General features: G+C 38.5%; 1 protein-coding gene across 3 annotated transcripts; it reads left to right on the top strand.

Annotated features, from left to right (window-relative positions):
- Positions 1-27,336: 27,336 nt before the first annotated feature.
- LOC149243563 (octanoyltransferase) lies at positions 27,337-133,649 on the top strand. Of its 3 annotated transcripts, none has more exons than XM_089374566.1 (6): positions 27,339-27,726; positions 109,072-109,122; positions 109,273-109,348; positions 124,270-124,310; positions 133,176-133,203; positions 133,378-133,649. In XM_089374566.1, the coding sequence occupies exons 1-6, from the start codon at positions 27,661-27,663 to the stop codon at positions 133,383-133,385; spliced, it is 270 nt and encodes an 89-aa protein (XP_089230692.1). In that variant the 5' UTR covers positions 27,339-27,660; the 3' UTR covers positions 133,386-133,649. The 3 variants fall into 3 exon arrangements, with proteins under 3 accessions (XP_089230691.1, XP_089230692.1, XP_089230690.1); XM_089374564.1 differs by having other exon boundaries at positions 27,341-27,726; positions 133,176-133,235; XM_089374565.1 differs by lacking the exon at positions 133,176-133,203 and having other exon boundaries at positions 27,337-27,726.
- Positions 133,650-144,179: the final 10,530 nt, after the last annotated feature.

The raw sequence follows: 144,179 nt of genomic DNA, 5'->3' as shown, positions 1-144,179 counted from the left end.
GTAAACTTTGAAACGGGAACTGATAATGTTACCCATTTTGTAAAGATAGCAAAAAAGTGACCCGATTTTGAAAAGGGGTGATGCAGAACACACATGTTTTTTTTAGAGCATAGTTTTTGGCACTTTAATTTTTGTTATGTACATTGTGTTTTAGAATGGTAGTGATTTTCATGCTGATTTTAAAAAGTGGTTATTCTGCATCAGACCCTTTTTTTAAAATACCTAATTTTTGACTTTAAATTTTTTTATTGGATGAAATGTAAATAATTATTTTGTAAATTTAATAATTTTGGAAGTGGTCTTCTTCTTCATATTATCTTTTCTTTTCTTTTTTTTTTGTAGTGAGGTTTTTATTGTTTTGCATATTTAAAGAAGAAGGTCGATATTTTGCGTTTTCGATATTCTACATATTTATATATCGTTAATTAAATTTTCAATCCAAATGAAATAATTGTCTCTAAAAAACAAATATAAAAATATATATATATATAAAAGACAAAAATAAAAAAAAAATAAAAAACGTTTAAAAAAATTATCTCATAAACCATAAAAGAATTTGAAATATATATATATATATATATATATATAAAATTAAGTAAGTAAAAATAGAGAAATTAAGAAAAAACATTAGCAAAAACTAAGAAAATATATATATATATATATATATATTTATTTAAAAAAAAATAACGAAAAAAATTAAAAAACTAGTAAAATTAATATTAAAAAAAACAAAAATCAAATCAAATTAAAAAATAAATAAATAAATAAAATTAAAAAAAATAAATATGAAAATGGCGTAAAATATATGTCTTTTCAAAAAAAAAAAACACATTTACAATTTATAAAAAAATGCCTATTTTTGATTAAAAATAATATATATATTATTAAACTTACAATTTTTATTTAAAAAAAAAATTAAAATTAATTTTTTTTTAAACAATCTCTCTTTTTTTTTTATTAAATTTTTTTTTATAATGTTTTAATTATTTATATATATATATATATATATAAAATACAAATAATTAAAAATATTTTAATTTTTTTTAAATAAATTTAATTTTTTAATTTAAAAAAATAAAAATAAAATTTGAAATTTGGGCCTGTCGTGGGCGAGCAGGCCCTCGGCCCACGGCCGTGCCACCACAGGTGGCCGGGGGGCGGGAGGGCGATTCCGGGCAGGCCCTCCGCCCACGGTTGCGCCACCACGGGCGGGAGGGCGATTCCCCGGAATCTACAGGCCCCTCCGCCCACGGCCGCGCCACCACAGGCGACCGGGGGGTGGGGGGGCGATTCCCAGGAATCGCCCTCCCGCCCCCCGGCCGCCCATGGTGGCGCGACCGTGGGCCTGCAGATTCCGGGGAATCGCCCTCCCACCCCCCGGATGCCCGTGGTGGCGCGGCCGTAGGCTTGCAGATTCCGGGGAATCGCCCTCCCACCCCCGGATGCCCGTGGTGGCGCGGTCGTAGGCTTGCAGATTCCGGGGAATCACCCTCCCACCCCCTGACAGCCCGTGGTGGCGCGGCCGTAGGCCTGCAGATTCCGGGGAATCGCCCTCCCGCCCATGGTGGCACGGCCGTGCGCAGAGGACCTGCCAGCGGGCCCCTCCACCCACGGTCGTGCCACCACGGGCAGCCGGGGGGCGGGAGGGCGATTCCCCAGAATCTGCAGGCCCACGGCCGCGTGGGCCCCTCCGCCCACGACCGCGCCACCACGAGCGGCCGGGGGGCGGGAGGGCGATTCCCCAGAATCTGCAGGCCCCTCTGCCCACGGCCGCACCACCACGGGCGGCGGGGGGCGGGAGGGCGATTCCCCTGGCAGGCCCTCCGCCCACGGCCGCGCCACCAAGCAGTCGTGGGGAATGATGTGGCTTAATTTGGCTGGCAGAGTGATTATGATCAAGGCACTTCTTTCAGCTCTCCCTATATATCAATATGCGATAATTATGGCTCCAACAAGCGCACATAAACAAATGGAACTTATCATAAGAAGCTTCTTATGGCAAGGAGGAAAGCAAGAGAATAAAAAATTCAGCTTAGTAAAATGGGACCAAGTCACTCTTCCTTATGAACAGGGAGGCCTCTCAATTCGCTTACCAGGCTTAATGAATGCTGCTTTAGGGATGAAAATAATTTGGAGATTGATAAGTGGAAAGGAAAGCTGGTGGGAAAAAATCCTTACCATGAAATATCTGAATCACCCTAGAACAAAGCTATTAACAGAATCCATTCCTGTCAGACCATGCACACAAGTTTGGAAACTTGTTAAGAAGATAATCCCTCTTATTCGACACCATATCTCAAAAAAACCAGGGAATGGGAAATCAGTAGCAACTTGGGATGATAGAATAATGGGAAGAGAGCCCCTAAAACTTCAAAGGGATCTACTAGGCTTACAGACTTGGATGGCTGAAAGAGGCTTAAACTCTTTACATTCAATCTCAGCTTGGGACCAGAACAATTGGCTAGAATGGACAATCCCTTTAATCCCAACAAATTTAAAAGGGCAATGGGAGAAGCTAAAACTTCATCTCGCAGGGGCAGCACCCATAAACAGCGAGGAAGAGGATGACTTCATGTGGGATCCAAGTGGAGGAGACTACACAGTAAAAACAGGGTATAAGATCCTCCAAGATCAGCAAAATCAACAGGAATGGAGTCTATGGAAGGTAATCTAGAAAACTGAATGCCTTCCTAAAATCAAAGCATTCACTTGGACACTCCTCAAAGGGAAAATTCTAACCTTTGACAACTTAAAAAGAAAAAAAAAAGGAATGCAAGGCCCTTCTAGATGTGTCATGTGTATGACAGAGGAAGAGTCAATTCAGCACCTTTTCTTGGATTGCAGGGTTGCTAGAGAATGCTGGAACCAGATCACAAGCCTGTTGGAAACCAATATAAACCTCACAACCCAGCTTCCAGATCTATATAAATTTTGGGAGAAGAGCTACCCTTACCCAAAGAAGGACAAGGCTACAATAATCAGGATTTGGAAATGTCTCCCCTCAGTTTTGTGTTGGCAGATCTGGTTAGCCAGAAATAAAAGTATATTTAAAGATCAAATCCCAAGAGTTGGCAAAATCCTCTCAAAAACTTGGAGTTTAATTTCTGAAAGTTTAAATTCCAAAGGAATGACAGCAGTGGATCAAAACAATCTCCAACAAGAAGAAAGAGATTGGTATGGCAAAATAATCTCAGAAAACAAGGGGACTGCAAGACCAAAGAAAGCACTCACAACAAAGAACTGGAAATTAAGGATGAATGAAAAAGAATTCGAAGAATGGAGGAAAAGACAAAAAAGCTTCAGTCTTTTTTTCGATGGGGCCTCAAAAAACAACCCAGGAAAATCAGGTGCAGGAGGAGTAATCAGTGATCCGGATGGGAAAACGATTGTATCTTATGAATGGGGCCTAGGAGATTCTACAAACAACAAAGCCGAAGCATACAACTTACTTCTAGGCACAAGGATTTTAAAAAAATATGCAATCAAGGATCCTATAATAATAGGTGATTCTGCAATCGTCATAGAAGCAATGATAAAAGACAAAAATCCTAGCAACACAGCCATCAACAGAATATACCAGAGGATCAAATCGAACATAAAAGGATTGGGAAAGATCACTTTCAAACATGTTTTGAGAAACCAAAATCAAGAGGCCGACATCCTGGCTAACAAGGCTACTGAAAGAGCAATTGGAACTGTTAAGGAAAACAATGAAATTTTCTGTCTCCCCATCCCGTGACTTCTGGAGAAAAGAGAAAAGAATAATGGAAAAAGGCATGATCATTTTGGGGGAAAATCGTGACCAAAATATTCCAATCAGAAAGAGTACAACTCCAAATCCAAAAGAAGATATGATCTCAGATGCACTCATTCGCTATCTTCAGGACTCTGAGTATAAGATCCATCCAAAATACAAAAAACTCCATTACACGAAAGTCAAGGTTCACATGCATCCTGATTCTCTGAGCAGAGTCGGCATTTGTCTTTTCAATGATAAGCTACAGGAAAACAATGGGTTTAAAAATGGTATCCGAATGATCTCTTGCAGCAATAGTACAAGCACTTCAGTGAGCACCAACAGGTCCAACACTCTCAATACCAGCTTAAATATCGGTGCTTTGTTCGTTAAGAAGGCAGAAGTATCTAGATCGTTGCCTCTTCATAGCATCGAAGCTCTACTACAGTCAGTTTTTTCCTTTTTTGCTTATCTTCAGTTGTTCTGTTTCAAAGACAGTTCTCTTGCTAATCCCATTATCCGTCATCTTAAGCTCTCCCCTCTTCCTTACTCCCATCTCTTAGTTACTTCTAGCTCTCTGTGTAAATTTCCGCACCTCAACATTCTCAGGCTCTGCTCTCCTCCTCATTTCCCTTTCTTCATTCTGCCAACAGCATTATCTCATCGCTCAGTTCACACGGTCCTCAGGGAAAAAGCAGAGACTTATCTTGCAGTTTCCACCCACTCGTTCCTCCAGCCCCATCTTACTTTCAGCACTTTTGGTCAGTTAGCCCATGACAAAGACTTGGTCCGCATTCTGGGCATAAAACAAGTTCAGTGCATTTTTGGTTCTTCAGGCAAGTTGTTGGATATTCCTCAAGCAATAGGCAACACCAGTTTGATCAATCATAATCAATCCAGAGGAGCTGAGAGAAAGAATCTCATCAAGAGTGATCACCGAAGAAGCAAAAAAGATACACAGTTCACAGTTACTCAAAGAATCACAATGGCCTGCAATCCAATAGAAAGAGCTGAACAGAACGAAAGTTGCCCAACCTGCAGGGCTAATAGGTTTATGATTGGGAGGTTCAATCAAGCTTTGAAGGACCTCAGGGCAGAAATGAAAATCGAGAATGCATACAAACAAAGAGATATTGACAAGCAGACAACAGAAATAGCAGAGCTTAAAGGCAAATGCAAGCACCTAGAGGAAGTGGTCGATTACATCAAATCTCTCAATCAGAGCCAGCAAGGGGAAACTTCTACCAAACAAAGCAAGAAACGTCATCCTCAACAAGAAGAATTAGTTAATCAGTTCTGGTGAATGTTTTTTAAATGCATTGCAAATATATATTATTATTAGGACAGTATGTAAGGCAGTATGCCAAGGTAGTATTTGAAACCCACAGAAATTTGGGGTCAAGTGTAGATATTGGGACTGTGCACCCTCTTTTTGCCTTACACTTGAACCTTTCCCCTGCCGAATGTATTAGGAGCTTGCTCCTTTTTTTTGCAATATAAACAATATCTGACAGTGTTATATATATATGTGTGTGTGTGTGTGTGTGTGTTACTAGGTTTTTTTTGTTTGTTTGTGATTTTGTTTTTAATTTATCTTTTTAAAAATGTTAATTGTTTAGTTTTTTTTTTTTAATTGTTTTTTGTTTTTTATCTATATTTTTTGTTTTTACATTTTTTAAGTTTTTTTTTGTTTTTTTTTTTAATATATATATATATTTTTAAGTAATCAACATTTAGAAAAAGAGAAATAAGATAACTAGAAAATTTGTTAAGTAATAAACATTTAAAAAACAATTGGACATAAATAAATTTAAAGTGTCAAAAAATGTAACATTAAAAAAAATATCCACACTTAATACATTAGAAAATTTAAAGTGTCAAAAAAATGCTCTGAAAAAAATAAATAAATAAAAATTAAAAAATCAACGTTTTTCAAAATCGGATATTTTTTTGCTACCTCAACAAAACGGTTAATCGTATCAGTTCCCATTTCAAAGTTTACATTATTCAAAAATGGTGTTAAAAAATACCAACAGAAGTTATGCAAGGTACATATTCAAAGTCAAACATTCAACATGGGTTTCTAACCTAGTACCAATGTAGATGAAATCGAGGGAGATAAGGCTTTGCATAGACTTTAGAAACCTCAATAGAGCTTTAAACAAGGATAATTATCTGGTGCCACGCATGGAGAAAATCCTCCAACAAGTCTTAGAATCATAGATGTTTTCACTTCTGGATGTATTCTCTAGGTACAATCAGGTTTTGGTTGTGCAAATGACAAGCTCAAGAATACTTTTCGCAACAAGTGGGGGACCTTCACCTACAGACAGTTGTCATATGGGATTAATTATGTTGGTGCCACCTTTCAAAAATCCATGGGAATTGCCTTGAGAAGCCTTTTATGACACAATGTGGTAGTTTATCTCAACAACTTTACCATATTTTCTAAATAAAGAACAGATCATCCACACCACTCAAAGAAAATCTTCGAGAGGTGTTGGAAATATGGGCTCTCGCTCAACCCAAGGAAGAACATCTTTGTTGCCATTGAGTGCAACCTTTTGGGTCATATATTATTCAAACAAGGCATTTATGTCAACCCTAAAATGGTGAAGAACATCACACATATTCCTTCCCCCAATAATGAAAAGTCCATGTAGTCCTCGAGAAAAATCAACTTCATCGAGAGATTTGTTTTGTGTTTCGTTGAGATTGTTAAATCCCTATAACAAATGATCAAGAAGGACACCCAATTCAAATGGACCATTACAGAAAAGAAAGCCTTCAGTTGCGTCAAAGATGCCATAGCACACACTCCTATGTTGTATAATCCAAATTTCCATAACCAATTCTCACTTTATACGTTTTCCTCTTATTTCTCTCTAGCAACGTTACTCACTCAAAAATATGGCCAGGGAGACAAAATGCCAATATCATTTATGAGTACGAGTTTACAAGGAACTGACCTAAATTATTCAAACACAAACAAATCAGCCTAAGTAGTATATAAGGCAGAAACAATTTAAACAATATATTTTGAAGAGACGTGCTAAAATAATAGTTCCCCACCCCATAATGAGGTCACTATTCATGCTAAAAGAATTAGGGGAACGAAGAGACAATTGGATTATCTCCCTTCTAGAATACGATTTATAATTCAAACCTACACACACTGTTAAATGCCATGTTTTATGTAAATTATCTATGGAGGCCTTAGACGTATAAAATGAAGAAGAAGGCTAGGAGAATGAGCTATTCATGTACTCATGTGAAACCTCGTGCATTCCCTAGCATAAAGACTCATGGTACCAATAATTAAAGAAATACCTACAATACGGTACCATTTCTGAAATTCTTAAGCCCAAACATTAAAGGGTGGTCACACTCGAGGCTTCACAATATCAATTAGTCAATAGGGTGCTATTTGGAAAGTATCATAATGGAGTCTTTCTTTACAATCTGGAAAAGGATGAGGTAAAGAAAAATCTCTCTAAAGTGCATAATGGACCAGCTAGTGGACACTTTGCAAGTGAGACCACAATAGAAGATCATTAGAGCAGGGTCATACTGACCAACAATCTTAAAACTTTCACATATTTATGTCAAAAAGTGCCTAGTTTGTCAAAATTGTATTGGTCGCAAAAAATGGTTTGTCATTCCTCTCAACTAGTGATGATGGAAGAGCCATTCCAACAATAATGATTACACATAATTAGTGAATTTACTTGCAAACTTCCAAGCAACTTCAATGTGTATACTGATTCCACGAAGTACTTCACCAAGTGGATGGAAGTTGTGCTACTAACCACAATTAGTGAGTAGTCATTTAAATTCTTGAGCAACACATCATAATGAGGCTTGGGATTCCAACTTCTCTCATCTTTGATATTGCTACTTAATTTTTGTCTATGAAATTAATTGAATTTACATTAGAAGAAGGCATCATAGTAAGGAATTTGACCAATTATTACTCCCAAGGCAATGTCTTGGTTAAATCTAGCAACAAGAACCTAATTTGCATCTTAAAGCGAACTATAATTGATTAATAGAGAATTGGCTCAACATCCTACCCAAGACATTGTGTGTAGACTTAGTACCTCCCAAGGCTACCTCAGGGCTTCTGCTTATTTCCTGGTCTACGATAAAGAAGCCATACTATTGCTTAACATTTTTCTACCTTCCTTATAGTTGTCCTAAGATTCCCGAGGCCAGTCATGCCCATCCAAGTGAAGGAGGACAAACACCCTGCTAAACTTGAAGAAGAGAACTAAATCCCAAGAAAAGTTTGATACTCACCAACAGACAATGAAGAAATGTTTGAAAAAAAATCTTCTCGCAAGAAAGATTTTCAAGTCGGAGACCTAATGCTTAAATGGGATAAACTACATGAAGACAAGGATAAGCAAACTAGATTTTGATCCTTATGGCTCAATACATATACATTTATGAAGAAGATTAGCCTAGGAACATATCATCTCCAAAATCTAGAGTGAGAAACTATTCTTCTCCCAATTAATGGAAAATTCCGAAAATATATTTTGCATTATGACTAAAATTGTAATTATCAATACATAAATAAATTTGCTTTCATATTCAACTTGATAGTTTTATATTTTGTTTCCTTTTATTTTCTTTGTTTTCAATCAACCGAGTTACTTCTTGTACATAAATAAATCATGTTTTTATAGTGGATTCCTTGCAGTTTCTCTAATAACATATTTCTTTGCCAGGATGCTCCTTTAGACACAATGCAAGTTAGATCATGAATCTATGTGTGACACCTAGGACTAGTTCACGAATATCACAATCATAATTATTCCTATGGATAATACAATCACTACCATGTCATAAACACTTTGAAAAAATTGAGAATGTTGAATGGACTTTGACCCAATTATTGAATTGGTTGAGATTCCCCAAGCACCCCATAAGATCTTAACCATGGCCTCATCATGCTCTACAGTCTTAAGCTTGAGTAATGATACCGTAAATACATATCAATAATAAACAATATTTAATGTTTCTTAGGGAATCATCTTGTTTATCGTTCAAGATACCCCATCCACCTTCTAGCCAAATGTGCCCAATAAGAAAATAATAAGTATAACAAATAAATAATTATCATTGAACAGAAAGGAAAAGGTTGGAAAATGGTTTCTCGAGCAATTGGGACATGTAGGTAACATTGATGGGGCTATGGATGCTTGTTGGATGTGAAGCAATGCCTATGATTTTAAGTTGACTCTGCAACAACTATGGAAACTTGTTGGCTATGGGGTATTGGATTCACACTTATACTGAGAGGGGGGTGAATCAATATATGGAAATTTCTTACTTATTTAAACATTCATGAATAATAACCAAACAATCTCACATGTGGAACACAAGATATAAATTAAAACTTCTTTATAACAAATCATTGTAGACACCAATCCCCCCTATTATTAGATTTATGGGAACTAACCTACAGGAGATGTTGAACCCCCCTGTTGCAAGAATTGTAGGCACCAATCTATAGGAGACACCAATCCGTCCAACTACAAGATTTGTAAGCATTGACCTACAGGAGACACCAATCCCCCCTCCTACAAGATTTGTAGGCACAAACCTACAAGAGACACCAACCCCCTGCTGCAATATTTGTAGGCACCACCCTACCGAAGACACCAATCTCCCTTGCTACAAGATTCATAGGAACCAACCTATAAGAGACACCAAACCCCCTCTGCTGCAATATTTGTAGGCACCAACCTACATGAGACACAAATCCCCTCTGCTACATTATTTGTAAGCACCAACCTAGGACATACCAATCCCCTTAGCTACAATATTTACAGGCACCAACCTAAAGGAGACAAAAATCGCATCCAATATAAGATTTGTAGGCACAAACCTATAGGAGACACCAATCCCCTTTGTTGGCTACTTTTTCCTTCACTAGGTTTGTTAGCTACTTCTTCCTTCACTGGGTCTACTTGTTGTATTTTGCTTCACTAAGTATGCTTGCTTCTTCTACTTTCACTAGGTCTACTTGTTGCTTCTACCTTCACTTCTTGATTATGGCCTTTTCCCAAGACAAAATTTGTACAACATGCCACATATCCACTTTTTTAAAGTTGAATATAAAATTTTGTCCTCAACCACTTATTTATGTTTCCTTAGATCTCTAAAATTTCCATACCTTGAAAAGTCCTAAAAAATATGTTATAGAGATTATACCAAACTAACATTTTTGAAGTTGATTTTAGGACTATTTAATAACCCTAACTTCTGCAGGGCATATCTCTAAAAATATAGTGAATGAAAGTCAAAAAATTATAAAATAGGAACTTACAGATCTCTTCTTTGTTTCCTATAGATTTCATAGTATGAAACATCCAAAAAGAATTTTTTACAGTGAAAATGCTAAGCAAACCTATTTGAAGCATATTTTAGGAGCATTCAAGAACCCTAAGAATTCTCTATGCTCTATCTCATATACCACTCAGATATTTTTTCTCATCCATGGAAGAAATGCACTCAAAAGAATGGAACCCCTTTTCCTCCAAGTGGTATGGTTATAACACTGTCGGGGGGGCTACTAGTGGTTAGGTTTGACTATATAAACTCTTAACCAAAGTTATAATATGGAATATTCTAGAGTAGTCTCCATAATAATCACATGACTAGCCCCTTTTCCATGAATAATGGCGGTTGACATGACATCCTCACGAATTATGGTGGTGAAAAAGAGAAGGTCAACTTCTAAGTGGTGTAACTTTTGCATACAAACTTTGATTGACATGATTCTTCTATCGTTGGAAAGGTCCCTATGTGTCAAACATGGAGAAAATGTGGCTCACTAATTTGGCAAAGTTTAACCCCCAAAAATAATGTTTGATGCCTCTAACTATTCCCAAAAGGTTTCAGACCCCAATTTGCCAAACTGGGTTCCATCGGTAAATATAGCCTTGTGAGCTTATTCCTCCACTTTTTCCACTCTAAAAGCACCGAGATGGATGAAAAATAATATAATGATCAAATTTGGATCACACCTCCCCATTTTGGGAGACTTCTGCTCTCCAAAATCTTCTAGTGAATGGGGTGAGGAAATTTTTCCTCCACCTTCTCTCAGGTGTACCATTTAGCTTTGCTTGGAAGTTGTCCCTTGAACCCAATTTTCCAAAGGCCATGTTGCCCCTGTCTCATAATTCTATACCTATTATGCTAAAATGTATCTTCTGTCAACTCCACCTGAGCATTTAGTTCCAAATCCTCCATAAAAGGCAGGACTTGTTCCTCTTCTTGATCTAGCATAGAAGGCTCATAGAGTTTTAGATTATCTACATTCACAACTAAAGTAAATGCACATGTATGGTGGTAGACTGAGTTAATAGGCATTATCACCCACCTTTTCCAGTATCTCAAAGAGATCACACCATAGGGCCTTGATTTTCTTACCAGGACCTTATAATCTCTCCTTGTTCAACTGTAGCCATACTTTGTCTCCCACCTTGAACGATTTCTCTGTTTTATGTTGATCATGCTTGGCCTTACATTTTTCACGTGACTTCTATAGTGTCTATTGTACTTGTTTATGGATATGTTTGACCTTCTCTACAATTTTTTTAGCCCTTAGGGCATTCCTTGTAAGATCCTTTATTACCCCTCCTTGTTTCCCATATATAATGTCCAAAGGTGAAGGCAAAAAATATTCAAAACAAGTTTCAAATGGGGACTTACCAGTAGAAGTGTGAAATGTTATGCTATAAGAGTGTTGTATGTGTACTATGTTTTCATACTAGGTCTTTCATATGCTTCTTATTATAGCCGCTCAAAAGTTGCACCAAAGTCCTCTTGACTACTTCTGTTTGCCCATCTGTTTATGGACATAATGTTGTAGACCTATTAGACTTAGTTTCCATATTCTCCCACAATGTAGTCCAAAATGCACTAATAAATTTTGTGTCTCTATTGAAATGATGCTCCTTGGTATCCTAAAGTGCACCCAACCCATCCAAAGAACAATTTTGTTGCTTCTTGCCCACTTATGGTATTTTTACAAGGCATCAAAACACACATCTTGTTGAACCTGTCAACTACCATGAACATGTAATCATGTCCCTTCCTGGTTGTTGGTAAACCTCCCACAAAGTCCATGGAAATTCTTTCCCAAGGACAAGTGGATACAAGTAAGTGATGATATAGACCTTGTTTCATGTTACTAGGCTTGTTGGTGCATCAAAACATGCATCCTATTATGAACCTAGCTACATGTTCTTGCATCTTGGGCCAATACAGATACCTCTGTAAAGTTTATACTATATTCCCTACAACCGTAGAGGTGTGAACCTCTCTAATCTACTGCAATCACTCACCTTTAGGAACACATAACTTATCCAGCATGCATAGCAACTTAACCTAGATATGGTAGTCAAAAGTGTTGTGGACATTGTGCACATGATTCTAACTCTACAACTATTGATACACCTCCTTGAAGTCCTCATCCCCTAAATATGCCTATCTATATGCATCATGGGTGAATGGCTTCATGTGCATCATAGTTACAAAATCTATGATCTTTGATGTGGGTTGCCTTGAAAGTGTGTCAGCCAACTTGTTTGTGTTTCCCTTCTTCTACTTGATCACTAAATGAAACTAATGTAAAAACCCCAACCACTTTTAATGCTTAGTCTACTATAGCTCACTCTAGGCCTACAGGTACTGTAGTGTCTGATGATCTATGTGAACCATTGTGTCATTTCCCATAAGATATTGCATCCACTTCTTCACAACTTGCACCAAGGCATAAAGCTCCAAGTCATAGGTAGTGTAGTTAAGAATTGCCTCCTGAAATACTTTAGAATGGTAACGTACATGCTCCCCCCTACACTAAGACTACTCCCATAACTACCCACTCACATATATCTCCACTTCAAAGGGCTATTGCAAGTTTGGTAATTCCAGAACTGGTGCTTGATTAATCTTCTTCTATAACTCCTCAAATGCCCTCTCCTAACCCTTTCTTGATTGAATACTCTTTCCACTTGCTGTTATGGCATGGAGTGTCACTACTACCACTTAAAACAAGGCTATGAACTTTCTCAAGTATTGTTTTTACCCAACAAAACTCCTAAACTGTTAATTTTAGGTATGTTCTATGCTAGAGCAATTTATTTAAATTTTCACAATTAGCAATCACATCAGCATTAAGATAAACTTCAAATAGAACATAAATATAAATCACAGAAGACAAGCCAAGACAAGAGGACACAAGATGTGGCACTAGCCAGGGACAAACCCCAATGTGGGGAAACCCTTGGTTAATTCTTCTTTTTATGTTCTTCAAAGTTCAGCAGAGAAAGAGAGAGAGAGAGAGAGAGTACATTTACAATAGAAGTCAACACTTTGACTTTAGATATCGACAGAGATCAGTTGAAGACATATTGCTTGAATTAATTCTCTAAGGTGACTTCTTCACCTATCATAGTGCTGCATCTTGTCCATTTGCTACAGCTTACCGTGTAGCACCATCATGTTGCATCATGCATCATCATGTTGCTCATGATCACTATGCTGCCCATACATCATGCTATCCATGCATCATGTTGTCCATGATCTCATACATCATGTTGCCCATGATCTCATCTATCATGTTGCCCATGATCATTATGCTTCATGCTGCCCATCATGCTGTTGTTATAACTTCTCATTGCTTCATCATGCTGCAACACTATTCTTCTGTTGCTTCATTATACAACCATATGTATATTAGCCTTAGCTGCTTGATATGGCTTGCAGCTTAGCAAAGCAGCTAGGCTATAGTTCCGGAATCCTCCACGCAGTCTCAAACTACACAATCATGCTATCATCTACAGTAATTCGAATTCATACATTTCTGACCTCTTTATAACTGAGATTGTGCCTCTAGGATTAGTGTGATATCTATAGTGAGGATATACATATACCTTTAGTGTTGTGAGATAGATCCATCATGATTGTTCTCACCAGATCTTGACTGTGGTTATGATTGTGTGAATAACGTATCAAGGTATGCCTGCGGCTTCACTTCATGACTGCAGCCAACATGCCTGTGGTTCTTAATTGAGGTTATGACTGTGTGAACAACGTATCAAGGTATGCCTGCGGCTTCACTTCATGACTGCGGCCAACATGCCTGCGGCTCTTAACTGAGGTTATGACTGTGACTTTGAAAACCTTGACTGCGGCTCCACTGCAGCTTCATTCCCTTGACGGTGTGATCATTATAGTGGACAAAGTTCCAAAATTCATCCTATAACTGATCTTCAATTGTATACATATGAATGTCTCCATGACTGCGCATAGGGTCCAGCGTATAAGGTCTCTGTTTGCATCCTCATAAGCCTGCGGCTTACTGTGGCTAGGGCTCCATGAACAACGTATTATATTTCTTCATGAACAACATATTGATTGACTGTGATTCCATATACTTTGATTGCATCTACTTGTATCCCTACGGCTTCATATACCTGCTCCTTAATTCGTAGATGAATACATCTCCATTGCCTGCGGATTCATGACTGCGTTCTCCATTAGGGCATCATCATACTAGGCCAGCGTAATCCAAGGTGTATCTCCTTCTCCAAAAACCCAAGACATGGAGAGGAGATCACTTGAAGAGAGTTGCCAAAAGAATTCAAATCCTCTTCTATTTATACTGAAATGTAGATGATGAATAGACACGTATATTGGGCTTCTGAGCCTACTCAAATTGCTGGTCGGCTTGATAATAATTCCACAATCAAAATAAATTCATATCTCCATAAGTACTTCTCGGAATCGGATGATCTTTAGATCAATCCTACACCTCTCGACGAGAGGGATACAATAAAAATATCAGCTGCCATAAATAAGCTGACCCGCATGGAGTTTGGCCCTAGTTGCCAATTTTAACATAAACTTAGAAACATTAGTCGACACCGACCATTTCATGATGGCCTCCATCTTGGCAGGATATATCTTCAACTCTCCACCTATCACATAACCCAAATACACTAAATACTATTGCGCAAACTCACACTTCTTGAGATTTTCTAACAACTAATTCTTCTTTAATGTCTCCTACACCGACATCAAATGTGAGATGTGCTCCTCCCAGGTAGCATTATATACTAATATATATCATTCAAATAGACAATAATAGATGAATCTATAAAAGGGCATATTATAGCATTCATTAGCCTCATAAATGTAGTTGGCGCATTATATAAGCTAAATGGCATGACCAACCACTCATACAAGCCTTGCCTGGTTTTGAAGGTGGTCTTCCAGGTATCTTTTTCTTTGACTCAAACTTGGTGATATCCAAACTTTAAGTCAAGCTTGGTAAAGTACTTTGCTTGCTCTAACTAATCTAACAAATCATTTATCTTGGGCAAGTGGTACTTGTTCTTGAGCATGATTTTGTTCAATGCCTTGTAATCAATATACACCCACCAAGTGCCCTCCTTCTTTGGCACAACAACAGTGATGTACTCAGTCAAATGACACCCTGTTCCAGTAGCAACTACAATTGTTTCTTCACCTCACTTGCTTCTATAAGGGACTGCCTGTATAGCACAATATTTGGCAATGGGGATTTCGACAATAGTTGGATCTCGTGCTCCACTTCCCTCTTGGGTGGTAACCATTTAGTATTCAAGAACACATCCCTATACGCCTGTAGCAACTCTTATAGTTGTTGTTTCTATTTCTTAGTCCACCCTTGCAGGGATGCCTTGCATCTTACAAACTATTTTACATATTGATTTTATCTTAAAAATAGTAAAATATACTTCTTGCTGGAACTAATCAATTTTTGGCTTGGTTGGCATTTGCAAGTGAAATTTTTGACTTGCCTTTGTGTGCGTTGATGGTGAACGATTTTCCACCCTTGACGAATTAGTACTAGTTGACTCTCCAAATGAATATTGCATCTTGCATATACATGTAGGGACTTTCAAACACCACTCCACATACATCAAGGGGAACCACATCTAGTTCTACTTCATCAATAAAATCAACACTATCAAATCCATTTTTGCATTGTTTTGCTACCTTTAACTATGTGTCCTTATTTACCCATCCCAATGAATATGGGTCTGGATAATCACGAACTTCCAATCCAAATTTGTTGACCAACTCTGTTGCAATGAGCTTTGCCTACAATCCTGAGTCAAATAGAGAATCAATATTTGTCTTCTTAACCTATATATTTATGTTGAAGAGTTTGGCATTCCTTTCTCTTCCTGTGCTTGAAGGCTACTTAGATTCACCTCCTTCTACACTATCGTACAAACAATTTTCTCATCCACGTCTGAGGTGATTTCAACTTGGTTTATCAAATTGGTGGCCATGAGATCCTTTAACTATGCATTCTTATTTACCCATCCCAATGAATATGGGCTTGGATAATCACGAACTTCTAATCCCAATTTGTTGACCAACTCTGTTGCAATGAGATTTGCTTGCGATCCTAAGTCAAATAAAGTGTTAATCTTTGTCTTCTTGACATATATCTTTATGTGGAAGAGTTTGATTATTTCTTTCTCTTCATGTTGTTGAAGGCTACTTATATTCACCTAATTCTGCACTATCATACAAACAATTTTCTCATCCATGTCCGGGGTGCTTTCAAATTGGTGGCCATATGGTTCTTCTTCTTATTATGTTTCTTTTTTTTCTTTGGGTCAAGCTCTAGATGAAACTTCCAACACTTTTCTTCTATGTGGTCGTCAATGTTGCAGTGGTCGCTGGGATCTTTGCACTGGTGTGTTGTGGCTATTGTCTTTTTATTCCCCCCCCACCCTTTCCACTTATTTTTCCCCTCCTTATAAGCATCTTGTTGCCCCTTCTACTTGGATCCACTGGATTGTCCTTTCTTCATGCTTATGTTCTTTAAGTATTGTGCCTATATACAAGCCTCGTCCACCGATCTAGGCTTAAACAACATCACTTGCTTTGACAAATGGCTATGTAGACCCCCCATATACTTGAGGAGTACATTTGGGTTATTTGGGGAGATACTTAGCATTATGGAAATCTTTCTTAACTCTACGATGTACTCTTGTACGCTTTTCCCTTACTTTTGCTTGAAGTAGTGCCACTGGATCCACTGGTCGTCTACTTACCCAATAGGGTAAAATTATGACTTTATGAGGGTTTTAAAGTCCTCCCACTTAGTCACTATAGGTTCTCCCTCTATCCTTAAGGTCTTTGTGTGGTGTTCCCGCCAAGTGAGGGCACGACCCTCTAATTTCATCCATGCAAATGAAATCTTCTGCTCAACATGATGGACACTGAAATAAACTTCTAATTGTTGCAACCAATGATTTAGCTTTAGAGCGTTGATTTCACCTTGGTATGACTTGATATCAACCTTCACTTCCATTTTGAATAGAGACTGTGAATGATTCACGGCACTCAAACTACGTTGATCTTTTTGGGTCCTTTATTCGGATGGTTCTCTACTTCTTCCCGATCTCCCCTATGATATGTCTTCTATGTTATAACCCCCATATTCTCCAAATATCCTGAGCTTATTACTTAGGAATTATATGATGAGATTCATATTACAACTTATATCTGCACCTTGTGCTTCCAGCCGCAAAAACCTCTCCTTTGTAGGATCACGTGGGTTATTCACAGATTCATTGCCCATGATTAGGGTTTTATAAATTTTGGCCTAGTCGATCTAGATCCCATGTAAATATCCATAATATACCCAAAGAAGCCTAACTCTAATACTAGTATGATTTGTAAGTTGTCGTGGATATTCCATTGGACAATTTGTCACAATAGATCTAATAAAATTATATTTAAAAATTTGAAATCTACACTTTTACAATTTTATTTCTCTTTAGACTTTTGAACCTATAAATTATTGTTAATTGTGTATAGATGTAAATTAAAATTATGCAAAAAATAGAGAACAAAGAAGTAAAAACGCACAAACATATTTGACACAAGATATGACCCAGGAAACCCTTTCAGAAGAAAACCTTGTTGGAAGGTGAGGTTGCTCTACTCTCTTTCTTTGAATAGAAAATGACTGTGAGTACAAGGAACCATGACCTATGGTCCACATGCTACAACGATGCACAAATCCTTTTTGTGTGCTCTATCTCCATCCCTCTTGGCTATTTTTGCTCATCTATGGGACAAATTCCCTCAAAAGAATGGAACCCATTTTCCTCCTAGAGGCCCGGTTATAACACAACCCGGTAGCCTACTAGTGGTTAGGTTTGACTACCTCAACTCTTAATCAAAGTTAAAATATGGAATCTTTAAAGTATTCATCATAATCACATGGATAAACCATTTTCCATAAATAATGGGGGTTGACGTGGCATCCTCTTGAATTATGGTGGTGAAAACATAAAGGTCAGCTTATTAGTGGCATAACTTTTGCATATGGACTCAAATTGACATTATTATTACACAGTTGGAAAGGGTTTTGTGTGCAAAATATGAAAAAAGGTGCCACACTAAAGCAGAAAATTTTTTCCCCCAAACAAATGTTGATTGATGCCTCAAAATGCTCCTGAAAGGTTTCAAATCCCAATTTACCAAACTAGCCCCATCGATAAAAATAGTCATGTGAGCTGATTACTCCACTTTTTCCACTCTAAAAGCATCGTGATGGATGTCAAACAATATAATGAATTAAGGTGGTGAAAACAGAAAGGTCAACTTCTTAGTGGCATAACTTTTGCATATGGACTCCGTTTGACATGATTCTTACACCGTTGGAAATGCTTTTGTGTGCAAAATATGAAAAAAAGGTGCCACACTAAAGTCAATTTTTTTTACCCCCAAATGGACCTAGTCCCATCGATAAAAATGGACCTGTGAGCTGATTCCTCCACTTTTCCCACTCTAAAAGCATCGTGATGGATGTCAAACAATATAATGATTCAATCTTGATCATTTTCCTAGAGTTTAATGAGCCCAAAATAAAGTTATAAGTGTACTACGTTGGCTATCTTTTTCATAGAGTTTATTGAATCTGAAAAAGACGTAAAGGGACGATTGATATGTTATCCTTCCCATAATTTAATGAGCACACAAAATGTAATAGAGTGAGTTCATCATTTTTCATTATTTAACAATCTTGAGAAGAATGAAAAGGAAATTCATCGTGGAGAAAAGAGTGGCACAAGGGTATGCATTTGGTTCCATGATGGAGGAATTGACCTAAGAAAAATGAAGATAAAGAGTCTGGCAAAAGAAAGCCACTCATTACAAGTGTCTCTTTGGGAATACTTGAGTCCCAAAATGATGAAAAAAGTGACACAAATGACAAGAGACCAAGTGTTACTATAATGGAGGTAAGTGGGGTCAAGGTAAATAGTAGCATAGTAGTAGGCATCAATACATTAACACAATGTGCACATGAATCCATAAAGCAACATAAAAGTGTTCAAGAACATACTAGGATATAGTCATAGTCAAGATGAACTAAGTATTAATTTGGTCTTACTTCTCTAGAGCTCTTACAAACATTTCATTATTTGCTTGATGGCTTTGCACTTATGTATGTGAGTTATTCATTGTCTCAACTACCTTTAAATGCCCCACTTCTCTTCCATGTCCATTGGACTATGTTTATGCATTTCCCCGGTTGATATTTAGACCTTTGATTTCATCTCCATGGTAGTAAAACCCTTATGCATCCTCCATGTGCATGTGACAATCACTATTTGAAATTATTCATAATGCAAAATATTTCATTGGTTACAATATAGGTTATTTTTCATCTTAATTTATGAAGAACATTATTGAACTAATCTAAATTCTAAGCCTTCAGACATAATTTCCTCTTAATCATCTTCCAACAATTGTACGCATTTAAAATTATGAATTGAAAGTTATGGCTTTTTGAAATTAACAATTTTGCCACTTTTTTGTACTTGTCCAATTGGTATAGTAGATCTCAGAGGCAAACTTCTTCCACTTGTATAAGAAAATTTATCAGGGACTATACATATTTTTGTATTGGGTGTAGATAATACTCATGATTATGAGTACACAATAACTTTCCAAATGGTGATTTGATGCATTGATCAAATTTTGCATGAATATGGAATTGTAAAATTTATCCTTTTTACATTTTCTTTAGACATTGAATTTTTAACAGAATTTCTAGTCTCCCAAATAGCGCAAACATGAGAGAAATTTAATAACACAAATTTCTTTGGCTTGTTGAGAAGGTAAAATGTTAAGGAAATATTTTTTCCCAAAATTTTGAATTGGGATCCCTTTTCCTTGCCTGAATATCTCAAAAATCCTAAGTGTCCCTTAATGGTGGATTTTGGCTTGTTTTTATGTCTCGCTTGTTGTAAAAAGTTCATCAGGAACAAGGCATTTATTAAGGAGTATCACCTTGTTCTTTAAAACCAGTAATTTGAAGTTTCTAGAGATTGAGAGTAGAATTAACCAATGGTACTCACTGACACTTTTGTAGTCCTCTTTATGGATTGACCCTTAAAATTCTACCTAGTTCCAAGGTTTTTGTTGTAGTTATGGCAAGAACAAGTTTTTGGCTACATATTTTTTGTATCAAATAACACCATCCTATTGATGTGGCATGGAACATCATTGTTGATGTAGCATTGATTTCCACTTGTCATCCCTTGATGTGGCCATGTCACCATCATTCTTTCCCTTCACTGATGATCAAACTATTTCTTCCTTGGTTGAACTGAATATTTCTCCCATCAACAAACCATTTTTTTTCCATCAATGAGCCCAAATTTATCTTCCATTGGTGAAATTTCAAATTTGTCTCATTGGTGAACTTGCAATTTTTTCCATCAACAAACCCAAATTTTTTCTCTAATTGATGAACTTCCGAATTTGTTTCATTTATTAACTTCCATTTTTTTCTCGTTGGTGGACAAATACGTTTGTGCCATTGGTGAACTACCAACTTTGTCCCATTAACAAATAGATAATTTTTCCATTAGTGAACCTTGAAATTTGTGCTATTGACGAACTTCAAAATTTACCCTGTTGGTGGACTTCAAAATTTGGCTTTTGGTTAATCAAAACAATTGTTTTCAACGACCACCATTTTTTCTCATTGTTGAACTTCAAATTATATTTTGACAAACTACAAAATGTTCTCATCACCAAACTTTGAAATTCTTCTTCAATGGACTAAAGAATTTCCCTCATCGCTAAACTTCAAGATTCTTGTCCTCATTGCTCAACTTCAAAATTCTTCCTCTCATCATTAAACTTCAAGATTCTCTTCAATGAACTAAAGAATTTCCTCATAGTTGAACTTCAAAACTCTTATCCTCGTCATTGAACTTCAAAATTATTCCTCTCATCGCTAAACTTCAAAATTCTTCTTTGATGGATTAAAGGATTTCCTTCATCAACAAATTTCAAAATCCTTCTCTTCATTGCCAAACTACAAAATTCTTCCCCTCATAGCTAAACTATGAAATTATTCTTTTGTAGACACAACATATTTCCTTCATCATCCAACTTAGATATATTCTCATTGATAGGGTCAACTCTTTCTTGATCGACATACTTAGATATTTTCTCATTGACGAGCTCGTCTAACTCAGTAATTGTTAACCTAGATCAGAGATGAATCTTGACTATTGATCTTAGGATCAAATGATATTTGAATTATTGATTTTGCTAAACCTCACAACAACCATGAAAACACCAAATTTGTCCCTCTAGGACAAATTTAACTCTACATCTTGCAGATTGAGCATCTTTATCTCCAGTTCATAAGTAGTTCAACAATTGGCTAAAAAATTATTAGCTCATCAAGAGTTAAACTATTAGTTCAAGCATGTCTCACTAGGGGTTTGAACCTAGGTGGTAGAGTGAAACACCTACCTCGTGATTGATCATACTATAACATATCAACATTTTATTTAGGAAATATTGCAAAGCACTCAATATTTTCATTGTTGAGCATTTATCATTTAGCAAGAGGTTGGGCATGTGACCTCATGGCTTCATTTAATGATTATGATGTTTTTTTTGCTTGAGCAATGATTCCTTTATGGGGGTATGTTAGCTCACAAGGGGATAATATGTAACACACGGAATTGAACCCTGACAGGAGCAATAACAATAACCCATTTTTATTGATTTGATAAGAACCCTAAATAATGTTTGAAAAAGTATTATGATTTAGCTTAAGAAAGAGAACTCCAATTTCAATACCAACTTTTGATATTGATCCTTAACTGGAACATAGATACGGGGTGTGCCGACATCATTAGGAGGGATTAAACCCTTGGACCTATATGTGGAGTTGTAGAGATGTGTGGACATTGGGGAAATCAAACTCAAAACTAAGTATATGTGGATATGTGAGCTTGACAAAAATGCAAGTCAAGGGTGTTCAACAAAGTACCCTTGTCATTGGACATTCAATCCCTTGTAGTTGTATATGGATTTAGAATGAAACAACAACATTCCATACGGGATCAAACTTAAAACTAGCTACTTGTGTACATGGCTTCTTGAAAAAACACCCAATCAAGGTGTTCAACAAAGTACCCACATATTGGTAAAAATTCCATCCATGGAGCAATATGTGGAGTTATAGTAATTCATGAGAATCATGTGGGTGCAAGGGGGATCATACTTAAAACCAATTACCAATGGATATACATCTTTAACTAAATTTTCAAACCAAGGTACCTAACAAGGTATCCACTTTGGTAGGAATTCAACCCATTAAGTCGTTGCAAGGCACATGCATAATGCCTTCAAGTGATTGAACTCAAAAGTAACTACTCATGAATATGGGTTATTAATCAAAATATGATATTAGGGAGTGTGACGATGCACACAGGTCATTAGTAAAAATTCAATCATAAAATGCTATATAAAATTATAGTGATGCATGCACATTATAAGGAGATAAATCTTGAAACCAAGTACGTATAGACATGGTGCAATAACCAAAAGCCTAAAGTAAAATAGTTCAACAAAATACCCACATCATTTATTGCATCAAGAGACACTCTACACTGAATACAAGGAAGATGTTGCCACATTAACATTATAACATTAGATAATGTTACATTAAAAAGTCATATCAATTGAAAAATAAATAATAAAAATATAAGTCGGCTCATGTGCACATTTATTTACTTGATTCGTTTCATAGAACATGATTCTACAAGGAATATTTCTCCATATTTGGTGATGTAGAAGACCTTTAGACAAAGCTCGGGGATCATTGAACATTACACATGTCAACTCTCTTTAGGTTTCTTTCTAGGTCATGAATTGTTGTCCTCTACAATTGGGAAAATGGTTGAATAACCCTATCCCTTTGAGTACTTATTTTACGCTAATACATATATTAACTATTTTGGGGTTTCTTTACAACTTATACACTATTGGGGAGGGAGATTAAAAAATTAGAAACTAACGATACCAAAATATCCATAGACATCATTACTATGGCGAGTTTCCTATGGTGAACAATTAGTCACACAAAAGACAACCATTAAAAGATTGAATTCTTACTATTACTACAAAAATATGCGTGGAAGAATTTTAGATTAAGTAGATAAAAAGTTAAAAGTTAAAATATTTTTAATTATATTGACATTCTATTTACCATCACTGAAAGCATTAACCAAAAATTTGAGAATAAAGTATCTCAATGCTATAATTTATTTATTATATAGTTGTAATTTAAAAAAGAAAAAAGAAAGTAAATGTTAATTGTTTTAAATTGAAAGAATGTTAAGCTATCCACATTAACTCTAAATTATACTCTTTGATAGACTAAATACGCCACACCAGAGATCCAAAAAGAAGTTGTAGCATACTTTGAGGAGTTTTATAAGACCACATTGGATGTGGTGAGTATATGGATCAGATATGGGCTTTGGATCTTTATCCAAACATGTTCGACGATGCATCTAACAAAGCCCTTTTCCGACCTATACAATTGGAGGAAATTTTATAGCTTCTTAAAACATTTGCTAAAGACAAATGCCTAGGCCTTGATGATTGGACAATGGAGTTCTTTTACATTTTTTTGAATTGATGGGAAAAAGTCTATTAGATATCGTGGAAGAGTCCAGAATTCTGGGAAATATATATGGTGCTATAAATTCTACCTTTATAACTCTTATTCTGAAATCTTCTTCTCCTAACAATTTCAGGGATTTTTAACCAATCTCCCTCTGCAACATCACTTACAAGTTGATTTCAAAGGTGATTGTGAGACGTATCACTAATGTCCTCTCTGCACACATTTCCTGGGAACAATTTGGATTTTTGAATAATCATCTGATCCATGATGCCATTGCTACTGCACAAGAATGCATTCATACTATTCATACAAAAAAGAAGGAAGCTCTTGTTATGAAAGTGGATCTATACAAGTCAAGTCCCACTAGCACAACCGATTGAGGATGGGCCTTGTTAGCAAGGCGACCCAGGATCAAATATCACGGGGGGTGGTTTTGCCCTATGCCAGGGGGATGCGACATGCTAAAAAATCCAGTCAGCTTAGGAATGGTGTGGCCCAGGCGGGGTGCGATCCTTGGGTGTCTTTGACAGATTAGATGCCCTAGGTTGTGACTCCTCAAGCCACAAGTTAACCTCGGAGGTTCGCAAACAACTTGATAAAAAAAAATAGTGGATCTACATAAGGCTTACGATTGTGTGGACTGGTCCTACATCCGGCTCATTCTTAACAAGATTGGTCTACATCCACACAATGTAGAGTGGATTATGGCATGTATATCTTCTGTTTGTTATGTTGTTCTGATCAACGGATTCCCACTAGCTTCTTTCGAGCGAACATAGGACTTCGACAGGGATGCTCCACTTCCCCTGTACTTTTCATTCTTGTCATGGATGGTCTTAGCTTGAATATCAAGGATTTATAGTCTCGGGGTATTTTTCAGGGTTTATGCATATCTCCCCATGTGAATATCACTCATTTATTTTTTGTTGATGATATCCTTACTTTTGGTATTATTTCTAGATCACAATGGTCTACTCTACACTATATCTTTTTACGGTATGGTATAACCTCTGGTATTTTAGCAAATGGAAACAAATCTATTCTCCTCTTTTCTTTGGTGACAAGATGGGTATAGAAATTATAACTGGCATATTTGGCGTGAGAATTGCTCCCCTTGCTGCAAGTCTCACCTATCTGGGTTTTAGACTCAAGCCCAATAACTACAAGACTATAGATTGGTAATGGATGGTGGAAAAATACAAGAAGAGATTGAATACATGGTCCCACAGATGGTTAACAATGGGAGGCAAATATATTCTTATTCAGGTCGTACTACAACAAATTACAATATATTGGGCACATTTATTTGTGATGCCATCTTCTATCACATCCAAGATCAAATCTATCATCTCTAGGTTCCTCTGGCCTGGCATGGGAACATACTCTAATTTCCATCTATGTATATGGGGTGCTCTGATTAAACCAAAGGAATATGGTGGTTGGGGTTTTTTGGACCATAAGGTCTTTGGCCTCTCTTTGCTGATCAAATCTTTCTAGAGAGCTCTGACTAGACAAGGAATTTGGCAGGACATAATCCACGACAAATATCTGAAGGGAGTTGATATTGGCACATTGTATAGAGATAACTACCTCTATAGAATAAAGGGATCTTGTATATGGAGGAGCTTCATTAAAATGCTCCATTGGTTACAAATGAGAATGACATGGGCTTTTGGTAATGAGCACAAGATTTTGATTGGGTCAGATTATATCAAAGGTGCAAACATGGATGCACTTCTAAATAGGCATACATTAGAGATCATTCACTCTTGAGGATATTTCTTTTTATATCAGGTCATCAGACATTGGCAAGTAGGTTGCCCAATTTGGAAAGAGGTAGTAGAGCTGGGACTGGAGGGACAATGTGTCGAATACTGGAACAAATATATTAACCTCCTCCAAATGGCTGGCCTCTATCACAACGCGCAAGGAGATCGTATCACATGGAGTGGGAGACTTCACAAGCATATTCATATAGTTTCTACATGAAGCAGATTCATGATTTGCAAGCCCCATCATGCTTCCGTAAAATTTGGAAATGGAGCATCTCCCTTAAGATCATTTTGTTTACCTGGTTGGTGTGGAAGAATAAAATACTTACATGGGATAATCTCTTGAAGCAAGGATACTCGGAACCAGGACATTGTATTCTTTGCAGGAATGATTCAGAATCATGCATACATCTCTTCATTCTATGTCCCACTACTAGACAGATATGGAGACGTATTATGTTGGCTTTACATATTTCAGACGAGCGAGCACACAACATTGAACAATGTATCACAGAATGGGCTTTGGGTGACAGTAATTATAAGGAAATTCCTCTCTTCCTATTTTGGGAGATTTGGAATGCACGCAATCTCTGTTTATTCGAAGGTGTGCCGATAAACATAAACATGATTTGCCACAGGATCATAACTTGGACGTCATCTTGCATTAGGGATGCTAGCTCTACCAAAGATTTATCCTATCGTTTCTGTCCACCTGTTCTTTGTTTTCCTGCAAGTCTATTTGATGGAGCGACACAACTTGGAATATGTGGATGTGACGCGTGGCTGAGGATAAATGAAAGACAACACTACAAACTTTCTTGGAATGGTGGCCCAGGTACCAACACAAGGGCGAAAATATTAGCATTATGGGGATTACTTTGGTTTGCAAAAGATAAGCAGGTAAATAATCTACATATTTATGGAGACTCAAGATCTCTTATTGAAGGTATAAAGTGACACACCGTTTTTGACCCCCCTTTCTTATCTGGATGGATCGACCGCATCAAACATCTCATGGGGACTCTCTCGGATATTTCTATTGACCACATATACCGAGAAGCTAACATGGTGGCATACACCCTCTAAGGAGGGTCTCAGTGGTGTATATGGGGTCATGAGGTACATGTTTATTGAAGACAATGTCACACGGAGGAGAGTCTACTCCATCTTCCTTAGCTTATGAGTGTATCTATGCTTTATAATTTTCTGTTTTTTTCTAGGTAGTCTTTTTCATAACATCATATATGAAGCACTAGCACTATGTTTGATATTTATGGTTTTTTTTTTCTAGGTAATCCTTTTTCAAAATATCTGATATGAAGAATTAAAACTATGCTTGGACACCTATATATATTTTTGGACTGTTCTGGCAATACTCTGAGTTTATTATACAACTCATATACAGGTGTATATCTACATTGACTATATGTATCTTTCTTAATATAAATCCAACATTTTTTTTCCTTTTGAAAAAAATAGTAAAATATTTTTAAATGCTATTTTTTCCTTAAGTTTTACACTTAAAAAAAGATTTACACTTTAATAGTTTTGTTTCCTCTAAACATTTGGTGAAACAATTAAAAAGATAAAATAAATTAAAAATTTAAGAATTAAAATGTATCAAGTTGGTTAAAAATATTTACCCGTAAAAGACATAAGGAAATTTCGCTGACCCATAAAACATTAACCCATAAAATAAAATAGAGAAAGGAAAGTTCTAAATAACCGCAAAGAAAGAAAAGGGAAATCTTATTAAAAATCTATATAAAAGTCATGCGATAATTCAATTTAAAACCAAAGCGGCGGTAGTTATAGTAATGGAAGTCTCCCGATACCCCATCAGTCGGCAGTTATAGTAATCGGAGTCTCCACATACCTCCATCCATTTTGGTAACCTTGGAGCTTGCCAGAGCCATGTGACCTTCCTAAACGCTGTACGAAAACGTAGAAACGGATTGAAAATCTTCAAATCTTGAACTCACTTAGCAAAGACTCTCAAGTCCCATGAACACTGCAAACGATCGGCGGAACCCATTCATATTTATTCATCAGTAGCAGCACCCAAATCTTATTTACACGCAAATTGGCTGAGATTGGATAATTGATTCTTGAACATGGAGGACGAGCAGTTCCGAAGTCTGCTAAATCTCTTCCCCGTCGTTCGATCTCGCGACTACTGCGTAATCATCTGATCCTTCAAACTTTTCTTATTTTACGTTAATTTCAATTCAAGCATCGATGGAGTTTGTGCATTATGTTACGTCCCTTGAATTGAAGATCTCTGCAACCCCACGGGAAACGGCAGAAAAATGCTGTGCGAGCTTTTGAGGCAATTGAAGCCTGATAATTTAGGAAGCTTTGGAAGCTTTTGCGTTCTCGCTGGTTAATCGGGCAAGGCGGTTGAACTCGTGACAACCTAGTCGCGCGTTAACATTGTCAACTAGGTTAAATTGCCCATAACAGTGATCTTTGGTTTTATGCATTTAACTACTTTTTTTATTCATGTTTAGGGTTATTTATATTTGCATTTACTGTTTCGTTATATCGACTCTTAATTGCATTTGGCAAATGCGTAAATGTACTGGGAAGCACATTTTAGAGAGAAATTGTGTAAATATTCTTTAAATAAATAAAATAAAGGTAAGGTGCGTCGAATCAATGAAAAGATAAACCCTGAAGGAAATCGTTTATTTGAGTGAAAAATCATTTGGAAAAAAATGTTTTGAAATATAGAATGAAAGTGACAACCCTGAAATTAGTTAGAATGTCCACAAAGTAGAGACTCAAAAGTACATCATCAAGCAGTTTAGACCAAATAAGGAATTGGAGGATACAAGGAAGAAATAATAGTAGTGTCCACAAATCGGGGACTCAGAAGTACACCATCAATCAGTGTAGACCAAATAAGGAATCGAAGGATATAAGAATGAAACAGTCGTCCACAGACCTTATAAAGTGGCTGGTTGCACTCACAAATCTCACAATCACAAGACCAAAAAGAAGATAGAGTGTCACTTTCAAATACATTATGTACAGTACAAGGGAGTCCGAAAGGCATATCTTGTCCAAGCTTAACTGCAAAAAAGAAGTAAATAAGTTATAAATAATAAAATTTTACAAGACTAGATACAAAGTGAATTAAAATGAAATTATATCAATGCCCATTGATGACCAAAATAGGGTCCTTTAGCAGTGATCTGTGGTGGCCTTGAATAGTTTCATTCGGGGCAGAACAAAAACTAGAGTTGAGACGGAAGCCAGGGCAAAAGTTTTCCTAACATCCAAGCATGAAGACCTCCTGGTAATAGAGAAGATAAGATAATAAAATAATCATGGTCCAATGATGGTTACAATAAATAGGTCAATGGGACTGAAAGGTACATTCGGTGTCAATGCATAGTGGGAGTGCAAAAGCAATGCTAACAAAAACATATAGAAATTGAAGAAGCTGGCTAAAAGCTGTATTGAGAAGGAGGCCCTTCATAGGAGTTTGCCATCTCTCCATGAGTTGGAAAACCACACAAGTGCTGCCACTAGGAAACTCAAGTCTTCCTTGCAGCTTCAAACCTAGACTAATTTGGAGGTTAGGTGGAGTGTGTTGAGGGACAATATTGATGGAACGGTGACCATTGCTTTGGGTAGTAATGGACAGGCATTTATCTCACTCAATAGTTGTGATACATTGGAAGAAAGAGTTTATCCTTGTGATTGTTGTAGAGGGACATTGGAGCACACAATGTTTGAAGGTAACCACTTCCTTGATGACCATAGCCAAGCACCTTTAATTAGGGCATTCAGAGAAGAAAGAAAGTGAGCCAGCTAAATCCCCAAAGAGGCAGTGGCATCTACCTTAGATCTCATAATAAATGAGGCAATAGCAAGTTAAGTATTCCTTTATCTCTAATCCACGTTGAGGATCATAATCCCCATCTATAATATAGATGCTAGCAAGTGAAAACAGATTACAAGTCAAACATCTTCATTAGTAATCATGAATTGTCTTCTAACCTCTTTATGAATATTGTCTAGATAGGAGTTTGTTGTCATGGTTGTGTTTTTGCAATCCTTGGTGGAATTTGGTCTACAATATACTTCAAGAAATTTGCATCTCTTTTAATACCGAAGATCAATTTTCTATTTGAATATGGTTTGAAGAAGCTATATTTTCATGCTTTTGTAGAAATTATTTTCTGTGTGGCAATAGTCTTGGAAGTTTGTTGAGAGGATCTATAGACATGATTGTGGATTGGTCCAAACTAAGGGCTCATTCATAACACCCTTTATGAATTGATTGAATTAACAATGGAAGGAGATGGTTGAAAGAGAGAAGTGATGAATAATAAGTAGATGGCATGTGTTTCTCTTGCAATAAGTGAAGTTTTTAATTGAACTACTTCGCAATAAATAGGGCTGTAGACATTTGGTCTCATATTTAATGATTGGTGAGTGATTGGCTTGAGTCTTTGAATAAATGAAAATATTGTCATCAACTGTGATAATATATTAGGCATTGAATGATGGGATATTTAATAATCTCAGTGCAAAGAGGTGTTAGTTTTATCTTGGACATGTAGGAAGTCACTTAAAAATAGGTTTTTTGGCTAAGGGACCTAGTAGGTGTGATCCATTTAATATGAAAATATTCATGACAAATATCGTCTCATGAGATGTCATTTTTGGGATTTTATGTGCAGAGTAAAGTCATTAATGCACGATTCATGTCCCATGAGCATTAGCCAAAATGACCAAATTTCTCATGATGTCGAGTAGTCCATTGAGCATTTATTGCATTGGGTGATGCTCACATGGGTGAAGAAGTGGGATTGAAACTAGTTAAATGGATTGGATGGCATTAATCATCACCTTCAAGGCTTGCACTTGGTAGCCATGACTTCTTAAGATGTCACCCATGCTAAGGCTTGATCCAGGTGGATGTTGGTGGTCACCCGCCTATCCCACATGGACCCCCAAAATTGTCTCTTTCAGTTTTTCAGTTTCCTTATAGCACAATTTACTATTTTTAGTAGTTTTTCGGGTCCTAAACTTTTGGACCCGTTTTGAGGCCCTAAACGATGTTTTTTTGGCAATCTACCGCTAATGATTTTCTAATAAAATCGCCTTTTCTGTCGTAGTCCTCAGAGAGATCTTTCTAGCCGGGTATCATGCGCATCAAACGAAGATAATATTACCAAGTCATGACTCCGGGAAGTTGGTTGTCCAACTAACCCCAACGGGGTCCATAAAATCTTGGTGTTATATCTCCTCGGGTTAGGGTTTTGGTTGTTTAGGGTTTGCTCTTATTGTTCAATAATAAAAAGGCCCTTGAGCCTCATTGTAACGTAGTTCAGAGGCATGTAGCCACCACATCTCTTCTCAGAGATAAGCTACCATCGCTGAGCTAGTCTCATTTCCATATTGTTTGTAAGCATATTTCATTATTTGATATTAATCAAAGGAAGTGTTATTTCTGCTGCATCTCTGTATTTATGGTTATATCTGTAATTTGTTGCGTTCCTGTTTAAATTCGGATCAAGGCTCCCTAGTTGTACTCTTAAGTCTTATTGACCTACTTTTGTGGTCTTTTGGCGAGCATTAATAAGATGATCTTATCTTATCTAGTTCAAGGGTGCTTAACTTTGGAGTTTTCCCTACAACAAAGTTTGTTTGGGTAAACAGGGTATTCCATATAGGACAGACACCTTCAATAACCACTCAAACAACCAAATCAAAATCACATTGCCGATATTTTTACATGGTTAAAACCCTTTGAGAGGGAAACCGTCCATGGCCCTAGGCAATGCAACCACTTGAGGTAATTTTATTAATGCAAAAGAAAATATTTTAAATAATAGAGTTCTTATAATCGATCATCTGCCATGACCCTTCATGCTCTTTAAATAGAGATCATTGACCAATTGGGTGTTAAGCCAAATCAATAGATGTTAGTATTGAGGAGAATACGAGCCTTTGGATCACTTTATGTCTAAAACATATCATGACCATTAGATTATAATGCGACTAATACATACTATAGAAACACACTAAGAAACACACTTACCTGATAGACACATTAGACCAAATTGAACTTAACTAACTCCTAAGTGTCTAAATATCCTAATATCTCCTCTGCAAAACAACTTGGGATAGGATTAAAGGATTTACAAAGGTGACACAGGAGGAGAAGGAGGCTTGGTAATTTTAGTTAACAATGGTATGTTCTATACTTAGCACAATTACTTCAATGTTCCTTTAGCAGTCCAATGACAATTTCCAATTTAGTTTTCCAATAGCAATCACATTAACCATAAATCACATTGACAATAATTGTAGATAGAACATGAATGACAAAATGCAGAAGACAAGCCAAGACAAGAGAACATCAGATTTGGCGGATGCCAAGGAAAAACCCCAAGATGGGGAAAACCTTTTGATCAATTCTTCTTATCATTATATCAAATGTTCAGCAATGAGAGAGAGTACAAAAATTCAAAATTGATTTGCCAAATCAAAGTCAAAACAACCCTGTCAAATCTGCAGTCAACTGCAGTCAAATTCAGCCCTAACCAGAAAGTCAAAGATGGTCAACACAACAACAAAACATCCCCTTTGAAGCTTGATCAAAGGTATTCAAACTCAGCCTCCTTAACTGGTCAAACAATAGTCAAATCAGTCATCCAAACAATAGTCAAACTCGGTCAATTGAAGTCAACTTTTGCGGTCAAACAGGCTTGCAGTCAATGCAAGTCAAAGTGCCCATAAATTCTCGGTTTCTGTGCCAATAGTACGACCTGCGAAAAACGAATTTTTCCCACAAGTCAAAGTGCTTGGTCAACGCTGGTCAAACCTTGCAACAATTCTGGAATTTTGACCTTGTAATCTGCTCAAAAAATTCATCCACCTTATCACATGTGTGAGGAAAAATCAACTGCCCAATGAGGTGTATGAACCAATCAAATGAGGAGAGAGAAGAATGTGTGAGTTGAGTGAGGTGCCAAATGAGGTTAGAGGTCACTTATATTTATATAAGACGTTGAGGGTGAAGTGACATGTCTCTTGGGGGCTTCATGAGCCTACATGATGATGTAGCTGACCTTGACAAATTGTACGTGTGTGGGCATAAATTCAAAAACACATTTCTGCTTGTCCAAATTTTATGAGCTTAAGGTCAATTTTGGTCCTCTCAAAAAGAGGAATTCAATGCAATCATCATCTCCATCAAATGAGCTATCCAAAGTGGAATTTGGCCATAGTTTCCAATTTTAACACTCCCTCTCAATTAGGGAGAATTCCACCTGCCAATCCATCCATCATCATCGATCATCTTGCCATCCTATCGTCATGTGCCATCTTTGTATTTCGTCTCAACTCTGCTGAACACTGATATAGATAATGAAGAAGAATTGATCGAGAGTGAGTCACAAGACCTTACCACTCTCCACTAACAAAAGTCAGTCCAGGGGTAGAACCCTAATCAGACTTGATCCCAAATCAAGTTGTTGAACACCATGCATCGTAGACATAAGGATTACGATAGTACATGATGCGTCCATCTGTAGTGCTATGGTCCCTATCTACTTTTCCCAACTCACTGGCTAGATGAGAGGTGCTTCCCATGAGTCCCAGACTACATAGGTAGGATATATAGTTGGGGCATCCACAGGAGAAGGTGAACCATTCACCCTGCTGATATGCCGTAGGAGAAGGTGAACCACTCATCCTATGTATATATCATCAATCGTAGGGGAGGGTGAACCACTCACCCTACACACATGTCAACCATCATGGGGTATCATAGGGGAAGGTAAACCACTCACCCTGTAAACAACACACCCATAGGGTAAGGTGAACCACTCACCCTATGGTCGCTCATAGCTCCAAGAAGCACCCCAAGCCTCGAGGAGCTCCTAGAGCTCAATGTCCAACTCAAGCGGGACCCTCATAGGAGGGTCCTTCCACGATTCCAAGTCTCTTTCGGAAAGCTAAGAATTTGACTTTCCCCAAGGGCTTCGTGAGGATGTCAGCAACTTGCTCATCGACCCCGATGTGTTGGAGCCTTATTGCTCCCTGTTGTATCATATCCTGGATAAAATGGTACATGATATCACTGTGCTTGAAGCAATTGTGGAACACAAGATTCTCTGAAAGACGAATCCCACTTTGGTTGTCACAATAGATCACGGTGGTATCCAACATGTGCTCAAATAGCTCATTGAGGAGTTGCCTCAACCAAATAGCTTCACAACATGCCATACTAGTTGCAATATTTTCGGCCTTGGTGGTGCTTAGAGCAACTTATTTTTGCTTCCTGCTCATCCAAGAAATTGAAGTAGACCTCGATGAGAAGCAACATCCTGACGTGCTCTTTCGATCCACCACACTGCCATCCCAGTCAGCATCAATATATCCATGTAGCCTCTAATTCCTGGCAGTGCATCTCAGCCCATAGTTGATTGTGCCACGGGGATATCTTAAGAGATTCTTAGCATCAATCAATGTATGTGATGAGGCTCAACCATAAATTAACTCAACGTATTCACAGTGAAGCATATGTCTAGACGAGAGTTTACCAAGAACATCAGGGCCCCCACAAGTTGTCGATATTCGGAAGGGTTTGCCAATTCGGGCCCAACAACGCTTCCACATAGCTTCTTGAAATTGAGTTCCATCGGAGTAGACACAAATTTGCAATCCACCATCCCACATCTCTCTAGTAGCTTCACAATGTATTTTCCTTGAGAAAGGAAAATCTCACCTGCCTTTTGCCAGACCTCTAGGCCTAGGAAGTAGTGCATCAGTCCTAGGTCCTTCATCTCGAACTTGGAAGTCAACTCCCTCTTGCATTGATAAATGAGAGGGTTTGCACCAGTCAGAAAGAGATCATCAACATAAAGGACCAAAATGAGAGGCATGTCCTTTTCAACCTTGAAGTATAGGTTAGGATCAACATAGCTCCTTGTAAATCCCAACTTCATAAGATAACTGTTAATCCTCTCATACCAAGCTAATCCTCTCATACCAAACCCTAGGGGCTTGCTTCAGCCTTCAACCCATAGAGGGCTTTCTTTAAATTGCATACATGTGTCCTTCGATCTTGTACTTCGAATCCCTGAGGTTGTTCCAATTAGACTTCCTCCTTGAGTGAACCATACAAGAAAGTAGTCTTAACATCCATTTGATGTAGGTTCCATCCTTAAGTGGCAACGAGAGCAATAATAGATCGAATAGTGGTATATAGAGAGAAGCCTCAAGCAACGAACCTAACCTTATATTTTTCAGCACTCCCATCAACTCCATGTTTGATTTTGTAAAGCCATTTAGAGGTGACCAAGGACTTGTCCTTGGGTCTAGGCACCACGTCCCAAACATCATGCTTCATGATTGATTCATATTCCTCATTCATCGCATCCTTCCATACTTGGTGCTTTACAGCTTCTTCGAACGTGCATGGTTCAACTTGAACGATAGTACTCATAGCAGTGAAATACTTTTGGTACCTGTTCGACTTCTTACTTTCGTGAAATGTCCCCCTTGGAGCAGTATGTCTTTCAGCATCTTTGAGCCATAGAGGTTGTTTCCTAGAGGTAGAGGGATCACTCAGAGTTGGATTAATAAGATCCATTGGACCATTAATACCGGGCATAGGCTCATTCGTCTGAGGTTCATCTTGTTTTTCCCCAACATCATCATTTTCCTTCCTTGGAATGGGAAGATCTCTAGCTTTCCCAAGGGTAGCATCTTCATCAAAGGTGACACCACAACTTACTTTCACAACTCTTTGACTAGGCACATAGATTCTATATGCCTTTGAATTTTCACTGTAGCCAATGAATATAGCTTTCTTCCCAGATACTTCCAACTTGTTTCTTTTCTCTTTAGGCACATGAAAATACATGGGACAACCAAATATTCTAAGATGATAAACATCAAGTTTCTTACCAGTGGAGAAACCACTCCATCTTGCACCAATTTTTATATGTAATGATACTTGTTGTTTATGTGCTTCGTCTTTGCATGGAATATGGGGTCTTCAGACAACCTTATGCAACTTGTGTTGTCACAATGTATAATTGTAGGGTCCAACAGTCGATTAAATAAATCTTAACCAAACAACTTCTCTACCAACTTCACATGTTGCAATGTATTCAGCTTCAACACTACTTAATGCAACTGATTCTTGCTTTCTACTCATCCATGAGATCGGAGAGGATCCCAAGCTAAAACATCCTCGGTAGTGCTTCTTCCATCTATCTCACTGCCTCCCCAATTTGAATTAGTATATCCCATTAGTTGGATATTTTTCTTTCCATCACACTTTAGGCAGTAATGTATTGTCTCTCGCAGATATCTCAATATGTTTGTCTACTATCCAATGGTTATGTCTAGGCTCCATTTGGAACTGATTGAGAATATTCATTGCAAAGCAAATATCTGGATATGTGTTCACAAGATACATCAGAGAGCCAACCAATTGTTTATAACTTGTGGGCTCCACAGGGCTTGAATTTGAACTTCTTAACCCTCTTCAAATTTGTGACGATGGGGGTTGTCATAGGTTTGAAGTCCATCATGCCTAACTTTTCTAGCATCTTAATTACATACTTTCCTTGACCTAGATATATTTCGCTCGATTTTTGCCAAACTTCCAACCCTAAGTAATAATGCATAAACCCTAGATACTTCATATCGAATTCTGTTGCCAATTGTTTCTTGCATTCTTGAATATGACTTTCCACACCTATTATGAGAAGGTTATCCACATATAGAAAGATGATCACTGGTTCATCCTTCACTACTTTGATATAAAGATTTGGATTTGCAGAACTATTTGAAAAACCCATTCTTTGTAGATATGTGTCCATCCTAGCATACCAAGGCCTTATGGCTTGTTTAAGGTCATAAAGTGCCTTCTTTAGCTTGCAAACATGAGTTTCTATATTATGTACTTCAAATCCCAAGGGTTGTTCACTATATACTTCTTCATCAATGGTACCATTTAGGAAGGCTATCGTGACATCCATTTGATGGATGTTCCATCCCATAGTTGCTACCAAAGAGACCAACGATCTTATAGTTGTGTGCCTTGCTGTAGGTGCAAATGTTTCTTCATAATCGATGCATTCTTGTTGAGAGAAACCCCTAGCCACAAACTTAGCTTTGTACTTGTCAATGCTTCCATTCGCTGCATGCTTAACCTTGTAGAGCCTTTTTGAAGTTATGATAGATTTGTCATTCGACCTAGGAATGATTTCCCAAACTCCATTTTCCATTATAGACTGATATTCTTCTTTCATGGCATCTTTCCATTCTTGATGTTTGACAACTTCTTCAAAAGAGGGTGGTTCTGGTTCAATCATTTTTTTTTAATATAGGATGCCTTCCTTGAATATCTTTTAGGCTTTTTACTTTCCTTGAATGTTCCTTTAGCTACAACATGTCCTTCTGCTTCTTGAAGAGTTGATGTTAACCAAGTGGGTCTCTTACGAGTTTCAGGGATTATGACTTGTTGCACAGGTTCACTGGGACCTTCTTCTTCATGATTAGGTATAGTATCTTCTTCTTCCCTTCGACATTCTTCAAATATAGGTAGTTCTTCATCATCATAATCAATTGGGAGATCTTTAGACTTCTTGTAGGCAATTTTTTCATCAAAAATCATATCTCTACTTCAATTCAATGACCTCCCTTGATGTAGATCCTATATGAATTTGACGAGGTACTGTAGCCAACAAATATTCCCTTCATGCTTGTAGGATCCAATTTCTTCCTTTTATCTTTTGGAATATGAATGTAGACAGGGCAACCAAATATTTGAAGATGATCTACACTAGGTTTTCTTTCGGTAAATGCTTCTTTAGGAGTCATGTTGTCAAGTATCTTATGAGGACTTCGATTTTGAATATAGACAACTGTTTTGGATGCTTCACCCCACATGAATTGAGGTAAGTCTTGATCATGTAACATAGCTCTAATGCATTCTTCAATTGTACGATTCTTCCTTTCTGCTACTCCATTTTGTTCTGGATTATATGGAACTATCAACTCCCTCTTAATTCCAACCTCCTTATAGAAAGCTATGAGTTCTTTTGATGTGTATTCCCCTCCATTATCAAATCTTAGCACTTTTATCTTCCTTTCTGTAAGATTCTTCGCTTTTTCTTCGAATTCTTGAAAATTTTCAAATACTTCATCCTTGGACTTAAATAAATAAACACTTTTACTGTCCTTTCTATAAGATTCTCTACTTTTGCTTTGAATTCTTGAAAATTTTCAAATACTTCATCCTTGAACTTAAATAAATAAATCCAAGTCTTTCTTGAGTGGTCATCAATGAAAGTCACATAGTACAGATGACCTCCAAGAGATTTTGTAGCCATAGGACCACAAACATCAGAGTGAATGAGATCCAAGATTTCCTTAGATCTTGAAGCACTGCTTCCAAAGGGTTTCTTTACATTTTTACCTAGTGCACATCCCTTACAAATTCCTTCATGCTCTTCCTTCAGTTCAGGGATGCCATTTACCATAGAGTTTAAGGATGGTAAGATTTTGTAATGAAGGTGTCCAAACCTTTTATGCCAAAGTTCACATGGATTGATTTCAAGGTGAACCAATGCTTGAGAGAGAGGTGTAAGTAATCTATAAATCCTTCCCTCATGAATCCCAATGATTTTTGCATTATTAATGCTAGAGCCCTTATCCCATACCATAACTTTTCCATCTACAAAAGCAATTCTATCTCCTTTATCTTCTAGGCAAGAAATAGAAAGTAAATTTTTCTTCAAACCTGGGACATATAGGATGTTGTTGAGATGTATGTTCCCTCCATCTTCCAGCTGCAACGTGGTTGATCCAATTCCTTTGACTGCATAGTTTTTCTTGTCTCCAAGCTCGACTGAATGAGAAGATATTCCTTTTGATAGGGTCTTTAGTTGTCCATGTTCACCTGTCATATGTCTAGAAGCTCCACTATCAATTACCCATATGTTGTCATCTTCAAAAGTACCTGTAAGTGCTGAGAATAATCCTTTGTTCTTTGTAGTGGAGGTCTTGGTCATATAGTTCTTGATAGATAATAAGAAATCCCCAAATGCTTTGATGCCTAGCTTGAGATGTGTTGTCATCATGGAGAACTGCTTCAATGAGAACTTCTTCAAGGATGTAGTGATCTTCATTATGCCCTTTGTCAACCTTAGCTCTAATACCATGTTGAGAAATCAATAGGGCTACAATTGAAGTGATTTCTCTTAGACTTGATAATTGCTTGTGATATTCTTTTACTTTTCTTTATTATTAGCTTCTTCTTCTCTTATTATTATGTTTTTCTTATCATCAAACAACTACCAAAACATGAAGATCAATAGTACACAAGGACACAAGATGTAGGCTACTAACCAGGGCCAAAACCTCTCCTAGAGAGGAAAACCCACAAAAATCTCTTCTCTTCTTATAGATTCTTCAAATGACAAATTCCAAGACCTTTAGACCAAGACCAAGACCCTTCCAAGACCAAGTCAAACCTTTTGGAGGATGTGCTTCTTCTTACCAAGTCAAATCTCTTCCAAGTGAAGAACTTCGACCCCCAGCTTCAGATTTCGGCCCTCACTATAGGTTTGAAATTTTCAGCTCCCTGCAACAAGTTGCAACTTCACATGTGTGAGTGAATTAGGGTTCTTTAGGCTTCCTCCTTCCTTCGCTTGGGCTTTGTCCTTTTCAAAGGCTTGTAGGTGACCAAATTGACTTCCTTTTCTCAAATTTCTACTCTTCTTGAAGACTTTGACCTTGTAGCTGCAGAAACCCTAGCCTTATTCGCACGTGTGAGAGAGAGTGAGTGTAAAAATCAGAAATTTTGTCTTCCTTCTTCCTTCTAGACCTTCGCTTGCCTTTTTCCTTCTTGTTCTTGCTTCCTTGATGAGTGAGTGATTGATGCTTCAAATGAGGTCGAATGGTCTCTTATATATAGCCCTTCCAAGAGGACAAATTGCCCTAATTAGGCCGACTTCTCCACTACCAGGCCGACTTGGTCTTGAGAGGTAATTTGACACTTTTGACTTAAAAATAATTCTTTTGACATGTTACAAAATGCCCAATGGGGTCTTTTACATATGACAATGACTCTTTGACTTCTTGACTCTATGAAAAAACCTAGAAGCACTCAATGGGTGCTTTGACCTAAAACAAAAATAATCTTGAGCATGAAATCCATGCTAAAAATAATAATAATAATAGTTTTCTTTTCTTTTTAAAGTATATAAGAATCAAGAGTACACTACATATTATGAAGACCGAACCTAGTTACATATTTCAACAATCCTATCTCCTTGTCCTTATGAAGATATTAATTTTTGAAGATAGTGTATGACAATATTGTTTAAACTTGCTAGCCGACTTATGCAGGCTCACTAGGACTTGACAACTGTTCATTAGACATGACTGTGCAGATCATCAAACAACTATAAATATAAGGAGTTTATTCAGCCAAAGTGACAAGAGCTTGGTTCAGATTAGCAAGACAAAGTACTGAGTTTAGTTCACAACTCGTGAACTACCAAGAAAGAGGACTCACTTACCTGTAGCCTATTCTTCTTGTAGCAGATCTTCTTTTGCAAATTTATGGGCTAGTCTTTTATTGAGAACATCAGGTCTGCAACTGTTTTTTGTGCAAACTTATGATTCTGGTACATTTGAAGGTGCAGATAATAGCCTCTACATGAGCAAATCTCGGCCTTATTGCAGAAGCAGACCTCAACAAATGAGGGTCTCTACAGGAGCACCAAAACTATTGCAATTTTGGACTACTATCGCAGACCAACAGGTGGTTGTGAAGACTATTCTGTCAGATTTGTGCTGACATGTTCTATTATGCGGACGTGTAGTGACATAACCTTGGACCTGTGGAGAGTCGTTAGACTACAAAACTGTGTGGAACCTTAGTTGCAGACTTGTGAAAGTATTTTATTACTGTGCAAACTTGTAGAGAAGCTTTCTTTTCAGTTCAGAGACTTGAAGAAACAGATACCTTTTATCTAGCAGACCTGTGGTTGCTTATTATTGTTGCAAAGCAGTTTTGAGAAGCTCGTATTGATATGGCTCATCATTGCAGACAAAAGCTTGTAACTCTTGAAGATTTGTGATGGCTCTTGAAGACTTGCGAAGCTCGTACATCTTGGTTGTCCTTGCAGACAGTTATTGAGGTAGTTTGGTAATTTTCTTTTATCATTAAAATTTTGGGATTGGCGTCCTAGTTGAAGCTTGTATTTGGGTAAAGGATTGGTGTCCTCAAGTTTGGAGCCTTGAAAACTTTTTGAAGCTTGTATTTGGTTGAAGGATTGGAGTCCTCAAGGTTGGAGCCTTGGAACATCTTTGTACAAGTTGGAGCTTGTTGCTATTGTAAAAGAGGATTGGTGTCGTCAATTTCTTATTAATAAAATCACTTTTATTTTTGTTCTGGTTCAATTTGTGAAAAAGAAGTCTTAGCTGGTATGAATAACAATTGTAAAAAATACTAATTCACCCCCCTGGTCTCAGTCTTTCAACAATTGGTATTAGAGCCAGCTTCTTCATAATCAGCCTAACCACTGGAAGAAGGATTTTGAGTCACTATGGCCAGTAAGGATGCGGGAAAGGTCCCTCAATTTGATGGAACAAATTTTGCTTTCTGGAAAATTAGGATGAAATTCTACTTGATGTCTCTTGGACCGGAAGTATGGCAATTGGTCATAGATGGATATAAAACTCCATCTCCTCTACCAACAAATTAGGATGGGAGGAAAGCTTATATAGCAAATGCCAAAGCCTTAAATGTTGAAATTTGGTACTGGAGGACAGGTGGTTCCTTAGGCTTTGATCTTTGGCCTAGGGAAAAGTGTCCAAAAGAATTTAATTTTTCTCCTAAAGTGACTTTATAATTTTATAAAGTTAAATCTAATTTAAAAGTGACTTTAAGTGATAAAGTTACTAAGTCTAATTTTAAAGTGACTTTTATAAAGTCAATGAAAAATTAGAAAGGAAAAGTGACTTTGGAAATAAATGACTAAGTGGGTCTTTATTAAAGTGGGGTGAATTAAAAAATAAAAAGTGAGATTTAAATGAGCATTTAATCTCAGTCTTAGATCTCAATCTATTTCAGCCATTGGATTTAGGGATCACCCAAAAGTCACTTGGGGTTAGATTAAAGGAGGAAAATGAGGAAAAGGTCATTCATTCTTTCATGAGCAGATTGGGAGAAGGAGAGCAAGAGAGCAAGAGAGATTTCTGAGCAGGGAAAAGGAGACAGCAGCTTGGCACACATTCCAAGGCAGCAGTTGAGCAGATTTGTATAGCTGGTTCAACACACAGTGAAAGGCAGATTTAGGCACGATTTTCGAGGAGTGGTTTGCCCAAAAATCGAGGAGCAGTTTGCTGATTTTTCTGCACGCAAAACGAGGGTCGTACAATGCATTTATTGCAGTCAGTATAGCGCATTTAATGCTGGCCGTACAAAAGCATTTAATGCTGAAAGTGGGCACGAAAATCGAGGAGGCCGTACAACATTTATTGCTGTCCTGTTTGCTGTAATTTCCAGATTGCTGTGAGGCACGGGAAAAGAGATAAGTTGTAAATTTGCTCGCTGATTTTTTGCTGAATATTTCTCACTGTAAAAAGGCATTTTCAGAAATAAAGAAGAGCTCTCGAATTGGTTTTCCCCAAGAGTTGTAGGGGGTTTTTCTAGGGTCAAGTTGACCAAAAATCTCAGTGTTTAAATGTGTTTTAATGGCTGTTTATTACTGCTGATTTTTATTTCTGCAATTTTCAGCATTCTATAAAATTTCCAGAATTTGTGTTTTCAGCAAATTTATTTTTTTCCAGCTTGTTAAATGTATGGTTATGGGAAAGGGCATTTAACTATATGGGAGAAATAAGGAGAAACTGAAAACCGGGGTGGGAAATGAGAAATTTCTACATGGTATCAGAACTTGAGTGCTGAAGGGCAGTTTGGGACAGCAAAAGGAAAAATTACAGCGGCTGATTTTTCACTCAGAAAATTCTAGCAAGCTGATTTTTTCATAAATAGTAGTTTTATCTTTACTACAGCAGTGCTATTTTTCAGTTTTAGGACAGCAGGATGTCATTGGGATTGAGGGTGGAGGATAGGCTGGATGGGCATACAAATTACAACGTTTGGAAGGAGAGAATGCAGAGTATCTTTGAGGAGGGAGAAGTCTGGGATATCATGGTGCATACCACACAGAACCCTGTTGTTGTGCCTACTGATGCTATTCAGTTGGCTGAGTATAATAAGAAGAATAATAACGGTAAGAGGCTGATTATAGACGGAATCAAAGACCATTGCATGCCTCATGTGAGAGGAAAGAGCAATGCCCATGAGATGTGGACAACATTGTCCAATCTCTACCAGAGTACCAATGAGAACCGGAAGATGGTTCTGAAGGAGAAGCTGAAGAACATTAAGATGGGTAATGACAGTGCAGCTGGATATCTCACAAAGATTACTAATGTGAGAGATGAGTTGGCAACAATTGAAGAGGCCATTCCACCCACTGAGTTGGTGCGGATTGCAGTGAATGGCCTCCCCCGTTCATGGTTGAACTTTGCTGATGGGGTTTGTGCACGTGAGACCCTTCCCACATGGGAGAGGTTTTGGGATGATTGCATTCAGACAAAGATCAGGAAAGGTTAGCTTGGGGCAGCCAAGCCAGTTGAGCAGGATGAGGATGTAGCACTGGTGGCAGGAGGCAAGAAAGGCAAAGGGAAGAAGCAGGCTTCCACAAGCAGTGGTGGGGGCAAAGACAAAGGTAAAGGTAAACAAGGGAACACACAGAAAGACTATTCCAAGGTGAAGTGTTGGAATTGTCAAAAGATGGGACACTATGCAGTTGTGTGTCCGGAGAAGAAGAAGAAGAAGGGGAAGAACCAGGACGTGGCAGCTTCAGCAGAGATTGAGGACTTTGCAGGTCGTTTTGACCGGGAGTTTGCGTTCACTACGTGTGAGTCCTCTAGTGCAGGATCACCTGCCACACAGGTTCAGAGGGAGCATGCTTTTCCCTCGATTAGCGGAGCATCTTCAGGTATCTGGTATGTGGATAGTGGGGCTTCACGTCATATGACAGGAGTCTGTGAGTACTTCTCAGAGCTTTCAGAGAGTGGCACTGATATTGAGGTAGTACTCGGTGATGACAGAGTTGTTAGAGTAGTCGGGGTGGGGACACTGACATTTCAGAGGGAGTCCAAACCTCCCTTGAAAGTGCCAGATGTTCTTTATGTGCCAGGGATGAGGAAGAACCTCATATCCGTCTCAGCTTTGGAGGACAGAGGATATGAGGTACTGTTCAGGGGAGGACAGGTGTTGATGTATCCCAGGGGCACTCCAGCTGATTCAGCTAGAGTGATAGGTGTACGCCATGCAAAGGTGTACAAGTTTGCATTCCAGCCCCTTTTGGCATTGAGCAGTAGTGTCGACAGCAGAGCTAGCAGTTCTGAGCTGTGTGAGATTTGGCACCGCAGGATGGGACATATGTATCATGGAGCCTTGAGGACATTGCCGGAGATCACTACAGGTGTGCCAGATTTCAGTACTGATCACTTTGATACTTGCAGAGGTTGTGCGATGGGCAAGTTTGCCAAATCCCCTTTTCCCAGCAATGACAGCAGAGCGACTGGGATACTTGATTTGATTCATTCTGATGTGAGCGGTCGGATGTCTCATGTTTCCTTGAGTGGATATGCGTACTATGTTTTATTCATTGATGATCACTCCAGGAGGACCTGGATTTATTTCTTGAAGACCAAGAGTGAGGTCTTCAAGCGGTTTCAGGAGTTCAGAGCTCTTGTGGAGACACAGACAGGTTGAAAGATCAAGTCCCTGAGGTCAGACAATGGAGGAGAGTACACTCTTGGAGAGTTTGTTGACTATTGTGCGGAGGCAGGCATTAGGAGGGAGTTCACTGTTCCTTACAACCCCCAGCAGAACGGGGTTGCGGAGAGGAAGAACAGATCCATCATAGGGGCTACCAAAGCCATGTTACATGATCAGGGGTTGCCATTGTTCTTGTGGGCAGAGGCCTGCAACACAGCTGTTTATTTGCAGAACATGAGTTCGCATCGTGCCTTGGGGCACATGACTCCGGAGGAGGCTTTCTCTGGGAAGAAGCTTGATATTGGTCATCTTCATATCTTTGGATGCATTACATACTCCTATATACCCAAGGAGAAGAGGACCAAACTAGAGCCCACCGCAGAGAAGGGTATCTTTGTGGGCTACAGTGAGACCTCAAAGGCCTTTCGGATTTACATTCCTGCACAGAGGAGAGTTGTTGTCAGACAGGATGTGAAGTTCGAGGAGGATAAGGCCTTTGGGAGGTCACGGGAGTTAGAGTATCTGGATCAGCCAGACCCTCAGCAGCAGTTGAGTCAGTCGCAGGGATCCAGTGGGCAGGGATCATGAGGATCAGGAGGTACATCTATGAGGATGTTAGGTCCGTTAGTGAGCAGTGGCTCACCGAGCCAGAGGGGTGGTGCTCCAGGCAGCATGCAGAGCAGTTCACTAGGGAGTCCACTGATGGACAGTTCACACGGTACCTCAGCTTCTACAGGTTCAGGTGCAGGCAGGAGGACAGCACACAGACAGTCAGGAATTCAGGCTCCTGATGATGATGAGGAGGAGGAGTTTCATTCTCCGGTGGGAGAAGTGCGCTCAGGGAAGAGGAAGCCCAAGTGGCTTCAGGACACCTTGAGAGATGCCACATCTGTTGCTGAGCCGAAGAGGCCGGTCAGAGAGAGTAGACCACCTGAGAGGTTTTGTAGCTATATGGCGATGGTTACTAGCATCCTTGACTCTGAGCCTTCTAGCTATGAGGAGGCAGCTAGCCAGCAGGTTTGGAGAGAGGCCATGCAGGAGGAGTATTCTTCTATCATGAAGAATGATGTTTGGGAGGTGGTGCCGAGGCCTGAGGGCAAATCCGTGGTTACTTCCAGATGGCTTTACAAGGTAAAGCATGCTGCAGATGGCAGCATTGAGAAATTCAAAGCAAGGTTTGTGGCTAGAGGGTTCTCCCAGGTAGAGGGAGTTGATTATGAGGAGACCTTCGCTCCCGTGGCTCGATATACTTCGATCCGCTCCATTATATCGATAGCAGCAGAGATGGGTTGGAAGATCCACCAGATGGATGTGAAGACCGCATTTCTCAATGGCTTCATACAAGAGGAGGTGTACATTGAGCAGCCACAGGGCTTTGAGGTGCATGGGAAGGAGTCCCATGTGTGCAGACTGAAGAAGGCCCTTTATGGCCTGAAGCATGCTCCCAGAGCTTGGTACTCCAGGATAGATACATATTTGCAGGGGATGGGTTTCACAAAGAGTGAGGCAGTTCTGAACCTTTACTTTATTGTGATTGGTGAGGAGCCTCTCATTCTGGTGCTGTATGTGGATGACTTGGTCATTACAGGTGCAGAGAGACTCATAGAGCACTGCAAGAGAGATCTTGCGACGGAGTTTGAGATGAAGGACATCGGCTTGATGCATTACTTTTTGGGCTTGGAGGTGTGGCAGGAGGAGGGGCATTTCTTCCCGGGGCAGGGGAAGTATATTGTGGACATCCTTAGTAGATTCCACATGGAGGATTGTAGACCCATGTCGACACCGATGATCACCAACTGGAAGAAGCTTCATTCTTCGGATTCCGAGTTGGTGGATCCCACATTGTACAGGCAGCTGATTGGTTCCTTGATGCATTTGGTCAACACTAGACCAGATATCTGTTTTGCAGTCAACACGATGAGTCAGTTTATGTGTGAGCCTAGGAAGGTTCACTGGGTGGCTGCAAAACACATTTTGCGGTACTTGCAGGGGACAGTGGATTATGGTCTGGACTACAGGCAGGGAGATGGAGTGAGATTGGCAGGATACACTGATTCTGATTGGGTAGGTTGTGCTTCTGATAGGAAGAGCACTTCAGGGTGCTGTTTTGGGTTGGGTTCAGCAGTAGTGTCATGGTTCAGCCGGAAGCAGCAGTCAGTAGCACTGAGTTCAGCGGAAGCAGAGTATATGGCAGCCAGTCTAGCTAGTTGTGAGGCCATTTGGCTTCGCAAGATGTTGTTTGGCTTATTTGGTCAGCCGTTGAGACCTTCAGTGATTTACTGTGATAATCAGAGTTGCATTAAACTCACAGAGAATCCAGTTTTTCATGACAGGTCAAAGCATATCGGGATCAGATATCATTTCATCAGAGACTATGTTTAGAAGGGAGCTGTGAAGCTTGAGTATATTTCCACTGATAAGCAGGTTGCAGATATTCTTACCAAAGCCTTACTACGGGGCAAGCATGTCTACTTCAGAGACAATATGGGTGTGGTGAGGAACACCTTCTTCGGTAAGAGGGAGTGTTGAAATTTGGTACCGGAGGACAGGTGGTTCCTTAGGCTTTGATCTTTGGCCTAGGGAAAAGTGTCCAAAAGAATTTAATTTTTCTCCTAAAGTGACTTTATAATTTTATAAAGTTAAATCTAATTTAAAAGTGACTTTAAGTGATAAAGTTACTAAGTCTAATTTTAAAGTGACTTTTATAAAGTCAATGAAAAATTAGAAAGAAAAAGTGACTTTGGAAATAAATGACTAAGTGGGTCTTTAATAAAGTGGGGTGAATTAAAAAATAAAAAGTGATATTTAAATAAGCATTTAATCTCAGCCTTAGATCTCAATCTATTTCAGCCATTGGATTTAGGGATCACCCAAAAGTCACTTGGATCACCCAAAAGTCACTTGGGGTTAGATTAAAGGAGGAAAAGGAGGAAAAGGTCATTCATTCTTTCATGAGCAGATTGGGAGAAGGAGAGGAAGAGAGCAAGAGAGATTTCTGAGCAGGGAGGAGAATAAGACAACAGCTTGGCACACATTCCAAGGCAGCAGTTGAGCAGATTTGTACAGCTGGTTCAGCACACAGTGAAAAGCAGATTTAGGCACGATTTTCGAAGAGTGGTTTGCACACAAATCAAGGAGCAGTTTGCTGATTTTTCTGCACGCAAAACTAGGGCCGTACAATGCATTTATTGCAGGCCATACATCGCATTTATTGCAGTCCGTACAACGCATTTAATGCTGGCCGTACAACAACATTTAATGTTGAAAGTGGGCACGAAAATCGAGGAGGTCGTACAACATTTATTGCTGTCCTGTTTGCTGTAATTTCCAGATTGTTGTGAGGCACGGGAAAAGAGATAAGTTGTAAATTTGCTTGCTGATTTTTTGCTGAATATTTCTCACTGTAAAAAGGCATTTTCAGAAATAAAGAAGAGCTCTCGAACTGGTTTTCCCCAAGAGTTGTAGGGGGTTTTTCCAGGGTCAAGTTGACCAAAAATCTCAGTGTTTAAATGTGTTTTAATTGCTGTTTATTACTACTGATTTTTATTTCTGCAATTTCCAGCATTCTGTAAAATTTCCAGAATTTGTGTTTTCAACAAATTTATTTTTTTCCAGCGTGTTAAATGTATGGTTATGGGAAAGGGCATTTAACTATATGGGAGAAATAAGGAGAAACTGAAAACCGGGGTGGGAAATGAGAAATTTCTACATTAAATTTTATAACAATTGGAATATTTGATTCAAAATTCACAAAGGTTATAAAGAGTTCCTACGATAACAATAAACGATGGCTCTGAGCGCGCGCATGGCCGCTCTGCTGTAACCCTAGCCACGCTCGGCTGGTTACTCCCTCTTCCGCGCGGACTTCTCCACTATGGATCTCGGAGGTGGCCCTGAGGTCCCTCCTCCCCCGTCTCTGGAGCTCGAATCTTTCAGATCCCTCATCGCAGCTGCTGGGAAACGTCCAATCTCCAGTTCACAGCCAAAGTTCGTCAAAAAGTTGGAAAACATCCCCACGGTGACCTTGACTGTGGAGGAAACTTGCAGAACAATGCTGAACCTAGCTGAAAGAGGCCTCATCGGCCAGTTCACAGGGCTATGGCCATCCCCGAAAGCAGTTGAAGAATGGGTTAAACTCTTGTTTCAGAAGGAATAAAAAACCATTTCGTTGGCAAAGGGTTTTTTGTATTTGTGTTTGATAATGCGGAAGATAGAAGCCTGATCTTCAGAAACGGGCCATATTTTATGGGCCCTCAAGGGCTTTATCTGAATAAATGGTCACCAGATTTTGATCCGGCACAGGACGTGCCCACAGCAGTGCCTGTATGGGTGCGTCTTCCACATCTCCCCCTTCACTGCTGGAGCCAGAGATCGCTGCAATCCATTGGTAATGCTCTAGGCAGATACATAGACCAAGCGCTGAGGAAGGATCAATTCTCCTGTGCCCGAATATGTGTAGAGGTCGATCTGGAAGTCGGATTACCTGAAGCCATCAAACTTTCGGTTGCAGATTGGACACATATCCAAGAGCTTGACTACGAACAGCTCCCCTTCAAATGCCGACACTGTCACGAACACGGGCACTTCGCAAGATACTGCAAGAAGAAAAATGAGGAGGCAACAGAGAAAGAAAAAGGAGAACAATGGAAGCAAGTAAAGAAAACAGCAAACAACAGACAGAACAATAAAAACAAAGGCAAAGAGACAGGGAACAAATCAGGGCAAGAAAGTGCAAACATTCAGAACACGGGAAGCAAGGAAACCATCAGCATCGAGGAGGACAAAAATCCTTTTGAATCTCTCAAAACGCCTTCAGATTCTCCAGAGGCAGAACGGGACAGTCTCCCCCAGCTGAACAACACCGACTCTCAAGATCCAGGTAATACTACAAGCCCGATTCCAGGCAGTACTTCTTCCCCTTCATATGCAGACATAATTAAAAAAAGAAAAAGGATGTAGAAAATGCGGGCTCTTCGGATGACGAGACCTTCGAGAGGCCATCAAAGAGAGCCGGAAGGAAATCAAATAAGGAAACCAGGGAAGAAGAATCAGAAAGACAAAAAACCCTTGGAAGTCAAGCCACCATTGAGATGACCCTCGGGAGGAATACCAGACCAAGGGTTCCTAAGGGAGGTGGACCCACCCCAACAAGTTGTAAATGATGCAGCTGGTCTCTTGGAACTGCAGGGGTTTGGGGAATCCCACTAAGGCAGAGGCTATTAAAGATCTATTGAAAATGGAATCCACAGACATACTCATGCTTCAAGAGACAAAAATAGAAGGGGAGATCCTTCTAAACACAAGCAACACAAAATGGAAATTTGATTCAGGAAAGGTAGTTAGTGCTAGAGGTTCGGCTGGAGGAATAGGCACATTCTGGTCTAAAACCACCTTTTCTCTTGAAAGATCCTATGAGACTCAACACTGGATCTATACTGAACTGCGCCATAAAACAAGCAACTTCATCTTAGCTCTTTTCAATATGTATGTTCCCGTGCATTATGTTGAAAAGAAAGAGTGTTGGAAGACACTCTCGGACTATTTAGAACTCCTCAATCCTAAGAATATAGTCATAGGAGGAGATCTGAACATTATTATGGATCCCAAAGAGAAGAGAGGTGGGACCTTCACAAGGGATCCTCTCCTCTTCACAGTGGAAAATCTCATTCTCCAGTGGGATTTAGTAGATTTCAAGCCAGTGAAAGGAGAATACACTTGGACCAACAATAGAACAGGGGAAAATCATATTTCAGCAAGGCTGGACAGATTTCTCACCAGCAGCTCCATCATGATGGACAAAAGAACTATTTTCACCAAGATTCTTCCAAAACTTACGTCGGACCACAAACCTATCCTTTTTTGCTTAAAGGAAGAAGAAGACTTAGGTCCTCTCCCTTTCCACTTTAGCCCTCTCTGGGCTAAAAGAGAAGGGTTTTTCGAAATAGTTCAATCAGCCTGGGAAAAAGATGTAACATGCTCCCCAAGCTTTGTGTGGGAACAAAAAATGAAAAATGCAAAGAAGGCCCTAAAAGAACGGATAAAGAAGGCTTTAAAATCCCCCACCAGCGAGAGGAAAGAAGCAGTCCCTCAGCTGGCAAAATTTCAATTTGAACTGGGAAAGAAAGAAATCTCCCCCATGGAACTAGATAAAGAAAAATCTGCTCAAAGGAAAACATATAGCTCCTTTAGAAGTGAAGAAGAATATTGGCGTTTAAAGTCTCGCAGCTTGTGGCTCAAAGCTAGGGACAGAAACACTACATACTTCCACAGACAGTATAGGGCCCGCCTTTCGCGAAATTATATTGCAGAAATCACTACATCCAGTGGGCAGGTGTGCAAAGGATTTGATCAAATAAAGGACGCTGCTGAGAAGCATTTCCAAAACCTTCTTAGTGCTGAAAGGGATGGGAGCGAGGAGGATATATCAGATTTCCTCTCAAATATTCCGAACCTAGTCAGCCCAGATGATAACGACATACTCTTGAGCCCAATTACGGAAGAAGAAATATCAAAAATTGTTTGGTCCATGGAGCCAGACAAAGCCCCTGGGCCTGATGGATTCTCAATCCATTTCTACAGAATATGCTGGGAGCTAATCAAACCAGATCTTCTTGGAATGATACATGGATTGATGAGGAAGGCAAAGGTCGGAGGCGGAATAAATTCCACCTTTCTCGCCTTAATCCCCAAGGAAGCAAACCCATGATCTTTTGAAAGATATAAGCCGATTTCGCTTTGCAATGCTTCCTACAAGATTGTGGCTAAACTTTTGGCGATTAGAATCAAACCTCTTCTGCAAAAATTAATTTCTCCAACACAAGGGGGGTTTGTGATAGGAAGACATATACTGGACAATGTCATCTAAGTTCAGGAAGCTTTGCATTCCAGCTACTCTCGCAAAGAACAAGGTATGCTTATCAAATTGGATATGCGCAATGCTTTTGATAGAGTTAATCGCTCTTTCTTGTACAGGGTTCTTTCTTCCTTTGGGTTTAGTTAGGACTTCATCGACCTCATCAAAGCTTGTTTAGAGAAGATATGGATTGCTCCAGTGGTAAATGGAAGACCTGCTAATTTCTTTATAGCCACTAGGGGATTGAGGCAAGGCTGTCCTCTATCCCCATTCCTCTACATACTGATGGCAGATTCCCTGAGTAGAAAGTTGACCTTGGAAAAACAAGATGGCAGCATACCTGGGATTAGAATTGAGAAAGGAATTGACCTAGTGAACCATGCACTATTTGCAGGTGATTCACTTTTGCTTGGGGGAGCATCTCCAAGAATAGCAAATTCCATCAAAAACATCCTCCAGAAATTCTGTAACATCTCGGGAGCTCTTATAAGCGAGAGGAAAAGCGCTATGTATGGTTGGAACACAGAGCAACACATAATTAAGAAAATAGCAAATGATCTGGGCTTTATAGGACACGCTGGTTGGGATAAAATTAAATATCTGGGCCTCCCAATAACGCTGGGCTCTAACAGAAATCAGTTGTGGGAGGAAGTAATTTCGAAATTCAAGAAGAAAATTGCTGTGTGGGGAGGCTCTTGGCTCACTACCGGAGGCAAACTCACGCTCATCAAATCAATCCTCACGACTCTTCCTACATACCAGGCTTCTCTAATGTTGGCTCCAAAATCAATCTCCGATCAAATCTCCAGACTTATGCGCAACTTTCTGTGGAATGGAGGACGCGGAAACAATAACAGATTCCACTTGATAAGTTGGGATATAGTGAAACGACCACTCGCAGAAGGAGGATTGCAAATCCGAGATCCCTTGCATGCAAACTTAGCTATGGGCTGCAAATTATTATGGCAGCTTTACGCTGAGCCAAATCACCCAGTCAGCCAGATTTTCAAGCTCAAATACCTCAAAAATCAGTCAATAAAACTCTTTATAGTGGAGAAAAACCCCAAAGGAACGCAGGCCTGGAAGTTGTGCAGCAGAGGCATAGAATTCTTCAGATCCTACTTGTATCGAATTCCTGGAAATGGTAAAAACACAATGCTATGGAGAGACAGTGTCATGGGTCATCCCCCTCTAGCAGAAGTTAACGAAATATCCGAGTTAAGAGCCTGGTTACATGCGAAAGGAATCTGGAAAATAGAGGACATATCAGGCTGGGATAGCAACGAGAACTGGCAGCGCTGGACTTTCCCTAGAATCCCAGAGCATTTAAAACCTCAGTTAGATGCCCTTAAAGACGCTATTTCTGATTTTGCTCCGGTGCACACAGAAGAAGAAGACTCCTGGGGATGGGGTAAGACGGGGGTGTATACGGCAAGTCAAGGGTATCTTCAGATGCAAAGTAAAAAGGAATCGTCTCATCCGGAGTCCGTGTGGAAACAGATCTGGGATAGCTTCAGCATCCCCAAAATTAACTTCTTCTGGACTTTGTTCCACAAAAAAATTCTGACTGGGGAAAACCTGTGCAAAAGAAACATAGCAGGCCCACATCGATGCGTCCTCTGCAAATGCGCATTGGAAACTTCAGATCATCTATTTATAGAATGCGAGTTTGCGAAGGAGGTCTGGTCCATATTCCTGAATGGACTGAATGTTCGTCTTCCATCTCAAAGCTCGATTGACATCATGTTTTCCTCTTGGAAAGCTAGCTACCCTCACAACATAGTTAGCAAATCTATATGGCACTGGGTGTGGATAGCTGCCCCTAAGTATGTCTGCTGGAAGCTTTGGCTAGCCCGGAATGAAATCATCTTCAATAACACTGAATTGCCAACAGCAAAAGTGGCTGAGCGGGCAAAGAACCTCCTCTTAGAAACCTTGAATCACTCTTCAGTCAAAGATGACAACTCTCTCCGAATTGAAGAAAGGATGTGGTTGGATGCTTACACTTGTAAGGCCAGACACCCAACAAACACACGACCAATCCATAAGGAAAGATGGCAGATCCGAGATCTAGAGGACAGATTCCAACAGTGGTGGAAATCCCAGGGCAAGTGCACAATCTTTTTTGATGGAGCCTCAAAAGGTAACCCAGGGAGGTCAGGAGCGGGAGGGGCGATCTTCTTTCCGAATGGGAACAAAGAAGACTTCAGCTGGGGTCTTGGACTAAAAACCAACAACCAAGCAGAAATTCTCAGTCTATTGAAAGCTTGCCAAATGGCCAGAAAAGAAAATCCAAGCGAAATCTTAGTTTTTGGAGACTCAAAAATGTTGATAAAAGCAATAGTAAGCAAGAAAGGGCTTAAGGATCCGGTGCTAAACAAACAACTAACAAGAGTGAACAGAATCCTAAAGGATTTTCCCTCGGCTCAAATTTTCCACATTCTCAGAGGATTAAACAAGGAAGCAGACAGATTGGCAAATATAGGATGCATGCTGCAAAATGGAATGATCAGTATAAATGCAGATACACTGACCAAGGCATTTATCCCCTAAGTGGGATACTGTGCTTAAGTCAATCTGAAGAATTGAAAGACTTGGACACCTTGTTAATGGATGAACTTCATGGAATTCTCATTCCATATGAAATGAGAAAAGGAATCTCAAATCTCAAAGAAGCTGCTTTCAAGGCCTAAAAAACATCAAGAGGGAGAAGTTGTAATTGCAGCAGTGATGACTCTGATGTTGAAACATAATTGGCACAATTTGTGAAGAAGCTAAAGAAAGGGTCAAAACTCAAATGTAAGTACCCTCTTATCTGTTTTAAATGTGGTAAAATAGGACATTATGCTGCAAAATATCCTTCCAAAGATGATAGTGATGATGAAGATGGACCCAAAAGGAGAGTTTTCAAGAAGAAAGGATCAAACAAGAAAAAATTCTTCTCCAAACAAGATTCGAAGATTCTGATGAAGATGAACCTAAGAAAAATTCATTCGAGAAAAGGTCAACCAAAAGGAATTTCTTCCTCAAACAAGATAGTGATGATTCTAATGAAGAAGATGACTATGCAGGAAGTAGTGAAGTACTATTTATGTCATTCACATATGACACCAATGAACCCGAAGAAGAAGAAGGTAACATGGATGAACTACTAATCAGTGCTATTGAAGAAAATGAAAAATTGAAGAAGAAAATCATCACCCTCAAGATTGAAAAAGAAGAAGTGAAAGGGACAGAGGAAATCTCAAATAACAAGTTGAAGGAAAAGAAAGAAATTTGGAAGAAACTGGAAGAAAAAGTGGTCTCTCTTGTTGAAGAAAGTGTAACTAGGTTCGGTATTTACAAATGTAATTTTGATCTTTGTACTTATCAAGAAAAAGAAATATTATTATTTTTGTAAATTATAAGAATGAGTTTCTTGCTCATTCCATAGGTCTAGGAAAGTCAAAGAGTCAAAGAAATGTAAAGAGCATATATGTAAATGTATACTAGTCTAAAAGGCCCTACAAGACAAGCACAATCCATCAAGACGAGCACAAAAGAAGTCTGCAAGCAAAGCAAGTTAAAAGGACAGTCATGTCGGCCTAAAAGAATTAAATTCACTTATGTCGGCTCAAAGAAATAGTCACAACACTTCGTAGATACATGTCAGCTTAATACAAGGGACTAACTACTATAAATAGGCGTGGAAAGTATCTGCATTACAGGCAGACATAACCTCGGATATGTCTGAAGTTTTCGGTGGTGATTACAGTAAGTAATCACAGTCCTAAGATCACGCAAAACTCTGAAATCACTGTTCTTCGAATGGGTATTATCAAGATGAATGTACTCGGCCTTCTCCCTGTCTCGGTGATCACAGAAGCAGTGTTACAGTATTAACATACATATGGAAAGAAGGACACTCTTTGTCTCAGCCTTTTCACACTGACTGCCTCAGTATTCAGTCATAGTCTCGGAATACATGAATGATCTCAGTCACACTCTGTTTCAGCATATATATTACTTGATGATCACTGTCTCACAAGTCTCGGTGATGATATCAGTAGTAGTGTAGCAAGGTGTAACAAAGATGTCACAGCAATGATGCCATAATAGAGATAATCTCACAAGGAAGGAGTAGCGATGGTGCAACAACAATGATTTCATCATTATGGTGAAGTTCTCCATGAAGGTCCAACAATGATGTTATAGCAATGAAGATCTTGATAGTGCAACAGTGATGGAGCAAAAATGATGATCTCAGCAGTGACACAAGGGAGGATTGGTGTCTTGGTCTTGGAGGAGCATATTAGGTCAAGGGTCAAGGTCTTGGTATTCATCAATTGGAATCTCTATAAGGACAATTTAGTGTGGGTTTTACTCTCCAAGAGGGAGAGGTTTTGGCCTTGGCAGAATGCCAAATATCTTGTGTTCTTGTCTCTTTGTTTTGATAAGCTATATGATAAACTAATGAAACACACTCTAATAATGTCAAAGAGAATATTGTGCTATAATAAAAATGAAAAACACCTCACAAATGGCTATGATGATAAGAAGGATCACTCTAACTCCAATTTGCCCTAGATTCTTCAACATGGTATCAGACCTATGGTTAAGGAAGGGCAGAAAAGAGACATACAAAGATCTGTCTTCGAGGACATCAAAACAAGTTGGAAGGTTTGAAGGAGCAAGTCTACAACAGTACATGAAGTATCAACTTCTGTGATTACAGTCATGCACTCAACCCATGTTCAGTTTGATGGAACATATCAGTACCATCCCTGGGATCCTCATTTCTTGATCATTGAATCTTCCCTATGAAATAAATTACAGTCTTGGCATATATGGCAGAATTGATCCAAGGAGTGCCTCTCACAATCCATATTATACCACTGCCTCAATATAGTCACTGCAAGAAGGCAGTTTCGGTGATAAGACAGTCTCTCTATTCAGTGCCTCTGTACACAAAGACATCACTGTCTCGGTACAGTGTCATAAATACTTCAGTCTCGGTGCTTCCAATGATGAATGGCTTAATGTAACAACAAATGATACTTCACAATAATGCTACATGATCTCAGTACACGGATGCTTTATGTCTCGGGCTCATAGTGATATTTGTGCTACATGATCTCAGTACACGGATGCTTTATGTCTCGGGCTCATAGTGATATTATATACTACTTCATGATTTAGGGATGCCACTACTGCAAGAACAACAATAGTCTTGGATCTCCTCAAGAAGAATTCAAATCGGTGGCATTATAATCTAACTTCATGGTGTCAAGATCACAAAATAAAAATATCTCACACAGTTCAGTTTCTCATACTTACAATATATCTTGGTTTTTGCAGCATGCAGTTTCTCATACTTACAATATATCTTGGTTTTTGCAGCATGCAATCCTGGTGACATCACAATATGCTGAGTATTGCATACTATCTCGGTAAAGTCACATTTTGGAGATAATGTTGCTAAGCAAAACTAGGATAAATCTATTTGGGCTAAAGAAGTGTTAGCTCCTCTATTCTGGGCAAGCAATGCTAAGTGCCATAATGAGATGATCAATAACTACACACTGCTGCTAATACTTCACAGTCTATTTATGTGTCAGCAATACAGTACCGTATATTGATAACCATAAAGACCTGATAAGGAGTCAAAGTGCCTTAGAAGTTAAGATGATGAAGTAGTTTCAAACATCATAATAACATATAGGCTGGAGCAATCTTTGTCATGGTTGGTGCTGGACAGTGCAAGGAGTCTTGAGGTTTTCAATAATTCTCTAGCAAAGAATCTCATTCAAAGAAGCATCAAGGTAAGGATCTCCTCTTCATGTGCCAAGTAAGTATCTTTCTTGGTTGTGATCTATCTGTAATTTAAATGACTTTGTTTTACAAATCGATATGCTGGTCCTTGCATAAGGAGGATAGTCTCAGTCCTTATAGATAAGTGAAGTCATTGAAATGGGTCTCCTTTGAATTCATGAGAAGAAACTTTTAAAGTTTTCTCACATAGATAATATTGGAGACTTTAAAGAAACTGGAAGAAGAAAATATGGTCCTTAAAGGACAATATCAGATAGAGGAGAAGAATAAAATTCATGCTACTGGTTAGGATGGAAGGAGTTGAATGGATTCCATGATAAGAGGGAGTAGAATTCTTTAAGTTAGCCTCCCGCTATAAGTCTCTTTCTAGGCTCCTAGATCCTGCATAGAATAAGACTACAATGTGTTATAGGATGTGGTGTAACATTATGGAAGTATTAGAAACAAGGTCTTGTGACATCATCACGAGGGTGATTATGATCACGAGCATAAGTAAGATGCCTCTGTCAACAACTTAGGGTTTCTATGAGAAAGGCAAGTTGTAAGCAACAACTTTCCAGAACTCAAACATTTGAAGAATGCTCATCATGCAACAAAAGGTAAACATCTGCTGGATAGGGATCTTTAATAATGATATGATGACGTAAGAGCAGTTCAAGGAGTTGAAGATCTTTCAATCAAGGAAGCTGCTGAAAGAAGCCTGGACAATCTAAAGGTAAAATGAGGTATGTATACTTGTATGTAAGTTTTATAATGTCATGTAGTATGGTTGCAGATCAATACTTCTATCTTGAGAAGCATGATCGAAGGAAAATGATCTCCTCCTCTGAAAGGATGCAAAAAGACATAAGTCACACTAGATGAAATCAACATAATATGTCCTCATATGAAATATGAGGTGGTTGACTACAATTACATAACTCTGATTAGAAAACTCTAAAAAGACACCTGGGAATGGAATGTGTAAGGAAGGAAGAGATCGTGAGATATGCAACCCCGATGAAGACAATCAACATCCATAAAGATCAAGAAGACTTGACTAGAAAATCTCCCGGAAAGATATGAAGACTTTGATGGAAAAGATGTAGACCCTTGACAATGAGTATCTTTGGGAGATGTGTCAACATGAATGCAGGATGCTGATACCTACAAGAAGATATCACGATGAAGAGCCATCTCATAAGGTATGATTTAATTTAATATGATGTTTTGATTTCTTGAATAATATCTGGACGAGTTCATGCAGGGCTACTAGAACGAGACTTGTAAGTACAAGTACAACCAACATTCATGTGGTGGATGGAAACTCCTGAAAGAAGCATGGAGAGAAAAGAAGTAGCCATATAAAGAAGGTTCCAGATATGTACCAATAAGGCTACCTTCCATGAAGAAAGGAATGACATGGTGGAATAAGAAGGAAAGTGATCGATTGCTGTTTCCCTATAAGGAAGAAGCTCAACTAAATTTCATGACATCAAGGAGAGAAGTTGATCAAGCAGCTGAAGGACCCACGAAGAAGAAGTTTCTGATGTATAGAAGAATCCCTAGCTAAGAGGGAGCTCTGACAAGTCCTTGTTTAAGAGGGAGCTTGGATTGGATCACGCCTGATCAAAAGGAGTGACAATTGTGCTTTTCTATTTCATGTGTCGTGCACTAGACCAGGACTAACAACCGTAAGTCTAGGTGAAGGCCATGAAGAGAAATGAGGAGACATGATATCCTCCCTAGTTAAGGGGAGAGATAGACACAACATTCTTGTCTTCACTTTGGAAGAAATAATGGAGGATTGGGTAATCATTTGGCATCCGATGCTCTTTAAGGATGTGTAGTGCATCCAAGACAAGAGTAGGCAAGAGGACCGATATTCTTTGAGCGCTGGGAACCCAAGATAAGAATAGTCCTAGAAGGTCATACTTAGTGAACACTCAAGTGGGTATGTACCTTGAGAGACAATGATTAAGGTGTCTATAATCATTGGTCTTGCCAACATTGTGCTCTGATCTAATGAGGGTTAGAGCTGTCAGTCAAGGCCTTGCTGTGGAAACAATGTTGGTTACTATGATGCTATACAGATGGCTTACCAATCAGATTATTCTTATGAGAAATTCTTCAGATTGAGAATGACCAAGGACCATTATAAATACCTCCCTAGTTAAGAGGGAGTGTTGAAGAAAATGTAACTAGGTTCAGTATTTACAAATGTATTTTGATCTTTGTACTTATCAAGAAAAATAAATATTATTATTTTTGTAAATTATAAGAATGAGTTTCTTGCTCATTCCATAGGTTTAGGAAAGTCAAAGAGTCAAAGAAATGTAAAGAGCATATATGTAAATGTATACTAGTCTAAAAGGCCCTCCAAGACAAGCACAATCCTCCAATGAGCACAAAAGAAGTCTGCAAGCAAAGCAAGTTGAAAAGACAGTCATGTTGGCCTAAAAGAATTAAATTCACTTATGTCGGCTCAAAGAAATAGTCACAACACTTCATGGATACACGTCGGCTTAATACAAGGGACTAACTATTATAAATAGGCGTGGAAAGTATCTGCATTACAGGTAGACATAACCTCGGATATGTTTGAAGTTTTTGGTGGTGATTACAATAAGTAATCACAGTCCTCACGCAAAACTCTAAAATCATTGTTCTTCGAATGGGTATTGTCAAGATGAATGTACTCGGTCTCTTCCCTGTCTCGATGATCACAAAAGCAGTGTTACAATATTAACATACATATGGAAAGGACACTCTTTGTCTCAGCCTCCTCACACTGACTGCCTCAGTATTCAGTCATAGTCTCGGCATACATGAAGGATCTCAGTCACACTCTGTTTCAGCATATACATTACTTGATGATCACTGTCTCACAAGTCTCGGCGATGATATCAGTGGTAGTGCAACAAGGTGTAACAAAGATGTCACAACAACATAATAGAGATAATCTCACAAGGAAGTAGCAACGATGGTGCAACAACAATGATTTCATCATTATGGTGAAGTTCTCCATGAAGGTCCAACAATGATGTTATAGCAATGAAGATCTTGATAGTGCAACAGTGATGGATCAATAATGATGATCTCAACAGCGACACAAAGGAGGATTGGTGTCTTGGTCTTGGAGGAGCATATTAGGTCAAGGGTCAAGGTCTTGGTATTCGTCAATTGGAATCTCTATAAGAAGAATTTAGTGCGGGTTTTCCTCTCCAAGAGGGAGAGGTTCTGGTCCTGGTAGAATGCCAAATATCTTATGTTCTTATCTCCTTGTTTTGATATGCTATTTGATAAACTAACGAAAACACACTTTAATAATGTCAAAGAGAAGATTGTGCTATAAGAAAAATGAAAAACACCTCGTAAATAGCTATCATGATAAGAAGAATCACTCTAACTCCAATTTGCCCTAGATTCTTCAACATATCTCGAAAAGGACTTGGACCAATTTTACAAAAGTTTGAAAAGCTCTCAAACCCTTGATGTCATTCTCAACACTCAAAGACCACAATATGATAAATCAGGGATTGGCTACATAGGTGAATCATCCAACTCAAAGGAGAACACTTACAATGAAGAAAAACCATGAAGCTATGCTGATGCCCTTTGCAAGCATCCAAAAGGCGAGAAGCAGTTCTATCCAAGTCAATGATCTGACACCAATCCATGAAATGAGAAGAAGTCCCTTCCAGAAAAGGATGACACGTCAAGTCAAGGCTATCCAAATAGGTATAAAACTATTTTCCTTAGTCATTGTTTCCTTTGCAAAAATTTTGGTCACCAAGCTAAGCATTGTAAGGCTTATGGAAATAATAAGAATGATAAGCTAAGGAGGGATAGGACCAACTTCTCAAATAAGCCTATTAATTCAAGGAGACATGATCAGATCAAAACTTATAACTCATTTGATCCCTTATCAAAATATAGTCTAGAATGTTCTGAATGTAATAATCTAGGTCATGAAGCTCAAAATTGTCCTTTTGAACCAAAAGGAAAGATTTGGCAAAGAAAGGAATCTACTACAGATAGATGTGGTCTAGCCTTGTGTGCACAAAATGAGGAAAACAAATGGTTTGTAGATAGTGGATGTTCTAAGCACATGACTGGTGACCAAAATAAGTTTATCTTGCTAGACAAAAGGGATGGAAATGTATCTTTTGGAAGTGGATTTGCTAAGATTGCTGGTAAAGGTACAGTGACTCATTTCAATGGCAAGGGCAAAGCACAAAATGCTCTACTTGTTGAAGGACTCAAACACAATCTTCTAAGCGTTAGCCAAATTTGTGACCAAGGACATGACATTATTTTCAATGCCAAGGATTGTGAGATTAGAAAGTCTTCTTTTGGAAAACTTGTGGGAAAAGGAGTAAGAACATCAGATAATGTGTATGTTCTCAGTGAAATTCAAGAAGAAAAATGCTACATAAGTCAAGCAAATGAAAGTTGGCTATGGCATAAGCGATTGGGACATCTGAACTTTGACAATTTCGTAAAGTTCAGCAAAACACAAGCAATAAGAGACATTCCCATAATTTCAAAGCCTAAAAAGTTATTTGCGCACCATGTCAACATGGCGAGCAAACAAGAACCAACTTCAAGTCCAAGGAATGCTCAACATCAAAGCCTTTGGAGATCATCCATGCAAATCTATCTAGACCCACCAGAACTCCAACTCTACAATGAGAAAGGTACTTTGTATTATTTGTAGATGATTATACTAGAATGATGTGGGTATTTTTCATAAGATTTAAATTTGAAGCACTAGAATGCTTTAAAAATTTCAAGGCTCTTGTCGAAAATGAAAGGGAATAAAAAATCAAGTGCCTTAGAACAGATAGAGGTGGAGAATTTACTTCAAAAGAATTCAATGAATTTTGTGAAGCACATGGAATCAAAAGGGAACTATCCGTTGCTAGAACTCCACAACAAAATGGAGTAGTTGAAAGAAGGAACAAATCCATACAAGCGATTGCAAGAATAATGTTGCAGTTGATTTGCAGTTAAAATTTTGGAAAGAAGCAATTGGAGCAGCAGTATATACTATGAACAGGGCTCAACTCCGAACAAATAGTGACAAAACTCCATATGAAATATGGAAAGGAAGACCTGCTTCAGTAAAATATTTCAGAATATTTGGAAGTAGATGCTTTATGAAGATCAATGATGATTCACCAAGCAAGTTTGATTCTCGAGTTGATGAAGGAATATTTCTTGGATATTCTACAAGAAGCAAAGCCTACAAATGCTACAACAATTGGTTGCGAAAAGTAGTTGAAAGCATTGATGTGAAGATTGATGAGGCACTTCTTGAAAAAGAAGTCGAAATCATTGAAGAAGATCCTATTCTTGGAGAACGTGAAGATGATACTACAAAGGAAGAAAAGGAGCAAGAAAGTCAAAAGGAACCATCTCAAACTCCATCAAGGGTAAAGTTTGTTCAAAAGCATCATCCAAAAGATCAAATTATTGGAGATGTAGATGATGGAATACAAACTCGAAGGAAGATGACTAATACACCAAAAAGAAATAATGTTTCCTTGCTATCCATGATAGAACCAAAAAAATTCACTCAAGCTAGTAAGGATCCTTATTGGATAAAAGCAATGGAATAAGAGATGCATCAAATCAAAAAAAGTGGAACTTTGGAATTAGTACCTCGTCCAAAAGAGAAGAATGTTATAGGAACCAAGTGGGTGTTCAAGAATAAGATGAATGAATATGGACAAATCATCAGAAACAAGGCAAGGTTGGTGTGCAAAGGGTACTCACAAATTGAAGGAATTGACTTTGAAGAAACCTTTGCTCCCGTAGCATGATTGGAAGCTATAAGGATGTTCTTGGCATTTACTTGTTAAAAGGTTATATAGTTTATCAAATGTGTTAGAGTCCTATAATATAGTAATCAAAATTAGGTTTAGTCTTTTCATCATTTTGGTCATTTTGTAAAGTTTTGCTATGATCTCCTAGAGATCAAGTTATTAGTCTTTTGAGAGAAGTGTGAGATCATGTGATTAGTTTGAGTCTAAGTTAGGGTTAATGTGTCATCCATAAAGGTAATAGTGGGTTTGGTTTTTCATCATGGGGATGAGTAAATGGTGTCTGGTCATGGGTGTCTTGTCATGAGTTAGTGGTGTCAGTCGCAGGATCAAACATTCAAACATTTCATCATACCCTTATCCATCACCACTTGTGCTATTTTTTTAAAGAGGGTCATCATTACACTTGAAGGAGGTGAAGGAGGTCCTGGTCTGAGTGGAGGATTAAAAGGACATATTTTGGCTTCTAAAGAGCCCACTGAGTTCATCACCTACCCTCTTCAGATGCTCTAGATATGAAACAAAAGATCGTTGCGCTTCTGCTGTGAGAGGTAACTTTCAAGGACAGAGGTTTGTAGCTTGAGCACAGGTCTTTAAACAGGTTCCTAACGTTGTAGAGGATGTCTTCTACCTGCTCAGCACTTTCAAAAATCTAGGGAATGGCTAGAAGTATGAGAACCATGGAGTCGCTACGCTTTTGGAGAAACACAGTGCATTTGTTGCGCTTTCACATAGTCAAAGGAAGTTGTTGCATTTTTTCACTGTTTTTGTCATCATTTTCAAAATCGGTTTTTGACCAAATGGAAATGAATTTTGAAAAACAAAAAGAGGTTTTTGTCAAGCACGGGCCAAAGAACAAAAACCTCCTTCAGTTTCTTCACAAGTGTCATATATTGGAAGATTCAAATGAATATTTACAACCTATTTTTCACATTTCGTCATTTCCTGTTTTAGTCATCATTTTTGGGTGCAGATTCTAAGGAGTTGGAGAAGAATTTTCAAAAATTGGGAGAGTTTTCTCTCAACAACAAGCTCATCTACAAAAACCTCCTTCGGTTTTGTAACAACTATCGTGGTTCAAGAGATACGAGTCAATCTTTGACCCCTATTTTCCAGAAATTCGTTCCCTATTCCTAGCAGGGAGTTCTAAATTTAATGTAATTGATCCTATCTTTGGGGAAATGAGCTAATTGTATATATTTTATGAATTTTAGTGTGCAAAGGGTTGGATGGTTGGTCAGGGTTTAGAAGAAGAGACACTGTGTATTGCATTTTTCTGATATATTTTTCCAATGAATGAAATGACAAAGGTTTGATTTACAGGGATTCCTGTGTCAGCTACTAATGGTGATGTGCTTCTTTGTATTGTAAGTTTTCTCTTTGTTATTATCATGCTTTGAATGTATGTCTTCCTGTTTAGCCAAGCAAGGATTTATCTCAGAATACATTGTCAAAGTGCTTTGTTATAGTTTGCTAAACAATCAATGCTTTTCCTCTTTAATAACATTTAAAATTCATCTTTCTAGTTAGATGCTTTATATGTCCTTTTTCATCATTCTTTTGCTCACCCTTCTATAGCGATTTTAAACAAAAACACCTGAAGCACTGCTTACCTTGCCCCTGTAGAAAGATCCCTCATCTCTTCATCTTCTCACTGGAAATCATCAACTTAGCATGACTCCATGCTCAATGGATCTTTCTTCTCCCTTGCTAGTAAACTTTTAAAACATATATCCCTCTGAGCAGGGCTAGATTCTAGTTTGAAAGTGGTTTGTGGTTACCTTTGGGTTTCTCTCCTCAGCCTCGAGGAATTACGAAGTGCTAACAAAATGGACGTAAAATCATCATTTCTAAATGGTGACTTAAAGGAAGAAGTTTACATGGAACAAATAGAAGGGTTCGATCTAGCAGAAGGAAAAGACTTTGTTTGCAAATTGAAGAAAGCTTTGTATGGATTAAAACAAGCTCCAAGAGTGTGGTGTGCAAGACTAAATCATTATCTTCAACAACAAGGCTTCAAAAAGAGAGTAGCTAGAAGCAATCTTTACATGAAGATAGACAAAGACAAATTGTTAATCATGCTTGTGTATGTTGATGATTTGATTTTTGCCAACAACAACGATGATATGCATCATGAATTTTCCCAAAATATGTCTTAAGGAATTTGAGATGTTAATGATTGATGAATTATCTTACTTCCTTGGACTTCAAGTAACTCAAACTAAAGCAGGAATGTTCATATCCCAAGCAAAATATCTTAGAGACATTCTCAAGAGATTTGGGATGGAAGAATGTGTTATTGTGGGCACATCTATGATTATAGATTGCAAATTAAGTAAAGATGATGAATCCCATTTAGTAGATGCCACTCTTTACAGTTCGATGATTGGAGCCCTTCTATATCTAACAACTTCATGACCAGATACGATGCAGGTAGTAGGAATGGTGGCAAGATTTTAATCAACGCCCAAAGAATCCCATTTGATTCTTTGGACTATGGTATCCTAAAAGCACAACACTTACCTTGACAACATACACTGATGCAGATTGGGCAGGAACCATGGACGATCGAAAAAGTACTAGTGGGAATGCATTCTTTATAGGAGATTGTCTTGTATCTTGGCTTAGCAAAAAGCAATCATTTATATCTCTTTCTATAGCTGAAACTGAATACATAGCTGATGCAGATTGTCGTACACAAATCTTATGGATGAAGGAAGCTCTGAAAGATGTCAACATAGAAACTAATCGACCAATCACTATTTATTGTGACAACACTAGCACCATTATCCTTTCAAAGAATTCAGTGATGCATTCAAAGACAAAACATATCCCAATCAAATATCATTTTCTTCGAGAACAAGTTACAAAACAAAATGTCAGATTGGAGTATGTCAATACAAAGGAGCAAATTGCAGATATCTTCACAAAACCCCTACCACGAGAAGCATTTGAATATCTTCGCCAAAATATGGGGGTCATCTCTCGTGCATCCCATTAGAGCAGCACATTGACAGGGGGAGAAGCACCATGACAAGAGGAAGAGCACCATGATAGGGGGAGCATCATATGAAGAGGTTGCCATTGATGTTAAAGGGGGAGATAATGACGGAAGAAGAAGAGTATTGCCATCAATGACAAAGGGGGAGATTGTTGGACAAGGTTGTCATTGATGTCCTTGTTAAGCCCTTGATAATGCAAACCTTGTAACCCTAAGTGCTACATGATGCCCTAAGTTTGCTAAAATAACCATGCAACCCTAGTCCTCGCTCTAATGAAAGCCTAGCTATATCTCTATCCCATATACATGATATCCTAAAGATAACCTAAGTATCCCTAGATGTTGTCCTTGCTCTTGATGAAGAAGCCCTAACCTTTATGCCTAGATTCATGATGATGATATCTTGCCCTAATTCTAATGCCCTAGTCGTAATGCATTAATGCATGAAGAATCCTTATAAACCGTTATTTGAAAATCATACCTAAAACCCTAAGATTCGTAATATAATTCTAGAATTATCATTTTTTTTTGATATATGAGACATCATCCTAAAATGAGTCTTATACCGCCGCATAGAGGACTTTCTCGTCTTTCCAATGAGTATTTATTCACCTCCTATCTCCTTGTCATTACGAAGATATAAATTTTTGAAGCCAGTGTATGCCAGTATTGTTTAAACCTGCTAGTCAACTTATGTAGGCTCACTAGGACGTGACAACTCTTCATTAGACATGATTGTTAAGATCATCAAACAACTATAAATATAAGGAGTTTATTCGGCCAGAGCAACAAGAGATTGGTTCAGATTAGCAAGACAGAGTATAGAGTTTAGTTCACACCTCGTGAACTACAAAGTAAGAGGACTCGCTTACCTATAGCTTATTCTTCTTGTAGTAGATCTCCTTGTGCAAATTTATGGGCTAGTCTTTTATTGCGGACATTAGACCTGCAATTGTTTTTTGTGCAAACTTATGATTCTGGTACATTTGAAGGTGCAAATAAAAGCCTTTACATGAGCAAATCTCGACCTTATTGCAGAAGCAGACCTCAACAAACAAGAGCCTCTATGGGAGCACCAAAACTATTGCAATTTTGGACTACTATTGCAGACCTACAAGCGGTTGTGAAGACTACTCTGTCGGATCTGTGGTGACATCTTCTATTGTGCAGACCTGTAGTGACTTAACCTTGGACTTGTGGAGATTCATTACACTATAGAACTGTGTGGAACCTCAAATGTGGACCTGTCAAAGTATTTTATTACTATGCACACTTGTAGAGAAGCTTTCCTTCTAGTTCAAAGAGATGAAGAAACATATCCCTTTTATCTAGTAGACCTGTGGTTGCTTATTATTATTGCAAAACAGTTTTGAGAAGCTCGTATTGATATGGCTCATCATCGCAGACAAAAGCTCGTACCTCTTGAAGACTTGTGATGGCTCTTGAAGATCTGTGAAGCTCGTACATCTTGGTTATCCTTGCAGACAGTGGTGGAGGTAGTTTGGTAATTTTCTTTTATCCTTAAAATTTTGGGATTGGTGTCCTAGTTGAAGCTTGTATTTGGGTAAAGGATTGGTGTCCTCAAGGTTGGAGCCTTGAAATCTTTTTGAAGCTTGTATTTGGTTGAAGGATTGGAGTCCTCAAGGTTGGAACCTTGGAACATCTTTGTACAAGTTGGAGCTTGTTGCTATTGTAAAAGAGTATTGGTGTCCTCAATTTCTTATTAGTAAAATCACTTTATTTTTGTTCTGGTTCAATTTGTGAGAAAAAACCTTAATTGGCATACATAACAATTGTAAGAAATATTGATTCACCCCCCCTCTCAGTATTTCAACAGGACATTTGTTTGTATGGTTGTAGTCGTAAACATACCCAATCACCCACACCAAAACTTCTTTCACTGTGATGTTGATCTGCCTGTTGTTTCATTCGTTTCAGTGCCAGAGTCAGGCTATCCTTTAAGAGTTGGAGAACTTGTTGTTGATGCTTGATGTGATCTTCCACTGCTTGAACCTTAGAATTGTCTCTTAAAGACGATGTGATGGATGGTGGATGATATCCATAAAGCGCCATAAATGGGGTCATTTTTGCTGTAGTATGAAAGGAAGTGTTATACCACCATTCTGCCAAGGGTAACCACTTGATCCATTGTGTTTGTTTATCAGATACAAAGCAACGATGATGTCCTTCCAAATTTCAAAAGTTTATTCACTATCTCAGTTTTCCCATCAGATTGAGGATGATAAGATGGGATATGAGCTGATTGAGTACTAAGGCAAGAAAATAATTCTGTCCAAAAATTTACAGTTAAAATGGAATCTCTATTACTTACAATAATCTTTGGGTTTCGATGTGGATTTTGAACTGTTGCCATAAATGCAATAGCGACTGTATTGGCTTTGAAATGATGAGATAGTGCAATTTTTCTTTGTTAATTTTAGATAACAATGGTATGTTCTATGCTTAGCACAATTTACTTCAATGTTCCTTTAGCAGCCCAATAACAATATCCAATTATTTTCTGTAGCAATCACATTAACCATTAATCAAATTGACAGTAAATGCCAATAGAACATAAAAATAAATGCAGAAGACAAGCCAAGACAAGAGAACATCGAATTTGGCGGTTGCCAAGGAAGAACCCCTATGTGGGGAAAACTCTTTGATCAAATCTTCTTATTATTATTCAATAGTTCAACAGAGAGAGAGAGTACAAAATTCCCATTAATAAGCCCAATACAAAGTCAAATCAACCCCGTCAAAATTCTGCAATCAACTGCAGTGAAATTTCATCCCTAATTAGAAAGTCAACTTTAGTCAAAACAATAGTAAAACACCTCCTTTGAAGCTCGGTCAAAGAGTTCAATTCGGCCTCCAGCACTGGTCAAAGTCAAACCAAAATAGTGACAAAAACTTTGGTCAAACTCGGTCAACCTACAGTCAACTTTGTGGTCAAATAATGCCCTGCGGTCAACACAGGTCAAACAGCGCCAAAATCCTCTATTTTTGTGCCAGTCAATGCAGTCTAAAGGAACCGAGATTCTGCCCTCAAAACTGCAATCAAAACAGGTTAAAATCTCCTCGGCCAATGCTGGTCCTGAAGTCTGAAATTAGGCTTGTAATTTCTTGCTAAGAAAAAGCATCCTCCTTGCCACACGTGTGAGAGAGAGAGAGGTTGGCCCAAGCTGTGGGAACCAATCTGATGAAGAGAGAGAGAAGAATGTGTGAGTGAATGATGTCCAAATGAGGTGTGAGGTCTCTTCTATTTATACACTTCCTTGTGGGTGAAGAGACACATCCATTGGGCTTCTTGAGCCTATGTTTAGCTGAGGCTGACGTGAACAATTTGCACATGTGTGGTCATAAATTCAAAATTACAGTTTTGCTTGTCCGAATGAGATGATCTTTATATGAATCTTGGACCTCTCGAAAAGAGGAATCCAATGCAATCATCATCTCCATCAAATGAGTTGTCCCAAGGTGGAATTTGGCCCTAGTTGCCAATTTTAACATTTCCTCTCAACTAGGGAAAATTCCAAATGCCAATATTTTGTCATCATCATGCTATCTTGTTGTCATGTACCATATTTGTCATCTCTACTGAACCATAAAGTAATAATGAAGAAGAATTGATCGAGAGTGAGTCACAAGGCCTTACCACTCTCCACTGACAAAGGTCAGTCCTCAGTTGATCCCAGATCAAGTTGTTGAACACCATGCATCCTAGTCAAAGGGAGTATGACAGTACATGATGCGTCCATCGATAGTGCTATGGTCCCTAACCACTTTTCCCAAATCATTGGCCAGATGAGAGGTACTTCCCATGAGTCTCGAACTCCATGGGTAGGATGTATGCTGGGGTATCGACAGGAGAAGGTGAACCACTCATCCTGCTCATCTGCCATAGTAGAAGGTGAACCACTCATCCTATGCATATGTCAATCATAGCGGAAGGTGAACCACTCACCCTACATACATGTGTCCACAATCATAAGGGAAGGTGAACCACTCACCCTCCACACATGTCAACCATCATGGGGTATCACAGGGGAAGGTGAACCACTCATCTTGTATATAGCGCACCACTAGGGGAAGGTGAACTACTCACCCTATGGTTGCTCATAGCTCCAAGAAGTACACCAAACCCCCAAGAGCTCCCAAAGCTCAGTGTCCAACTCATGCGGGGCCCTCATAGGAGCGTCTTTCCACGACTCCAGGTCTCTCACAGAAGGCTAAGAATTTGACCTTCCCTAAGGGCTGTGTGAGAATGTCTGCGATTTGCTCATCCATCTTGATGTGATGGAGCCTTATTGCTCCTCGTTGTACCATATCTCAGATAAAGTGGTACTTGATATCAATGTGCTTGGAGCGGTCGTGGAACACGAGATTCTCTGAAAGGCAAATCCCACTTTGGTTGTCGCAGAAGATCATGGTGGTATCTAACACGTGCTCAAATAGCTCACTAAAGAGCTTCCTCAACCAAACAACTTCACAACAGGCCATACTAGTAGCAATGTATTCGGCCTCGGCAGTGCTTAAAGCAACCGATTTCTGCTTCCTACTCATCCAAGATATTGAAGCAGACCCTAAAGAGAAGCAACATCCAGATGTGCTCTTACGATCCACCACACTACCAGCCCAGTCAACATCAGTATATCCATGTAGCCTCAAATTCCCAACAATGTATCTCAAACCATAGTTGATTGTGCCACGAAGATATCTCAAGAGATTCTTGGCAGCAATCCAATGTATGTGATGAGGCTCGACCATAAATTGACTCAATGTATTCACAGTGAAGCATATGTCTGGACGAGAGTTTACCAAGAACATTAGGCCCCCCACAAGTTGTCGATACTCGGAAGGATTTGCCAATTCGGGCCCAACAACACTTCCACATAGCTTCTTGAAGTTGAGTTCCATTGGAGTAGACACAAACTTGCATTCCACCATCCTACATCTCTCGAGTAGCTTCACAATATATTTTCCTTGAGAAAGGAAAATCGCACCTCACTTTTTCTGGACCTCCAAGCCTAGGAAGAGCATCAAACCTAGGACCTTCATCTTGAATTCAGAAGCCAACTCCCTCTTGCATTGATAAATGAGAGGGCTTGCACCTGTTAGAAAAGGATCATCCACATAAAGGACAGACTAGAATGAGAGGCTTGTCCTTTTCAACCTTGAAGTATAGGTTTGGGTCAAATTTACTCCTTGTAAAACCTAGCTTCATAAGATAGCAATCAATCCTCTCATACCAAGCCTTAGGGGCTTGCTTCAACCCATAGAGGGCTTTCTTCAACCTGCATACATGTGGCTCTCGATCTTGAACTTTCAACCCCTCAGGTTGCTCTACGTAGACTTCCTCCTTAAGCGAGCCATGCAAGAAAGCAATTTTGACATCCATTTGGTGTAGATTCCATCCTTGAGAGGCAACAAGAGCAATGATGGATTAGATAGTGGTGTATTGGGCAACCGATGCAAATATCTCGTCAATGAAAATATCTCCTCAGTGTCCACTCCTTCCTTTTGAGAGAAACCTCGAGCAATGAACCTAGCCTTGAACTTTTTAGCATTCCCATCAACTCCATGTTTGATTTTGTAAATCCATTTTGAAGTGACCACAAACTTGTCCTTGGGTCTAGGAACCACATCCCAGGCGTCATTCTTCATGATCGATTCATATTCCTCATTCGAACGTACATGGCTCAGATTGAATAATGGTACTCATAGCAGCTAAGTACCCTTGGTACCTGTTCGAGTTCTTGCTTTCACGAAATGTCCCCCTTGGTGCAACATGTCTTTCAGCATCTTCAAAAGTACCTTTGAGCCACAAAGGTCTTTTCCTTGAGGTAGAGGGCTCACCAGGAGGTGGATCAATGGGATCCATCGGGCCTTCACCATTGGGCATTAGTTCATCTGTTGGAGATTCATCCTTCTTTCTTGCATCATCATCATTGTCCTTCCTAGGGATAGGAAGATCTTTGAATTTCCCAAGGGCAGGCTCTTCATCGAAGGTGACATCATGACCTATTTCCACTTCTCTTTGACCAGGCACATTGATTCTATATGCCTTGGAAGTTTCACTGTGGCCCACAAAAGTTCCTTTCTTCCTGTTGAGAAATCTAGGGTTTGAGAAGTTAATGATTTCTCTATCTTGATAACTGCTTTTGAAGTAAATTTATCCTTTAGATTTATTCAAACAAGATCTTTTATATGTTAGTGATTATTAACTTCATCAACCAACTACCATGCATGATAAACAAAAGAACAATAACACAAGATATAGGCAGCAGCCAGGGCAAAAACCTCTCCAAACCTGAGAGGAAAAACCCACGATAATTCTTCTTATAGTATCTTCACTTGACAAAATTTCTAAGACCCTTTTGATCAATGTGACTCCAAGATCAAGGCCATATCATTCTGCTACTGCAATTCTTTAACTTGCTGTCCCATGGATCAGATCTGCTACCATGAATGGATGAACTGGCTTCCTCCTTCCTTCCTCTTCTTCCTCCAAGCTTCCCTTGCTCAAGATGGTCCACTAGCCTAGTGGATCTCCTCAACGCTTGCCTTGAGACAATGTGATCTGCTTCCTTGAATGGACTGCTCAGAAACCCTAGTTGCAGACCTGAAGATGACAATTTCCTTCCCACGTGTGAATGAGCTTTTTGCTCTTTAAGGTCTTCTTCTTCCTCGCTATGCTTGGAGCTTTCTTCTAGCCCAATGACCGAGTTCTTTAGGCCTAGAACCAACCCTTATCATCAAGATACTCTAGGACTGTAAAGCAACCCTAATACAGATCTGCTCCTTCACACATGTGAGGGGTTTAAGGCTCTTCTAGCCCTCCTAAACTCTTGCCTCAATAGTCACCCTTCTTCGCATGGATCTGTGTTTCAAATGGACCCAAGACCGTGTTAGGATATTCCGACACATAGGAAATAGTTAAGTATAACTTGGTCTAGTATAGAGTTAGGTAAAGTGTGTTTCTTTACTATGTACATTTTGTAACTTACAGTCCGTCGGTCACGATATGTAGTGATCCGACGGTTCATTCTCTCCTCGGTATTATCGACACTTGATCCGTGGCTTAACACCCGATTGGTCCATGATCTCTATTTAAAGAGCATGGAGGGTCATTTGTAGGTTAACCGTTCATGAGAGAAGCTTATGTAAATTTTCATTATTTTATTAATAAATTGCCTGAAGTGGCCGCGTTGGCTTAGGCCGTGGACTGTTTCCCTCTTTGAGGGTTTTAACCACGTCAAAAGTACTGGTGTATTGATCTGCGATCTGTTTGTGAGCGGTGTCCTTTGGTGTTTTGTCTGAGGAACTTACCCTGTAAATTCCTACATGGTATCAGAGCTATTTGAGGGTCGCGTCCGTTGGTGATCCAAATCTGAAGACGGTAGAACTGCATCCGACTATTGTTTCCTAGATCTACTGTTTCTGACTGCTTTCGGGCCGAGAGGACTGCTCTGTTGTGTTGGGAATATCTGTTCCAGTGAGGAACCCCTTTCGTTTCACGCGAAAAGGTTTCCGGTAGCCCTAGCTACGTCATTTTTAAGATCTGGAGGTATACAGTGTTTATTTGCAGTTTACAGTTATTTTCTCTCTGTTTATTTCGGTTTCGGTTTATTTAGCTTTTTTTATTACCAGATCTATACCTTTCATTTCTGCGTATTCTCTTTGCCCCGCGACTCTCTGCGATCTGGGCAAATCAGAAACAGAAAGGAAGGATTTTTCTCATGCATATGCTCTTTTCCACTGCGCCTTAGTGTGATCTCGAAAAATCAGAAACATTGAGGAAAATATTTAGTTTCCGGCTAAAGCTAACTTCGGGCCGCAAGGTTCGTTTTTTTTAGTATGTCCGTGTTGGGTTTTGTGTTTTTTGTTTTGTAGGGAAAATGAGCTTTCTCAAAGCAAGCACGCAACCCAAAGCTTCAACCCCCCTCTCTCTCTCTCTCTCAAACTTTTTGTATATCTTACTTGGTCCAAAGCTAATTTATGAGAGTAGAGGTCTTGAGTTCAAGTCTCCTTTTTGTGGGGGTGGATTTTTCATTTCCGCACATTCCCGCACTTCGTCGGCATCTTCATTAAAGTTTCTTCAAAAAGCCATAACTTCTTCATCCGGAAGCCGTTTTCAGAACCGTTTTTTTTTGAAACAGCCTAATTTTTCGAGACCTTTCCATTGGGAACACTTAGTTTCAGCATCTATAGCTTCAGTTTATGTTAAAATGGAAAGTCCATGCCAAGTTATTCTTGACAGCACCAACTACTTCCAATGGTGGTTCTACATTGTGGATTTACTTAGAAGTAAAGGTCTCTACAGAATAGCCACAGGACAAGAAACCAAACCGAAAGATGAAGATAAGGCAGCTAAATGGGAAAATAGGTAAGATCAAGCACGTGGGTTGATAGAGATGTCTATTTCTCCAGATCTTAGATTCCATATTGCAGAACTTGATACTCCTGATGAAGCATTGAAATAGATTACTAAAGTTTTTGGAATGAAAAATGAACTTAGAGCCCATCAACTTGAAAATGAGTTGCTTACATTGGACCCCAATAATTTTTCTTGCATTGAAGATTTTTTGTCCAAGTTCAAGACCCTGAGACTTCTCTTGGAAGGTGTTAAGGTTAAGAAAGAAGATAGTAACCTTATCTATTCCATTCTTACTAAGTTGGGACCAGCCTACTCTGTGTTTGTTTCCACCTTCCATTCTACAAGAGAAGCCTTCATTTCTCAAGGACAAGACTACAAGTCCCATTCCTTTGATTCTTTTTGTGATTCTTTAATAAGAGAACAAGAAAAACTCTTACACCTTGGTCTTCTTAATCTTGGAAACTCTTCTAAGAAAGCGTTAGCCGCCCAGCAGCAACCAAATCCAAAGAATCCTAAGAAGTTGTATCCTAAAAGGAATGGTCCTAAACCAAACAAGGGTCTTAAGCAATCTCAGCTTCAAAATGAAAAATCATTTCAACAAAATGATAAGACAAATAAAAACAAAGGGAAGAAGACTGATAGACATTGCAACTTTTGTAATCGAGATGGCCACTTAGAATCTAAATGCTTTAAGAAGATGGAAGCCTTGGAAGCAGCAATGAAGAAGCATAACATCCATTTGGAGCACTCTTCAACTTCAACTTCATCTTCAGGAATGGCACTTTCTACATGTGGTTGTCAAGCATCTCGGTCTGGCTATGCACTAAATGTATCTTCTTCTTCTCATTCTCATGAATGACTCATTGATTCTGGAGCTTCTTATCACATGGCCAAAAACAAAGCCATGTTTTCTTCTTTAAATGATTGTAACACCAAAAATATATATGTTGGTGATGATAGATCTCTTAGTGTTGTAGGGACTGGAACTGTTCATATAGACAATGGTTAGTTTAATGATGTATTATGTGTTCCAACCTTATCCTGCAACCTTCTATTTGTATATCAGATAACCTATTCAGGTGAAGGTAAAATCGCTGAATTTTCACCTCACGATGTTGTAATTAAGGACCTAAGAGATCCTAGACAGATTTTAGCTACTGGCATTACTGATGATTCTACAAGGTTGTATAAGTTTCACAACTTTGGGTCATCAAATCTTCCCTCAGTATTTGTTGCTCATAATGATGAAGTGAGCAACTTTGGCATGAGCGATTTGGTCACTTAAACTATCGCTCTCTTCAGAATCTATGTAAAGAAAATATGGTGACAGGTCTTCCAATGGTATCTTGCAGAGATGGTGTTTGTTCCGGATGTGTACTCGGAAAACATCATCGGGACAGTTTTGAAAAACGTGCCTCTTGGCACGCCTCAGCCCCTTTACAGCTCGTGCATAGTGATTTATGTGGTCCACTTCCAGTTGTTTCATTCTCTGGCTACAAGTATTTCTTAACTTTCATTGATGATTTCTCCAGATGCACTTGGGTACACTTCTTAAAACTCAAGGGTGAAGTATTTAACATGTTCTTGGCCTTTAAGGCCTTTGTTGAAAAACAATCTGGACATCAAATTCTTAAGCTAAGATCTGATAATGGCGGAAAATATGTTAACAACAAATTCATCAACTTTTGCACTGAGAATGGAATTCAAATGCAACATACTGTTCCATATACTCCACAACAAAATGGTATAGCTGAAAGGAAGAATCGCACCTTAAAGGAAATGGCCAATTGTATGCTTCAATCTAAAGGACTTAGTCTTAATTATTGGGCAGAAGCAATTAACTGTGCAAATTACATAATAAATCGCACTCCTACTAAGGTTTTAAAGAATATCACTCCAGAAGAAGCATGGAGCTCAATGAAACCAGATGTAAGTCACTTTCGTGTTTTTGGAAGTGAAGCATGGGCCCATATTCCAGATGAGAAACATAAAGCTTTAGAACCTAAGAGTGAAAAATGTATTTTTGTTGGATATTCTGAAGATGTCAAAGGATATAGACTTATTCCACTTAAGTCCAAAAATGTTATCATTAGAAGAGATGTAAAGTTTGCTGAAAATATATCGGCCTACGAGCCTAGTTTGGCGGATGTGCCACCTCTCCCTATCTCTTCTACTTTTGAAAATATTTCTTCTTCAGATGATGAAAGCGAGGATGAAAATCCTCCCCCACCTTCTCAGGATCCTCCTTCAGCTCCTCAGCTTCCAAAATGGGTCCGTGCTACTCGGGATGCAGCAGGTGATCTTGCCGGTGATCCTACAGATCAACGACGTACACGTTCTCAGTTTGATAGAGCCTCTTCTTTACTGGCTCAATCTTCAGTGGATTATGATCCTGACACCTTTGCAGAAGCTTCAGGCCATCCAGATTGGGAAGCAGCTATGAATGAAGAATATCATTCATTATTGGCAAATGATACATGGGATCTTGTTCCTCTACCAAAGGGACGAAAACTTGTTATATGCAAATGGGTTTACAGAACCAAGTATGGACTAGATGGGAAAGTTGATAAACATAAAGCTCGTCTTGTTGCTAAGGGTTTTTCACAAGTTGAAGGCATTGACTATACTGAAACCTTCTCCCCTGTTGCCAAAATGAACTCTATCCGCCTTGTTCTTTCCCTTGCTGCCTCTTTCAAATGGGAAGTCCATCAGATGGATGTTAAATCCGCCTTCTTGCATGGGGACTTGCATGAAGAAATCTATATGGAACAACCTATTGTCTTTATACAAACAGACTCCAGCCTTGTATGTCGACTTAAGAAATCCCTTTATGGTCTCAAGCAAGCTCCTCGAGCTTGGTATGCCAAAATGGATAACTTTCTTTTAGAAAATGGCTTTTCTAGGTGTCATTCTGACAATACTGTCTACACCAAGAAAGTGGGCAAGTCTCTTATCGTTCTTGTTCTTTATGTTGATGATCTTATCCTGATTGGTAGTGATCCCAACCTTATAAACCATGTGAAGTCTAGCCTTAAAAGGAAGTTTGAAATGACAGACTTAGGACACTTACATTATTTTCTTGGTCTTCAAGTCTTGCAATCCAAGGAAGGTATTTCCCTTTCCCAGTCCAAGTATGCCTGTGATATGCTACGCCATTTTCACATGGAAGATTGTAAGCCAGCCCCTTCTCCCTTTCAGTCTGGAGTCAAACTTTCAGCCACTTGTACTTCTCCTGAAGTTGATGCTACCTTATACCATCAACTTGTAGGAAAACTTTTGTATCTAACCCATACTCGTCCTGACCTTTCCTTTGCTGTTGGCCTTGTTGCTCGGTTTATGCAAAACCCACGTGAAAGTCATTGGAAAGCAGCTAAAAGAATACTTCGTTATGTTCGAGGTACAGTTCAGTTTGGGATTCATTACAGTGCCGAAGCATTTCCTCTATTGGTTGGTTTCACTGATTCCGATTGGTCTGGTGACCCTGATGATCGGAAGTCTATTGCAGGTTATGTGTTCACTCTTGGTTCAGGACCTATTACATGGGCTTGCAAGAAACAAGGTGCCATTTCTCTTTCTTCAGCAGAAGCAGAGTATCGTGGTGCCGTAGAAGCTAGTAAGGAAGCCTTGTGGCTTCGTTAGATCCTGTCAGAGTTTGGCTTTCAGCAGCAGCATCCGACTACACTTTGGTGTGATAATCAAAGTGCCATTCAACTATGCAAAGATCCAGTCCAACATCAGCGCAACAAACACATTGAACTGCACATGCACTTCATCAGAAAGCTCATCCACGACCATGTTCTTGAAGTGCAATATTGTTCAACAGATGATCAAGTTGCTGACATCTTTACAAAGGCTCTCACAGAGGCGAAGTTCACTAAACTTCGATTTATGGTTGGAGTTCAGGAAGTTGTCACTAAGGGGGGATAGGCTCTAGTGCCTCCTTCCTTCTCCTATTGTGTCATATTTGTAAATCCTTCAATCCTATCCCAAGTTGTTCTTAAGGGGGGATGTTAGGATATTCCGACACATACGAAATAGTTAAGTATAACTTGGTCTAGTATAGAGTTAGGTAAAGTGTGTTTCTTTACTATGTACATTTTGTAACTTACAATCCGTCGGTCACGATATGTAGTGATCTGACGGTTCATTCTCTCCTCGGTATTATCGACACTTGATCCGTGGCTTAACACCCGATTGGTCCATGATCTTTATTTAACGAGCATGGAGGGTCATTTGTAGGTTAACCGTTCATGAGAGAAGCTTATGTAAATTTTCATTCTTTTATTAATAAATTGCCTGAAGTGGCCGCGTTGGCTTAGGCCGTGGACTGTTTCCCTCTTTGAGGGTTTTAACCACATCAAAAGTACTGGTGTATTGATCTGCAATCTGTTTGTGAGCGGTGTCCTTTGGTGTTCTGTCTGAGGAACTTACCCTGTAAATTCCTACAGACTGAGCATTTTCCTTGACAATGATGGCATATGGAATGATGACCTAACCTCGCACGTGTGGCAGAACAAACTTCTGCGGCTCCTTGATCTCCTCCTCCTCACACTCAAAGACAATCTTCTTCGCATTGATTGGAGACTGAATAGATCTTGTGATTGTGTGTCCGAATAGATGAGGAGAGGCCTTTATTTATAGTGTTTGAGGGCTGTCCATTAGGCCGACATAACATGCCTCTAAGCTGACTTGAATATAATATGAAGCCGACATGAACACTCAAATATAAATATATATTTATGCCGAAAATACATTGCTTCTTCTATATTTGTTTGGAGGGGTCAATTACTAGCCTTTTGTTCTTGACCTTGAAGGAGTCTTGCACCATGATTCTGCCCTTGATCTTGGAGTCATACATTGTACATCTTCAAGTGTAACCATTTACATCAATGACACAAACCTATCACCTAGCCTAGAGCTCATAATGAGAGCTACTAAAACAAATACTTTTTTGAGCATGAAACCCATGACTCAAATTCACAAAATATTTTGCTAGATACAATTTACATCATTTATGTTGGTATGTGTCAGTATGATGACCGAACCTAGTTACACATTCTTCAACACTTCCCAGATGCATCTAGCTTGTTTCTTTTCTCTTTCGGCACATCAAAAATATATGGGACAACCAAAAATTCTAAAATGATGAACATCAGGTTTCTTACCGGTGAAAACTTCTTCGGGTTTCTTGATGTCCATTGCTTGATGCGGGCACCTATTTTGAAGATATACAACGATGTTGGCAGCTTCTCCCCATAAGAACTTCGGTAGGCCTTGGTCATGAAGCATAGCACAGATAGCTTCTATGATTGTTTGATTCTTCCTTTCGACAACCCCATTTTGCTCAGGAGTATATGTAGTAGTGGTCTCCCTCTTAATGCCAACTTCTCTACAATAGTCATTAAATTCATTTGACTCATTCGGTTCCATTATCGGTCTTCAATATTTTGATCTTCTTCCCTGTTCGATTCTCGACCAAGGCTTTGAAAGAGCAGAACCATTTGAGCACTTCATCCTTCTTCAAGAAATAGATCCATGTTTTGCGAGAGAAGTCATCCACAAAAAATGCATAGTACAAGTATCCTCCTAAAGATGTTACAGGCAACATACCTGATAGATTAGAATGGACCAATTGAAGAATATCAGTAGTTTGATTGTCACTTGAAGGGAATGGTACCCTTGTATGTTTTCTAGCTACACAACCCTGACAAACTCATTCATGAGCTATGTTGAATTCGGGCATACTTGTGACCATCTTCCTTACATCAGATAAGGCTTTGCAATGAAGGTGAGCAAATCTTTAGTGCCATAATTAGTATTGAAGAGAAGTATCTCAAGTCATAGCTCCCAAAGGACTTCCTCCAACCTGATAGAGACCATCAACCCTAAATCTAGGTGTAAATAAATCTTTCAGGTTCCTTTGCCAAACACGTACCTTCTCATTAACGAATGTCACCTTGAAACCTTTATCTTCCATCAAAAAAATAGATACTAGGTTCTTTTTCAAATCAGGTACATACAATGCTTATTGGAGATGAAGGGTTTGACCTTGATTTAAGTGAAGAGTGACAATCCCTATCCCTTTCATGGGGTAGGTGGCATTGTCTCAAAGTATGATCTCCAAATTTGTCTTCTTTTCAATGAAATTTGAGAGGGTCTCCTTGCACCCAGTGAAGTGCCTTGAGGCACCACTATCAAGAGGTAGTGGTGAGGGCAGAAGTAAGATAAAATTCTTTTTGCTTATCTACAACATCAGTTTCCTCATACGTGGAGTTTCTTGATCTTTTGGGAGGACAACAATTTCCATATCAAGTAGCGGGAGCATTCCTCTTTCCTTTGTTGTTGAACTTGTTGTTCCTTTGATTTCCATTGCCTTTGTAGTTGTTGTGGTTGTTGTTGTCACCATCCCTTGGAGTATCCTTCTTGTGAGGACATTCTCTGGCATAGTGGCTGAACCTGTTGCGATTGAAGCATCTTTCTTTTCTTCCTTCTTTGAATCCTGACTTAAACCCATTGACCTTGCCTTCTTGGGCGAACATTGTTCTTCCTTTTAGCATGAGCGGAGAAAGTGGTAGGATTATTTCCATTTGAGGGCATCTAGCCAATAATTCATCAAAACGCGAAATCCCGTCATTGTTGAGAATGGTGGTGTTAAACACATCCCATTCTCTTGTAAGACCTCCAAGAGCAATAAGAGTGAGCTCTTTGTAATCAACAACTTCTCGAATAGATAGGAGATCATTCTTGATTTCGGTAATCCTCATGAAGTAGGATTGAATGGACTCTCCTCTATCCATCATGATGTCTTTCAACCTGTTCTTGAGAAAGAGGACTTGGTTTGCATTATTTGCTTTGAACTTCCCAGCCAGCTTGTCATACATCTCCTTAGATGTTTCCAAATAAGAAATATAGGCAACCAAAGGCTTGTGAATGGAATCTACAATAATTTTGTTAGCTTTGACCTCACCTTTCTTGTACTTAGTTTTCACCTGGGCTTCGATACCATGTTAATTTTAGTAACAATGGTATGTTCTATGCTTAGCACAATTAACTTCAATGTTCCTTTAGCAGCCCAATAACAATATTTGATTATTTCTAGTAGCAAGCACATTAACCATTAATAACATTGACAGTAAATGCAGATAAAACATAAAAACAAATGCAGAAGACAAGCCAAGACGAGAGAACGCCAGATTTGGCGGATGCTAGGGGAAAACCCCAATGTGGGAAAAACCCTTTGATTAAATCTTCTTATTATTATTCAATAGTTCAGAAGAGAGTACAAAATTCGAATTGATAAGCCCAATACAGAGTCAAATCAACCCTATCAAAATTCTGTAGTCAATTGCAGTTAAACTTCAACCCTAACTAGAAAGTCAACTTTAGTCAAAACAACAGTAATACACCTCCTTTAAAGCTCAGTCAAAGGTAGTTCAATTCGGCCTCCAGCGGTGGTCAAAGTCAACCCAAAACTGTAACAAAATCTCTGGTCAAACTTGGTCAACCTACGGTTAGCTTTGCGGTCAAACAGGGCCGCAGTCAACGCAGTTCAAACAACTCCAAAATCCTCTATTTCTGTGCTAGTCAATGCGGCCTAAAGAAACTGAAATTTTGCCTTCAAAACCGCAGTCAAAACAGCTTAAAATCTCCTTAGTCAACGCTGGTCTTGAAGTTTGAAATTCGGCGTGTAATTTCTACCCAGAAAAAGTGTTCTTCTTGCCAGACGTGTGAGAGAGAGAGAGGCTCTCCAAGTTGTACAAACCAATCTGATGAAGAGAGAAGAATGTGTGAGTGAATGATGTCCGAGGTCTGAGGTCTCTTCTATTTATACACTTCGTTGTGGGTGAAGAGACACATCCATTGGGCTTCTTGAGCCTACATTTAGCTGAGGCGGACCTGAACAATTTGCACATGTGTGGTCATAAATTCAAAATCACACTTCTGCTTATCCGAATTAGATGATCTTTATATCAATCTTAGACTTCTCGAAAAGATAAATCCAATGCAATCATCATCTCCATCAAATGAGCTGTCCCAAGGTGGACTTTGGCCCTAGTTGCTAATTTTAACAAATGTGCATACTTGGTAAGTCTATCAACTACCGCCATGATGACACTCTTTCCTTCAAACTTGGGTAAACTTGTGATAAAATCCATTGAGACCTCTTCCCAACATTGACTTGGAATGGATAATGGTTGTAAAAGGCATGGGGTCTTAATTGTCTCAACTTTATTTTGTTGGCAAACCAAACATTAAGTCCATCCCAAAAAAATTCCTTCTTGACCCCATGGTACATTTTTAAAAATCACAGGTGTCTTCTATAGGAGAGGTGTGCAATTCCAAAAGAACCTTTTGTTTAAGTTGGGAGTTCTTACATAGATATAAGTGATCTTTGTACCACAGTGAATCATTTTTCCAAATAAATGAATCAGATGCACTGGGATCTTGCTGCAACTTTTGAATGAGTGTCCATACCTCTTCATCATTCTTCCATTCATTACTTGCTTTTGTTATCCAATTAGGTTGGATAATAGAAATGGCACAGAGCAATGCTTCCACATCCTCATCCCTTCTTGAGTGTGCATCTGCAACAACATTTTGCTTCCCTTTTTTGTAGATGATTTCAAAGTCATAACTCAACATCTTTGTGACCCATTTTTGCTACTCTTCTGAAGATAATCTTTGTTCCAAAAAGTATTTAAGACTATCATGATTTGTTTTTACCTTGAAGTGTCTTCCCATTAGGTAAGGGCACCATTTCTTCAATGCATGTAGTATTGGCAACATCTCCTTCTCATAAATAGGTTTCCGTAAATACTTTCCTTTAATTAGACGAATTTCAAAAGCAATGGGTCTTCCTTCTTGCATTAAAACAACACCAATGCCATTTTCTGAGGTATCTCATTCCATAGCAAAAGTTTTTGTGAAGTCTGGTGTAGCTTATACCAGAGCTTGACACATTGCCTCTCTAAGATGTTCAAAGGCCTTAGTTGCTTCCGGAGTCCAAAAAAAATGCATCTTTCTTCAATAATGTTTTTAGAGGCGCTGCTATCTTCCAATAATTCATAACAAATTTGTGATAATACACCGTCAACTCGAGAAATCCTCGAAGATGCCTTAAGGTTGTGGGGATTTTCCATTCGTTGATGGCTTTAATTTTTTTTGGGGTCTACATTAACACCCTCATGGGATACAATATGAACCAAATATTCCACTTACTGTACTCGAAAGAAACAATTGGAGGATTTTGCATACATTTGTTTCTTGTGCAATAGTTTGAGCACCCTGTCAACATATTGAACATGATCTTTCTAAGACTTGCTATAGATTAGTATATCATAAAAAATACTAACACAAATTTTCAAAAGATGGGTTTGAAAGTGGAATTCATCAAACCTTGAAGTGTGGAAGGTGCATTAGTAAAAGTCCAAAAGCATGACCAAAAATTCATAATGACCTTCATAAATTTTAAATGTTGTTTTTGTAATGTCTTCTATCTTCATGCTAATTTGATGATATCTTGAGCGAAGATCCAACTTCGTGAAGTAAATTGCTCCATGTAGTTCATCCAACAATTCATTAGTGACAAGAATGGGAAACTTATCTTTAATAGTGAGCTTGTTGAGCTTTCTATAATTTGTACATATACACTATGATCCATCTCTTACGAATATAAATTATATAAAATAAAATAAAAATAAATAATGTAAATATTAAATAATCAAAATAAGGATTATGTTGAGTAGTCATTAAGTAAAGTGAAAAGGCATGTCTAAAGGACATGCCCAGTCATGAAAGGACACCTGGCTAGGTATATAAGCAGGCCCTCATTGTAACATTCAACATCCTTGTACATTTATATATATTAATAAATTTTTACTACAAATACATTTTGTGTATTTTTACATTAAAGTCAACAAGCTATAAGTTTTGTTGCTTTAGTGGTATCAGAGCCATGCAAGCCTTTGGACGTTATCTGCTACACAATATGCCATTACGTTTACATCCTGAAGTTATTGAGTAGTCAAGTAAAATTCAAGAAAAGCTCTAGCAATGGGAAAAATCATATGCAAAAGTTACAACAGGTCTAAAGGAAATTGATAATAAGGAAGATGATAACGATGGTGAAACGAAACAAGATGAAGTAGTAGACCCGTTGTGACAGACATGGGAAAGCTTAGCATAGCGGGATGTTATGGCTCTTGATATAGATCAAGATGATGATCCAAATGAAGATGATGTAGATGAGGATTATGTAGGTCAAGATGATGATCCAGATGAAGATGATGTGGATGAGGACTATCTTGAGAAACAAGAATATGAACAATATCATAACAATGAGGAAGATGCAGAAGAAGACATTGATGATGACGAAGAGGAAAATGTGGAAGAAGAAAAAGAAGAAGATATTTTTGAAGATAATTATGAAGATGACATATTTGAAAAAGAAAAAGTGGATTATGGGAAAAAGGAGAAAGAAAACCATGATCAAAATGATGAGAATACTGATTCTTATTCCTCAAATCAATTTGTAAATAAACCTATAACAGGTGCTCAGGTTCCATTTTGTCCAGCAGAGAAAGCAATGCAAGATTGTTGGTCATTCATTCAACCTTCCACATTCAAGATTCATGGTGAGAACTATTTCAGGGACAAGAAAAAGACTTCTGCACCAAACTGTGCGACATTTTGTCCATTTGGCGTAGATGTTTTTGTATGTCCAAGAAAAATAGATAGTGGAATAACTGGTGTAATCAAAGAAGCTACTGAATTGATAGTGGAAGGCTCCATTCTCTGTTGCACTCAGATGAAGTCTTCAAAATTTTCCCAGTTCTGGGAAGCTTCAGGAAACAAGGAAGAACTATCCAAATTTAGATAAAAGTTAATTTCCATGTACATGCATATGAATGCTCAAATGTCTATTTGTCTTTGTGATGTCAATGCACCTAGGAAGCCACAACTTTCTCGACACGCAGTTGGATTGGAAGAGCCTGTGAAGGAAATTCTTTGACTTTTAGAGTGGGGAAGTGAAGAAAAAGCGGTTGCAGTTATGCTGCATGGTTTTGGAGGAATGGGGAAAACTACACTTGTAGACGCTGTGTTTTCATTAGCTAATTTTGAAGGATGTAAATATTCAGAGGTTCAATTATTTCAGAATGTAGAATCAAAACCCGATATCATAGAGTTACAGGAATGCATATTAAAAGATTTAATGGGACCTGAAGAGACAATTCCAGATATTAGAAAGTATGAGGATGGTTAGCGAGTGATGGGTTACATGTTAGAGAAGGTGACAACTTTTATTTACATTGACAATGTGTTGGATGAAAATGAGCTTAGACAACTTTTGCCCAAGGATCTTAGTAAAACAAAAATGTTGAGGTTGCTTATTACTGCTCGTGATATAAATGTGGGTAAGGCGTTCCCAAGAAAAACATCTCTTAAAATTTACAACATGATTTTTTTTCTAATATCACAACAATGGAGCTTTTACTTATTACCTCTCAGGTTCCAAGGTGTTTAGACGATGTTGTGTTGGATGTTTTTACAATTTTATTATGTTTATGGCGAGTCCACTCTGTGTCAAGAACCCATATTTGAGGGCAAAGATGGTGGAGGTTTTGGATCCCTGGATGCCATAGAAAAGTAAGCTTGCACAAGAGTATCTTGTATTTAACCTTTTGAAACTTTTTGTGGACATTGAATTTACTGGGTCACATACTCAGTTCTATGATAAGTTCAACATACTCCATAATATTACAAAACTACTAGAGTACCTTTGGCAGGTGCCTAGTCATCATAATGCATGGATAAAGGTTGCAAAGATACATGAAAAGGGAGTGCATTTGAATTTTCTGAATTTTCTCATCAATGATGGTATCTTTCTGCTCGATGACTATGTTCGCGAAAGCATGTGAGGTGAATCACATGAAGAGGCAAGGAAGAGAGAAGCCGAGCTGTTTAGGTCACATTCGGAGCTGAATAAAATTGATAAATCCATGGTGGGTATACCTATTTTGGTTGAGAAACTTATGCAGATTCAAGTCAAGAACATCAGCTGGTATATTCTCGATATATTTAAAAAAATCAATGAAACCCTTTTGCAAAGGCAATCAAAATTGCGTTCCCTGCCACATCATATAAATAATACTGTCGAGGCCATGATTGGTTTTAAGAAGTTGATGGATTCATGGAGGGATTCATTGAACAAGCCTCTCATAGAAGGAGACTATAGAGAATTTTCAAAAGAATCTGAAATGCATTGTGCTACCCGTTTAAGGGACATTTTTGAGAATTACTACTGAGAGTTGCTGAGCTATAAAATTGTGGAAAATAAGCATTTTCTGGTGCAGGAGACCAAGATGTGGGAAGAAGTAATAGGGGTTGGGCTTCCCAATTTCTTACCCCGTTCGGTCTTTGCAAACTTGTTGGAAAACTCTATAGAGGAGATGTTGAGAAGAAGTCTTGGGCTAACTAGTAAGTCTGGGAGTATGTGGAAAAGGTGGTTGTTAAGGTCATTAACTCGAATTTTCAGAGTTATTCCCATCTTCTCACAGCGGCAACGAGAGCCTCTCGAGCTCTGGTTGCAAAGAGAAAAGAGGAAATGGCAAACAGTGCAGAATGGGAGCAGCGACCACCACTGCAAATATGAACTGACACTTCTGCGATTGTTGCTCCATGCCGACCGAATTTGCATCATCCATCCGCTGCCATCAACACCTTGCCACAGTTCTTGTCTGTTGTGCATATCCTGTCTGCCCACAGTTCCGGCACATACACCATGTCCTCCACTGCACATACGCTTGCAAGCTAGAATCTTTTTGTGCTGTCTTTTATTCTTTTGTGTCGACATGGTTCTTTTGTGCCGTGGTCAATCGTTCAGGCCAATGGTCAAGATCAAACGACATTCGTCATACCCGATCTGTCATACTGTATATTAATTATATAGTTATATAATTTTTTTTAACGAGAATGAGTATAGATTATATTAAAAGTTGCGCCCGTTCGCAACAAAATGGGGGATTTACCATAATTTATCCATGCTTCATCAAGCTGATATTAATTTCTTTTCCCATCTAGATTGTTACAATAGATATGGCTATCCTGCTTACAAAAGTTTCCCATTATGGGATATTTACAGCTATAGCTTCGACATAATTGAAATAAGAGGTATATACATTTATAGTTCATCATGTTGATAAAAACAAAAAACAAGACATAGGTGATCAGATATCCATTGGAGCTGTGCAGTTTAGGTCCAGGCCAGGAGAAGTATCTTTTGAGGCTATGGAATTCTCCTGGTCTGTCACGCCCTCCATGTTTGCCTCCATGCCTTCCTCCATGGTTTCCACTTTGATCTTCAGATTTTCCAGCTGATGGCGTAGTGCATCCACTTCGTCCTCCAATTGCCTGATGCGTTCCCGTTTCTTGAGCTCCCGTTCCTGCATAGTCATGTTCTCATGCATTTGCTGGTGCATGCTACGTTGGAGTTCGATCAGGGCCTCTCGCAGGTCCCAATGGTCATGTACACAGGTGAGATAGGAAGGTCTGTTTCTACCACCTTGCCCCGAGAAACTAACCCTCTGCCCTCCAGACCTCAGCCTGTGGCTTCCCCACGTGCCCGACCAAGAACTATCGTCTGTACCCTGCATGTTGGCTTCCAAAACTTCACTTTTTATCAGGCTCCAGTATTTGTCACTGTTTTCCACGTTCTCTTGCAGCTAGGCACCCTCTCTAGCCCTCCAGAGATTGCCCTGCTCCTCAGCTAGCATGCACCTCCCAACCTCACTCCAACTCTAATTCTCCTCCCACTTCTAGAGAGAATTACGAACCCACCTAGTGTCCCAAAGCCAGTATGATTGCAAACACTGAGAATTACCAAAGCCTGGACCTTCCAGCACCTGCGACCCCTCAATTATACTTAGAATTTCGTTGCTTTCCTTTAAAACCTCAGACGGGTAGACCTTCCGACCCTCATTACGACTTTTCACAGCATAAATCCCTGCCTCCGTGACACAGAAACTAATGATCAGCCACCTCGGCTCTAGCCGCTAGTCTTTCGTAGAGGCCACCATCCCACTCTCAAACCTTAAAACATACAAATTCCACATACTGTTTTGCACTTTATAACTGCTGCTTGACTGAGAGGTGATGCAGAGATGAGCGAGGAGATTGTTGTAATTGAGATCCCATGAGTACTCCATCATAACTCTACCATCCTCCATTAATTTCCCACCAAGCTCCTGATCTCTATCAGCCATCCCCACTATTCTCCCACGAGCGAGCCCGACTTCACTGAGAACCTGAATTAAATTATGCTCCGTAATTCTCAAATCCCTGCAGACGCTCGAGGTGATGCGCCACCCAATTCTCCAAGAACCAGGGCAAGAACAATGAAGCCACACACTGTGACTTAAGCTTGGAACAAGTGTGGTACTAAAATGCCATGTCTCGTTTGAGTGTGATTATCCGGCTTGCCGCGAGTCTTCATGACTGGTTGGAACTTGCAGAGGATGATGCGACAGGGGGAAAAGGGAGGGTCCACAGGGGAGGGGGGAAGGGGAAAAGGGGAAGGGAGGCGGGACAGAGGGGGCGAGGGGAAGGATGGGGGGGGGCCGTGGAGGAAGCGGTAAGGGGAGAGCTAGGGGGAGGATGGAGGGGCTTCATTTCGTTATGATATGCTAAATCCGACTTTTCAACTTCCTTAGCATTCCTTCGAGACTTTAATAACAACCTACATATGTCTCTCTTCATTTTCTTAAGGAATATTTGTCGTGCCCATGACATCGTTGATTACACTTTTTTACTCCTCCAGATGGCATGCCTTATTAGCCTATCTATTAGCATCTTGGTTATTTCCCCTCAGGACATGGTAGAAGGATGTCGAATCGAAAGCAGGGACCAAGTTCTGGGCTCTCATAATGATTTGTTTCAAGTTAGTGCTCTTAGCCTTTAAAGTGTTAATCATATGCCTTATGATGATCATGGAGTCTTGTAACACTTGAATTTTTTTAATCCCGTTTCTTTGTGCCAGGATTAGTCCCATGAGCATTCCATATGCTTCTGCTTGGTTATTGGTCTTTTGGCCTAGCCCCCAAGCATAACAAAATTCAATGATTCCTTTGGAATTAATGAGAATCTGCCCCCCTCCAGCCACTCCATATAGTTATATAATTAAAGTATATAATAATATAAGTTAATTTAATTAATTTATAATTTTTTTTGTAAGCTTGGAAGGACTACATCTTCATCATGTCTAGCATAAGATTTGAACGCAAGACTTCCGGTTCGGTGAGACTTCATTTCCACGACCATTGCCAATTGAGCACTAATTAATTTATAATTAATACAAGTTAATCAAATTAATTTATAATTAATACAAGATAATCGAATTAATTTAATTAATTTATAATTAATATAAGTTAATTTGATTATATAATTTAATTAATAAAAAATTATTTAATTAATTAAAAAAAAATTGAAGGAGAAATTGAAAAAAAAAACCTTGATTCCAAAACAATCGTACCAATGACTTACACATACTGGAAAGAGGTGGGCAAGGAAGGAATTATTAGCGAATAAGCTTTGAGGACAAAGCTTTTCGAAGAGGAAGGCAATGTTACAAATATAAATTATATAAAATAAAATAAAAATAAATAATGTAATTATTAAATAATCAAAATAATGATTATGTTAAGTTTCTAGACATGCCTAGTCATGAAAGGACACCTGGCTAGGTATATAAGCATGGCCTCATTGTAACATTCAACATCCTTGTATATTTATATATATTAATAAATTATTATTACAAATACCTTTTGTGTATTTTTACATTAAAGTCAACAAGATATAAGCTTTGTTGCTTCACCATCCTTTTTGTGCACCAATACTATTGGAGAAGAGAAAGAACTTTCGCTGGGTTGAATTATACCTCCCTCTAGCATTTCTGCGACCATATGTTGAATTTAATTCTTCTAGGCATAAGGATATCTGTGAGGTCTAATGTTTGGAGGAACACTTCCTGGAATCAGGTGAATAGTATGATCGTGATCATGGATAGGTGGGAGACCTTTAGGAGTCTCAAATACCTTGGAATGATTGTCAAGGACTTTTTGGAGATTTGGAGAAATGGATGACTTAGATGTTTGAACATCTAATAAACATAATTGTGCAATTACCCCTGTTGTTCCTTCTTCAAAAGCTTTGTCATGCCATTAGAGTTGATTATATTCTTAGGTTTCCCTGTGATACCCCTTAATTCAATTTCCTTTCCTTCTGAGAAAAATTTCAGAAAAGGTTCTTGAAAATTAAAAGCTATCGTCCCCAAAGATTGTAACCATTGGACTCCTAATACATCATCTGTACCACCCATTGGAATGGAAAGCATTGGACTGTTCAATACGTATTCCCCCATGGTTAGATTGATATTATGTCATTTCCCTGAGCAATTTATAGTTCATCAATTTGCAACCATCATTTGACACTCTAGTGTTGGGTATAGAAAGCAATTCAAATCCTTGGCTATCTTACATTGAATCACTCAGTACTAATACCTTTTTCTTCTTGATATATCCTTCTATCTTGAGAGTTTGAGGAGTGGTCATTCCCGCCAATGCATTACAAGATAAGGTCGGATTCATTTTTTTTTTTTTAGCCCCTGAGGTTAGTTCCTGGTGTACATCTTCTTCTTTTGATGTTTCTTGTTCCTTTTCTTTCTCCTCTTCACAATCTATGTAAAGTAATTTCTTCTCAACACACTTATGACATTTAGTGTATTTGTTATCACAGCTGCAACAAAGCCCTTTTGCTCTTTTCTCCTCTAGTTTTGGTGCCAACCTTGTAGGTTGTGGGAAGTTCAGAGCGACAACACTTCCATATTTATCGTTACGAGTGGTAGACCTCCTTGTTGCCATAATTTTGCTTTCAACTTTTCTTGCCACCCTGAATGCATTCCCCAATGACCAAGGTTCCCAAAGGCGAACCTCATGTTGGATGTTATCCTTTAAATTCCCTATGAAGACGTCAATCATATGCTCCTCTGGAATATCACTTATGTTGATATTCAATCTCTAGAAGTCCTCAATGTGCTCCCCAACTGAACCATTTTGTTTGAGATTTATCATTTGGGTTAAGAAGGTATTACTCTTTGATATACATAATGTGTTATCAATTCCTCCATAAGGATTGTCCAGGTGACTAGTGCTTTACGAGAACAAAGCCATTGATACCATTCAAATTGATTGGGTTCTAAATATAAAGATGCAATGTGTACTCTTTGTGTGTGTTGCACATCGTGTAGATCAAACAACTACTTCATCTGTGGTATCCATGTTATCGGATCCTTGCCATCAAACTTCTTCATATCTATCTTTGGAATGTGGTTAGTCTTCAACCCATTGTTGGAGTCTCTAAAATCATAATTCACATTACTTTTGTCCTCATCCTTATTTTCAGGGAATACCTTGTCACCAGTAGGAAGACTTTCTTGCAGCAACTATGTCAAACCTTCCTTCAACCCTTCCATCTTGACATTCATCATCGCTTCCATGTCTGCTTTTAAACCATCCTTCAAAACTCCCATGTCCCCTTTTATTGTTGCTTTTAAATCATCTAATTTATTTTTGGTTGCTCTTTGTGAGAGTTAAATCTGTTGAACTTCGTCTCGTAATTTTGATATATCTTGTTGCATTTCTTCCTCTTCTTTAGGTGTCATAGTAGAGCTTTTAATTGGCTTGCTAGGTGTATCCATTTGTTTGTTGCGAGGCATATTGGAACCAAATAATGATATCTATGCTTCAGTATACTCCTTGAATCACTTAAAACTGATTTTTCAAACAAAAATTAAGCAAATTTTAAAAAATATACATCTTTTTTTTTTTTTTGGAGCTTGATCTTGAAATTGTGGCTTCCAAAGGTCTGAAACTTCGTCCTGAGGTAGTTTTCTGAGTCTTCTTTCCAACCCCACAAGTTAGACTGGAATTGGATTCTTCAAGAGAACACTATACCAAATTTCCCATGATGACTTGATTATGGACTTGTTTAGTATAGAGAACTTGTACGGACTACCATGTGTCACTATTTTGACCTTTGGCCCTGAAATTTGTCCCCAAGAAACTACAACCTGTGCACTTTAGTCACATTTATGCAATTCAAATCCGATGCTTGAAGAGAAAGTTATGAAGATTTTCCCTAGGTCACTTGTTTGAGACTGAATTCTGGAGGATGCAAAAACCCTAAATTCCTTGGACCATATCTCCGAAAATAGAGTGAACCAAGATCTGGATTTTTTACATGAAGTTTACTAAGATTTCGACTCCACATGGTAAAATTTTATGCTTTTGAAGCCTCGTAGAAAGAAAGTTATAGCGAAAATGCCAAAATGACCTATTTGAAGCAGCAAAACCCTGGGATATAAAGCTCCAATTGTTGATAAATCTATAGGGCATTAGTTAGGATGATTTCTACTTCTATGATAATTGCTTGTGATATCTTTTTATTTTATCTTACTTATTAGCCACTTCTCTTATTATTATGTTTGTTCATATCATCATACAACTACCAAAACAAGAAGAACAATAGTACAGAAGAACACAGGATATAGGCTGCAAGCCAAGGCCAAAACCTTGCCACTTAAGAGCAAAACTCATAAATCTCTTCTCTTCTTATAGATTCTTCAATTGACGAATTCCAAGACCTCTAGACCAAGACTAACACCCTTCCAAGACCAAGACTAACACCCTTCCAAGACCAAGGTAAACCCAGTGAAATCTCTTACAACAACACAACTTCGATCCCCAGCAACAGAATTTTGGCTTCTACTGCAAGTCTGAAATTTTTGGTCCTCCCAACAGTGGTTGCTTCCACATGTGTGCGCTTATTTTGGCCTTCCAAGACTTCTTTAGACCTTCACTTGACTTTATTTCTCTTCTAGGTCTTGAGGATGACCTAATGAGCCCTCGTTCGACCTTCTTTCTACACTTCTTCCAAGTTCGAGTTTGCAACAACAAAACCCTAACCCAACAATAGAAACCCTAGCTTCCTTCCTTCGCATGTGTGAGGAGAGAGAGAGAAAATAGCCCAAACACTTGATCTTTGTCCTCCTCCTTCCTTTGCTAGCCTCTTTCTTCTTCTTCTTCGCTCACTTGATGAGAGAATGAATTGTGTCTCTAGGAGGTCGAGTTCCCTCCTATATATAGGCTTCCAAGGTGGATGAAGTTCCTCAAATTAGGCCGACTTCTTTGCTGGCAGACCGACTTGGCCTTGGAGGGTTTCTTGACACTTTAAAATACAAAAATAATTCTTTTTACAAGTTACAATGTGCCCGAAGGGGTCTTCAACATATGACAATGACTCTTTTGACTTCTTGACCTAGGACAAACCCTAGAAGCACTCAATGGGTGCTTGACCTCTAAAATAAAAGACCTTGAGCATGAAACCCATGCTCCAAAAATAACAATAATAATTTTTCTTTCATTTTACATTATACAAGAATCAAAATTACTTTTCATATTTATGAAAACCGAACCTAGTTACACATTTTTCAACACCGATACCCAATGTTATGTAACCATATCACAAAAAATAAGCCTCTTTGAGGGGGGAAACCTCCTTTTACATCACATAAATGAATAATTCTTGGATGATTCAAATGACAAGACCTCCTTGGTGTATATAGGAGCCTAAGTGGTCAAAATATAATTAGGGCCTACATAACATAATGGTGTAAAGGCAAAACGATAACAATAATGGGCATCTATGGGGTACAACAATAACAATGTAGGGGCTACACTAGTATTATAGGGACCTAACAACTGATGATGAAGTGTGCCCACTCTAGTCCACTAAACAAGTTGCTCTATTTATCTCCTTAATGCGGTCAATTGGCCTTTTAGATATTTTCAGCAAACTACCTCATATGTCTCCTTAACTAATGCATGCGTACCAATCAACTGAAGCATGCACCTAGTCGACTGAACACTGCTCCTCATTAAGCTCTCCATGTGTCACCTCACTCCCAAAGTAATGCATGCATCCTAGTTACGTCTAATTGACTCAAGCACACACCCTGTCAAGTCCAGCACGTGCCACATCACTCCAACCCATGCATGTGCCTTGATCTTGTTGCCACCTGTCACTCATAAAAGAGACTGCTGTGTGTCACCATTGAAGCTGCCACGTGACACTTCCCATGTCACAAGTCACTCTGCAAGGCTAATTGCTAACAATAGGAAATCTTTGCATGTCAATGTAATTAGGCTCATCAGAGTCGGTTTCCTGCAAGAAATTCGAATATGTACTCATTGACTGCAAGCCTCGGAACTGTAACTGCTAAAAATAACAGTATCATGCGTGTCACTCTGGAAAAGTTCATTGGAACCATGAACTTGCAAGGATTCCATATTTGTAATCATCACTACCATGCTGGCCTCTGAACTTTGCTTCCTAAAAAGTATGAAGACTGCTAATAATAATCTCCTCCAAAATTGATAGAAAGACCTATGCAGTATCTTTGACTCTGAATCAGGATCATATCAATGAATCATCATGCATCTGAACTCCATAAGAACCTCCTCTGACACATGAAAAGCTGTCTCTGGAAACTAAGTCTGAGCACCAACTAGATGAAGACCTCTAGATTTGCAACGGAGCAAATATGGGGGTTAACACTACTATGCCCTCCCCAATGTTAGTTAGCTGATCAAATTCTTGGTTACGAGTTCAAAGAATTTGGTAGAACTCTTCTGATTCAAAATGTTTAATGTCTACTAGGATTCTATAAACCAAACATGAAAGGCAGGCTGTTAAAATTGGCAACTAGGGCCAAATTCCACCATAGGACAACTCATATGATGGAGATGATTATTGTATTGGATTTCTCTCTTCGAGAGGTACAATTTTGATATAAAGATCGTCTCATTCTGACAAGCAGAAATGGGATTTTGAATTTATTCATTCTCATGGACAAATTGTCCAAGTCGACCTCAGTGAAATGTAGGCTCATGAATCCCAATGGATGTGTCTCTTGACCTTCAACGAAGTGTATAAATAGAAGTGACCCTTCTTTCATTTGGACATCACTCATCTCATCACATCATCTTCTCTGTCCTCTCTTGATTGGTTCGTACAACTTGGAGGCTCTCTTATTCACACACGTGGAAGGAAGACAGATTTCTGTACTCGTTTTGATTCTTGAAGGCCGGAAATTTCAGGACTAGGGCATGTGTTGACCAACAATATTTGACCAACGTTGACTTCTGTTTTGGGGGCAGTGTTTCGATTTTTGCAGATCACATTCTTTGGCACAAATTTCAAAGTGATTGGAGACTGTTTGACCGAGTTGACTGTTGCACTGACTTTTTGGTATGACCGCAGAACAACATACTTTGATTGGGTTGACCAAGCTTGTTTTGGGTTGACTTTGATCTTCTTTGGAGGCCACATTCTTTTGTTGTTGACCAAGCTAATAGGAGGACGTTTTGGGGCAGCTTTGGCCACCATTGACTTTCTGGTTAGGGTTGCATTGACTGCTGATTTGACTACTGATTTGGCAGATTTGTTTTGGGCATGTATTTCAATATTTGTACCCTCTCTCTCTTTGCTGAACTATTGAAGAATAATAAGAAGATTTGATCAAAGGGTTACCCCACATTGGGGTTTGTCCCTGACATCCACCATGTCTTGTGTCCTCTTGTCTTGGCTTGTCTTGGCTTGTCTTCTGCACATTTTTTTATGTTCTATTTGCATTTACTGTCAATGTGTTTAAGTTAATGTGATTGCTACTGAAGATAATTGGAAATTGTCATTGCGCTGATAAGGAACATTGAAGTAAATTGTGCTAAAGCATAAAACATACCAATTTCATCTAAAATTAACATGGTATCAGAGCTCAGGTGAAGACAAAGCCCAAACAAGAGTGAAGCAAAGCAATCACTAAGGGAAGTTGTTGGACAAGGACCTGGAACTAGTCCCAATGATGACTACATCTTTCTTCAAATCCAGCACAAGCTTAAGAACAAATCCGACTATCATGTGTGGAAGATGACTTTGGATTTGACATTAGAAGAAAATGATGCCATGGACTATGTCAAAGGAAGAATAACAAAGCCTCCTTCAAATGCATCCGTTGTTGCACAAACCAAGTACAAGAAAGGTGAGGTTAAAGCTAAGAAGATTATTGTTGATTCCATTCATAAACCTTTGGTTGCTTATATTTCTGATTTGGAAACATCTAAGGAGATGTATGAAAAGCTGGTTGGGATGTTCAAACTTCAAAGTAAACAATGCAAATCAAATTCTCTCTCTTAAGAACAAATTGAAAGATATCAAGATGGATAGAGGGGAATCCATCCAATCCTACTTCATGAGGATTATTGAGATCAAGAATGATCTCCTGAGTCCTATCTATTGGTGAAGTCACTGGTGACAAAGAGCTCTCTCTTATTGCACTTGGGGGACTTACAAGAGATTGGGATGTGTTCAACACTACCATCTTCATCAATGATAAGATTCCGAGATTTGATGAACTATTGGCCAGATGCACTCAAGAAGAAATAAGGATGATGGAAAGAGACAAGCCCTCAAATGGAAACAATCATACCGCCTTCTCTGCTCATTCTAAGAGAAGGAACAATCCTGGTCCAAGGAATCAAGGACAAGGGTTCAAGTTGGGATTCAAAGAAGGAAGGAAAGGAAGGTGCTTCAATTGCAACAGGTTTGGCCACTTCGCTAGAGAGTGTCCTCATAAGAAGGATACTCCAAGAGATGATGACAACAATAACAACAACTCCAAGGGCAATGACAATCAAAGGAACAACAGGTTCAATAACAAAGGAAAGAGGAATGTTCCCGCTGCTTGAAATGGAAATGGTCGTCCTCCCAAGAAGTCGAGAAACTCCAGGTATGAAGAAGTTAATGTTGTAAAGCAAAAATAATTTTATCTTATTTCTACCCTCTCCACCACCTCTCCTCTGGATACATTGGACCATTGGTTGATTGATAGTGGTGCCTCAAGGCACTTCACTGGGTACAAAGAAGTTCTCTCAAACTTGGTTGAAAAGAAGACAAATATGGATTATTAGAATATTTCTATTTAGTATTTAATGCTCAGTCTTTTAGCTGTTGCTATTTGTATTCTTTTAGCAGTTTCTTAGATGAAACTGTTTGTTTCCATATTCTACATAGAAACCTAATGTTTCTATTATTGTAAATATCTTTGTATTATCATTGAGCTGTTTGCTCATTTCTAATTAATTCATTCGATATTCTTTTATGGTATCAGAGCACAGGGATTTTTTTTCGAAATAATTTTTCATAGTTTGAAAAATTCAGGAGTTCATTTCGAAACTGCTCTCAGGGTCTGTAGATCTCTTGATCAGCTATCCTCTTCGTATCCTAATCTCTTGAGTTCCTTCATTCCTTTCTAAGGTCGAGCCCTCTGTAAGCCAGGTAGCCTTCACTGAGTCTTAGCCTCGGCTTTGCTCACTGTGATAAAAGCTTACAGTCGTCAATCTCGATACAGAAAGGGATTCTTCTCCTGCATTATCATTTTATGAGGAATTAACTTTGTGGCGGAATCGTGAAATTGCTTTGAAATTAAAATCCGGCATTTAGAATCCAGGGGCAGCAGTCTATTTGTCGGTTGAACAGTTTATTTTGTTTGAAGCCTTGTTGTCTCATCGTGGCACTTGAACCCTAGCCACTGAGCATATTAGTGTTCGCTGCGAGGAATCCTCATTTAACGTCTCAGCTGAGGATTTGTTTTGCCACACGGGAACGTGGCAACACAGTCTACACGCCCGACGCCCACTCGGTCTTCGCCACACGGGAATTGCACGCCCGAAACATATCAAGTTATGGTAATGTCAATCTATTGACTGTCTCCACAGTCTTCACCACACGGGAATCGCACGCCGGAAACATATCAAGTTACAGTAAGCGGAAGCGGTGAGCGGAAACCGAAGATTGAAGTGTTTGCGTCACCATTTTGGCTCACGTATTTTGGCTCGTGTATTCCACAGATCGAGATCTTCCAGTGATTTAAGCCCCGCTTGTATCACGCGACGGGATTTTCCAGATTATAGTGACGGCATTGAAAATATCTGGCATTTTCACGTAAAGGTATTTTCCAGATTCACGTGTTTGCTTAGCAATTGGATTAAAGTTTATTGTGATTTTATTTGAAGCGGTGGGACCAGAATAGCATCACAATTATTTTTGAAGTGGGATCAAAACAGCATCACAGTTATCATCAGTGCACGTGATCAAACCAGCATCACAGTTATCTTTAAAGTGGCGTGATCAGATCTGAGTTATTTTTTCTTTTGGTCTAGTGTTTTTGATCTGGTGCACTGATACAGATCTGAGTAATTTTTTGTGTGCAAGCCTATTTCTTTCACAACAGAATTTGTTAAGGTTTGGTACAGTCATCTTGAAAGAAGATTTTTAAGCAGGCAGCTACACTTTTTTGTGTGTCAGACTTCTGTATTGACTTTGGGAAAATGGCCACGCTCACCAATCTGATGTTAGAAGGAAATCAACGCTTTAATGGCAGCAACTATAACATTTGGAAACAAAGAATGCTGACCATTTTTGAATACAGGCGTCTTGATCAGCTCATTTTGGGCAAAGAGCCTCGTCCCGGTACAGCTGGTACCGATCAAGATAAATTTGATGATCGAAATCGGGAGGCTGTTATGCTTCTCAAGCTCTCTGTCGCTGATGATCAGTTACTACAGATTCCTTCTGGCAAGACTGCTGCCGAAATCTGGCAACAGTTGAAAGAACTGCACGAGACATCTGACAAAAGCAGAGCATTTTTTCTCAAAAATCAGTTGTTCTCGATCATGATGGATGAACATATGTCTTTACAGGAACATCTCAACAAAATTAAAGACATTCGAGATCAGCTCGAAGCCATTGGTCGGACCATGGAGGAAGAAGATATGGTAGTCATTACTCTGAAAAGTCTATCGAAATCTTATGAACACTTCATAGAAACACTCAACATTACAACCACAAATGTTGATCTGAAGTTTCCAGATTTATGTACCAAACTTCTGCAGCAGGATCGGTGGAAACAGCAGTTTGGTAGTGGTGCTTCATCAGTGCCCTCGGAAAATGCATTTGCTGCAAAATACCAGTCCTCTCAGTCTTTTCAGCAGAAAGGCTCTCCTCAGCCTTTTGATCCTGCTAGGAAGAAAAGTGTGCAGTGTAATTATTGTCACAGGTTCGGTCACATGAAGAAAGATTGCCGACAGAGGATTGCTTCTGAACAGAAGAAACAGGGAGGGCCAAATCAGACAGCGAATGTTGCAGAACATTCCGAGCAGACAGATTCTGCCTTTTACGCCTTTATGGCTAAAAGGTCTTCAGAACATGTTCCTTCCTCTGCATGGTACATTGATTCTGGTGCATCACGCCACTTCTCTCACAGACGTGACTGGTTTATTGACTTCTCACCTTTCAGTGATTCAGTGGTATTTGGTGGAGGTGAAAAGTACAATGTAGCTGGCAGGGGTACAGTTCAAATTCAGTCTGGTGGACGCACGCTCATATTTCTAAATGTATACTATGTTCCTGGTATGGAGATTAATCTGCTATCTGTCAGCCAGATTATGAGGAATTCTCCTCAGCTTGATGTTGTGTTCAGTGCACACAAGTGCTCCATCATTGACAGGGAGACCAGTCTAACAATTGCTGTTGGCCTAGAGGACCATGGTCTATACAGGCTACTTGACACCGGTGACTTTCCAGAAGTGGCTCTAGCAGCACGTGTCTCTCCCATCAGCACTCTATGGCATCAGCGATATGGGCATCTAAATATGCAGTATCTCTCTCAGCTCTCTCGGGAGGGACTTGTGTCAGGATTACCTGATATTCAGACTCAGCAGTTGGGGGTATGCAGCGCCTGTCAAGCGGGAAAGCAACATCGGTCTTCATTCAAAAATGGAGAATCTTGGCGCGCATCTAAGGTACTTCAGTTACTTACTTCATGCTGATATTTGTGGTCCTATGAATACAGCTTCTATCACTGCTTGCAAATATTTTTTACTTATTGTAGATGACTTCAATAGAAAGATGTGGGTGTATTTTTTAAAAAATAAATCTGATGCTCTTAGTACCTTTCAGAAGTTTAAAACCTTAGTTGAAAAAGAATCTGGTTGTAATATCATGACCCTTAGGACCGACAATGGGGGGAATTTTGTTCCTCAGCTTTTGCCAACTTCTGTGATATTCATGGCATCAAACGTCAATTAACCACACCTTACACTCCCCAGCAGAACAGTGTTGTCGAGCGTCGCAACCGCACAGTTGTTGAAATGGCTCGCTCCATGTTACAACACAGGAGTGTTCCAAATTCTGGGCTGAAGCAGTATTTACTGCTGTTTACCTTCTTAACCGATCACCTACTCAGGCTGTTAAAGGGAAGACTCCTGAAGAAGTTTGGTCTGGTCGTAAGCCTAAGATCAGTCATCTCAAAGTATTTGGCTCAGTTGCATATGTTTGGATTCCATCTGCTAAGCGCTCTAAGTTGGATTCCAAAAGCCAGAAACTCATGATGACATGTTACAATGATCATCACAAGGCCTATAGGCTGATAGATATAGCCACTGGTCGTCTTAGCTTCAGTCGAGATGTAGTATTTGATGAAGACAGAGGATTCTTTCAGTCTTCTTCTTCTGAGCAGCGTTCTGAGGATCAACCTCACAGTGTTCTTCTTCCAGTCGGTCCACCTGATGGGAGGGATGATGTAGCATCAGTATTTGATAATACTCTATCTGAGCTTCCTCCAGAAGCTAACCCTCCTCTTGCTGTCCCTATTGCTCTTGAGCCTTCTCCACCTCCTCCTGATATTGGTTCCTCTACTCCTGATATTGGTTCTTCGCCTAAATGGTCGGCTAAAACCATAGGTGATCTCCGGGATGATGAGCTCCTTGAAGGTAGAACTTCTAGACATAAGAACAGACAACAGTCTACAGTCAATTTTGCTCTTATGGCTAACCTACACAATATTTTTGAGCCTCAAACCTATTCAGAGGCTAAGGGTACATCTAAGTGGGAACAGGCTATGGAAACCGAATTCCAGAGTCTTCAGAAGAATCACACCTGGACACTTTCTGATCTTCCTGCCGAAAAAAAGCCCATAGGCTGCAAATGGGTGTATAAAGTGAAATACAAAGCTGATGGAACCATAGACAAGTATAAAGCTCGTCTTGTGGCTCGAGGGTTCTCACAGAAGGAAGGCATCGATTATGAGGAGACTTTTGCTCCTACAACCAAGATGAGTACCATAAGGCTTGTTCTTGCCCTAGCAGCTCAGTTCAATTGGAAAGTTCATCAGATGGATGTAAAGAGTGCTTTCCTAAATGGTGATCTTCAAGAAGTATACATGACGCAGCCTCCAGGATTCAAGGTTGCTGGTCAAGAACAGAAAGTGTGTCGGTTAGCTAAAGCAATCTATGGATTGAAACAAGCTCCTCGGGCTTGGTACATGAAAATTGATCAGTACCTGACAGATCAGGGTTTTCAGCGGAGCCCATCTGATGCAAACCTGTATATCAAGCATACTGGTGATGATATCTTGTTTGTGGTTGTCTATGTGGATGACCTTATCATTACTGGCAGCTCTGCACATTTGATCCATGGGATCAAACAAGATCTATGCAGAACTTTTGAGATGACAGACTTGGGACTTCTTCATTACTGTCTGGGGGTTGAAGTTTGGCAGACTGAAAATCAGATCTTTCTCTCTCAGTCCAAGTATGCCAAAAATCTTGTGGAAAGGTTCAGAATGCAGGATTGCAAACTGGCCACGACTCCTATGGAACCAGGGCTCAAACTTTCAGCACAGTCACCCTCTTCCCTTGTGGATGAAACTTTATTCAGGCAATTAGTGGGTAGTCTCATCTATCTTACTGCTACCAGACCTGACATTAGTTTTGCAGTAAGCTACATTTATCGCTTTATGTCAGCTCCTAAAGCTGATCATTGGATAGCAGCAAAGCGGGTGCTACGATATGTGCGTGGTACTTCTGATTATGGCCTCTTATATACTCGCAGCTCCAATCCTATTCTCAGTGGCTACACTGACTCTGACTGGGCCGGTTCGGTTGATGACCGTAAATCTACAGTTGGGTATGTGTTTAGTCTAGGATCTGGTGCTGTTACTTGGACTAGTAAGAAGCAACAGGCAGTGGCTCTCTCCTCAACAGAAGCAGAGTATCGGGGAGCAGTTAAGGCATCCTGTGAGGCAGTTTGGCTTCGTCGTATGCTTGCAGATATGCATGTTTTCTAGACAGGGCCTACTTCTTTGTTTTGTGATAATCAGGGAGTGCTCAAACTTGCCAAGAATCCAGTCTTTCATGAACGAACAAAGCATGTGGAAACTCATTGCCACTACATTCGCCAGCTGGTTGAAGACGGCTCAGTTCAGTTGCAATATGTTCCCACAACAGAGCAGCCCGCCGACATTTTCACCAAGCCTCTTGGTCCTGATAAATTTGTAAAATTCCGAGGGTCTATTGGTGTTGTAAATAGATTGAGCATTAAGGGAGGGTATTAGAATATTTCTATTTAGTATTTAATGCTCAGTCTTTTAGCTGTTGCTATTTTTATTCTTTTAGCAGTTTCTTAGATGAAACTGTTTGTTTCCATATTCTACATAGAAACCTGATGTTTCTATTATTGTAAATATCTTTGTATTATCATTGAGCTGTTTGCTCATTTCTAATTAATTCATTCGATATTCTTTTAGATTATACTTGGGGATAATGCCACTTGTCCCGTGAAAGGAATTGGGACTGTTACTCTTCACTTAAATCAAGGTCAAACCATCAACTTACAAGAAGTGCTATATGTACCTGATCTGAAAAAGAACTTAGTTTCTATTTTTGTGATGGAAGACAAAGGTTTTAAGGTGACATTCATTGATGGGAAGGTTCGTGTCTGGCAAAGTAACCCAAGAGATGCATTCACTCTTGGATTCAGGGTTGAAGGTCTCTATCAAGTTGGAGGGAGTTTGTTGGGAGCAATGACTTGTGAATCGTGATACTTCTCTTCAATCTGAATTATGGCACTGGAGATTTTCTCACCTTCATTTCAAAGCCCTACCCAATGTAAGGAAGATGGTCACAGGGATGCTCGAATTCAACTTAAATCATGAAGGTGTTTGTCAGGGATGTGAAGCTGGAAAACATACAAGGGGACCATTTGCCTCAAGTGAGGCTCAAACCACTAATATTTTTCTATTGGTCCATTATGATCTATCAGGTATGTTGCTCATGACATCCTTGGGTGGATATTTGTTTTATGCTATTTTTGTGGATGACTTATCTCGCAAAACATGGATCTATTTTTAAAGAAGAAGGATGAAGTATTCAAGTGGTTCCGCTCTTTCAAAGCCTTGGTCGAGAATCAAAAAGGGAATAAGATCAAAATATTGAGGATCGATAATGGTACCGAATATGAGTCAAATGAATTCAAAGGCTATTGTAGAGAAGCTGGAATTAAGAGGGAGACCACTACAACATATACTTTTGAACAAAATGGTGATGCCGAAAGGAAGAATCGTACTATAATAGAAGTGACCTGTGCCATGCTACATGATCAAGGTCCTTCGAAGTTCTTATGGGGAGAAGCTGCCAACTCAACTTTGTATATCCAAAACCGTTGCCCACATCAAGCTTTGGACTTTAAGACACTCGAAGAAGTTTTCATTGGTAAGAAGCCTGATGTTTCTCATTTTAGAATTTTTGGTTGTCCCGTATATTTTCATGTGCCAAAAGAGTAAAGAAACAAACTAGACGCATTTGGGAAGAAAGGAACGTTTGTGGGCTGCAGTGAAACTTCGAAGGCATATAGAATCTATGTGCTTGGTCAAAGGGAAGTAGAATTAAGTCATGATGTCACTTTCGATGAAGATTCTACTTTTAGAAAGATCCAAGATCTTCCTTTTCCTAGGAAGGACAATGATGATGTTGATGTAGAAAAGCAGGATGAACCTTCGTCTGATAAACCGACGCCTGATGTTGAAGGGCTGATGGATCACATTGATCCACCTCCTAGTGATCCCTCTACTAGAAGGAAAAGGCCTTTGTGGCTCAAAGATACTCTTGAAGATGTTGAGAAATATATTGCACTGAGGGGGGCATTTTGTGAAAGAAAGAAGCCGAATAGGTACCAAGGGTACTTAGTTGCCATGAATACCATTGTACAATCTGAGCCTTGTACATTTGTAGAAGCCGTAAAGCAACAGGTTTGGAAGGATGCGATGAACAATAAATATGAGTCGATCATGAAGAATGATGTCTGGGATGTGGTTCTTAGACCTAAGGACAAGTTAGTGGTCACTTCGAAATGGCTCTACAAGATCAAACATGGCGTTGATGGGAGTGCTGAAAAATTCAAGGCCAGATTTGTAGCCCGAGGCTTCTCTCAAAAGGAAGGAGTAGACTATGATGAGTTATTTGCACTAGTTGCCCAATATACCACCACCCGTTCGATCATAGCCCTTGCTGCCTTGCAAGGATGGAACCTACATCAGATGGACGTCAAAACTGCCTTCTTGCATGGTTTGCTTAAGGAGGAAGTATATGTGGAACAACCAAAGGGGTTCGAGGTTCAAGATTGTGAGACACATGTATGCAGGTTGAAGAAAGTCTGCTATGGGTTGAAACAAGCCCCTAGGGCTTGGTATGAGAGGATCGATAACTCTCTTATGAAGCTGGGATTTACAAGGAGTGATGTTGACCTGAACTTATACTTCAAGGTTGAAAAGGACAAACCTCTCATTCTTGTCCTTTATGTGGATGATCTCTTTCTAATAGGTGATGACCCTCTCATTCATCAATGCAAGAGGGAGTTGGCTTCCGAGTTCGAGATGGACCTAGGACTAATGCATTATTTCCTAGGGTTGGAGGTCTAGCAAAAGCTAGGTAAGATTTTCATTTCTCAAGGAAAATATATTGTGAAGTTACTTAAGAGATGTGGGATGGTGGATTGCGAGTCCGTGACTACTTCGATGGAACTCAATTTTAAGAAGCTATGTGGAAGTGCTGCTGTGCCCGAATTAGTGAACCCTTTCGAGTATCGTCAACTTGTGGGGGCCTTGATGTTTTTGGTAAACTCTCGTCCTGACATATGCTTCACTGTGAACATGTTGAGTCAATATATGGTTGAGCCTCATCACATTCACTAGATTACTGTCAAGAATCTCTTGAGATATCTTCGGGGCACAATGGACTATGGATTGAGATACAGTGCCGGGAATTTGAGGCTACATGGATATACAGATGCGGATGGGGCTGGCAGTGTGGTGGATTGTAAGAGCATGTCTAGGTGTTGCTTCTCTTTGGGGTCTGCTTCAATATGTTGGATGAGCAAGAAGCAGAAATCGGTTGCACTAAGCACCGCCGAGGCCGAATACATTGCTGCAAGTATGGCCTATTGTGAAGCAGTTTGGTTGAGGAAGCTCTTCAGTGAGCTATTTGAGCACGTGCTAGATACCACCGTGATCTTCTGTGACAACCAAAGTGGGATTCGTCTATCAGAGAATCCCGTGTTCCACGACTGCTCCAAGCACATTGATATTAGGTACCACTTTATCTGGGATATGGTACAATGGGGAGCAGTTAGGCTCCAACACATCAGGACAGATGAGCAGGTTGCAAACATTCTCACGAAGCCTTTGGGGAAGGTCAAATTCTTAACCTTTCGAGAGACTTGGAGTCGTGGAACGACCCTCTTATGAGGGTCCCGTATGAGTTGGACACAGAGCTCTGGGAGCTCCCGGGGGCGTGGGGTACTTCTTGGAGCTAGCTATGAGTGACCATATGGTGAGTGGTTCACCTTATCTTCTGATACCCCGTTATGGTTGACATGTGTGTAGGGTGAGTGGCTCACCTTCCCCTACTCAGACACATGCATGTAGGGTGAGTGGTTCACCTTCCCCTACAATTGACATATGCATAGGATGAGTGGTTCACCTTCTCTTATGGCATATGAGCAGGATGAGTGGTTCACCTTCTCCTGCTAATGCCCCGACACACATCCTACCCATAGAGTCCGAGACTCATGGGAAGTACCTCTCATCTGGCCAATGAGTTGGGAAAAGATGGTTAGGGACCATAGCACTACCAATGGACGCATTGTGTATTGCCGTACTCCCTATGACTAGGAAGCACGATGTTCAACAACTTGATCTGGGATCAAGGACTGACTTTTGTCAGTGGAGAGTGCTATGATCTTATGACTCACTCTCGATCACTTCTTCTTCATTATTACTTCATGGTTCAACAGAGCAGAACAAACCAACACAAAGCATAGCAGTTCAGGGCAGTGATGGCAGGGATGGTACATGTTGACAGGATGGCATGATGACAGAGGGATTGGCAAGTGTCATTCTCCCTAGTTGCGAGGGAGTGTAAAGATTGGAAACTAGGGCCAAATTACACCATGGGGTAACTCATATGATGGAGATTATTATTGCATTGGATTCCTCTTTTCGAGAGGTACAATTTTGATATAAAGATCATCTCATTCTGACAAGCAGAAATGGGATTTTGAATTTATTCATTCTCATGGACAAATTGTCAAGGTCGGCCTCAGTCAAATGTAGGCTCATGAAGCCCAATGGATGTGTCTCCTCACCCTCAACGAAGTGTATAAATAGAAGTGACCCTTCTCTCATTTGGACATCACTCATCTCATCACATCATCTTCTCTCTCCTCTCTTGATTGGTTCGTACAACTTGGAGGCTCTCTTCTTCGCACGTGTGGAAGGAAGACAGATTTATGGATTAGTTTTGAAGGCTGAAAATTTCAGGACTAGGGCATGCGTTGACCAATAGTATTTGACCAGCGTTGACTTATGTTTTGGGGGCAGAATTTCGATTTCTTCAGGCCGCATTCTTTGGCATGGATTTTGAAGTGATCGGGGACTGTTTGACCTAGTTGACTGCTGTCTTGACTTTCTGGTTTGACTGCAGAATTATAGCAGAGTGACTGGGTTGACCAAGCTTGATTTGGGTTGACTTTGATCCTCTTTGGAGGCCGCATTCTTCTGCTGTTGACTGAGCTGATTAGAGGACGTTTTGGGGCAGCTTTGACCACCGTTGAATTTCTAGTTAGGGCTGCATTTACTGCTGATTTGGCAGATTTGTTTTGGGCATGTATTTCTGATATTTGTACTGTCCCTCTCTCTGTTGAACTATTGAAGAATAATAAGAAGATTTGATCAAAGCGTTTCCCCACATTGGGGTTTGTCCCGGGCATCCACCACAACATGTGTCCTCTTGTCTTGGCTTGTCTTTTGCACATGTTTTTATGTTCTTTCTGCATTTACTGTCAATGTGTTTATGTTAATGTGATTTTTACTGAAGATAATTGGAAATTGTCATTGGGCTGACAAGGAACATTGAAGTAAATTGTGCTAAAGCATAGAACATACCATTGTTATCTAAAATTAACACAGGCTCTGTGGGTTGATTAGCGAAAAAACCTTATTATTACCAATGAGTTGTTCACTAATATTGTCTTACTGACCCCTTCTGCCTTAAGCTGTTGCACTCCTCGAAAAGCTGCTGATGCTTTGACCTAATTGTTTGTGGAAGTTCCTAATTTCCATGAAAAATCTGTTTCTGCTTTTCTTTCAGTATCATAAATGATCCGCCCTGCACCAGGTGTCCCTTACAGGATAAATCTTCACTGGCCCGATAAATGTTTAGCATTAGGTGGGGCTTAATGATTTTTTGGTGGCATAGATGTAGTATGGAAAGGGTAGGATAGTTACTCTTATGAGTTGAAGACTTAATTAAGACATTGTTCTATTAATTATGGTTTTGAAATGACTGGACCAAGAGATTTCTTCTATCTGTAGTTCTTGGGAAGGCACATATGCACCTACTTTTATTTTTGATAAGCATCATTGGTACAATCAGTATTGCATTATGATTATACATACTACGAGTTCTTGTTGCATGCTTATATTCTGTGTGAGTATTATCTCTCATTTACTTTCCCCACTGATTCAGACCCTAACTTTGAATGTGAACAGCTGTAGTCCACGACTCTGTGTATTGCCACTGCTTAGAGATTTAACAATTCCCGAATATCTTCTGAATTCAAGGAATACTTTTCATGTCCACTCAACAATTACTATTCTTTGTGCTTGGAGATCACATTGTGTGGGTAACATTGCATTTTATTTCTTTAACAAGTGCCTCTTGTTTTGTTGCTTCTATTGTTTTCTTATGACTTCTTGTAGATCACATTGAATCCTTAGTTTTAACTTTATGTTTTAGATCTTAGTGAATATATATTTTTTTCATTCTATAGGATTTTTTTTTGTGAAAATGCCATAACTTTATGTTGAAATAATTAATATCATGTACTTCAAACCTTGGAAAATCTATACTGCAATTTGGTTTGACTTTGAATTACTACATTCTGATTAGCTCTGCTCTCCTTGTGCTGCAATACAAGGACTCAGCATTTCTTCAACAATTTTTGATGTCATTTCCAGAAAATTATGCTTACTATTGTATCAGAAATATGTTTAAGAAATTACTAGCACACAGATTTGCTTGATACATTTGTGCCACCTTACCAACTTCTAGTGTATTCTAATTTATATTGATTATATATGCAAATGTAAGGAATGGAGATAACATGTTTCATTTTTGCTTCATTAAATGGATTGAAATCGATGAAAATTTTGCAGTTCTCCGCCCTGTGTGCATCTTGAAAGGAATGATAGGTAGATATTTTTACTTAAGATGCTCAGTATATGAATATAGCACCATTAACATTTTCACTGTTTTCAGGCAGAAAATGAAGCATCAAATAAAACATCCACACCTTCAGAAAGGGATCAGGTTACTGTCCAGAACATTTTGGTTGACAAATCTCAATTTTGTAGCTCACCTTTCCTGTAACTGCCAATTTAATACAATCGTGACTCTTTTTTCCTTTAATAGAATCTGAAAACATGCTCCATTTGCAATTAATATTTTCTTTGACTGCAGCAATTGATGGAGTGGCACGATGCCTGGGATGAATTGGATGCACAAGAGAATGCAGCTGAAAGATCTGACAGAGAAGGTATTTGTCTTATTCTTGAATTTTGCTTGTATTGATCTTAAAATTTGAGGCAAGGAATATTTGAGGTCCATGTTGGGTTGTATATGAAGGTAGTCTCTCGCAAGCTTGTACGTAATAATTGTTCATTGTGTTGATTTGGGGTAGCATCGGATGTGCTCTAGCCATGGAAATTGGTGAAGAGGTTAAAGCACATGAGATCTCCAAGACCCATAAATGGTTTGGACAGATTGTATCTAGTTTGGGAGATATTAAAATAATTAATATTTTTAATTGAGTTCCTAAGTCTAAACTTAGGAAAAATAAAATATTAATGGGTATTAATATAAAACTGGGTTAAAAGGTTCTAAAAGTCATGAATCAAGTTAAATCTAATCTTAGCCGTTGATTAGAGATTTAATCTCGGCCGTTGAAGGACCAACAAGAAAAGTATAAGAGGAGGGTTGAGGGTCAGTTGAAGATACACCAGAGTGATCAATCATTCGATTTGCTAGAGCGGGGTTGCTAAGAAAAGTCGAATCAGTGATCAACACCGAGGGGCAGTGAGTACTGGACAGAGAGGCAGAGACAATTTCGAGAGACCAGCACAGAGGCATAGAGCGAGAAGCAGCAGCTAGAGTAGGCCACACATAGCCCATCAAAGACAACGTAGAGCCCAAAGGGACTGCATCATCCACGCAGAGAGCAGCTGGAGTGACACAAAGGGTCCCAGAGTCTGCGCATTGCCCCAGAGGGCTGACGTAGAGGGGTTTGGGTCTGACACAGAGGCCAGAAGGGCCAACGTAGTGCTTCAGAGTCACTGGAGAGGGTTTCGTGGGACAGGTTTTTTGAATACCTGTCTCTGAATAGAGAGGTATTGCTGCCAGTTATTTTTCTCTGTCGGTGAGCTAGTTTGGCACCCAGTTGTACTCAAGAAAATACTGCATAATAATAAACCCTCAAAATAGCTACACCGGTTTTCCCGCATTGGGCCTTTCAGGGGACATTTGTCCAAAAAAACGGTGTCACTTGTGTGTTTGTTTTCTTTCAGCTGATGATCTGTAGATGTGGAGACTATATTGTGTTAATTTCGTTATTAATATGTTTTAAATAACTTGTTCGAATTTAACAAGTAGAAGAAATAAACCCACAAAATACAAATTAAATTTCTAACGAATAGACTTAGAAATTTCAACACATTGTTATGAATAAAATATATTAATTATAAATAATGATCATAATTGTAATAATGATTAATCAATTAGTAATCAGTGTTGAAGAGGCATTTTTAAATGGGATTGGACTTTCCATGAAGAGGCACCTCCCTAGTATATAAGTAGGCCCTCACTCTCATTTGAATCATCATTCTTACTCATACATTTTAATATATATTCTTGTATCCTCAATGTATATTTTTATATTCCAAGTCTTTTGGAGTATTTTAATGTGAAGAACGAACTTTGTTCGTTCCATTTGGTATCACAGCTGTTCGATCCTCTGACCGCTCCAGTGCTGCACAGAGCCGCGCTCCCTTATCCAGGCCCTTGGCTATAAACTCTTCGTCAACTTTATTGCTGTTACAATTCAAACGTTTCGCTACAAGTTTTTGGAGATTCTCCATTTTGCCTGAGGCCTTGGGCCATTTAAAAAAAGGAAGAAAGAAAGAATTAAAAAAAAAGAAAAAAAAGAGAGAAATTATATTAATTTTTTTTTAAAAAGAATATATATATATATATATATATATATATATATATATATATAATTGAAAAAAAAATGTTAAAACATATATATATATATATACACACACACATATATATGTTTTTTTTTAATTAAAAATAAAATCATATAAAAAAATAATGATAATAAAATAAATGTGGCCCTTGCTAGTAAGGATTAAATAAATAAATTGTGAGTAAACGGAAGAGTAGAGGCATCTCCATCAAGATTCACTCTCTAGAGTAAATACGTAGTGAAGTCTAAGACACATGCTTGACGGAAGAAGGAAATTGCTAAAAGGAATTCTGTAACTGTGGATTCCAGCATAGATTGAGTCCAAGCTTGTTCTTGAGAGAAAAAAAGTGATTGTTCAAACTCACATTGATCATTGTGGTGAATGAGGAATCTGTCTGCCAATTGAACTCTGTAGCCACTGAATATTTATGTTTTTATGACGGTTCAGACTAACATAAATTGTTGTAATGACTGAACCATGTAGTCGCTAATATTTTTGATTCCCTAACGGAAATTGCTGTAACCACAGAAGCCTATAGCCGCTGAATATTTCTGTTTTGAGTAATGAAAATCGCTGTGAAGACCAGACTTAGTAGCTGTTGAATATTTCTGTCAAGAGAAATTAGGATACGTATTACATAAGGGCCACTCATCCAAAGGGTTGCGTCCATACATTAAAGGTTATTTCGAAGGTTTTATTAAAAATATTATCAAAGGATTAAGATAAAAAGAGATTTTAAGAAAAAGGAAAATAGTTGGGCCTTCATTCTCCAAAAGTCTTGACTACATCATAATTAGTATTGGTTTTTGAAGCATTAAAATTACAAAGGGAAAAATAAAAGTCTATCAATATATTATTTCACTAAGTTGACAAGAGGACGTTAAGGAAGAGGCTGCCAAGATAAGAGTGCCTTAACAAAAACGAAAATAAAATACAATTGAAAATTGTTATCCAAATCTCCCTTATAAGTCGATTTTATTTTTGAAGTTAGTGGAAAAAAAGTTTAATTAGAGTCGAAGCACTCATTATCAGGAAGGTTAAAGGAGGGCATTGAAATAATTAAAAGGAAAAAGGCAAAGATTATTAAAGTTATAATTTTTTTTTATAAAAGAGTACCAAGTTATATAAGGTCCGTCATTTAGTTAAATATAAAGTCAAATGCAGTATGTATATATATATATATATATATATATAAACCATAAGGGTAATAAGATACTTAAAAGTGGTTGGAAGTTTTATAAGGTATTTAAATAGAAGGAAGAGTATTTGAAAAGTGTTAAGGAGAAATATTTAAGGAAAATAAATTATATATTAAATAAATAAAGAAGTGAAAATATAAAAAAAGAGAGGAGTATTGATATTAAAAAAGGGGGTCGAAAAGAGAAGTATATATATATATATATATATAAAGAAGAGAGAGAGAGTCAAAAATCGAAACAACAGAATTCATTAAGGCAATACTAAAGTCCGAAGGAATAATAAAGTTCTGAAGGTTTTGAAGAAAAAATTATGGGTTTCTTTTCAAGATGTCCTTTTTGTTCAGAAGGATATTCTAATTATCAAAAGTCATTCAGAAATCAAAACGTCGTCTGCACAAAATGTTACAAATTTTTTACTTTAGTTAAATGTCTAAGTAATATAGAAAAACAATCATTAGCAAGAAATATGAAACAATTAATGGCAACAATTAGGCAACAACATACATGTTTTAATAAGGAAATGAAGAAAACGAAATCCAAATTAAAATATAAATGTCCATCGTCACCCCTACATAACGATGTAACTCAATGTACCGAGAAAGTACAGTTGAAAGATCAAAAGAAAGATGAAATAGCCAAACTTTGGCTAAACAAGATAGTGTTACAACAAGGATATGAAGATCTTGCAGATATACATTACAAACAAGTAATGAAAAAGGACGAAGAAATTTCTCGCCTCAAGGACCACGTTGAAAACTAATCGCACAAGTTAAGAAGACTAAGGTCACAAAGAAGGAACTCAAGAAGCACTTACCAGAACAAGAAGAAGAAAATTTACGTTTAAAGAACCTTAATAAAAATTTATTAGAACAACTTAGAGATCTAAAAGATGAAAAGCTTAAAAGTCAGAACATTGAAAATAAGGTTGATGAATCAGAAACCAAAGAACTTTTACGTATGAGAAACCATAATCAAAGTCTACTCACTCAAATTAAGAAACTTAAAGATGATAAGAAATCATTAAAAGACAAGTTAGAACAACTTACTCAAGAAGAAGTATCGAAATCTCCAGTCGTAAGACTCCAAGTTGAAGATAAGGTAACGAATACCAATCTAGTGAATATCATAACTCAAGCAGAAGGCAAATTGGTTGAAGAAAAGACACACTTAGATGTTGCAGTTCAGATGATAAACATCCCAAGTGAAGGATCTGTAACCTACTCAACAACATCACCACCTGAAGTAAATCAGAATCTTGCCTCATGGTATGATAACAAAAAAAAGTCCTTATTTACATTTGAATCACAGGAACAGACATCTCAATGAATCTACGAATTCGTATCTACTATCACCCTGAACATAAACAACAAACTTATGTTCCAAAGACTACTAATGTCAACACAATTCAATGTAGTAATAACGATTCATCACAAGTTTTTAGTAATCGAAAGATTCCACAAAAGATTAATTTAGGATGGTCAGATCTTTTCTCCGTGTGACAATTTTATATATCACTTCTAGGATCATGTCAACTTGTATCAATGAATATGACAGTTCTGAGACGAGAAGACATTCCAAACAGAAAAAGAGATCAAGCATTTTCATCAGCAAGCATTGAGGACAATGCTTTTTGAAGAGAAAGACAATGTTATGAATAAAATATGTTAAATATAAATATTGATGATAATTGTAATAATGATTAGTTAATTAGTAGTTAGTGTTGAAGAGGCATGTCTAAATGTGACATGACTTTCCATGAAGAGGCACTTGCCTAGTATATAAGTAGGTCCTCACTCTCATTTGAATCATTATTCTTACTCATACATTTTAATATATATTTTTGTATCCTCAATGGAGATTTTTATATTCCAAGCCTTCTGGAGTATTTAACGTGTAGGAATTTACAAGGGTAAGTTTCTTAGAACACCAAAGGACATTGCTCACAAACAGATCACAGATCGGTACACTAGTATTCATGATGTGGTTAAAACCCCCAAAGAGGGAAACAGTCCATGGCCTGAGCCAATGCGGCCGCTTCAGGGAATTTATTAATGGAAAAGAAAGAAAATTTACATAAGCTTCTCTCATGAACGGTCACCTTACAAATGACCCTCCATGCTTTTTAAATAGAGATCTTGGACCAATCGGGTATTAAGCCACAGATCAAGTGTTGGTAATACCGAGGAGAGAATGAACCGTCAGATCACTTCATGTCTAGAACATATCGTGACCGTCAGAGTGTAAGTTACAAAAGGTACATAGTAAAGAAACACACTTTACCTAATTATACACTAGACCAAGTTATACTTAATTAACTATTTTCTATGTGTCAGAATATCCTAACATCCCCCCTTAAGAACAACTTGCAATAGGATTGAAGGATGCACAAAGATGACACAATAGAATGAAGGAGGCATTAGAGCCTATCCCCCCTTAATGACAACTTCTTGAATTCCAACGCATAAATCGAAGTTTAGTAAACTTCGCCTCTATGAGAGCCTTTGTAAAGATGTCTGCAACTTGATCATCGGTTGAACAATATTGCACTTCAAGAACATGGTCATGAATGAGCTTTCTGATGAAGTGCATGTGTAGTTCAATGTGTTTGCTGCGCTGATGTTGGACTGGATCTTTGCATAGTTGAATGGCACTTTGATTATCACACCAAAGTGTAGTCGGATGCTGCTGCTGAAAACCAAACTTTGACAGGATCTGACGAAGCCACAGGGCTTCCTTTTTAGCTTCTATGGCACCACGATACTCTGGTTCTGCTGAAGAAAGATAAATGGCACTTTGTTTCTTGCAAGCCCATGTAATAGGTCCAGAACCAAGAGTGAAGACATAACTTGCAGTAGACTTCCGATCATCAAGGTCACCAGCCCAATCGGAATCAGTGGAACCAACCAATAGAGGAGATGCTTCTGCACTGTAGTGAATCCCAAACTGGACTATACCTCGAACATAACGAAGTATTCTTTAAGCTACTTTCCAATGACTTTCATGTGTGTTTTGCATAAACTGAGCAATAAGGCCAACAACAAAGGAAAGGTCAAGATGGGTATGGGCTAGATACAAAATTTTTCCAACAAGTTGACGGTATAAGGTAGCATCAACTTCAGCAGGAGTACAAGTGACTGAAAATTTGGCTCCAGACTGAAAGGGAGAAGGGGTTGGCTTACAGTCTTCCATGTGAAAGTAGCGTAGAAGATCACATGCATACTTGGACTGGGAAAGGGAAATACCTTCTTTGGATTGCAAGACTTGAAGACCAAGAAAATAATGCAAGTGTCCTAAGTCTGTCATTTCAAACTGCTTTTTAAGGCTAGACTTCACATGGTCTATAAGGTTGGGATCACTTTCTTGGTGTAGACAATATTGTTAGAATGACAACTAGAAAAGGCAGTATCTAAAAGAAAGTTATCCATTTTGGCATACCAAGCCCGAGGGGCTTGCTTGAGACCATAAAGGGATTTCTTAAGCCGACCTACAAGGCCAGAGTCTGTTTGTATAAAGCCAGGAGGCTGTTCCATATAGATTTCTTCATGCAAGTCCCCATGCAAGAAGGCGGATTTACCATCCATCTGATGGACTTCCCATTTGAAAGAGGCAACAAGGGAAAGAACAAGGCAGATAGAGTTCATTTTGGCAATAGGGGAGAAGGTTTTGGTATAGTCAATGCCTTTAACTTGTGAAAAACCCTTAGCAACAAGACGAGCTTTATGTTTATCAACTTTTCCATCTGGTCCAAACTTGGTTCTGTAAACTCATTTGCATCTAATAAGTTTTCGTCCCTTTGGAAGAGGAGCAAGGTCCCATGTATCATTTGCCAATAGTGAACGATATTCTTCATTCATAGTTGCGTCCCAATTTGGATGGTCTGAAGCTTCTGCAAAGGTGTCAGGATCATGATTCGCTGAAGCTTGAGCCAGTAAAGAAGAGACTCTATCGAACTGAGAACATGTACGACGATGATCTGTAGGATCACTTGCAAGAGCACTTGTTGCATCTCGAGTAGCACGAACCCATTTTGGAAGCTGAGGAGCTGAAGGAGGATCCCAAGAAGGTGGGGGAGGATTGTCATCCTTGCTGTCATCATCTGAAGAAGAAATATTTTCAGAAGTAGAAGGGATAGAGAGAGGTGGCACATCCCACCGAACTAGGCTCGTAGGCCGATATATTTTCAACAAACTTTACATCTCTTCTAATGATAACATTTTTGGATTTAGGTTGAAGAAGTCTATATCCTTTGACATCTTCAGAATATCCAACAAAATTACATTTTTCACTCTTAGGTTCTAAGGCTTTATGTTTCTCATCTGGAATATGGGCCCATGCTTCACTTCCAAAAACACGAAAGTGACTTACATCTAGTTTAATTGAGCTCCATGCTTCTTCTGGAGTGATATTCTTTAAAACCTTAGTAGGAGTGTGATTTACTATGTAATTTGCATAGTTAATTGCTTCTGCCCAAAATTTAAGACTAAGTTCTTTAGATTGAAGCATGCAATTAGCCATTTCTTTACAGGTGCGATTCTTCCTTTTAGCTACACCATTTTGCTGTGGAGTATATGGAACAATATGTTGCAATTGAATTCCATGCTCAGTGAAAAAGTTGATGAATTTGTTGTTAACATATTATCCACTATTATCAGATCGTAGCTTAAGAATTTGATGTCCAGATTGTTTCTCAACAAAGGCCTTAAAGGCCAAGAACATGTTAAAGACTTCACTATTGAGTTTTAAGAAGTATGCCCAAGTGTGTCTAGAGAAATCATCAATGAAAGTTAAGAAAAACATGTAGCTAGAGAATGAAACAACTAGAAGTGGACCACATAAATCACTATGCACAAGCTGTAAAGGGATTGAGGCGTGCCAAGAGGCATGTTTTTCAAAACTATCCCGATGATGTTTTCCGAGTACACATATGGAACAAACACCATCTCTGCAAGATACCATAGGAAGACTTGTCACCATATTTTCTTTACATAGATATTGAAGGGAGCGATAGTTTAATTGACAAAATCGCTCATGCCAAAGTTTGCTCACTTCATCATTATGAGCAACAAATACCGAGGGATGAGTTGATGACCCAAAGTTGTTAAACTTATACAACCTTGTAGAATCATCAACATTGCCAGTAGCTAAAATTTGTCCATGATCTCTTAGGTCCTTAATTACAACATCATGAGGTGAAAATTCAACGATTTTACCTTCACCTGAATGAGTTACTTGATATACAGAGTGAAGGTTGCAGGATAAGGTAGGAACACATAATACATCATTAAATTGACCATTGTCTAGATGAATAGTTCCGGTCCCTACAACACTATGAGATCTATCATCACCAACATATATATTTTTGGTGTTACAATCATTTAAAGAAGAAAACATGGCTTTGTTTTTGGCCATGTGATAAGAAGCTCTAGAATCAGTGAGCCACTCATGAGAATGAGAAGAAGAAGATACATTTAGTGCATAACTAGACCGAGATGCTTGAAAATCACATGCAAAAAGTGCTATTCTTGAAGATGAAGTTGAAGTTGAAGAGTGCACCAAATGGATGCTATGCTTCTTCATTGCTGCTTCCAAGGCTTCTTCTTGAAGCATTTGGATTCTAACTGGCCATCACGATTACAAAAGTTGCAATGTCTATTAGTCTTCTTCCCTTTGTTTTTATTTGTCTTATCATTTTGTTGAATTGATTTTTCATTTTGAGACTGAAATTGGTTAGGACCTTTGTTTGGTTCAGGACCCTTCTTTTTAGGTTGTTGCTTCTTAGGATTCTTTGAATTTGGTTGTTGTTGGGCTGCTAAGTCTTTCTTAGAAGAGTTTCCAGTATTAAGAAGACCAAGATGTAAGAGTTTTTTTTGTTCTCTCATTAAAGAATCACAAAAGGCATCAAAAGAGGGGGACTTGTAGGCTTGTCCTTGAGAAAAAACGGCTTCTCTAGTAGAATGGAAGGTGGAAACAAACACAGAGTAGGCTGGTCCTAACTTAGTAAGAATGGAATAGATAAGGCTACCATCTTCTTTCTTAAACTTAACACCTTCCAAGAGAAGTCTAAGGGTCTTGAACTTGGACAAAAATTCTTCAATGGAAGAAAAATTATTGGGGTCCTACGTAAGAAACTCATTTTCGAGTTGATGGACTCTAATTTCAAAAGCTTTATTGAGCTATTTCATTGCTTCATCAGGGGTATCAAGTTCTGCAATATGGAATCTAAGGTCTAGAGAAATAGACATCCCTATCAACCCACGTGCTTGATCTTGCTTATTTTCCCATTTGGCTACCTTATATTCATCTTTAGGTTTAGATTCTTGGCTTCAGGCTATTCTATTGATGGACTCTAATTTCAAAAGCTTTATTGAGCTATTTCATTGCTTCATCAGGGGTATCAAGTTCTGCAATATGGAATCTAAGGTCTAGAGAAATAGACATCCCTATCAACCCACGTGCTTGATCTTGCTTATTTTCCCATTTGGCTACCTTATATTCATCTTTAGGTTTAGATTCTTGGCTTCAGGCTATTCTATAAAGACTTTTAATTCTAAGTAAATCCACAATGTAGGATAACTATTGGAAGTAGTTGGTGCTGTCAAGAATAACTAGGCATGGACTTTCCATTAAAAAAAACTGAAGTTGAAGATGTTGAAACTAAGTGTTCAAATGGAAAGATCTCGAAAAATTAGGCCAATTCAAAAAAACGGCTCTGAAAACGACTTCCGAATGAAGAAGTTATGGCTTTTTGAAGAAAAGTTGTTGAAGATGCCAATGAACTACGTGAATGTTGGGAAGTGAATGATAATGTTATATTAAAAAAAAAACCCCTTTCCAAACTTAATCTAATTAGCTCACTTTTTAAAAGAAGATTACTTTATGTGACCCACTTTTATAAATAAGTGAAAGTAATTTTTACAATGATACTTTATGAACTACCCACTAAATTGTAACCTAAATAAAAGATAAAGTCACTTCGGAATTATATGTGACTCACTTTTTATAATGTGTGAGAACACTTTTACAGTGACTTTAAAACATAAGCTACATGTGATTTTTGAAAAAGTAACTCAACAAAAAGAAAGACTTGAACCGAAGACCTCTATTCTCATAAAGTAACTTTGGACCAAGTGAGCTAGTTTAAAAGGTCAGTAATTTTTGGAAAGGAAAAAGGGTTTTTTTTTGTTGGCTCACTGAAGCTTTGGAGTGTGTGCTTACTTGAAAAACCTCTTTTTGCCTACAAAAAAGACACACACAACACAAAACGAACATGCAAAACAAATCCAAGCCTTATGGCTTAAAGTTAGATTTGGCCGGAAACTAAATATTTTCCTCAATGTTTTTAATTTTCCGAGATCACACTAAGGCGCAATCAGAAAAGAGCATATGCATGAGATAAATGCATTCTTTCTGTTTCTGGTTTGCTCAAATCGCATAGCGTCGCGGGGCAAAGAGCATACAGAGAAATGAAAGGTGGTACAGATCCGGCAATAATTTTTTTTAAAGAGGACTATAAACCGAAATAAACAGAGAGATAAATAACTGTAACTGCAAATAAAGATTGTATACTTCCAGAGCTTAAAAATGACGTAGCTAGGGATACCGGAAACCTTTTTGCGTGAAACGAAAGGGGTTCCTCACTGGAACATGTGCTCCTAACACAATAGAGCAGTCCTCTTGGCCCGAAAGCGGTCAGAAACAATAGATCTAGGAAACGATAGTTGGATGTAGTTGTACCGGCTTCAGATTTGGATCACCAACGGATGCGGCCCTCGAATAGCTCTGATACCATGTAGGAATTTATAGGGTAAGTTCCTTAGATAGAACACCAAAGGACACTGCTCACAAACAGATCACAGATCGGTACACCAGTATTCTTGACGTGGTTAAAACCCTCAAAGAGGGAAACAATCCACGGCCTGAGCCAACGCGGCCACTTCAGGCAATTTATTAATGTAAAAGAAAGAAAATTTACATAATCTTCTCTCATGAATGGTCACCTTACAAATGACCCTCCATGCTCTTTAAATAGAGATCATGGACCAATCGGGTGTTAAGCCACGGATCAAGTGTCAGTAATACCGAGGAGAGAATGAACCGTCAGATCACTTCATGTCTAGAACATATTGTGACCGTCAGATTGTAAGTTACAAAAAGTACATAGTAAAGAAACACACTTTACCTAACTATACATTAGACCAAGTTATACTTAACTATTTCCTATGTGTCGGAATATCCTAACATCATTTTTATTGTTTTTGTCTCTCTTCAGGTAATCTCTGCAGCATTGAATCACACCTAAATTTTGATTATTTCACACCCTTGTGTGTTTTTTTCATATTGCCTATACACTCAGAAATCTCAGAAAGAAAAGGTTGAAGAAAAGAACTCTGCTTGCAAGATAATGACCGCTTAAAATTAAGACTTGGTTGTGGCCCTTGTAAAACTGTACCTAATCCTGGGAGTCTTGTTTTGTAATTTTTGGATTATTTTGGATGTTGCGCTCAATATGTTACTGTTGGGCAGGGGGTTAATGTACTGTTATCAATTCTGACAGCATAATAACTCAACAGGATTCTATATTTGGTTCAGTTCTTCATAGGGTGGTGTCATTTTATCCTTGTTATTATCTTGTTCCCTCAGTGAGTTGACGAGGGGGATGAATGAGATAGAATGTTGAGTGTTTTATATATGATAAAAAAATGTTAGGATCTTCATAGGGTGGTGTCATTTTATCCTTGTTATTATCTTGTTCCCTCAGTGAGTTGATGAGGGGGATGAATGAGATAGAATGTTGAGTGGTTTATATATGATAAAAAATGTTAGGATCTTTGCACCGAGAGAAGTGAGGTGCATTCCACAGCCCATAGTGAAGAGTTTTTAACATTGTCCTGTCTGTCTGCAACATTGACATCAGCATATGTTGGCTGGATATAATATGTTATACAAAACTAAAAATATAGTAGTAATAAATCTGATGTAGGTGAAATATTAATCATTAACAAATCTTGATATATATATACCACTAAAAACACAATCAGAACAACTATTGTATGGCAAGGAAACTGAAGCAATTGTATTTGGAAACATTCCTTGGTGTTTTTCATCAATCCACAATATCAGTAGTGAGCTGTATGATACCAAGCATTTATAATATATATACATATTCCTTGGTATTTTTTATCAATCCACAATATCAGTGGTGAGCTGTATGATACCAAACATATATATATATATATATTTGAAATGCAAATTTCTTAGTGCTTAAAAGATCCATTGTTAAAATGGATCTATGGTGGTGTGCTATATATATTTAGAGTTAAAATTGATCTATGTGCTATATATATTTAGAGTTAAAATTGATCTATGGTGGTATATCCCTATTTAGCTGTATAGAGTCCTGGTCCTTTATAAGTTTATCTAGAGGAGAGGTATTGCAATGAAGGTTAATGAGAAGTTATGTGATTGCTGTACAGATTTCGATGTGCTAGTTTTGATTCTTCGGTGTTTGTTATCAACCCACTATATCAATGGTGAATGTGGAAAATACTCTTATATTCCATATGAGGAATATACATGTTCTGGTTCATTACGTCATTGGCTGGAAGCCATTAAATCAAAGTTCATCATGTCACTTGCGGGAATTGACCCTGGGTGGAGAGGATCCCAATCATTCCTCCCAGCCACCCGAGATAAACCCAACTGACACCAAGCATATATATATATATATACATACATATTTGAAATGCAAATTTCTCAATGCTTAAAAGATTGTGAGTTAAAATGGATATATGGTGGTGTGCTATGTTGATGTTTGTTGCAGTGGACTGGTATTTCTGTATTGGCTAGGTGTCAAGCGTGCAAGGATCGTCCAAAGCCTCCTTAGGAAATTTATTCATTTTATTGAGTAAGTTGTCTTTATAATTTAGCCTAAGTCTAACTTGGGAAAAACACATTAGTTAAGTTAATTAATTAATGTTGGCTATTGAGCTAGGAAAACTAAGGAAATGTAATTTTAATTACATTAGTGAATTTGTTTTAATCTCAACCATTGATTTCAAGTGGGTTAGGATTTAAACCTAGCCATCCATCACTTTGATGATTTGGGTTAGGGATATAGCTCAATGAGAAATCATAAAAGCAAGTCTAAGGAGAGGACAAAGGCACAATTAACAAAGATTTGAGATAGTGATTTTCTTAGTGAGTGTGATACTCAAGGCTGAAGAGAAAAGAAGTGTTGCAACAGTGGGAGAGAAATTTCGGAGGAGGAGATTGAGTGGATGCTGAGGCTGTACCAATTTCTAAGCATCAGTTCACAGGACCGTGAGGGCGATGGCAGCTCACATGTTCTGCACAAGGAGAGATGCAGGCTGCACTTTTGACGTAGGTTTTGCAGCAGTATAGGTCGGCACGTGTGGAGGAGAAGCTTTGGGTTGGCTGTACAACCAACAGAGGTATAGATTGGGTATTTTTCAGAGGCAGATTTGCCTTGTTTTTTTTGCTGTAAATTTTCAATAGTTTCTATGTGGGCCAGTTTCTCAGTAAGGGAGCTCTCACTATTTTGAGAATAAAAAATGAAGATTAGCTGGAGGGAATTTTTTGTGTGATTGCTTTCCTGTGCTTGCTTCAGCTATTTGATTTTCTGTGTTAAAAATTCCAAGGTGTTTTATTCAATAATTGTATATTTTTTTTTTGTGGGATATAAAAAATTACTAGGAATTAAATCAGATCTGGAATTTAGAAATTAGCATGCTATATATAGAGAGGGTTAAAATGAATCTATGGTGCTGTGCTATATCTATATATATAGATAGATAGATAGAGAGAGAGAGAGAGAGAGAGAGAGAGAATTGATCTATGGCGGCATATCCCTGTTTAGCTGTATAGAAACCCCGTCCTGTATCTAGAGAAGTTATGTGATCGCTGTTACAGATTTCAAGTTGCTAGTTTTGATTTACTGTTGTATTTCTCATATCTACCGCCTGCTATTTGGTAGATTGATTGGAAATTAAGATATGCTATCTTTGTACTTAGTCTTGTTTGGAAATATGAAGTTTTCATTGGTGTTCATGAGTTTTACATTTTAGGTTAGATCTCTGGAATCAGCTCTGCATATCATGAAGTTAAATTTTAAGAAATTCATCCTGTAGAATCCTCTCCAGCCTTTACAGCTAGAGAAAGTCAAAGAAATGGTTAGCGAATATGTTCCTTCCATGAGCACTTACAATTCACCCTTACTGACCGCTGGATTCATATGCTTTGAACTCCATTGGTCAGAAAGTTTTTTCTTTTACATATAAATCGACATTATTGGGTCATTTCCCTGGAGCCTCCCTTGTTTCTGCAAATACGGGTTGAAGAATTCCTTTCTTGCTATTTTGGGTGTTGCCAACATGTTTGTCAGTCTACGAAGTATTTCACAGCCTTAACCCAAGTACGTTTCAATAAATTTTCCACCTGCTACTTCTTGAATTTATAGATTGTAGATTTTATAGCTAAAGAATGCCTTACGGCAGTGGTGGTTGAGAAGGTAAACATTGAAATTTTGGAAGATCTTTGGTGCTGGAATTATCTGCAAGATGCCTTATTCTGCCCATACATTCATTCCTTTAGTTGAAATATGGGTAAAATCATCCTATGCAATGAAGAAACAAAATGGTGAATATAAACCTCATCATTCGTTGTCACGTGTATTTTTTTGCAGAACATCATGTTAGTAAAGACCAACATCCGCATGATGCAAGGCAATGCAACTTTTCTCTCCTGAATGGCAGTTGGTTTTCTACTTTTGATATGGAATTATGATTTATATGATGCTTGCCAATTCTTGATAATGTATTGTTGGCTAACGTTAGTGAAGCCTATGCATTTATGATGGGGTCGATCTTAAAGAATGTAAATTTATTAATTCTTGTCTCTATGTCATCTGGTGTTTAGAAATTTGCTTGTATACTTTGAATGACTGCATACCATGAACTACATACTGATGTATGAAAAAACTATGCATGTCTTAACAGATCCATTCTGGTTGCATTTAAGGTCATCAGTTGCGGAGAAGGTATGCCTCCATTGACCCTGTTTAAGGCTCATCTTATTGTTATAGAAAGTCCTAATATAACAAAGAGAATTCTGCCATCATCTAAAACAACTGTGTTTGAGCATATATTCTTTTTCTGAGTAGCATGCTAGTATGTAGGATTTGTAAAGCACATTTTTGCTCAATTCACTATAATTCTTTTTGAAAGAAATCATTTCAAATGCTCCATGTACCCGAGTATGTAGTGCACAACATTCAGCATTATTTTGCAATTACGTGATTTTCTAAGCTTGAAGAACCATTTTTGGAGGTTAGATGGGATTATGCTTATTCTAAACTAAATTATATGGGATTATTCCAAACAATAAATTCTCCTTGACTCCATCTCTCCCAATGGACAAGGCACTAATCCTCCATAGGTGATCACTTCAAAGCTTATTTCTCTCACATTTCCCTCTTTTTCTAGGCCTAACTTCCATAGGTCACCTAGGGCAACGATTTAGCCATCCAAAGAATTTGATCTCTTGCCCACAACTGCATTGATGTGTCCTCTAGATGCCATCCAAATTTCACGAAATTCCGACGGTGGTGTTGAGAAATCCAAAGTGTGGTAGTTAAACGATTTCTCTTATTAGGACATTACCTTGTGATTGTTTTCGTTATTATTATTAATTATTATGAATTATCTTTTCTTATCATCAAGACTAATGCCAAGCAACAAATAGAAGAAGACACAAGATGTAGGCACGCAACTAGGGCAAAACCCCACTCTAGGGGAAAACCCGATCAAAATTCTTCCTTCAGTAGATTAAAAAATGAGACGACCAAGACCCTTACAACTCAGACTCAAGACTACCTCCATCCACCAAGTCAACCTCATCATTGTGCTTGCATCGAATCCTTATCATTGTCATTGCACCGAGACTTCATCACTGTGTTGTCACTGTGCATTGAACTTCTTCCTTGCACAAGCACCGAACTTCTTCACTGTGATAGCATTGAACTTCTTTACTGTGATATCAACGAGTTTCTTCACTGTGATATTACCGAACTCCGTCGTGATATTACTGAACTACTTCACTGTGATATTACCGAATTTCCTCACTATTATATTACTGAACTTTCTTACTGTGATATCACAGAGCTTTTTCATAGAACTGTGACTATACTGAAGATGTTCCAAATTTATTCACTAGGATTTACACCAAGATTATTCCTGAGATATCCACACTTGCTTTAGAGGTCTCAAAAATTTCTTTCTGAAATCAATCCAAGTTCATTGACTGTGTTTATGCGAAGTCCTCATACTTGTATATATAGTTGTTGCCATATGAAAATAGGCCGACATGTGATCATGAAGAGATGTGTCTCTGTTTAGGCCGATGTGAGTTCATTTGATGATAATTCCTTTGAGGTTGACTTGAAGACTTTGGTGAAGAGGCTGACTTGATGGAGTCGTCTTTGACCAAATAATAATTGATTTTGACAACACCCTAAAGCCTACAATGGAGGCTGGACCTATAACAATTGAGTCATTGACCCAAGCATGAAACCCATGCTTTAACAAGTCAATTAAATTAATAATAAAATTTCTTTTGCTTTCTTTTGACAAATATTACATTTTGACTCAAGTACAATTTATGAAGACCAAACCTAGTTACATTCTTCAACACTCCCTCTTAACTAGGGAGGTATTCATATTTACATATAACCATAGAGGTACATGGAAGCTTTCAAAACACATCATCTACGAAGAAGTTTAGGCACCTCAATGCCATGGACTAGATTTCTGACCAGAGAAATCTATCCAAGGTCTCTCAACAATTTAGGCACCACAATGCCATAGACTAGATTCCTGACTAGAGAAATCTATTCGAGTGGGACTAAGATGGACTCAAGCTTTCAACCTCTCTAGGTACCATTAATATTACTTGCTAACCATCAACCCAGGGATCTAGGTGTGTATCCGAGGTCAGAGCTCTAGCCAGATGTCCTCCCAGTCAATTCTTCACTCACAAATCCTCAACACTCCTTGATCCAGTAGATCAAGGACAACAAATATCTCTCAATCAAACTGATTGGTAACCAACATGCTATCAAAAACTTTGAGAGATTTACCTGTACAACACAACCCCATTCAATAATATACTTTCACATGTTCATAAGCTACACAAACCTCTGGGGTCTTTCAAACAACTTGATGTTGCTTCTCAACACAGTGGGACTATCAATCGAATCTGACAGAAGATTCCTCCATCATACAATTTCCTTTCCTACCTCACATGCAACAACATATTCTTCAATAAGATCTTGCTTTCCTACTTTCAACAACACCTCAAAATGCATTCTCCAATTTCTTATAACTACGATATGCCCTCCCTCTTAACCAAGGAGATTTCTTCTATCCAGGCTCCCTCATAACCCAGGGAGATCAACTTCTTATGACATTGGAGAATCTTTAATGGCTTCCATCCTTCTCATCATGCTTATCATATCAATTTCTCTTACAGACATCTTCACCATCTTGAAGATGATGTACCCGCACAACTTAGATAGCAAGTACAACCAAAACTATAGAAGCTTGAAGTTAGCCATATCAAAATCTTATAATAACGGAAGCATTTAGACTTTACAAACATAATCAACAAGAGACTATATTTCAACTTTTTGTCCAGGTTTAGTTAAACCCTAAATCACATCAACAACTCAAAATATTTCAATATTCTTTCAACGATATGACAAGTTTTTTCGTATAGCAAACCCTAGAAACAATTCAAACAAGAAATGTGTCTAACAACTATCAGAATTCATATGTTAGACTCCTCACTAGGATTTCATACATATCCTAGATTTCATACATGAGCTTCAACAATCAAAACCGATGAGCTTCAACAATCAAAACCGATCACAACTTAATCAACAACATAACTAGCTTCTACTAGGGTTTGATGTACACCCTAGATTTCTCATTTACACAATCTCAACAATCACTATATAGATTCATAGATTCCAGATTGTTACATGTACTAGAGAATTTAACTACTACTAGGGTTCAACTACAAAACCCTAGATTTCCCAAACAATGTTATCCTAGAATATCAAACTTTGGCTAAGGCTTGTTTCCAAACCCTAGGACTCATGACCATTAATAATTAGGTCAACACACATCTAGGAATTCATCATCATGCATAAGCACATCATATGTCAGGCAATATTAATACATTAGACATATGCCGACCAAGTTAGGGATTCAACCAATGGACACATACCTAGGGTTTCATTCGTAGGATCTTACATTAAGTACATAACAAAGGTTTTGCTTATAGAACCAAGTTCACAGTGTTGCGGGGGAGCGCCCCCCCCCCCCCTCGCTCCCGCTCCCGATCCGCGCTCCGGGCGGGAGCGGGTCGGGAGCGCGCTCCCTAAAAAAAAATTCGCTCCCTGCCTTTTCGGGAGCGTTTTCGGGAGCGTTTTGCCTTTTTTGCATTTTTTTTTTTTGTAGTAATGTTCGAAATGCAATTTTTTTTGAAAGAAACAAATAGTTTTTGAGTGGGGCAACTTAATGATCAAGTCTAGGCCCTAGTATTGATATGCTATTCATGGTAATGTTAAATTCTTAAAGTAAAAGTGACATTTTCTTTAATTTTCATTTTCATCCTTTTACTTAAATTTTTAACATTACCATGAAATGACTCAGGATGTTTGAGAGTGGTTTCGTCCTCATTGGATTTCATATGGAGAAAGTAGAATTTTAGATTTCATTCAAAATCCAGCAGACTTATCAGTTTTTCAGGATTTCAGGATTGGGGGATTGCAATGTTTCCATTGAATTTTGTCATGTATTAGGGTATGGAACTCATATTTAATCAAGAGTACCAATCCCTCTATGTACCTTGATGTTAGTGACATTGGTTGTCGAACTCCTCTATCATGACCCTTCTAAAAATGTACGCATCACTCAAACAAAATCTTGACTTGACATGCCATGCTTTTTCTATCTTATGTTAATGCTTAGAGGGTGATATTAATGACAAAGATCCCTATACAGATACAAAGGTAATGACAAAGATACCTCTGGATATTAATGCTTGGAGGGTGATATTAATGACAAAGATCCTGATTTTGCAACAAGACTAAAAAATTAGACATTTCTCGTGGTGGCAAGAGGCCCAAGCATAAGAAATAGATAATAGATTTACTTCTCTTCTCTAGTTTCTAGTAGCTTTTATAACTATTGACTCTTTCATATTTATTATGATATTTTTTTAAACAATATATGACAATTTAAGTTTGAAGTTGGCAATTATAACTCATTAGTAATGAATTATGAATATGATGCTTCATGAAAGTTGAAAGTTGTTTCATTTCGTTTCATTTTATAACATTTCATTTCATGTTAGATATTATTTGTTGTAATGGTTACACTTAGCTTACAAGTACAACTTTGGTGATCAATGATGATAAATGTTATATATTGAATTTTGAAAGCTTGAAACTTTAAGATTGATGAATCATGAGACTCAATATGTTGTATGTTACTATGTTACTAACTTGCGGACGTGGTTGATGAAGATTATAACTTCTAGATGATTGTTGTTATATGGTTCAATCTATGCTTTTTTATATTTTTATATCTAATTCATCATTCTACATGTTTTTGTTGACATATATGTATCAAAAATTAAAAAATATAAAAATATATATATTTTTAAAAAATCGCTCCGGGATTCGCTCCCAAACCGGGAGCTTCTGAAAATGGCCGCTCCCGCTCCCGCTTCCGCTCCCGCTCCCCGCTCCCGCTCCCGCTCCCAAGTAACATTGGAACCAACGAAACCCTAAAGATCTAGGGTTTCAATACATAACATAACAAACCCTTCTTTACCAAAACATCAAAGGTTTGGGATCTTGGACAACATCATTCAACCCTAACAAGTTAGGGTTTTCATGATCATACCAAAACCCCAAACATGACATCATCATCAAAAAAATTCAAATAGCATTTCCAATAACCCTAAGCAGGCTAGGGTTTCACACATTAACATTAGCATACCCTTAAGTTAGGGTTTTCTAGAGAACCTGTCTAGGGTTCTATAAGAACAATCAAGGATGTAAGGAGGGTAGATTTATCAACTGATGAATCACCCAAAACAAGAATCTTTATGATTCAAGATAGCTAGACAAAACGATGTTAGTAATGTAACACAAATTTCAAAATAAGATGAACATACTTTTAAGAGAATTTTGTAAGGTGTATAGTCTAAGACATACCTGGAGATGTTTCTTAACAAACCTTGTAACGATTCTTTGAAGTGTTCTTCTTGTATTTAGCCATGATCTTTTATACTTGTAATACATACTTTCAAGCAAAACATGTGATACCAAGAACATGATTTCATTTCTCAAGTTAGATCTCTTACGTAACCATGGAGGATGGAATCTTATGATATCAAGTTATTCCTTCTTCCAACATTAGGACTTTTGCTTTACTTGTAAACCTTAGAAGATTAAGGTTCTTGTATGTCATCTAGGGATTACATTCTTTTACCCTAGACTAACTGTAAACTAGGACCATCTAAGATTAGATATATTACAAATCTAAAAGCGTACCTTGTATTTACGTACCTTTGATTAGATAGCTCATTAGACTTGTTGCAAGTACATCTTGTTAAGGAATACTTACTTGATTTCCTTAAGCTGGTTCCTTGTTTCGGTCATACTTGATTTCTCTGGCATCCTTACTTAGCTCAAAATTCAATTCTGTAGTGACATCTATGGCATCCTTATTTGTGTCAAACTTTAATCAAAACTTGGCTTCTATAGTGACATAACCCGACTTCTATTATCCTTCTACAGTGGCATCATAACTTGGTTTTAATATACTTTTGTAGTGATTTTTGTAGATGTAATTTAGTCATTCAGTCCTGTGATGACAACATAGATGTGACTTGGTTATGTAGTGACAACCCAAGTATTAGTCCAAGGTTTCAGTTCTATGGAGTTAGCCCTAAAACATTTCATCTTTCACTGATTATACTTTACTGAAGCTTCACCAAATTCCTTGCTGAGGTTTACCGAAATTCACCACTGTAGTATTGAACCTTTTACTGAACTTCTTTTCTCTGAATTAGGTCCAAACTTGTCACCTTGAGGTATACTCGAATCCTTCTTCTTAAGCTGGGATCTTGATTTAACTGACATGATCTTCGAGACAAATGCAAACAAAACTTTTCACTAAGATAACTTCAAGGATGTATAAGTGGTCTTCAAACTGCCTTTGATCATGACCTTGGCTTTGATTCCATGTTGAGAAATCCAAAGTGTGGTAGTTAAACGATTTCTCTTATTATGACATTATCTTGTGATGGTTTTCATTATTATTATTAGTTATTACGAATTATCTTTTCTTATCATCAAGACTAATGCCAAGCAACAAATAGAAGAAGACACAAGATGTAGGCACGCAGCCAGGGGAAAACCCCACTCTAGGGGAAAACCCGATCAAAATTCTTCCTTCAGTAGATTAAAAAATGAGATGACCAAGACCCTTACAACTTAGACTCAAGACTACCTCCATCCATCAAGTCAACCTCATCACTGTGCTTGCACCGAATCCTTATCATTGTGTTTGCACCGAGACTTCATCACTGTGTTGTCACCGAGCACTGAACTTCTTCCTTGCACAAGCACCGAACTTCTTCACTGTGATAGCATTGAACTTCTTTGCTGTGATATCACCGAGTTTCTTCACTGTGATATTACCAAACTCCATCGTGATATTACTGAACTACTTCACTGTGATATTACCAAATTTCCTCACTATGATATTACCGAACTTTCTTACTGTGATATCACAGAGCTTCTTCATAGAACTGTGACTATACTGAAGATGTCCCGAATTTACTCACTGGGATTTGCACCGAGATTATTCTTGAGATATCCACACTTGCTTCAGAGGTCTCACAAAATTCTTTCTGAAATCAATCTGAGTTCATTGACTGTGTTTATGCGAAGTCCTCATACTTGTATATATAGTTGTTGCCATATGAAAATAGGCCGACATGTGATCATGAAGAGATGTGTCTCTATTTAGGCCGACTTGAGTTCATTTGATGATAATTCCTTTGAGGCCGACTTGAAGACTTTGGTGAAGAGACTGACTTGATGGAGGAGTCTTTGACCAAACAATAATTGATTTTGACAACACCCTAAAGCCTACAATGGAAGCTTGACCTATAACAATTGACCCAAGCATGAAACCCATGCTTTAACAAGTCAATTAAATTAATAATAAAATTTCTTTTGCTTTCTTTTGACAAATATTACATTTTAACTCAAGTACAATTTATGAAGACTGAACCTAGTTACATTCTTCAACAGGTGGGACCTTCAGATATTTCAAGCCTTAGCTCAAAGATCAATTCTTGCCCTTGGTTTCCCATTAGCTAGTGACCTCATTGGGATCATAACATTAAATCATCAAAAGAAGATCCTTTCTTTGATCCCCTTCCCTTCCCTAATTAGGTTAAGTACATCCTTGGTTGATCAACTCCATATCCTTGACCTAATTTTGGGTCCACTTGGCCCTTTATGGTCTTGCAACTTGTTGACTCCAATTCCATAAAGATCACTTAGAAGCCAAGCATCCATAAGGCCTTTTGAGACTAGGGGCTTCCTTGATAAGACATATTCTCAAAACCTAACCTTAGAAGTCCTTTAGGCCCTTCCTAGAGAGCTTAGCACCTTGCTTCTAAAGCAAACAACCCATCTAACTGAGTCTCTCTTGTGAATAGGCCTTTGGAATCACTCATCTTTCCATCGATCCATTCATCTTGTGATTCCTCATATATCGGGTCTCCTCACGTTGGTGAAAGTCCTTAAAGAGTAGGGAGCTTTAGCTGAGGTGACAAGGGGCTATTGCTCCATCGTTGCCCTTGGTATAGTAGTTGCTCGTTGCCCTTGGCCTAGTAGTTGCTCTATAGGATCCCCTCCTAGGACCCCTGCTAGTTTGAGCGGTAACATACACCCGACACAATTTTCTTTCATTAAATTTCTTGGGAAAATTTTGGGTTAGACTCAGAGAGAGTACATGGAAAAAATACAGTTGCTGGCCACTTGGAAGCTCGGCCCCACTGGGAAAATCGGCCTCAAAGATTTCAGCCTCTGGAAATCGAACCACCTGAAGTCATTCGGCCCTGGAGAATTAACCTGTCTCACCGGAAATCAGCCTCCCTTTTAGTCGAAATTGAAAACCTGGGATAAAATTTGTCGAACTTTTGTACACAATCACCATGTGTTCAAGGGATTAATAAAGAGAGGAAGTTGCCAGTCACTGTAGGTGTCAACTAGGTGAGGTCTTACGCTGTAATATGGAAATCCGACCTAATTTTGTCCCTGCGTTTGTGCCTATATATATGCGCATCTGACATGACTGTAGGTTTGAACGTTACAGAATATGACCTACAATTTGAATATTGGAGGGTCCACACAAATTAAATCTAAACAGGGCTGACCCTCGACTGGTTTTAAATTTAGACTATGAATATGTTAAAATGTTATGTAAAATTATATATACAAGTACAAATGCATAATGGTTTAAATTTTATATATACACGAATTCATTAAAAACACTACTATATACATATAATTTAATGGTGAACGTTATCAAACTTCTTTTTGCCTAGACGAAGTTTCGTTGAGTTAATTGCAGTGGAATTTGGACATGAGCACAAACCAGGTGACTTGGATCTTTGTTCTAATCTTATATTGTCTCTCTTGCTAACAACATGGATTTGCTATGTTATTCTGCCATTTGTGCAAATACAGCTAGAAGGATTTTTGAGACTTGGTTTTTCATTGTTTTAAAGCACGGATTTTTTATAATTGCAGATGGGTGCAGAAAATGCCGGGCAATTTTGTAAGGCTTTCCAAAAAGTTCATGAACAACTTGTATGGTTTCTTTTTGTATATTATAGCTAAATGAGTGTATTAAGATCTTACCGTCCGGATATTCTAGTACATTCAATTTTCAGAGGTCGAAGATGATATATGTATCATTTTATGACACTGTCACTATGTTTGATGTTCTCAGGTATATAAAGCTCTCCCCCTCGATGCAGTCAGACGGATCACAACACACATGGATCCCAGTGAGTCCGAGTTCCAAGAACAGTAGTTAGACTCCAGTTAATGAAATAGACCATATCTCAACTGCAGTTAAGAGGTTGTTACAGAGGACATTGTGCTGTACCAAAACAAGGTATAATTTGGTCTCCACTGCCTCGTTTGGTAGTCAACTTCGTCCTCTTTTGAGCTGTTATATATCTGCTCTGCTATGATCTGAATTTATGGGGAAAAATTGCATTATAAGTGAGTGGATTACATCTAGAAAAGCCCAAGGTGGGTTGGACGTGTGCGTTGAAATACAAACTTATACCTGTATGAACCTTGCTTAAAACTGGGAAAGTCTAAAAGGGTCCCAATACGTTTTCATTTGATACTCTGCATGAATAGCATATCTGTAGTGCAAGGTTATAAAGAGGATATTTAATTTGGGCAAAAGCATCATGATAAGTGGATAGAGAAGATATTTGTCTGTAGATAGAAAATTTTGTGGTTGATTTATGGATTTAATATTATGACAATAAATACAAGACAGCTGTTTATGTTCATGTAGACATATGTCTGTAAAGTAAGCTATAAGTCAGTAAATAAAATTGACCAATCCTGTGAAATGACGTGTGATCGTACCCTGTCAAATGGGGAAGTCTTTATAGTGTCTGCTCACCCTTGGGATGGAGAAAAATGGGAAGTGGGTGGGAGGTGTCTCCAAAGGGGAGGGGATTTATCATTGTCTACATGATAAACTTTTTTATTATGAAACAAATGATTTGTGTGTTCAAGTAATGGATTTAATATATGACATAATAATACAAGATTAGCTGAATATTTGTGTTCGTGCAGACATATATGAGTCTGTAAAGTAAGCGCCGAGTCAGCAATTGTAGAATTGACCTGTTTCATACTTGTCTATCGTTTCCTTCTCAAATGACAGACATTGTACATTGGGACATACCCCTTTAAATGGCAACATCATCGTGGTGGCCCCCCACCATAGGATGGAGAAAGATGGGGGGTGTCTCTGAAGGGATGTGATGCATCGTCATCATCTATGTGGTAAACTTTTTATTGTGAAGGAAATTTATTGTTTGGACAAGAAATAAATACTAAGTTGTGAAATCAAATCCCTTGGAACCAAACATACCAGATTGTGGAAAATAAGAAAAATTCCTGCTCAGCAATCTCTAAACATGGAGATAATATACCATCTGGAGATAATAAAAGCATTTGTGGGAGAAGAGTGATAAACTTTTACTCGACACCCCCATTATTAGCATGGCTTGTCTCACTATGACCTTTCATGATTTTCATTTTTTTGTTGTTCCATCCCTTAAAAGGATAAATGTCTTTCATTGTGCTGACGTTGCTTGCCGACATATAGGATTTCAACAATTGTTCACATGACACTTGGCCATAATGTTTTTGAGGGGAAGTCATCTGACAATTTAAGGTTTATTGGATCCACAATGGGGGCCAAAACATGGTGGGCTAGGATACAATTTGGCAAACATAGGAAGCTTTTTGGGAGGTCAACCTATAAGGTATTCCTATGCCCTGCTTTTCTCCAGCCTACACTTGCACATTTTCCATGCGCAGAACTTGCGATTTCTCTTAATAGTTGTGCATCGTTTATTTAAATGGATTTCTTACTGTGAATTTGTGTGTTCAACTGTGAATAGTTGTGCATAATTTGAGCTGGGTTGTATAAGAAAAGTCTATGGGCATACCTTTTTGTTTCTTTGAATATTTATTTCGAAATTTATGACATTAAATGTATTTCTTATTTTGAATGTCTTGAAGGTGCAATTTGGGCTTGGTTATGTAAGGAATTAATTTGGTCAATTGCTATGAAATTACTCATTCTCGAGGTTTTCCCTTCTTTTGTTGTGAAAGTTTTATGAGTTATAATATTAGGGAAAATTATTAAAAAAAACACAACTTAAACAAGAAGCTTCGACATACATGAGTCATTCAAATAGGTTCTCCAAGGATATAGCTTTACTTTATTTTTGTTCTTTACCAAATACACCTAGGGTCTAATCAAACCTTAATCTCAAGCCTCTTAAGGGATGAAAGGCCAACCTTAGATTTCAAGATGCTCGACGAAGATCAGGAAATTGTAGTGACTCCAAGAGCGAAATACTAAGTAGTGACTCCTCCTACTATTTTTCACATATCGACACATCAAGAGGCTCAACTACCCACACAGTGGCTTAGCATATAATTGTTGGAAACACTGGGGGGTGAATCAATATTTCTTTTCAATTGTTATTTTTACCAATTAGATCACTGATAATTAGAACAAAAAATGAACAATAAGAATAAATGCTTTTATTAATTACTTCTTTACAATAAATCAAGTACAATATATGTAGGGCTCTAACTCTAGATGAAGACACCAATCTTCGATCTCCTAGGCTCCAACCTGTAATATGCCAAGCACCAACTTGGACTTCCAAGGCTCCAACCTTGTCAATTTTGAGGCACCAACCTCAAGGGCTATATCTGGTTCAGGCTCCGACTTGATTTTTTGAGGACACCGATCCTCTAGGGCTCCAACCCTATCCTCCAAGGTACCAACCTTGTCTTTTTGAGACTCCAACCTCTTGGGCTCCAACCCTTAGCTTTACTTCGTCAAGATATCTTTGGTTATACGTCACAACTCCCAATGTCTTCTTCAACGAGCCCTGCCAATCTTTAGCTATCCCTTCACTCTAGTCTCCACGTCTCGTCATCAATGAAAACCTTGTTCTTCACATGAAGGTGTCACCATTGCTCTTCATGTTACCCAAACAAAACTTCTTCAAGGTCACCTCATGATGGCTTCAATGTATCATGCTCTTCAATGATCTCCACAAATCTTCAATATGACTTCAATGAGCAACCCTAGTTCTGCACCTGCTCTAAGCCTCTTCAAAGGGCTTTTTCAAGATCTTCACTATCCAATACACTGTTTGAGGTACTATACCACAAGGCTGTTTTGTGACTGCCTTCAAGGGAGATCCGAACCATAAGGTTTAAGCTAGTGATGGTAATATAGTCACATGAGAAGCTTCAAGCCATTGAAGAAGAGGTTCCAGCATCAATTTTGAGCCACTGTCCTAGAATACCACTTACTGTCCAGATTTTCAGATGAAACAAAGGATCTAAGCTTCTAAATGAGGTTGTTGTACCAATCCGGATCACTAGAGAGAGGCTGTTGCACCGATTATAGTCAAGGTATGTCATTGTTTGATCAAAGAAGAGAATCCACCACAGTTCGAGGAGAAAGGTCTACTACACAGGAATCTGAAATATATTGTTTCAGCACTGTCTGGAGCAAGTAATTTGATGACACATCAACCATGCATCTGAACCACTGAAGGAGCTTGCTGTGTTAACGTTTGTACAATCTGAGTCACTGAAAAAACATGTTGCATCAAACCGAGCTGCAGAAAGAACGTTGCTACACCAAACCACAGTCAAAGTATGCCACTGTCCACGCTGTCCTGTAGATTCAGACCCAAAACAGAGAATCATTGCCTTATTTCCTTCAACTTCTGTGCTCCTCCTTTTTTTCACGAGTTCCTATTATTCTTGTAATTCTAGCCGAGAAGGATGCTCTAGAAATGAGGTCGTAATTATGTATTTATAGTGTTTTTTTCTAGTCAAAGTGAAGGGGCACGTCACTGGAGGTAGGCCGACATGTGTCTTTGAGCATAGGTCGTCTCAACATTAATTATATTTTTCATAGATTAAAAATTCAATATCTCACAAATTACTAGGAGTTTTGTTACAAATAAAGGCTCGTTAAAAAGAGAAAAAAATCCTCTTTAAGATGGTCTAGGATCCATTTTGAAAGGATGCCTCCAAGGTGTCCAAAATAATTTTTCTTTGTGATTGTCCTTAATTTTTTTATGTGCATAGGGTGATTAAGACAACAAGGTGATTAGCGCTTCTTTATTGATATGACTCCAAGCTCTTCATCATAGTGTGTCATCATGTTTGTCATCAATATCATCCATGTCATCTTGATAGTGTAGCATCATGTATCCAATAATAGTGCAGTGATATGTCATCCATGTGTCATAGTGCAACATCCATCAATTTGCCATCAAGTGATTTCCAAGTCCTTCATGTCATGTCTCCAATCATTGTCCATGTCATCAAATGTAATGTGTTGTCATTTTTCTTCAATAGAGATAGTTAGGGCAAGGGCTTGTATATAAGGATTAGGTCTCCATACATTGTCATTAGGCTTAGGCATCCTTATCAATAAAGAAGTGCTTGTCATCATGAGCAACGACATCATCATGGTTTTAGGGCTTTATCATCAAGAGCAAGGATATCATAATATGCATGAGGTTATGGCATCTTCATGGTTAGTTCAAGGACATCTAGGGCACTATGATCAAAGGGAATCTAGGGCAACATCATAGCTCACAAGAATTTTCCATCATGAACAATGCCATATTGACATCAATGACAACCTTGATTAACAATAACTACAAGTGATCATTAGCTAAAATATTTCAACAACCCTGCCCTAAGCTAAATAAGGGATCATAGAGATGGAATTGCATCCCCATATATAATTACAAAAGATTACTATATCTATAGAAATTATGATGTAGATTTGCAACTGCTCATGAAATCTTAATCAAAATCACAAGACACAAACCTACTCTATTGCTCTCCAAAATTCAATTCACAATTTAGAAAATCAATTACAGACATGCAATGAGAAATAACACATGCACACAATATTTTTCTAGGGGAAAGTAATATGCTAAAAACCCCTTTGTCTGCTTGCATTAATTTGATGAATAGAGATGTATTACAATTGCTTTCTCAAATTGAGCTCAACTTGCAAGTGAATAACCTCTCTCTCTTCTCATTGAAAAGCTTTGACCCAAACTTAGTCAATTTTTGCCTCGGCTTGGGCCCCTATTTCCTTGCGCAATTCCTGAGGAAATTAGGCCCCTATTATTTAGGATATTCCGTCCAAAATGATTGTGCAATTCCTAAGGTTGATTATCTGATTGCATGCAACTTTGTACACTCAAGACTAGTCTACAACAGAGGTTACACTACTTTGGAATCTCCACCACAACTGGGGAATTCAAATTCTCTGCATGCACTAGCATTTTTGGGCTGATTGATAAGTTAACTGGATGATCAATGAGTTAAATTGAAGTCCTACTGCACAACTGACCTTCCACTAGTTCCTCCAATAGTTAGAACTATTTTAATTGAAAACAACTTGAAATAATTGACCTTGATTGCTACAAATTAGAAATCACATATGCTTAATTGAACTCCAACTTCCCTAACTTGGATTTACTGAGTAAACTAAGTGACACATTTTAGAAAATCTAGGGCATGAATAGTTAAAATATTTCTCTGCTTGATAATTTCTTGTGATATGCTTTTACTTCTTAGCTTATAGCATTTTCGTTGTTAATGTTATTATTGTGTTATTTTCATCAAGACAATTACTAATATGCATAATAAAAGACAAGTGACATAGTATGTAGGCTTGTCAGCCAGGGCCAAAACCTCTCACCTATTGAGAGGAAAACCCGATCAAAATTCTTCTTCTAGATCTTCAATTGATGAGTACTAAGAACATGACAAAGACCCTTGACTCTAGTATTCTCCTAAGAACCTTGTCACCAACCTTGATGCTTTGACTCTTCCCTTTCTTGAATTGCTTCTTAATCTTGACTGCTCCTTCACTCCTTCTAGAGAAACTCGGTCTCTGTCCTTCACACTGCTTCTTCTCAACTTCTCTCAGGGAATCTCGATCTCTATGATCTCACTAGCTTCTTGTAGAGAATCTCAATCTCTAGTCTAGAGGAGCCTTTCCTTCGCTGACCCAAAAAGAATCCTCCCTTCGCTATCCCCAAAAGGAACCTTCCTTTGTTATGCCCAGAAGAAACTCTTCTTTGCTTTGCCCTGAAGAAATACTCCTTCACTGACCTAGAAGAAGCCTTCTAAGCTAACCCAAAAGAAACCTTCTTCACTAGTCTAGAAGAAAATTCTTCGTTGACCCAAAAGAAACCTTCTTCCCACTTCTCTTTTGTAGCCTCTTTCTTTGCATTTCTCTTCACCGAATGTATGTAGAGTTTTTTGCCTCTAAGTGGGCCAAGTGTGGATATTTATACACCTCAACACATGTCCTTTAGGCTGACATGATCACTAGAGGTTACACTGACTTCTTTTAGCAGGCTCTTACATCGTTGTATGCCGACTTGAAGAGGATAAGTGACAAGGTCTTGGAGGATACTTTATATATACAAGTTTGACCTTTTACAAAGTGTAACATGACTTCATTTCATGACAATGACTCTTACATTTTATGACTAGATGATAAATAATTCCTAAAGACTCTCAATGGGAGTCTTGACTCAAAAATAAAATCTCTTGCTCATGAAACCCATGAAGTAAGTAACACAATAATTTTGTTTTTCTATTTTACATCTCATTACATAAAATCATAATTACATGTCATTATGAAGACCGAACCTAGTTACACTTTTCAACACTCCCTCTTAACTAGGGAGGTATTCATAATGGTACTTGGACTTTCTCAATCTAAAGAATTTTTCACAAGGAAAATTCAAATTGGTAACCCATTTGTATAGCGTCATATCAACTAACATTGTTACATAGCAAGGCCTTGACTAACAACTCCATCTCTCCACAAGCTTTGGGCTCAATGTTGGCGAGACCAATGATTATAAGACACTCTCATCGCTGTCTTTGTCGGAACATCCCCTACCCGGGTACTCAGGGTGTGTTCCATAAGGACTATTCTTATCTTAGACTCCCTAGCCCTTAAAGAATATTGGTCCTCCACGAATACTCTTCAATTGGATGCCTTATCTCATCCTCAAATAGTATCAGATGCCAAATGATTACCTAATCCTCCATTCTGTCTTCACAGGTGAAGACCAGAATGACGTGTCTATCTCTCCCTAACAAATAGGGAGGACATATTCCAATAAAGGAATGTACTCATTTCTACAAAAGGAATGTACCTAAGCTCCCCCTTGGCTTAGGAATTTCAAGTTTCTTCTAAGTAAGAAACTTCTTTTCAAGTTCCCTCTTAACTAAGGACCCGCAACAACTTCTTAGGAGGAGATGATGGGACAACCAGTTGTTTGAATAACTCCTCTCTTCCTTGATGTTATAAATTTCTTTTGTCATGGAGTCTTCATCTTTGGGGACTTCTTTATAGGGCACAAATCATCCATCACTTTCATTCATGAGTTTAGTCATGTCCTTATTTTGTTAGAAAATAGTCCATCACTTTTCCATCTGGTTTTGCTTCATGTCACGCTGCGTTCTTCGTGCCATATTTTCCGGAAGGATCTTACATCCTTCTATATGGTCCTTTTGGAAGTCATCCACAGATCTTCCTTTTGGCTGTCCTAAATAAGCCCATCCATATATTAGTTCAAAAATAAGAAATGAATAGTTAACTCAAAATTACGTTTGTGATGGTCTTTCGTCATGACATCTTCCTGTAGGTATTAACATCTTGCATGCATGTTGACACATCTCCAAAAGATATTTATTGTTAAGGGTCTCCATCTTTTTCTGACTCCTATTAGGGTCTTCATATCTTTTTGAGAGATATTCTAGTCAACTCTTCTTGGTCTTAGATGTTGAATTCCTTTTACCTTTGTTGCATATTTTCACGATCTCTTCCTTTCTTTTCACACACTTCATTTTCAGGAGCTTCCAATTAGAGTTCCTTAATTGTAGTTAGCTCCTTCATGATTCATATAAGAACATATTATGTTGATTTCATGTTGTGTGACTTATGCCTCGCTGTAATCTTCCGGAGGAGGAGATCCCTTCTTTTGATTATGTTTCCCAAGATGGAAATAGTGATCCATATTATCTGCAACCATATGACATGAATTGCCATAATATCCTATGTAAGCATACATACCTCATCTTTCCTTTCGGTCATCCAGACTTCTTGTAGCAACTTCATTTGAATGAAAGAACTTTATCCTTTAGACCTACTTTCCTGTTATGTCATCATACCATCATCCCTTGAATCCCACGAGTTGGAATTCCTGATGAAACTCTTGCTTTCCTTTTAGATCAGTGAATCCTTTGATGAGGATTCCATCAAAGAAACTTGAGGATCTTTCATATCCTCACCCGACAGATGTTTCCTTATTGACTATTGTATGATGATCCTAGTCGATGATGACCTCTACTTTCTATAAGTATCACTTGAGGTTTTAATGAGGTTTCTAAGAGCTCCCATTCTTTGTAATTAATAGAATTTATTCCAGACATCCTTTCTGCTTCCCATGTCAAGAGCTCTTACTTTTAATGCTTCTATCACGATGCTATTTTCTAATCTGATGCATCTTATCTTATTTACATTGCTTCCTATCTATAAATTACAAGTGAAAAGTACCTTCTAGTGAAGAAGACCATCTCATTCATAGTAGAGATCTTTTACTTCTTCCTTCTTAAGCTTCTTTGTCTCAGGGTCTTTCACTTTTTCAGTAATGTGGGCTTCTTCCCTCTTGTCCTTATTACATTTAGGAAAATCTCTTCTTTAGTGCCCAAGTTCCTGATAACCATAGCATCTTATCTTGGCCATGTTCTTCTTTTTCTTTGGAGGACCAAACTTTCCAAATTTTCCTTTTCTTCTTGTCATGGCAGCATATGCTTGATTCTGCTCATTTGGTCCGACATCAACTTTTTCCTTCAGTCTGGTTTCTTCGATCTTACAGAGTGACAATAGATCTTGAAATGGAGTAGTCTCTTTCTTCCCATATAAACTTGAAGTGAAGTTACCCATTCTTCTGGTAGTGCTTTCAGTACCACTGCGATCATCTCTCTATCAAACATGACTTCTCCTAGCTCTTGTAGTTGATCTCGAATTTCTGATATGAGGCTATTCCAACTTACTTGGACATATTTAGTTATAGATTTATTTCCTTAATGAGATTACTTCTCCCGCAGTTCTTACAGAAAACAACTCTACCAATTTGTCATATATGGCTTTTGCAGTCTCCAACTTTGATACATATGGAATTACAGATTCTTTTATAGATTCTATAAGTATCCTCTGGCTCTCACTTCTCCCTTCTTGAATCTAGCATGTGCTTGAGTATCGACCCCTTGATCTGATCCATGACCTCATTCTCAATAAGATTTAGGTCTGTCCTTTTCTTCCATGCAAGGAAATTTGCGATCCCAACCAATTTATTGCTTTCCTTGCAAACAAACATTTTGTTATTGTCAGAGAGTCATAGACTTGAGAAATTGATACATGCTTTCTCCTTAATCTTGATGTTGATAGAGGATTTGCTTCTCGAGTGATTGATGAGAGATAGCTCGATTCATGATCCTTCTTGAGTGTTTGTCTTCCTTTTTTCTGAAGATGGTTGCAAGACTCTTGTTTGTGTAGATTTCTTCGATCTAGGGTTTTGAAGATCTTGACCTTGGTATCCCTTGAATATGCTACGACCCTTCTTCGAGGCTTGATGTCCTCTTAATGCCTCTTGTTGAATTCAACACCTAAGCTCTGATACCATGTTAAGAAATCTAGGGCATGAATAGTTAAAATATTTCTCTACTTGATAAGTGCTTGTGATATACTTTTACTTCTTAGCTTATAGTCTTTTCTTCATTATGTTATTATTGTGTTCTTTTTATCAAGACAATTACTAATATGCACAATAAAGGAAAAGTGACCTAGTATGTAGGCTTGTCAGCTAGGGCCAAAACTTCTCACATATTGAGTGGAAAAACCGATCAAAATTATTCTTCTAGATCTTCAATAGATGAGTACCAAGACCATGACAAAGACCCATGACTCTAGTATCCTCCCAAGAACCTTGTCACCAACCTTGATGCTCTGCCTCTTCCCTTTTTCGACTTTCTTCTTAATCTTGAATTGCTCTCCTCGACTCCTTCTAGAGAAACTCAATCTCTATCCTTCACACTGCTTCTTCTCAACCTCTCATAGAGAATCTCGGTCTTTATGATCTCACTAGCTTCCTCTAGAGAATCTTAGTCTCTAGTCTAGATCTTTACCTTGGTACCCCAGAAGAGCCTTTCCTTTGTTAAACCCAGAAGAATTCCCCCTTCGTTATCCCTAGAAGAAACCTACCTTCATTATGCACATAAGAAACTCTTCTTCGCTTTGCCTAGAAGAAATACTCCTTCGCTAACCCAAAAGAAAACTTCCCCAGAAGAAACCTTCTTTGTTGACCTAGAAGAAACCTTCTTCACACTCCTCTTCATCGAATGTATGTTGGAAATATTGAGGGGTGGAGGGGAATCAATATTTCTTTTCAGTTATTATTTTTATCCGTTAAAAACATTTATATTTGGAACATAGAAATAGATAACAAGAATAGATGCTTTTATTAATATGATCTTTGCAATAAATCAAGTACAATATATATATATATATATATATATATATATATATATGGTTTCAATCAGTTGCCAAGCACCAACTTGGACTCTTTGTGAGGCTCCAACCTCTAGAGCACCAACTCTGTCTTGTCAAGGCACCAACCTTGAATTTAGGAGCACCAACTCCCAGGACACCAATCCTTTCAGTTCTGAGGCACCAACCTCAAGGGCTCCAACCCTTTGCTGTAAACTGTCTCGGTTTGTTTGGTTGTAATTATTTGCTCCCAACCCTGATGGACCTATGACTTACTTCTGTCCTCCTGTTCCTTCCACTTCTGCGAGAACTTCGTCTTCCTTTTTTTCTTACAGTTCGCTAGCACCTTAAACTTT

This window comes from Pinus tabuliformis, chromosome 8 (assembly GCF_031772625.1).
Source record: "Pinus tabuliformis cultivar Carrire ecotype Pingquan chromosome 8, CPIR1, whole genome shotgun sequence".
In the NCBI taxonomy this organism is placed as follows: Eukaryota; Viridiplantae; Streptophyta; class Pinopsida; order Pinales; family Pinaceae; genus Pinus; species Pinus tabuliformis.
This window is presented reverse-complemented; position numbering and strand designations above follow the sequence as displayed.

What these genes read in the sequence shown, in the direction of transcription:
- LOC149243563 (XM_089374564.1), top strand. Translation starts at nt 27,661, where the DNA reads ATGGAGGACGAGCAGTTCCGAAGTCTGCTAAATCTCTTCCCCGTCGTT. An exon ending in TGAAAGATCTGACAGAGAAG is followed by an intron (nt 109,349 to 124,269) that starts GTATTTGTCTTA and finishes ATGTCTTAACAG; the next exon opens with ATCCATTCTGGTTGCATTTA. An exon ending in GGTCATCAGTTGCGGAGAAG is followed by an intron (nt 124,311 to 133,175) that starts GTATGCCTCCAT and finishes TTATAATTGCAG; the next exon opens with ATGGGTGCAGAAAATGCCGG.